Below are 142619 nucleotides of genomic sequence, written 5' to 3'. Positions count from 1 at the left end.
CAGATGACCTTTGGGGCAGAATAACTTTGGCAAAGCTGTCTGGGTAAGTGTGCAGTCATCGGCTGGGAGCAGCACTCCCAGGTCAGCCTGTGCACTGCTGGCCTTCCCCACCACTGGAGGGTAAGTGGTCTCATAGGCCCCCAGAAAAATGTCCACTTCCTTTTGGGCCAGCCTCACTCTGTGGGCCTCCCCTCTGCTTGGCCCCTCTCCACCTCTGCAGACTTTTCTCCTGGGCTCCAAGCCCAATGTCAAGCCACTCTCTCTTTATCTCTCTCCTTCTTTATCTGGCATTGTTTCTTTCTCTGTCTGCCCATCTCTCGCAGACACTGTCCTTGTCCTTCCTCGCCCCTCTTCCTCACTCCTTAGTCCTCCCAACTGAAATAAAGATCCTCCAAAAAAAATAGATAGGCTTCTTGCGTACAGAGATATTGACCCAAAGAACTAGGAAACAGATCCAAAGGAGGTGATGCTTGGAGTGTCTGGTACCTGACAGCAGAGAAACTGACACATGTTTTTCAGACTCGATTGGACCTTGGAGTAAAATCATGGTTTGTGGGGGCGCCGGGGTGGTTCAGTCAGTTAGGCATCCATCTCTTGATTTTGGCTCACGCCGTGATCTCAGGGTCCTGGGACTGAGCTCAGCATCAGCTCCATGATCAATGGGGAATCTGCTTGAGATTTTCTCCCTCCTCCCTCTGCTCCTTCCCTGCTCATTCTCTCTCTCTCTCTCAACCTCTCAAATTAATAAGTCAATCTTTAAAAAAAATCATGCATCAGGGTCCAGAAAGCCTGAATTAGAAATGCAGCCTGACCCCTTGCTAGTGTTTAAACCGGCAGCCTCAACTTGTTGGATTGTATGCCCCTATCAGTTTTAAAACATACACATTTTTATTCCTCAGTATATGCACATCTAATTATTTTGAAATTGTAAGTGAAATAAAATTATCAGTTGCGGCCAAGACTGCCAGCTGCCCCCTATTATCCCTTTTCCTTTCTTCTACAGGATTAAACACATGGCCATCCGAAGTAAAACACTTCCCATTGCTGGAGCAGCTAGGGATAGCCATTTGGGTCAAATTCTGGCCAATAGGATTTCAGGGGAAGCCATGTATGGATTCTGGAACCTGCCCCTTGCCCTCACCGCCCCCCCCCCCTTGCTGCCCTCTAGAGTGTGGGCTTGGTAGTAAGTCCTTCTTGGACTCCATGGAGTAGGATAAGATGGAGCAATGGTGATGGGACAGGACAGAAGGAGCCTGGGTCTCTGGAAAGCCTGATGGAGAAGAGACTTCACTCCAGAGGGGGGTCACTGGGCTCCAGATGCTTTTCTGCACTTGAGTCCCACCATCCTGCAGCTGAACCTATGTTCTAACTATGTTGGACCTTTATGGAAACATTGTGGACATCATAAAACATACGGAAAATATGGGCTATTTTACATTTTATTTTTAAAATAAATTTTGTATTTGAGAAAAAGCTTAGATTTATAGAAAACATGTAAAGATAGTTCAGAGAGTTCACATATACCCCCCTATCACATATACCCCTAACCCTATCTAGTTTCCCCTATTATTAAGTCTTAATTTAGTATGGTAGATTTGTCCCAATTAATGAACCAATGCTGATACATTACTACTGAAAATCCCACCTTACAATGGTATTTTTTTTAAATAAATAGGAGTTTCCCATCTTCTTCCCAAACCCATGTATCGCCCACACCTCCCTTTGTGTGTACCCCAGGAGGACACCATTGCCCAGTTGATGGGGGTGGTGTCCGTCTCCGTACTAGTCACGTAGCACAGAATGAGACATGGAGAGACTATGCCTGGTGAAGAGAGGCCTAAGAGGGTAAGTACTGAAATGGAGTGATTGGCATCACTGAGGATTGGTCCAGAAGACTACTTGGAAGTTGGGTTTTGCTGGGAGATACAGGGACAGACACAAGGGTCTGGCACTTCCCAGGTGGTGACTAGCCCTCGTGCAGACCCCAAGTGGGGGAAGGAGTAAAGGCGAGAAGGAAGTAGCAGGGAGGTAGAATCTGGTTTGTACTAGGAATGTGGCCTGGGAGGCAGTGAACAGGGAGACTGAGGCAGGGAGGCTGGGTGGTACACTGCAGCCCTGCGTCTCGGGTACTTTCCTTATTACAGAGCCTGTCTGTAGTCTTCTGACCCCAAGGCACTGCCTGTTCTGCTGGGGTCTGTGTGTCCTGGCTCCTCATTAAAGCAGTGGGATTTTCCTTGACCCTTGGGAGTCCATGTATCTGGAAGGCGGCCATCATCTTTGAGAAAAATCACAGCAAGACTCCCCTTTCCAGGCCAAGGCAGGGGATAGGAGCTGTAGGGGGAATCCAGGCCTTTTCTGGCATGTGTGTGGAATGCTTCCACTGTACATTGCACAGCCCTTACTGACAGCTTCTGTTCAAATTCTGACTCCTAGCGAGGAACAAGAGCCAGGTGCTTGGAGGCTGTTTGGGAAAGGTGCTTATTGGATTGAAGGAGTTCAGAAAGCTGGATGCCTGGGGTCACCTGCATTTTCTCTCATACAGAGAGAAGAGAGCCCAAGGTGTGGTACCCAGTGGCCTAGCAACCTGGCCATCATCTAAGTCTGATTTGTAGAAATTCATGTACAGAACAAGGGGTCACAGACAACCATGGGAGGAAGGAACATCAGGACATCTATGACAGTATATTGAAACAACCTATCTATCTGTCTAAACTGGGAGCATTCTGGCAGATGGGGACGAGGTCTTGCCCGGTGCCTAGCATGCAGTATGTGCTCAATACATGCGTGTTGAATGAATTCTCCATCTCAACATACTTACCTTCATAGTGGCAGAGCCATAGGAAGCCTGGGTATCCTGATGAGGAGCGTTTGGTCCTACTTTTCTTTTCACTACCCAGAACTGAGTTGTTTCTGGATCTCGGTCTTGGCTTAGCTGAAATTCAGGGTACCTTTTGGTTCTGCCAGCCGTCCTGCTCTTCCACTCCCAGTATATGCATGCCTGCCTCCAGCTGGGCTCTTCAGGGCATGGGGCCAATGAAGACAGTTGTGGCCACGAGGTCATTGCTCTCCCGGGCTCGGTAGCATTACCCGGGCTGAGCTCCTGATCTACACCATCTTCTGTAGATCGGAAGGTGCAAACAAGTGCAGACGATTTTGTTCAGACTCATGACACTCGTGGGTGCACAGAGCCCAGAGAATAAAATTCAACATCTATATGGTGAAACTAGGACTCCATATTTTGGTTAGAAACCCCTGCATCTCCGACAAAGTTTTCACCCTTTCACTTGGACCCTACCTCTAATCACCCATTCCCCTAAACATCTGTGTCTGGGTCCAGTGTAAGAGGGGCCATTCCTTACACACAACATTTCCTGTTCCCAAGCCTTTGCTCAGATACTTCTATGCCTGGGAGTGCCGTTCCCCAACCCTCTTCACCAAAATCCTCTTGTCCTCTGAATTCCGAATCAAATTCTCTTCGAAGCGTTCCTGATTCCTCCGGCCATCTGTTGGAAGGATGTGAAAATCCCCCATCCTCTATGTTCTAGGAGCCGCATTTACTCTCCTGTAATACTGTGAGTTTTACATTTGTGTCTGGTGAGAGACTATGAGCTATGGGAAGCATGCATGCTTGCCCCTTTGTTTTCTGTCTCTCTCATCCTCATCTCTGGCACTGAACCCAGAAAAGACTCCTGGAACATCCTACACTGATGGTGGGGGGTAGGGGAGTGGTCAGTAGCATTTTCTCTGTGTTAGAAAAGTAAAGTTTTCTTCTTTGTCTACAGTCTGCATCAGAACACCCCAAGTGGACTGTCTTTCCCGTAAGCTAGGTGAAGCCAGTACTGTGTGAGGAGGTGATATTGGAACTTGGGAGCCATGAGATTAAGCAGGGATCACATGAGTTAGCCTGTCCAATGGCAGGAGCATCTAGCCTCAGGAGGAGTCTGGGCTGGAAGAAACTGGCTGGCCCAGTCCTTGGGAAAGGTCACCCAGCTCCCCCAAATGGGCAAGAAGACTGAGTTATGGAATCCCAGGAGGCTCGGTAGACCTAAAAGAGGAGAGGGAGCAAGTCCAGACATGGCCGTGAACCCACCCAGGCCCTCTTTCTGCTCCCCCCTCCTCCCATAACCCACGGCTCTGCCTTCCCTGGCGGGAGGGAGAAAAGACAGAGGCAGGAGTGAGAGCGGGAGACACCATGGGCACGCACATGGTCCCTTCTTAGAAACTTCTTCGGCACCCTCGTAAAGATGGGCTCCAAATATACCACCCCAGATTTTATTTTTAATCCAGGACCAAACATATAAAATTAGTATTCCTTGTAAACCGTCTCCACTTGGTGCAAATGAACAACTTGTTAAATTCACATTTAAAACTATTTCCTCTATGGAAGGATCGCCCGCAGCAGGCACGAGGACTCATGTTGCCTCGACCATCCTATTAGACGGTGTTTAGGGACAAAGTCCATGGTCACCATCTCCCACCGGTCTACCTTTTCCCCGCTCAGAAGGGGCTGTGCCCAGAGCCTCGGCAGGAATGGTTCCCCTCGGCAGCCTTTTTTCCTGCAACCCCCGGGGGCCACCCCAACCCCCATTCCCTGTGCACCTTTTCCCTCCAAGTGCTTGCTGCTGGGATCCTCAGATGGAAGGCGCTTGGCAGCTCCATGGTTTTCCCAGGCAGCGGCTACTCCCCTAGACTCTGAGTACTGGTAACCTTCGCCCTGACGCAGCCGTGGTTGGGCTTGGAACCAAAATCATTACATTCATCTCCTTCTTACTCTCCAAAGCGGGTGGGGTGGGGTGAGCTGGCTTCTGGGAAGCGACCAGACTCCCCACTACCCTGTGCAAGAAAACAGCCTAGGACTGAGCTCTTCATGCCTCCTTGAGAAGGGCCCACTCACCTGCCCAGGAAACACACAGGCTTTTCCTCTCTCACTGTCGGATTACCCACCACTTCAGGATCAAAGTAGTGGATTATCCACACCGTGGGCCCAGATCATGCAAAAGCACGAAGAATCTCAAACCAGTTCCGTCTGGCTTTGGAGAACTTGATGATTTCTTTTTTTTTTTTCCCTTCCCTGCAGCTGACTTTCCTGACACTACTGAATGTTAAAATCCACGCAGTCCCTGGACAGGGATGGAGGGAAGCTGATTCCTGATGAGATCCGGCCGCAGACAAGTCTCAAAACAGACAATTACGTCTGAGAGGCTATTCTCTGAGAAGTTTTTTTTAAAAATCACAGGAATTGCAGAGGGTCTAAGTGATGCCTGTATCTGTTTAATATTTCCTCGGGTTTGAAAACAAAACCAGAGTCACGAGGTATCAATGGGGAAAGGGGGATGATGAGACCGGTAAATCCAGTCCCCATCTGCAGATGAAGAACCTGGAACCCACACGGTAGGTAGGCTCCTGCTTAACATGACAGCCCACCTCTTCCTCTTCAGCACAATTCTGAGTCCTATTCCCTTTTACCCAGAAACCACCCTGTCTTCCCAGCTCCCTTTACAAAACAGCTCCTCAACACAGAGATTTCCGCCGATTGCTATTTTATGCACCTGCCCTGCCCAGTGTGTCCTTTTTGCATGTGTCATTATGTACATTTTAATGACTTATTTCCCCTATGAACCTGTAAGCTAGAAACAAAATGAGTCCTATGGGTTTCTTGTTGTAAACTCCGTGCTAATGACTCATTATCTAACGACTTCTCACTAAGTGCCTCCTGGCAGGCATCGAGGTCTTGTCCGGCAACTACCCAGAGTTCAGGTGCCGCCTCTGCTACTTGCCACCCATGTGATCTTGGGCAAATGACTTCTCTTCCCTCTACAAGTGGGTACCAAGGGAGGGATTTAGTCCATGAAACTGTGATAGCCGCCCTCTCCCCAAACACACTATGTGTCAAGAAAAAATAATGCATAGTGAAACCCAGCTTCCAAACAAATCCCCTGGCACCCCACCCCCAGCCTAATCATAACCTCCCTCCTTCTCAATCTGCTCATCTGGAAAAGGGGGAAAATAATAACTTGGCGAGTTATAGGAGGGTTGAGTAAGACAGTCGATGTAAAGGGCTTAGTGTTTTGAAAAACTGTTGGGCTCGGCACCGGGACACGGGGTGAGGGGAACAAAGACAGATTCAACCTGGTCCCACCCTGAAGCGTCCACAGGTTCCTACAGGAGGCGGACCGGCCGTTCAGTGGCAACAGGGTGATAGGACAGACTGACAGTAGGATAAAAAGACGGGATGACAAGGATGAAAACAGGATGAAAAGATGTTAAGTAGATGAAGGAACGACTTTCGGGGGTCTGGGAAGATTTCACAAAGGATGAAATGTTTGAGCAAGAATCTGGAGCATGAGGAGGAGTTTCCTGGACAGACACGTGAGTATACACTAGCCAGAGAGAACACCCTGTAGAAAGAAACCCAGAAGCTTTCTATGTCACTCCTCCAAGGTCCAGGAATAAGAAAGTATAGGGAAGTGAAAAGAGGTGGGAATGAGGCAGCAGAGAGAGAAAGAGAGCATGGCCGGGAGGAAAGGGCACCAGCTTTGGAGTCAGCAAGAGTGGGTTCTGATCACCAACAGCATGAGCAAGTTCCTTTATCTCTCCAAGCCTCAGTTTGCGCCTCTGTAAACAAGGTGGGGTAACAGAACGACTACTACCAATAATGAACACTTGTGACTTAGTGGACTGCATGTACGTGGGAACCTGCGGGTCTCGCAGGTTCTACCAGCCGGGGCCTCGTCTGAAAGGCGGTGGGGTTTCAGGCTGCGGGAACGTCGGTCTCAGAAGAACCAAGAGAATGGAGGTGGCAGCCGTGGAGAGAGGCACCCTTCAGGCCGCTGCAGTATTCCAGAAAAGCAGGGGTTCCAGAGGTTCAGGGGTTTGGGAGGCAGTCCTGGCAGTTCAGGAAAACCGTAATGAGGGGGAAGGTACAGAAGAGGAATTGGGAGTGAAGTTTTTACCAACTAAAATTGTACATTTTGGGGGTATAGATTAAAAGGAAAAAAAAAGTGAAAGATGCATGGTATCCTGTATATGATATAATATCCTATATATTATCATTTTACTAATATTAGCCTAATTATTCCTCCTATTTTTACTGAGCGGTTCTTCTGGGGGGAAACCTGGGCCATCATCCTTCTTTCCAGGATGAAAAAGCTAAGGCCCCAGAGAGGCAAAATCACTGTGCCAAGACCAGCACTGGGGATGGGGGTGAAAAAAATACTGGGGACTCCTTGGGTCAGTGACAACAGTGACATCGCTTCACCTCCCATGTGTAAAAGTAACTGTACATTTTCGTGTTTTAAACTAGTACGTGCTATCGAAGTGGGTCTTAAAATGCCGTGCCCTGCGCAAGGGAACATGGACTCTCTTATGAGAGGCCAGCTCAGGCAGGGGTCAGGCTGTAAAAACGAATCCCGGGTGTCGTGATGGACATCACTGTACCACAGTGCACCGAGTGACAGCAGTCACACCTCGGACAGACTTCTCTGTCGATTCCATGTCCCTGGCCATGCACTGTGAGCCATCCTGCTCAACGAGGTGGCCAGGCAGGAGGGAGAGTGGAGACAGGGCGAGCAGGCACATGTCGCCCACAGGAGCAAACAAGAAAGTTGTCTCCATTTGGGTGTCCTCCTGAGGGTGGAACTCTGTGTGTGTGTGTGTGTGTGTGTGTGTGGTGGGGGATGGAATGTGTATTAGCAAAGGGGAGTTGGAGTCAGGGGGAAGGAGAGAGGGGTCTTCGTACACCAAGAGCAGCAGGTGAGCCCATGGTCCTTCACATGATTCTAGCCAAGAAAGACGCCTCCTTCAGTGGAGGAAAAGCCAGACAGGGACTGCCAGGCTGGACCCAATCCTCCTTCTGGTTTCTATGGGCAGTGTGCTCCGTATGCCCTGCCTGCTGGCCCCAGACCCCTCCAGCATCCCACACACAGGCACTCTGAGCCTCACCCTGCCCCCACTCTGAGCCCCAGTGCCTTGCCTACGCTGTGAGCAGGCAGTGGTAGGCCTAGCACGGGCTGGCAGGAGAAGGGGTCCCCACTCCCTCCAGCTGTCATGCCACTCTTGCCCACCATTTGGCAGAGTGCAGCCTCCACCCCCGTCCCAGTCTGGTCCAGCAGGCACAGCTTAAGTTTCCAAAGAAACTCTGACTTTCCTGGGGTTTGGAGCAGGCTGGGCAAGGAGGGAGGGAGGAGGGTGGTTCGGTCAGCCCCAGTTCCAACTAGTGCTGGCTTCTGGAGCTGTCTCCTCCCGCGGCTCCCAGCAGGGCACGGCCACTACAGAGGCTTGGCAAATTCTGGAAGAAGGGGTGGAGTGGCCCATCATGGGTTCCTATGTCTCTGCTCCCTGACATGCAAAATAACAACCATCACTTACATGTCACTTTGAACCTTTCGAAGAACATCCCAAGCTTTATTTCACTTGAGCTTCACGGTTTCCCAAGCAGGATAATTCAGATTAACCCCTTTTGGCCAAAGGAGAAACAGAGACCGGAGAGAGTAAAATGATCAGTTCAAGGTTTCATTGCTCGTTAGCTTGCTTGGAACCCGTGGAACCTTCCCCATGCCCCACTACCTCTCCGCCCCACCCCCACCCCGCACACCTTCTCTAGGTGGCACAGCACACTCCCTGGGGTGGTTGTGAAAATGACTTTGCTCATTGCATAACCTCCTCCTGCATAAAAGAGCCTGGAGGGCCCCATTTAAGGGGCACGTGGGGCAGTGGAGGGAAAGCAGTTCACTCCTGGGCATCCTCACCTCATCTAGGTTCTGGGAACCCACCCCCCCCCCAACTCGCATCTCCCCATGAAAATGAGGCTTCTCCCAAGCTTGCTAGGGACACGTGATTTGTGATGAACTTTGTGTCCGGGGCAAGTCTTTTTTCTTTATCAACGTGAACATTCCAGAAGGAACTATGCTTTGTCTGGGTTTTTCCATAGGGGTAATGGGAAGCTTCAAAGTGTACAGGAAATTAGAAAAGACTGGGAAGCATGAGGGCAGAAAAGGCTAGCTCTATGGCTAGAGCTGGAAGTTTCTGGGCTTTGCCCCATCAGTGCCCTCCTCCTGGCAGCTTCTTGTGTGGACTTACTGATTTGACCCTACTCTAGTTTGGGAAGAGAATGCCTCTAAAAGCAACCCATGACTACTCATTCCTGAATCCACAGGACCCAAACTGTAGAGTCCATACCCCTGCCTCTGTGCCGGTCCATCCCTAACCCCCCCCACCAAGTGATGAGTCTGAACATAGTCTTAGACACTGCCAGAGAAGGACTGCCTTGATGATCTATGCCTGGGTATAGGCTCAGGTGGCTTTGATGTTCTTCTTTGGTCTAGCCTAAATCCTTCTGGCTGCATTTTGAAAAGACCTCTTTGGATCTCTGTGGAGAAGAGCAGGCACTGGGCCAACAGGCAGGAAATGAAATCATGATGCTGGTCATTTTCCTCTTTTCTTTCCTCTCCTCTCCCCCCTCCTCCTCCCCATCACCCCACTGCCCCCACCCTTGGGACTGCTTGTCAGATGTTTTCACAGTGATGAGCAATGGCTGTATATACAGTGCCTTTATGTGCTGTCGAGTTTTGCCATGAGCCTTCAGGCTTCTCCTCACAGCCCTGACAAGGGAAATCCCATAATGAAGGATTTCACGGAGCTCCGCGGGCTGGGAGAGGCTTTTCTTTCCATCTGTCATTTTACTTCAAGCCTTGACCTTTCTGTTCCCATGTAAAGCAGTACCAGGAAGAAACTGGAGTTGGGTAGTGAATGTCTGAGCCGGGACCCTGGAATGAGCTATGGGTAAATCGAAACAAGAGTCCTCCGGTCTGAAGGGCACTAAAAATGGGGGGGGGGGGTGTCAAGGAAGACACTTCAGAGGGTGTGGATGGGAGATAGGATGGGGGTGAGGAGAAGAATTTAAAGATGGGAGAGTCCCTCAGTTTGGAATGAAGTCCTGAATACAAGAAGGGCAGCAGAACAGTCTGGGAGACCCCCGTCCAGTCAGCTCTGGCCAGATGCTCAGGGATGCCATTTTTCTCAAAGGAGGCAGAGGCTTTGGAGTCCCCTAAATCTGGGCTCAAATATGGACTCTATGACTCGCTTGCAGTGACCTTGTCCAAGCACTTATATTCCTCAAGTCTCGGAATACTCATTTGAAAGTTATGGGTGAAACATACAGACTTCCTAGGATTGCTTTGCAGATGGAAAATAATGTCCAGTGCTCAACACAGTGACTACATCTGTGCTACCAGCACGGATCTTCCTCAGCTTTCAATGGGGTTACGTCCCAGCGACTCCACTGTAAGCTGAAAACATAAGTCGAAATGCATTTAATACACTTCACCTCCCAAACGTCATAGCTTAACCTAGCCTGCCTTAAATGTCCTCAGAACGCTGACATTAGCCTACAGTTGGGCAAGATCATCTAACGCAAAGCCTTTTTAAAATAAGGTGTTGAATATCTCATGTAATTGATGGACCACTGTACTGAAAGTGAAATTCAGAATAGCTGTCTGGGTCCAGAATTGATGTTAAGAGTATTGGTTGTCGATCCTGGGATCACATGGCTGACTGGGAGCTGCTTCCCGGTGTTGTAAGAGAGCATCACTCTGCGTATCTCAAGCCTGGGAAAAGATCATAATTCAAAATCGGAAGTACAGTTTCTACCGAGTGGGGATGGTTTTCACACCAACGTAAAGCTGAAAAATCATGACTCCAAACTGTAGTAAGTCGGCATGGTCTGTGCCTTCAGATGAGGCTAGAACCACAGCAGCACCTGGAAAGTCACAGAAACCGGAAAGCCCTGCCATGCTCTCCTCGCCGACCGAACTCCTCCAAAGGGGCCTCACTCTGAGACACACAGCCGATGGGAAAGCAAGCGTGGGGCTTTGATGCCGGTGAAGGGCCATCTTCTCACCGACTTTCCCATGTCAGGTCGATGGGGAGACTAAAAAAAAAAAAAAAAAAAAAAAAAAAAAGTCCAAGGCTCCACAACCAAATACCCGGCCGGCACTGCTTTGAAAGGGCAAAGCCTTCGAGATGCACAAGGATTGTGATTGTTTGAAATGTTGGTAACATTTCATCTTCCCAGAGACCTTGTTCATTTATCAGGGTTCTTAAAACCCTTTTGTTCATAAGCTTGTGGTGAGCACAGGAAACATTCTATCTAATATCAGAGCACAGCTGTTCCCCGACAGAGAGACTTAGGGAGAAAACCCTTAAAAAAAGGAAGGGGGTGGTGATCCCACCAGGGATACAAACATGGGAAAAGCAACCGGGGGGTAGAAAGACGGCCCCGCGAACCACAGCTGCCTAACAAGAATATGCTGTCTGGGGAAGTGTGAGAAAAAAGAATTGCCACACTGACAGCATGCCTTTGGAGCTCTCAGTAAACACTGTGACCAAGGCAAGGCCCAAAGCTGGGCTCCTCCTCTCTGTAGGGTTCCTGGCAGTCCTGCACAAGGCCCCAGCCAGGGCCCCTAAAAATGTTTGAAGTAGGTGTGGAGCCTTGAGTAACATCTTCTTAAGGGCCAGTGTGGCTGGGGGGGAAAAAACGTCTAGTGGAAAACTCTGTCCACCCGAGGCCACAGAAGCCCAGGAAATATTTTCTAAAAAGGGCTTTGATTGCTCCTGAAAGCACAAGACAGAGTGAGCAGGGCCAGGCCAAGGCGGGGACTGTGTGTCGCTAGCCTTTGGCTGTGTGAGGTTGGAGCCGATAGGTCAGGAGCCTAGGATTTACTTTCAGCTCTTAATTATTTAGCTGGGAGTTGTGTAGAACTTCAGATAAAGGAAAATCACCTCCACGTTTAGGCCATGTCTGAAAAGTAGAAATTGTTTTGAATGTAATTTTCATCGTCAAAGCCAAACTGGGAGAGGGAAGAAAGATAAAGTCAATAGGCCAATTTTCAACACTGAAATGTAGAGTTGCCTTGCAGTGCAACACTGGTATATTACAGAAATTACCAGCTTGAGCTCCAGAATCAGAAAGGCCTGGGTGTAAATGCTGATGCTGGGTGACCTTGAGAAAAATGTTTCAGCCCCTCTATGCCTTGGATTCTTCAACTGTAGAGTGAGAATAAAGGCACCTATTTCCTAGGGTTGCTGTGAAGGTTAATGAGCATCTCTGGTTATAATGTTACTTTGTTGCAGTCAGAAAAGCCTAGTCAGACAACTTGGGTGGTCTTGACTTGACCATCAATTGGATCCTGGGCAAACCCTTGGCCTCAGTTTCCTCTGTCTGAGGCAAATGATACCTGTCTACCCTATCCGACACCAATGCCGTGGCTCAAAGCAGCTTATGATGTGTAAAGGCATATATAAATGTGATCCATGATGATTACAAAGTATTCTTAGTATGTTATTTATTCCTCCTAGTTTGCAAACATTCCATGGCAAGAACTTTGAATGATCAGCTGATCATTCCACTTGATACCTGAAACATGATTCCACCTTTGTTTAGATCCTGATTCTAACAAATCAATTGCAAAAGACAAAGACTCACACACACACACACACACACACACACACACACAGAAATGTGAACAGAAAACTTCAGGAATTTGATGATATCAAGGACTTATCGTTAATTTTTGTTAGTTGTAATCACTGTAGATATAGATATAGATATGAGAGGGTTCGTATACAGTTACACATGGGGTATTTATAGATTATATTACATGATGTTCGGATTAGCCTTAAATTCATCTGGGCAGGAGGGAGAGCTGAGGATAGGTACAGATAAAAGAAGATTGGTCATATGTTAATAATTGTAGAAGCTGAGTGAGGGGCACATGGGAGTTATTTATATTATATTCTCTACTTTATGTTTGAAATTTTTCAATAATAAAAGGAAAAAAATACAAAAGTGGAATCAAGGAATGAGTAAGCATTCATGACAGCAGCTGAGGACCAAATAGTCCTAACCAGGGACTGCCAGATAGTTTGGATACAAAGGAGATGCATGGTAATGGGAAAAAACTTGAAATTGGACAGCCTGCCACAGACAAAGCCTTTCGATGTGACCAAGGCACTTAATTTTTTCCAGGCTGTTCTCTCCTCATCTTTAAAGTGAGGAAAAGAGATACAAATGCCCCTTTCAGCTTTAACACGATGCAATTTTTAAGTATTTCAAAATCGGGTACACGCCATCAATTTTTTTTTTTTTTTTACCCTTGCAAAGACAGATTTTAATAGCCAGCTCCTTACATTTCTATGGTGACCAGAACCATTTTTTGTACATGTTGCATCTTACCATATAGGAAATAAGTGAATGCATTCAAGCGGGTGTCACTTTTTTCATCTTACATCAAGGAAAGTGATTTATGAAATGTCCACTCCTCAGAATGTTAGTTACTTCACCAGATTTTCTGAATGGCATATAAAAAGTTCACTCGCAAGTGAATGAACCCATTGAAAATGTACCAGAAGTGCCCGCAATTTAAGGAAGTACCAAGATGAAGTGTTTAGATAAGCAACGAATCTTTTGGTGAAGTGTATACCCTTTTCCCCAATTTATTTATGGCTTCCGATTTGCTTGTTACAGTAAAAAGTCAAATGACCAAGGCATGTAGCATTTGCAGGAGTTCTTCCAAACATCGTTTTTACGAGCTAGAAGTTAACTTAAAAAAACAAAAACAAAAACAACTCTTTGTTTCAATGCTTCATACAAAAAATCTCTCAAAACCAAGAGACGACTTTCCTATTTTGGCAAGCACGGAGAAATGAATGCAACCTTCTTGGTGATCTCAGTTAGGGAATTCTTCTGACTTGAGGTCACCATGGGGCACCTGGTCTTACTATCCAGGACTGGAGATGTAGTCAAGTGGATACTGGTCAAGTGGATACTGGTGCTTTGGCATCTCCGGGAATTTTCAACATCAATCCTGGTATGAGCCAGTTTTACTGTATAGTCTCCTACAAGTGGAAGACAGAGAGGGAAGAGCAGTTAACAGAGTGGTTTTGATTTGCTGAAATGGGGTCATCTTCCTGTACCCCTCACTCCCAACTGTTTTTTCTCTTTTCTGTTTGCTACCAGGAGCTGTGTTTACTCACACAAAATGTGCGGGCTTTTCTCCCAAACCAGCCAATTCTCCCACTAACTGGGTGCCCTAAAATTCAATTCCTGGGGTTAGCACAGATGCTACGGGTTAAGGGCTTGGGCCTGCCAGACTGCCCTACGTCTGATGCCAGACACAAGCTCGAGGTGGCCAACTGTACTCCTGAGTGACCAGCTGTAAATTCAGGGGTTCCCATAAGACCCTTCTCAGGTTTCATTGTTTGCTAGACTGTCTCACAGAACTCAACAACAGTTTACTTTTTATTACCAGTTCATTATAAAGGGTCCGAATAAAAAGCCAGATGAAGAGGTCCATAGGGTGAGGTCTGGAAGAATCCTGAGCGCAGAAGTTTCGGTCCCCATGGAGTTGGGATGTCCCCCCTCCTAGGCGTGATTGCTTAAATCACAGGCTATTGGTGATTGACTGACCCTCCAGCCCCTCTCCCTTCCCAGGAGGCTGGGGGAAGGGACTCAAAGTTCCAACCCTCGAATCATGCCTGGGTCTTTCTGGAGATGGTTCCCCATCCTCAAGTTATTTGGGACCATGGAGAGTAGTCTCATTCGAGTAAAGAACGCTCATGTCATCCTCCCACACAGGAAATTCCAAGGGATTTAGGAGCTGTGTCAAACCAGGGACGAAGACCAAATAGCTATTTTTCTTTATCATATCACAGCTACCCTAATGACTCTGAATAAAATTTTCTAGGACACTGTCTGCAAACCTCTCACTTCTTTGAGAATTACCTGAGTTTGTTTATTAAGGATTTGACACTGTTTCGTCCTCTCAGAAGTAATTCCACTCACCGATCATGGAAAAAGCACACTATAAAGGTCTTTGTACAGTCAATAAACCAATATTGAACAACTACTGTGTATAGGCACTGCTAGGACCTCTAAGAGATAGATACACAAAGGTGTAGATAGGAAGTTTCCTGACTTCGTTTTGTTGAGGACAAGCCAGAAACAAATCCCAGACTTTGACGCCCACGGTTTTGACATCATCTTTGAGTCCCGGTGTGCTCCTTAGCCACAGAGGACTTGACTTCTTGTCTCTTTCTCTGCAACACCCTGTCATAGTAACACTGACTTACAGGGTTATTGGGGACATTAAATGAGATCCGCCCCAGAAAGCTGTATCAGTCACGCTCAGCACATGGAAAGTGTTCAGTAAGCTGTGGGCATCTGAGAAACGCTGTATGTAAGGAGCTGTAATGCCAGGAGACACCGTACCAGAGAGCGGACAGGCGTCCAGCACCCAAGGACGAATGAACAGCAGAGAGGGCATATTTGCTCTAAGAATGGGGTTACAGGGGAGGAAAGCTCCCAGGACTGCCTGGACTAGATTCCAGAGGGTCTGAGGTACTGATCACCTGAATGAACAGTCTAAGCCCACAGGGGACCCCTGCCCTGAATGAATATGCACTGACGTAGACATCCAAATACCCTGGCTTTCTGGCCACTGAATGAAACGGAGTTCTACAGGTATGTGGGGGAATGGTCAATCAGGGAAGCCTTCACGGAGGAGGTGGCAGAGGAGTCAAAGCCCCAAAGATGGATAGGGTTTCAGAAGGTTAGGGGCAGAGATAATGCAGAGATCAGCTTAAGGGTGGCCCATCACATAGGCCCCTCCTCTGGGCAAAGGCTCTGTGGCCTGTCAAGGATGTATCCCTCTTTCTCCCTGAAACCTCCCTGCTGCTGCCTAAACAGAATGCTACTTCTTCTCAGCCGGCTCTTGGGAGAGCTGCTACCTACACCCCCACCCCTACAGAACAGCCCTTCTCAGATGTGAATGCTGAGGACATGCCAGCCCTTCCCTCAGGTTTTCACCTCTCCCAAAGACCACGTTCTCCTGGTCTTCTAGAAGCCATGACTCATCCCTGTGCCCTGCCTAGCATGGGGGTTCCAGCCCACGAGTGGGCCCTGCGGCCTTCCCTGGCAGGGCTGCCAGCCTGTGGCTGCCGTCTCCACCGCCCCCATCCCAGAGTTGCAGGGACACAGCAGTCACTGGCACCCCCTCCCAGCCCAGCTCAGAGACTCTATTCTCAGCACCCTGGCATCCCGGTCCAAGTTATCACAGGCCAGTTCAAGTGGAAAGCGAAACAAAAACTGAGGCATGTCTTCCTATTTTATCACAGATTGTGAGTGGTCAGATATAATCCCAGCTCTGCCTCTTATCAGCTGGGTGAGCCTGGGCAAATGACACAACAGTTCTGTGCCTCAGTTTACCCATTTATTAATAGTATTCCTTATCATAGTGTTGTGAGGACCGAATGAGTTACTATAAACGAAATACTTGAAACAGTGCCCTGTACAGTGCGAGACACTATTTTTTAAAAAAAGTTTTATTTATTTATTTATTTATTTGAGAGAGAGAGAGAGAGAGAGAGAGAGAGCAAGAGCAGGGAGAGGAACAGATGGAAGCGGACTCCCCAGTGAGCAGGGAGTCCAATGTGGGGCTTCATCCCAGGACCCTGGGATCATCACCTGAGCCAAAGGCAGATGCTTAACCCACTGAGCCATCCCGGCACCCCAGGAGGCACTATTAGCATCATTGTGTTATCATGGTTAAGAGAGCAGAATACCGGGGCACCTGGGTGGCTCAGTTGGTTGGACGACTGCCTTCGGCTCAGGTCATGATCCCGGAGTCCTGGGATCGAGTCCCGCATCAGGCTCCCAGCTCCACGGGGAGTCTGCTTCTCCCTCTGACCTTCTCCTCGCTCATGCTCTCTCTCACTGTCTCTCTCTCAAATAAATAAATAAAATCTTAAAAAAAAAAAAAAAGAGAGCAGAATACCGAATCAGGCTGACATGAGAGACATCACTTAACGTCTGTAAAAGTCAGTTTCTTCTTCTTCTAAAAACGGAAATAATAACAGTATCCAGTTCATTGTACAGCCGTGGGACCATATGAATAACTTTATGTGAATGATTTAGCACCGTCCTTGGCACACATTATGCTGGGAAAAGGTTTACACAATAAAGAAAAACAAATTTTGAAGAAAGAGACAAACACAGACAGACCTTGCCTAGAAAAGTGACAACCATGAGGCACCTGGGTGGCTCAGTTGTTAAGCCTCTGCCTTGGGCTCAGGTCATGATCCCAGGGTCCTGGGATGGAGCCCCACATGGGGCTCTCTGCTCAGCAGGGAGTCTGCTTCTCCCTCTCCCACTCGTCCTGCTTGTGTTTCCTCTCTCACTGTGTCTCTCTGTGTCAGGTAAATAAATAAATAAAATCTTTAAGAAAAAGAAAAATGATGACCAAACTCAATGCCTGCCATGTTGTCTGTAGTCTGCAGCTCCTCCCCAGAGCTTCCTCATCTGGAATCTGGGACATCCTTGCCCTCCCTCACCATGCCTGGCCTGGGGTCTCCTGGCACAGATCAGTCAAAGAAGCAATGTAGTGCAGAATGAACAGCATGCTTAAACTCATCTACTCCACCCCCAGGAAACCAGGGGAGTAAAAAGAATCACCTTTAGAAGTTTTCTTGCTTGCCCCACACTCAGAGATCTGCCATCTGGGAGGGTAGCTGCTGTGTGTGGCAAAGATCCCTTGGACCAGCCACGTGGCTTTGAATGGTGTGGTCAGAAGCCCAGGCCTTGGCTTTTGAAAGACTCATTCAAGTTCTGAGTCTGCCAGTTACTGACTGTGGGATTTGGGTAAATTTTTAACACGCCCTCACCTGGGTTTCCTCCTTCGTAAAAATGGGAAGGGTGAAAGTTATCTCAGCATGGAGCTGTGAGAATTAAATGGGCCATGTGTAGGATGCCTTAGCACAATGACTGATAGGTGTGGGTGCTTCGTACATTTTGGTGATGCTTATCAGCTCTGGATTTCTAAAACCCAGAAGACAGCAGGGCATTCTGTTCAGGAAGTCATTTTAGAGAAAATCTGTACCCTCTTCATTTTTCTGGTTGGGGGGAGAGTTCAGGGAAAAAGGGTGTGACCATGGCCTGAGCCTCTGGAACCCATCTGCCCAGTGGGGCCAACTTACCAACCTGTGCCCATCCTGCTTCAGGGCTGCCGTCCTCCCCTGGCCGCAGTCATCATGCCCGACACCATCAACAACCCTGCCTTCTGCAGACATGGGAACACTCTGGCATTGTTTCCTCTAGCCAATGGCATCTCTCTGGCCTGCGATTGGTACCTCTAAGATTCCATCGCAATCCAGGCATCCCAGCTATGTCAGCGTGACTCACGTTGTGTGTGTCTGACATCCACATGGCCCCGGAGAAGGCTGGCCCCAGCAAAAGGTTATTTGGAATGCTGCTGAATGTGTGAGGGCTGTCAAGTTATCTTTTTGGGGTTAGGCCATTAAAGCAGCATCTGATGTTTTATGGAAAAAATGAGATACAGTGCATTTTGAAATCCATGGGGCAGAGAGAGCATTTTTATGGATGTGGACACACTGGCAGTTAAAAGTAGGTAGGGCTTTTTTTTTTTTTCCCCTAAAACTTTGCAGTCCTTCCTGCACATAGCTGTTTAACTTCAATGTAAAACAGAAACAATCCCCAAACGTGAAGCATGAAGACTGCCATACTAAATAGATTCAGTGCAACCCTGAACTGCTGGGTTACCTGGAAGAGTGTGGATCCGTCTATCTGCCTCTTATCATCCCAATCAGAGGGCTGTCTGCTCTGTCCTTAACTTCTCTACCCAACCTTCATCACACCCCTGAAGAAAAATTTCTTCCAGGCAAACCTAAATCCCTCTTGAGTGCTCTTTCGTCCGAGCCTTTGATGTCTCTCCATCCCCTCATTCCCGTGAAGTGATCAGTTCTCAAGACGTTCTAGCCACACCAGCCTGCCCTTAGCCCTCTGAGCACACCCTGCATTTTCCCACTTTTGTTTCTGAGCTTTGTCTCCTTTCTCCAGAGCATCCTTCCCTTCCATCTCGGCCACTATTCATCCAACCAAATGGTTTTAACAGAGAGTGCAGACAAATAACAGGCACACTGCCAGGCAACGATAAGATCACAGCAGACCACATGTCAGAACCTTCTCATCCTCCAAGCCTAGACTCAAGTGCCACATCCTCCATCCAGCCTTGTCAACCGAACCCCTTACTCTCTCTTCCTGCACTCCCGTAACACTGAGGTGACTCCCTCTCTGTTATACTAATGTGAAAACTGTGTGTGCATGTGTCTGGTCCCCTGCAGACTGTAAGGTTGCTGAAGAGAGGAACCTCAAGATGCTCACTTTCTATCTCAGACCACTTAATTTATAGAATTAAGACTCCAAGATTTCCCTCTTCCCATGGACACCTGACTGTTCAAAGAAGCCACATACAGCGATGCTGGATGGAAATTTCTTTATAAAGGCAAAATTGGTGAGAGAGTGTGCCTGAACCCCTACTGATTGGAAGTACTTACATTATGGTACATTCTTTTCTTTTCTTTTCTTTTTTTTCTTTATTTTTTTTTTAAAGATTTTATTCATTCATTTGACAGAGAGAGAGAGAGATCACAAGTAGGCAGAGAGGCAGGCAGAGAGAGAGAGGGAAGCAGGCTCACCGCCGAGCAGAGAACCTCATGCGGAGCTCGATCCCAGGACCCCGAGATCATGGCCTGAGTTGAAAGCAGAGGCTTAACCCACTGAGCCACCCAGGTGCCCCACATTATGGTACATTCTTACAGTTGAAAACCATTCTGCGTTTACAACAAATGCAGTTAGGGCCTATGGGTGGCTCAGATGGTTAAGCAACTGCTTTTGGCTCAGGTCATGATCTCCAGGGCTTGGGACGGAGCCCCACACTGGACTCCCTACTGAGCAGGAAGTTTCCTTCTTCTTCTCCTTCTGCAGCCCCCTTACTTGTGCTCTCTCTGCTTCTGTCTCTCTCTTGCAAATGGATAATAATAAAAAAGTCTTTATAATGAATGAAGTAGATCTACATGGACCGGCATAGAAAGACCCCAAGAGATTACTGTTAACTTCAAAACATCAATTTACTGAACAGTATGTTTGGCATGAACCTATTTAGGTTTTAAACTCCTACTCAAAAGAAAAAAAAAAAAAAAACACCCGAAAAGTAAAGATCTCTATGATGTCATTGAACAGATAATGGGTTCTCTGAAAATGTTGGGAGAAATCATTAAAAAGTGAATCATATGCCCCCTAAATATTTCTTTGAATTTAATGTGCATTTATTTACCAATCTCTTGGTATCAGTCCCACTTTTTTTTTGTTTTTGTTTTTGTTTTTGTTTTTTGGAAGTAGGCTCCTCACCCAACATGGGGCTTGAACTCCCGGCCCTGTGATCAGTTGCAATCTCTACTGACTAATCCAGCCAGGTACCCCAGTCCTAAGCCTCTTTTTTTAGCATGGGTCTGATTCAGAGCTCTACATCATCTTTTATATGTAAGTCACATGCATAACACATCATCTATGATTTCTAGTTTTGTTTGCTGTAAGTTGGAATAAGAATTTAAAGACATGTATACAATTATTTGAGTGCAGGATCCTAACTTACAATATGTACAAGCTGTGTGACCTACATGACTTAAGCCTCTCAAGCATCATATCTGTAACACAGGACATAATAATAGTAGCCATAGGTGACCAAGAGGAAAAAAGATCACTCTTTGGGTACCATACCTAGATCTTAGCAAGGTATAGCTAATCTATTAAGTATTTTACTTTCTTATTATTATGGTGCAGTAAGAAGATGAAGAAGCAACAGGGAAACACTCTACCTGGGACTCTGGCACCTTCTCTTTCTGCCTTATAGATGCTCAAAGTGCATAAATATCAAGGGGAATAAATACCGAGGCATAGCCGTAGGTGAATGAAAACTTGCTATGTGACAGTACCGTGCTAAGTGGCATGACAATTCAGTGCTTAGGAAGTTAGTTTCTGTTGCAAAGGATATTACAATCTAATGAGAAAGGGTTGAATACATATGGGAAAGTAATAATAATAATAATATGGAGTACTAGTTAGGGTATTTTTAGTTGAAATGATGAAATGAAAACTAATAAAGTAGCCTAAATACTAAATTTCTTAAATGGCTTGGAGCAATGGAAAATTCCAGAGCTTGAGGCACTTCAGGAGATACTTGACCAGGGCTGTGGGTCCAGTTCTCTTTGACTTTCTTAGTTGCTGTACTATGTGTGTCATCTTTATTCTCAGGAGGGCTTCCTGCTAGTAGAAAAAAAAAATGACCCCAGCAATTCCACTCTCAAATCTGAGACCACATCATCAAACTACAGTCCTGAAAGTTCCTCCAGACTAGTCAAGTTCACATACCCATCTCTAACTCAATCACTCTGGCAAGACAGACAGGATTATGTTCATGGGCTTAAGCCAGTGATCGGGTAATGGAATCAATTTATTGAGTACTTCTTCCCTGCCTTAGGCACCTGTTCTACATATCTTCACACATTTTTCTGCCCAAGAATCCTATGAGGTAGGTGTTACCAGCATGTCCAGTTTGTGGTTGAGGAAATTGAAGTCCAGAGAAGTTAAATAATTTTCCCTGGGTTGTACAACTAATAAGTAGTAAGGCCAAGATTCATACTTCAGCCCACTGATTCCAGAACTCACCTTCATAACCACCAAAACATAGAGTCTCTCAAGGCATAAGCCCCAAGTTGACCTCTGCTGTGTGGTATAGATAACACTTTCCAAGTAAATTGAGAGGGAAGAACATTTGACCAGTTTGTGAGGTAATAATGGAAAAGAAGGGCTTGAGTTAGGTCTTAAGCAAGTGCAAAAAAAATTAGATCAAGTGAAGTTTTATTTATTTATTTGGGGGTGGGATAGGGCAAGGGGAGAGGGAGAGAGAGAATCTTAAGCAGGCTCCATGTTGGGCATGACATGGGGCTCGATCTCACAACCCTGAGACCCTGACCTGAACTGAAATCAAAAGTTGGACACCCAGGTGACTGAGCCTGAGGTGCCCCTAGGTCAAGGAATTTTTAGAGACAGGAATCATAGCAGAGATAAAAAAGGCTATGATATCATACAGCTGTCAAGTTTGCTCCTTATATAGAAGCTGAGTGTTGTCCTTTTCCAAGTTGACTTCTCTGAGCCCAGAGATAAAATAAGAAGCCATCAGATGAATCAAAGACCTTTGAGGTGAATCTAAAGAGAGAAGGGGGCAGAGACTACAATCCTAGAAACCCTGAAAGAGACCAGTGAGAATATAGCCAATTCCTGTGGAAAATAGAAAGTCCTTTGGAAAAGCAGAGAGTGAGAAGCCACAACCCAAGGAGTCACCATAGCAAAAAGTCTAGAGCAATTATTCAATGGCGACCTGCCCACAAGGTAATAGGAAAGAGTGGGGGATAAAGGTGGAGCCTCGGGAACTGGAAGACTATCCTAATAAAGATACCGCAACACAATCACTCAATTCTGGAACCAGATGAGATAGTAGACAAATGCAATACAACCTGTTTATTTTACAGACAAGATAAGAGGCACCTTTGAATACTTATATAGAGAGTCTTGTGGGTAAAGTGCCCAGCACAGTGCCTTGCAAATAGTAGGTGTTGGATAGATAATAATTCTTACTATTTTTTGAAGTCGCTTTACCAAGATCTCAGAAGTTGGTTAGTGAGCAAAAACACATAAGCATCCATGTCTCTTAATCCCCAGTGTAGCTTTTTTTCTTCTATGGCAAATTTGAGATGAAAGATGCCAGATTCCACTGAAAGAAGGGGAAAAAAGAAAAGTAGTTATCTGCTCATTCACCCAGAGCCAGCATCTGTTCTTAGTACCCTAAGTGGGGAAAACAATCATTTGAGGAAAATGTTGGAATAGGCACTGGATGAGGAGTTTGGAAATCGAGATTATGGATGTTGGTCTGCCATGAACCAGTTCAACAATCTAACCAGTTTGGGCTCCCATTTACTTATTTATAAAATTAGAGGTTTGGAAAAAATAATCTTAGTTTCCTTCCAACTCTGAACTGACTCTGAGAAAGTCATTTCCACTCTTAACACTGCAGTAACGTTCTTTATTAAAGAATATAACCAAATTGTAAAAAAACAAAAACAAAAACAAAAAAATTAAAAAAAATATATATATATGTGAAAAAGGTCACATTACAAAGGTGAGAAAAGACATGAGAGTTGGATTCAAACATCTTGGAAAACTCTCAAGTCACATGGGGACTAGATCTGCTTTGTGTGAGGCTCCAGAGAACAGAAATAAGATGAAGAAGTAAAAGCAATAGGGGTAAGTTTCTACTTAATACAAAACAGATTTTTTTCATGTATTTTGGGGTCTCTTAAGTTAGGTGCATATATATTTATAATTGTTAGGTCTTTGGATGAATTGACCCTTTTATCATTATAAACTGTTCTTTGTGTGTGTTTACTAACAGTTTTTGTCTTAAAGTCTCTATTGTCAGGTATTAGTATAGCCACTTCAACTCTCTTTTGGTTAATGTTTGCTATATATTTTTTCAGCTTTTTACTTATTTTTGTCTTTGCAGCTAAAGGTTATTTCTCATAGAGAGCATATATTTGGATCATGTTTCTTTATCTATTCTGCCAATAATTTCCTTTCGATTGGAGTGTTTAGTACATTTACATTTAATGTAATTACTGATAAGGTAGGATTTACATCTTCCATTTTGCTATTTGTTCTTTATATATATTTTGTCTTTTCTGTTCTGTTTTTCCACTGATGTATTTTTTTGTGTAAAATAGTATTATCTAAATTCTTTTGTTTCACTTTTTTTTTCATTTCCTTTAAAAAAAATTCTTAGTGTCTTAGGGATTACAATTAACATTTTAATTTAAAATAATGTGGTTTGGATTAATATCAATTTCATTTCAATAGTACACAAAAGTTTTACTCCAATATAATACTGTTCCCTTTTCTCCTTTGTTCTATTATGTCATACAAATCACATCTTTATACATTATAAGCCTATCGGCACATTTTAATAATTATTACTTTATGCAGTTGGCTTTTAAATTAGGTTAGAAGAAAGTTGTTACCAAAAAAACCCCACAACATCTATATTGTTTCTTATATTTACCTACATGTTTACATTTACCAGTGCTTTTTATTTATTTGTGTGGATTTGAGTTACTATCTAGCGTCTTTTCATTTAAGCCACAAGAACTCCCTTTAGTATTTCTTGTACAGAAGGTCTGCTAGCAACAAACTCTCCCAGTTCTTGTTTATCTAAAAATGTCTTGACTGTTCCTTTATTTTGAAAGATAATTTTGCAGGTAGAGAATTCTTGATTAACAGTCTTTCTTTTAGCACCCTGAACATGTTATCATAATAATATGATAATAATAATCATATTATTCTTGGATGTGTAGATTACCGTTTTTTAAAAATATTTTATTTATTTGTCAGAAAGAGAGAGAAAGCAGAAGCAAGGGGAGTGGCAGGCAGAGGGAGAAGCAGGCTCCCTGCTAAGCAAGAACCCCGATGCAGTACTTGATCCTAGGACCCTGGGATCATGACACTTCACCAACTGAGCCACTTAGAAGTCTCTAGATTAATGTTTTAAAATAAATTGGGAAATGCTCAGCCACCATTTCTTCAAATATTTTTTCTGTCCCCTTCTCACCTATCCTTCTGGGACTCCCATTATGTGTATGTTGGTGTATTGAGTGGAGCCCCACAGGTCTTTGAGACTGCTCATTTTTCTTCATTTCCTTTTCTTTCTATTTCTCAGACTGGATAATATCAATTGACTTACCTTCAAGGTCACTAGTCCATAATTTTGTTAGTTCAAATCTGTAGTTGAATCCACCTACTGAATTTTTCAATTTAGTTATTATACTTCTCAACTCCAGAATTTATATTTGGTTCTTTTTAATAATTTTTCTCTTTATTGATATTTTCTATTTTTATACTTTAACTCTTTAGAAATGGTCTCCTTTAGTGGTTTGAACATATTCACATTTGAAATAACTGATTTAATATCTTTGTCTAATAAGTATAATATCTGGGCTGCCTCAGGAATAGTTTCTACTGATTGTTTTTTACCCTGTGTATTGGCCATATTTTCCTGTGTGTCTCATAATTTTTTTACTGAAAGCCAGACATTTCAAGTAATATAAGCAAATCAGATCCACCACCACCACTCACACACGCACTACTAGGTTTATTGTTTTTGTTGCTGTTTGTTTACTTAGTGACTTTCCTGGACTAATTCTATAAAATCTGTATTCTTGGTCATGCCCAACCACGGAAGTCTCTGTTTAGCTTGCTTCATGGTCAAATAATGATTAGACAGAGATTTCCTTAAATGCCTTGAACCAATATGTCTCTGAGCCTTTAACAAGGGACTCTAGTGTATGTGTGGACACACCTTCAACAATCTGGCAGGCAGTTTAAAACTCTACTCTTGCACAGAGGCTTAAGATCAGCTGGCGGCAAGTAATTAGGGCTTTCTCAGGTCTTTCCTGGGCACACGCAAAGCCATACACATGAATGTGGCCTTCTAGATTCCCAAGGACATGTCAGAGCTTTTCAAAGTCCCTATGGACAGCACATGTTCCAATACTTTCTTTTAATTTTTTTAGCCAACCTCTTATTAACCCCAATGGTATTGCAACCTCAGGTGGTTGGAATGTTAAGCAACTGCCACAGATTGTTTTGGACAAACATGCTGGGAATAAGCCTGTTCACAGAGAGAGAGCTTTGAGTCAGGTCAAATAGTGACAAACCCTGAGATGGGAGCTTTTCCAGAGAACAGCTAACTAAGTCAAATAATGACATTTTTCTGCCTTAAAAAAGGCAGAGAAGTTTGAAAAGGTGACAGGGATAAAAGAAAAATCTACTTGGAGAGGCAAAAGTCACAGGTAGTTATGGTCTGGTAAAAAGTAAGGCACCCAGTGCAAAAGTTCAAAGTAGGGAAAATCTTAAAAATTAAAATGAACCATAAGTACGTAAGGCCAGTTAGAGAACAGAATAACTTTGGAAACACAATAAAATGCTGACAGAAGAAATAAGAAGATTAGGAAGAGTGTAATGATACAAATTGATACAGTTTGACAATAATAACCAACCTTACTTAACTTGATGTCAGCACTTACTGTATGCCAGAGTAAAGGGCTAAGCTCACTGCCTTCACTTTTTACAACCACTCTGCTAGGTAGATATTATCATCTCCATCTTACAGATGAGGAAACCTAGGCTCGGAGCAAATAAGGAATTCATCAATCCTTCCGTAACAGCCCTAACGAGGTCCTTTATTTAATCACTGAAGGTAACCCTTGCCATTTTGGAATGGGTTGCAGAGAAAGCTCACTATATGAGCAGAAATCTTCCTCCTTTTATTGTCTTATGAGAGATACTAGTTTTGTTCCCTGGAGCTGCAAAACACAAGATACGATCATCTGGAGTTTAATTCACCCAATTTATAGATGAGAAAATGGAGTGCAATTTTGGGTTTCATTAATAAGATCAGCCTCCAGAAGATGGGGTGCCAATTTTCTCTTTCCTGTCTAGACTAGGCTGCCTCAATAGCACCGGGGATGCCAAATATGTGGTAAGAGAAGAGTGGGTGGGAGGAGGTGAATGGCAGTCCCTGACCCTCGTGTGTTTCGTTGTAACCATTTAGACAGTCTGCAGGTTTCTAAATTTGCTCCAGGTTGCTCTTTCTCATTAGCCACACAATAAGAAAGATACCACACTTAAAGATGGATATCAGCAAAGTATTCAGATCCAGAGGAGGACAGCCTGCTAATGAGGGACTAGCATCCAATGAACAGTTGGAGAGAAAGGGTAGTCTAGCCCAGGGGAGAATGGGTGAGATGACATCCTCAAACATTTGACCAGCTGTCAGGCTAAATGACAGAGACGGTCACCTTTCTTGTGTCAGTAGCCACAGATGACATTTGTGGGCAGAATTTGCCAGGAAACAAAAAAATTCTGGGCCCCTAACTAGCTGTGAGACCTTCAATAAGTCATTTAACCTATCATCTTTTAGGATCCTTATGGTACATGGTTCCTGGGAAGATCCTATGTGGCAAAGGACTTAGCTCAAAGCCCACCAATAGCAAGTAGACACCAATGCTGCTAAGTTTAGATGCTGAGGAAGTATTTTGTTCAACCTAAGAAAGCAATGTATATCCATATAACAGACAATGAGGATACCTTATAGGACATGTGTTTCTCATCAGCAGAAATGTTTGATCAAAGACATCATCTTTATTGGGCGGGGACACTAAAGAGGCTCCTCTGTGATAAAAGACTGGGAGACTCATGGAGTTCCCTTCCAAACCTAAAATGTTGTCATCCCATGTAAATCTTGCCCCAGATGACACAGTTTGTGGCACAATGGGGACTAGAACCCACCTCTTCCATCCCTAAGTCCAGGGCTTTCTTCATGACATCATATGTCATACATCAAACAAACAAACAAAAAATGTAGAACACTGTCTAGAAACTATTCCAAGTATAACTGTTTATTCATTACAAGTTTCTCTTTCTCAGTAGCCACATTTTAAAAAGGAAACATGCCTATAAACACATAATATTATAAAGCAAATAATTTAAATCTAAGTAGATTTCATTGGAGTACAAAGGATCCCAATGAATGAAGTTTCTCACATGTTCAAAGCAATGAAAAGTGACGAAGAAAAGTGGAACACAGAAGAAAGTTTTATTTGCTTATTCCTAGTTTATTAGGACATGCCAGAAAGCAAGGAGGGATGTCCCGTGTAAAGATGGCAACTCTGGAAATTTGCTGTACTCCCTTTTCACCAAAGTAGCCACCTGTTACACATAAGCTCCATGTAGCTCAGTATGTGCTTCATTTAAAGTGCCCATAAGGCTCTGAGCTGTCACTTAGTCACCTAAAGAAGGGCATGCAAGTTAGGGTCCATTCAAAACTCTATGTTTAAATGTGCTCAGATGGGGGCTGTGTTTGGGTTGCAGGAATAAAACATTTGGTTAGTTTGCCCCATGTGCTGGGATTTCCTTATGCACCCTGGAAAAGGTATACAGTCCATATATTTTAACATTCCCCATATATTTTTACATTATGCATGCACATATGCGCGAGCGCGCACACACACACACACACACACACACACATTTAAAGTTAGCTCCACACCCAGCATGTAGCCCAATGCAGGGCTTGAACTCACCATCCTGAGATCAAGCCCTGAGCTGAGATCAAGAGTCAGCTGCTTAACCGACAGAGCCACGCTGGCACCCCTACATTCCGTATATTTGTTAAAGACTGCCATCCTATTCCAACAATTTAGGATTATGAAAACACCAGTCTCTATCAGCTGACACCATGCTTCAAAGTATCCACCCACACAAGGAACTGAATTTAAAAGGTTCGGACCTGGGAGAATTTAAAATCTTCCAAGATAATTAGGGAGTGAGACTGTGCCTCAATTCACAATTTAAGAATTGTTATGTAAAACATAATATATATATAAAAGACGCTCTAAGACAAAATTCCTATGGATGATGGTGATGATAATGACGAGAAAGCCATGTTATGGGGACATAACAAACATTTAAAGCCGAAAGGGAATTTACTGATCATTTACTGCAGCTAGCTAAGTTTGTAGATGAGGAACTTCAAAACTAGAAACATTGAAGGCATCTGCAGGTCACAGTGCTGCTTGGTGGTCAAGTAGGACCCAGCATGCAAATAATTCTAAATTCTAGCCCAGGGCCATTTCACCACCGTGATGCTGTGGGAAGGATAGTATTTCCTGCATCCATTTAGAAGACATCCAGGCTACAAATTAGAGTCTATCTTCTGCTCTGTCAACTTCTGGGGGACTTGGGACAAGTAAATGATCCACTCTGACCTCCATTTCCTAACCAAAGGAGTCAAACACTCATCGATACCCTGTCGGATTCAGGGAGGATTCATTCAGACGAGAAACAGATGCTCTGGGAAATAGAGCTACTCAAAGAAAGGAATGCTCTCAGATGGACCAAGAAAGCAGCTTCATCTCTGGCAACTTAAAAATGACTAACCAAACCCCAAACATGTAATCCAGACATCCAACCAACTAGTCCCAACAGAGTATAAACAAATTAAGAACATAATTTGAGAATAATTTAAGAACATTGTAAAAAACACTGTGCAATTCAAATAACAACGACTTGACTGGACCGAGTTTTAAAGGGAAGATAAATTTCCATTTCCCTGGCTCAGGTAGGTTGTGTGAGATGGGCAAAACATGGCATCTCTTTCTGTGCCTTTTGTTCTATAGCTTTACTATGTTTAAAGCACTCGTTTCTCATGCTTAATCACTAGAGAACGTGCTTTTCAGGGTTAGGGACTGTATTCTTCAACTCTTTTTCCCTCCTGCCCGCCTTCCAAAACATTCACTGAGTGTCTAACACTATGCCCATGACATTCCCAATGCCTGGCACACTGTGTGGCACATGGTAAGGACTCAGTTTTTACTTTTCAAAAATGAAGGAATACATCACAAAAGTTTGCATTCTCCAAAGCACAGAAATCTCCGCAAATTTGACTCCTCATTTAAATCATTAAAATTCTACCTTATAGATCTGAAGCATGCCCCCGACCTGCTTTGATGTATCTGCACAGACGGGTGATGTTATCAGTTTAACACATATGTGATCGTTCAGCATGGATGCTGTATAGAATTTCAATCGCAAACTCCTACTAAACACAGAGGCATATTCTGTGGCTGGACAAAATGTCATGAGGTCCTATAGTCCATTCCCGTTTCCAAGCAAGACTGCATATAATCTATTATATCGAACGAGGCTTTCCTAAAGCTGAAAGATTTCCACTCAGTGAAACATACAGGCAGCCTCCGTAAAGTATTAAGTATTTAAATGGAAGGTAAGACTTGGATTTCTTGAGCTAAGTATGATTTTCATCCTCAATGTAGCCAACTTCACTGCAGTGCCACTACTGATTTACTTAAATCATCTGCTAGATGACCAAAAATTGCTGGTAATTACAGAATATTTATATGAACTTCTCTTGTAAAAAGGCAAATACATTTGAGCCTTATTCAGTATTTTGTTAGGGGAATTTTAAATTAGATATACCATCTTATTGAAAAAAGAGAAGAACTAGAAGAATATATATTTAGAAGTGAGGGGTAGAAAAACTATTCACCCAGTTTATTGGAATTACACAGTGGAGTTCTGATGCACTGGTCCTTGATGCAATTAAATTTCCTGAGTTTAAATGATTTCAGGAAGACACACAAAATGGCCTGTACAGGGCTAGACTCTCTTCTCTCAAAATATATGTGTATTTTTAAGTAATGTTTCATGATCCTAAAATAATTGGTGGCCAGATGTAAGACATTTCATCTGAAACTTTATGTAAACTAACCCAAACCGTTTGCTTCAGGATATCTTCCTTGACACCAGGAAAGAGTTTTTTGGTCCTGGGTCTCTGCATTTGCCTGACGAACTGCCTGGCTGGTCTCAGAAATGGAAACATACATGGGCACGATGAAGGAAAGCATTTAGAATTTAGACGAAAGAATTTTCTAGTTCCTTTTTAATCGTGTGTGTTTTTCTCTCCCCCTACGCAATAGGTAGAATAAATTTTGGTGACTTTTTGTTTTCAAAAGTGCAAAATTGAATGCTTTTGGTGTTACTTCCCAGGACAAAAACTTAACGTAGTCTTCATAATTTTTTTCTTACAATTTGATGACAATTTTTGAAGAAAAAGAATGTGAAGCTTCACACACACTCACTGAAAGGAGACGGAAGAATCACCAGCATCATTATCATCAATAAACAGGGCGTGAAGGAACTCACCTCTGTACATCACAAAGAAAGAAGTACTTAATTTCTAGTTAATGGGACCACAGTGACAGTGTGATCTGAGATGACTAACAGCAGAAAGAAATTAGGATTTTCTGCTCTAATTTCACCTTCCACATAAACCCCTCTGCTCTGGATTTGTGCTTTTCTCAGTTGTTTACATAATGCATAGGCGCAGACTTTGTTTCAAGTTCATGTAAAAGCAGATGCCCTTACTTAAGGCTGAGCAAAGAGGAAATGCATTCCTCCTGAGTCTAAATCCAACCTAGGTTGGATTGTCTAAAACACTTCTACAAACTGCTTGCTTTTAGGTCAACCCTAAAATAGAAAGAATATATCACTCCAGAGGTACACATTTTGGAGTTTACAAAATTTTAAAAACAACCTGTTTCACATTTTAAAACTCATTCCTTTTTATGCCAACAAAAGGATCACCCAGAAAATAATTTTAGAAAAATTTTCAACCTGCCTCCTGAAATTTACTACCAGCAAAAAAATTTCCAAGAAGCCCCAACAACAAAACTATCTCTCCGGTTTTTATTAATTAGTTATAAAAGTTTGGAGAATATGAACTCAGCATGTTGTAGAATTATGTTACAAACTGTACTAACAGATGCTGGCAATCCTTGTGTTTAAAGATTGCAAAATAAAATGCAAAATAAGAAATACTTATTAGAAATACTTTATATCGCTTCAATTTGGTTGTAACTGATACAGAGTTGAATAAAACAATGAAATCAAAAGAATATTCAATCATGCCTGAAAGCAGACATTTTAAAGGGGAATGAATGAACCTGGACAAAATTGAAGTGTCTAGAAAACAAATAAAAATGACTATTGCTCAAAAAAAATTTCTGGATGGGGTAGTCTTGACAATTTACCAAGAATTTAGATCTACAAAGTGCTTAACTTGACCACCCACAACTTAGGTGTCTGAAATGAAGCAGGAGTAAAATTTAAAGGACATTTATCTTTTACGTTTTTAAAATACTTCCCTTGGCTCTTTCCTTTTTTTTTTTTTTTCCCTCAATATATATATATTTTTTAACCTTTGTATACACAAACCAAGTGTCCATCAAATCAGGCACTAAAAAGGAAGCCCTCTTAAATACAGTTCCCTCAGAGTGAGCTTCAACAGTAAGTATTGATATTATCACCAATTATAACTCTTCTTCTTCAAAAGAAACTAAACAGAATGTCTTGGGTCAGATCAGCAACCATTAAACGAAAAAGAAATAAATAATAAGATAAAAATAGAGGGAATGTACTAAAACGAATGAAGAAAGTAATACTCAAAATCAAACTCTGTCATCTTAAAAAAGAAACACTTCCACACCTCCTATCTGATTGGAACAGAAAGCTTCTCCTTTACATTTGAAACAAATAATTCCACCTCAAACCCACATTTTCAAAGAAGCCCCCAGCTTTCTGCCTCTGATTCTTCCAACAGTCTACCTCATGAAGGGAAAAGCCAATTCCCTTTTACTCCTTTTCTCCCAAACATTCTCACTACAGCTCCTTGTAAAGTTCAGCCTGTAATCAGAATTGTCACTGTGGGTTCAGAGAACGTCACATTTTAGGTATCACCCCCCTAGACCGGAAGATTAGAAAGAGTTTGCCCAAATTGAGGGGAAATTGAAGGTGCACGGGCTCTCTCTGCAGTTGCAGTCTCCAGCCCCTGAAGTCTAGAAGGTTCTCCGCGAGTCCCGACACCACATGGGTGCCCAGCGAGTGGGAGGGGAGTCGCCCTGCACTTTTCGCCCGTCTGTTTGTGGAACTCTCTGGACAAGCAGATTTCTAGATGGAATTTGTCCTCGCCCGGTAAAATCCATGCAGTATCGCTCCTAGCCACCTTCGGGAGATGGAGCTTACGCGTAATTATTCGAGCATCAACCCACTCGTGTTAAATGGTGAATGGGGCGGGGGGCGGGGAGGAATATGTCGCGCGTGAAAAAACACTCCCGGTGTCAGAGCAAACGCAGAACTCATGACCGGAACCGACAACCACGGTCCCGTCTCCTTCCCTGGAGACCGGGTAGGAAGCTGAGCGGCCGAGCGTCGCGACCGGCAGTCGCGATATTCAGTCCGATGTCGGCAGGCAGCGGGGCTGGCCCGCGACCCCCCGAAACGAGCCCTTTCGGCGGCCCCGGGCTGCTGCGGGTTTCGGCGTGAACACTGAGCTCCGAGGGGGTGGCCGCCGGCGGGGAGAGGGGCGGGGGGGGGAGGGGGCCTCGGGGGGAGGGTCGCCGCCCCAGCCCGCCGGCAGCCCCGCACCGCCGCGCCCCCGCCCCGCGCGCCCGCCGCGGCCCGCGGACCTGCCCCGCGGCTCGCGCGCCCACCGCGAGGTGCCGGACACGCCGCCGCCGCCCCGCGCCGCTCCCCCGCCCGCGGCCCCCTCCCCCGCCGCTTCCTCTCGCTCTCCCAGCCCCTTCCCCCCACGTGTGGGTGACGTCAAAATTCCGCGAAAAAGCCGCGTGGTGGCTCCCCGAGCGGAGGCGCGATTCCGCCGCCCAGCGGCCCCCTCCCGGGCGCGCCGGGGGGAGGGCGAAGCCCCGAGACGGCCGGTTCCTTTTCCTCCTGGGAGGCCAGGCCCCGCCGACGCCGCGGGCCAGGCGCCCCCCGCCCCAGATCTTATTGGAAAATTCACTTTTATAAACCTAATGCATTTCCAGAGCTATTTTCGGCCTCGTGAGGCGTGTCCTGCAGCTGAATCAGACAGGAAGAGGGGAAGTTCGGGTCTTTTTATTTATTTATTTCCAAGGGAGGGGAGTGAGAGGCTAGGTGGGTGAACAGACGGCAGGCGCAAGCCTTCCTGACCCACGCCTATCGCATCTGCTGCCTCAGGCACACAGCCCCGGTCCGGGCTGAGACACACGGAAAGGGCAGTGTTAATGCACAGGCCGGGCCCGACGCTGCCCCCCGCTGGATCCCGAGCGCCCCAGAGAGGCGACTGGGGGCGGGCGGGCGGCGACTGGGTCCCGGAAACGTATTCACACCTGGAGTCCCAGGGCTCCGGCGTTGGGAAGCCTTCCATCGGCTCGTCCCTACGCACCTTCCTTGCCCTTGTGCCCTCCGTCCCGACCTGTCCTTTTCCTTCCGCACGTTCTTCCAGTTCGCTTTCACTCCCTTCCTGTGACACCCCCCCCCCCCCCATTTCTCCGTCTGTACTTTCTCTAGTTCTTTTTGGTGTCCCGGGAGCCAGGAGCTGAGACTAGGACATTTACCACTTACTTTTAACTAACCGTCGGGTTTTGGGGTTTCATTGTCAGATCATCCCTCAGTGGAGAACCACAGACACAGTCCAACTCTTTGGAGGACTTAGGGGGAGGGCGATGGTCTCCATTCCCCAGGTTGAACTTACTCCCCTCCCCCCACCCGGCCGGAGCGCCCCTGCACGGAGACAGCGGGGCTCGAACTCGCGCGCCTCTATAGCTTTGAGCCGACAACGTGATCACCTGGCCCGCCGGCAGCTGCCAGGTGAGGTTGGGAGCATGTGTGATTAGCGTTTGCAGGTTCCTGCAGAAATGTGCGGATAGACACCCAACACCCGGCTGCACCCTACACCTACAGGGTTTTGTACACTTTCCAACCGAAACTCCAAAACGCGAGGAGTAGGGGGTGGGGAGCCGGCACAGAAAGGAATAAAAGTCCAATAAAACTTATGTTCACCAAAGTTTATCACTGATTCTATAAAGGACAGGATTTTTTTTCCCCCTGAGGGTGAAAAGGGGATAAGGAAGAACCAACATAATTTTTTCCCCCCACAGTGACCAGTTTTGACTTAAAAGTCAGAGCACATGAGATTGGGTTTTTCTCTAAACCTGAGTATATACGCAAAGAAAAAGCGCACGTTTGCCCAGAAGGCAACGTGCCTGTTCCCGCGTGCTAGGCGCAGTGCTTTTTAACAAGCAAAATTAAGATCTTAACACATGGTCGGAGTGGCGACCCAAAGGGAAAACTCAGTTTCCAGCTCAAGCCTCGCGGAGACATTCCTGCCAACCTCCGCACCCTCTCACGCCCCACCCCGTGCGCTGGAGACTGAAACCCGACTGGGGGACTGATTCGATGCGAGGTTAATGTTCGGGAACAGTCCGTAATAAGAAGGGGAAGTGAATGGGGGAACTTGAAGAGGCGAGCCTGCCACGCGGGAAGCGTCCGTACTCGTGGGTCTAGGTGAATGAAGAGGCCACGGGGAGAGGGGGCATCCGCCCGCGCCCCTCTGTACCCCTCCCCTTCGCGACTACCGCTCCCCCAGTCCCGCGCCCCGCCGGAATTTCTCAGGGAAGCCAGACAGGAGTAGGGGTGGGGGTACAGGGAGGGAAGGGGCGAGAGGGCCCTCGGCGCTCTTCTGAGATTCGAGACGTCGCCACCCAGGCTCTCTCCCCAGGGTGGGCCAGGCCGGGAGGACGACCACCCGCCTCTTCCCCTCCCCCCTTCTCCCCACTTCAGGAGCCCAGGACTGAGGATGCTTTCCCTGCTGGGAGGTGGAGAGAAGACCGTGCTGGGTTAGTTATCAAGTGATGTCAAGAGGCTAGAAGCCTTCGCCGACTTCTGTCCTTGCCTGTCAGGCTAGATTTATACTTTAAAAATACCTCTCTCACCCCTTGCCTCCCCCCCCCCCCAGCTTTCTTTGAACCGCTGATAGGTGGCTGGGGTGAAGTCTGAGTAATTCCTTCATGGGGTCGGGTCTTAAAATGTAAGTTAATATATTTATTTGGAGTGACTCAAGCTTGAGTCGGGAAGTCCAAGTTGACTAAAATCAATAGGTAATTGTTAGGGACCGACTCTATTCCGAGGAACACTGTACTCAGCCTGAGTGTCACCCACTACGTAGGACTGTTTCATTTTGAGTTGCAAGTTGGGTTTCTCAGCTTTTTGCTTCCCGAAAGCTAATGGCTTCCACAGCAATTAGACATTTTCCTCGCCCTTCCTCTTCCCTCCCCTTTCTTTACCTACGGTAGATTGGATACTAATTCCCTGGGCTATTGATAAGGTCGCAGGCGCCCCGGCCTCTCCCCAGCCCGCGCCCGCCCCAGTCCCCGCTCTCCCTCCGCCCTCCCTTGGCTTCCTTTTGATGTAGCGGGGAACGCGTCCTACTAAAAAAAAAAAAAAAAAGAAAGAAAAAAAAAAAGAAAAAAAGTAATCTGCCCGGTAACAATCAGCGCGCAGTAGCAGGAGCCCCAGAGCTATTGGCTATGCAAATAGAGGGAGGGGAGACGGCGCCCCAAACTCTTACTCACCCTTTTAAAGCGATATTCCCCCCTTCACTCCCCCACCCCTTCCGCCCCACCCTCGTTTAAAGGGGCTGGCCTCGGGGCCTGAGTTAATCGCTAGCACCTCTGGTTTATTCACTCCCCGCCTTCTCTATTCCACTCTCCCCCCCCTTTCAGGGAACCGAGTGTACAACTCACCCAGCGCCCCCCTCCCAGCTCTCCACGCCCCGGTTCGGGCCCCCTTTCTCGGTGAAGGAGGTGCTCGGTCGATCACGGTGTGTCCCGAGCCCTGACCCATGCCATGCTCCCTGCACGTGCCAGCTGGGCCAACTTGCTGGGGTCTCTGGGGTCTGTCCCCTTCCCCCCAAAGTGAAATTACACTGAAAGTTGGGGGGCGGGGTGGAGGGAGGAAGGAGGTAAGGAAACGCCACCATATCCCCTGTAAAAGCAGCCTTGACCCCGGGATGCATTTGAGCACATGTCAGAGCCGACTGCGCGGGCAGCATCTCCATCGTAATCCCGCTCCCCGGGAGAAAGCCCCGGCTGGCGGATGAGGCGTGAACCCAAGGGGTCGGCGAGGATGCCAGCGAAGGACCCAGGGTGGAAGTCTTGGGCCTCCGGGGAAAGGAAGGGGTGGTGTTGTTTGCGCAGGGGGAGAGAGGGGGAGCCAAACCTAATCCCTCCCTCGCCCCCCTCCCATCCCCTCCCCCTCCCGGGCTATTTCCTAGAAAGCTGTATCAGTGTGGCCACGCTCGGCGCAGACACCTCGGGCGGCTTGTCAGCAGATGCAGGGGCGAGGAAGCGGGTTTTTCCTGCGTGGCCGCGGGCCGCGGAGGAACCGATGGTAGCCCTGCCCCCCACCCCCCGGCCTGCGGCAACCCTGGGCGCCTCTCCGCTGCTCCCCGTGGCGCCTGTAGCGCCCCCAAGAAGGGGAGGGTTTCTGCTCTAGGGTCACATTCTATCACGTCGGAGAAGCCGCCCCCTCCCTCCTAACACCCACCCCTTCCTCTTCTTCTTCTCCACACACACGAGCGGGGGTGGGGGGGTGGGGACACTGTTCTGGCCCCTTTAATCGAGCTTTTGAAACAGCCTTGAAGTGATCAGGAACTCAAACGTCCGGACAGAGCCTTTATCTCTGGATAGCCAAGGTTGCTATTTTCTAAAATCGCTTTCCTTAGTCTTCACTTAAGGGGTCTGTTTCTAAATTGCCTGAGCCTACCCCATCTTCAAGCGATCTACCCCTCATTCTCGGATCCTACATACATGGGCAGGAGTAGAAAGATCAATTTAGAGAAGCCAAAGTTGGAGGGTCGTATTTTGGCACGATACACTCACAGAATGTGCGAAATTAGAGGGAATAAATAGAAATCGGTGTGTTTTTTTGTGGGTTCCCCTATCGGGGCCCCTGGCATGCAGGGCTGGATAGAGGGAGAGGGCCTCGGAGAGCTAAGGAGAGGGGTGGGGGGGCGGGGGACCGCGTTTGAAGTTAGGTCGGGCCAGCTGCTGTTCTCCTTAATAACAAGAGGGGAAAGGAGGGAGGGAGGGAGAGATTGAAAGGAGGAGGGGAGGGACGGGAGGGGAGGGAAGGGGAGGAGGAACCGGAGAGGGGAGCGAAGCGAGAGGGAGGAGAACTAACTGCCCAGCCAGTTTGCGTCACTGCCTCGCAGAGCAGAGCAGAGCGAGCGAGCAGGGGAGAGCGAGACAAGTTTGAAGGGGAGGGCAGGCAGAGTTAGCAGCCCCCGAGGCTCTCCTCTCCCACCGCCCATCCCTTTCCTCTCTTCTCCCCCAGCCTCTCTCTCTCTCTCTCTCTGCCCCATAACTTTTCTCTCGAAAAGTCCCTATTTAGCCAAAGGAAGGAGGTAAGGGGAACCCTGTCCCCTCCCCCCTCCCAAAACCCCCCAACTTTTCCAGTCCGGAGAAAGCAGGGGAGCGAGCGGGCGCCCGGCTGGCCATGGAGCTGCTGTGCTGCGAGGTGGACCCGGTCCGCAGGGCCGTGCCAGACGCCAACCTGCTATACGACGACCGCGTTTTGCAGAACTTGCTCACCATCGAGGAGCGCTACCTTCCCCAGTGCTCTTACTTCAAGTGCGTGCAGAAGGATATCCAGCCCTATATGCGCAGGATGGTGGCCACCTGGATGCTGGAGGTAAGTCTGCAGACAGACTCTGTCTGTCCCCATCCGAATACTCGGCCACCCCCCCCGCAGGGGACCCTAAAACTGGGAGAGGGCAGGCTCCGCGCTCGCCTCTCCGCTCCCGTGCGCGAGTTTACCCCGCGCCCTTTGGCGAGACGCGTGGCTTCGTTTCTGTTCCCTGCAGGATGCAGGACTGACTGGGGGAGGGAAGGGGGAAAAGGGAGGGGGGAGGAAAATCTGGGAGAAATGAGGCTGTCCTGGGGCGGGGGTGGGGGAGCATCCCGCGCGCGTGTGCCTGCATGTGGCTGCCTCTTCTTCCCACCCCCATCCCGACCTGTCTTTGGCGAAGCCGCGGCTGCTTACGGTGCAGTGAAGAAGGGAGCAAGAGTGTGAAATCGGGGGCCCCAACGTAAAAAAAAGGAGCCCCCCAAAGGCCAGAGCAAATTCGCCCTAGCTTCAGGTCCCCGCATGTGGTCGCGACTCCGCGTTGGCACTTAAGGGGGGGGAGGGAGGGGGAGGAGGGAGGAGGAGAGAAACGGAGAATTCAGGAGCCCCGGAAGTCGCAATGAAGAAACGTGTGTTTTAGGGGAACCCAAAAGAACCACTTATTTACCCTTGCTCCAAATCTTTGCCGAGCAAGCCGTGTGCCCACGTATGCACAGCTCTGGACCTGCCGTGGTTTCGCCATGTTGCTTTGCAAACTCCGGTTGGAAAGGCTGGAAAACGTCGCCCGCCCCCCCCTGCACCCCGTTATCCCGGCCACCCCACTTGTAATTGTGCCCTCTCCCCCACCCCCCACCTCACGAAGGTTACTTACAGTTTGGCTTTCCAGGTTCCTCGGTGCGGAGATTTGGGTGGGGTAGGAGGGGGGGGAGGAGGTGTGTGTAGGGGGGTATGTCGGGGCACCCCTAAAGGAGAGGTCAGAGTCCCCCGTGTCTCTCTCCGGCTGCTCCCCGTTCCTCGGCTTTCCCCCAGCTCGGCACCACGGTCCCCAGTTTCTGCCCTTGTGGGCCGCAGCCGGACACTCCCGCCGCGGCGCTCACCCCTCCAAGTTTCCCCTCGGGATCCAAAGCCCTAGGGGTCGAGATACAGACCTTTCCGGCACCCGAACCCTCCGTTTCGGGAAGCCTGGATCCTCTTTGGGGTTTTCACGCCAAAACGGCTTTTCTAGGATATTTCCTCGATTTTTAATTATTTTTTGAAACCGTCTCCCCGTGCTCCCGAGTCCAGCCGCCGAGGCTGCGGCGCTTCCTCCTCTCCTCCCTCCCCCTCTCTTCCCCACCTCTCCCCACCCACCCCCCCAATAGCGGCGTCTGTGTCGCAGGGACCCCCCGGGACATTTTTTCCAATTGTCGGGAATGATAGAGCAGGGTCTGGGGGTCCGAATGAGACCAAGAAGAAGACCCCCGGAGCTTTCAGAATATTTTTATTGATTTTTTGAAAAGATGACGAAATCCAAAAAAGAGAGTGTGAGTGAGTTCGAGTGAGCAAAGAAGTCCGTAGCCAAAGGGAGCGTCGCCGAGCCGGGCGGCTACTGCGCATTTGTTTGCCTCCCGGGTTCGGATCTTCCATTCACCTCCTTTTTTACGTTTCTGGGGAACACCCCAGGGCGGACGGACTCTTTAGATTTTCTCCGTTTTCCTCGTCTTTATTCTTATCACATATTCTACTCCCCTCCCCCTCCCCACTCAAAAATTAAATATTTTTGCTTGTTTCCATAGGTTATGCCTTTTCTTTTCTTTCTTTTTCTTTTTCTTTCTTTCTTTCTTTTTTTTTTTTTTTTTTTGTGTTTTCCTGGTACTATTCCCTTCACCCCCCCTCAACCCTTTCCCGGCTCCCATTGTAGGTCTGCGAGGAACAGAAGTGTGAAGAGGAGGTCTTCCCTTTGGCCATGAATTACCTGGACCGCTTCTTGGCCGGGGTCCCAACTCCTAAGACCCATCTGCAGCTCCTGGGGGCTGTGTGCATGTTCCTGGCCTCCAAGCTCAAAGAGACTATCCCTCTGACGGCAGAGAAGTTGTGCATTTATACTGACAACTCCATCAAGCCTCAGGAGCTGCTGGTAATGACCCTCTCCTTTCTCCCCCCCCTTTCTCTTCGCCCTTCCATCTTTGCTCTCTCCAGGCCTGATAAGCTTCTACCCACTGCTCCCCAAACAAATCCTTTGGATCCCAGATTACCACACTGCTGGAATTTTTACATTTTAGGAGACAATGCATTTAATACGATTTCTTTTTTGTTCCTACTGTGTTCCAGGCACTGTGCTAAGCACTAAGGTTACATCCATGAATAAGATCCCCCGAGACATTTGTGTTGGTGAAATTCATTTGCAGTTGTGTGCCCTTGTGTGCGTGCATGTGTGTGTGTGTGTGTGTGGAGGGGAGACTTGGGACACAGTGATAACATTTTAATTAAATTCCAAATTTTCAACCACAGAATTCTGAGAAATAGTTCGACTTCTCACATGGTAGGAATGTCTTCACATGATAGTGTTTTGTGATGTGTCTCCTAAGAATCCAGAGTTCAAAGACTATGAAGTCTCAAGATACCGAAAGATACCTGTACATAGTAGCTGTTCACTAAATATCATCAAATTGACTTTTGACCCAAGTCCAAATTTGGTGTTTTATTGGAGGAATCTGAGGCCTGGGTTCCTAGCTCCAGTGGGGTGGTGACCTCTGTCCCATGACAGGGGTCTTCTCTTGACTCTGGTTTTCTACCAGCAAAGCCCCCCTCTCCCACCCGTCTTTTTCCCTGTGGCTTCACACTTTAGGCATCCATGTTGCATCAGTGTGGAACGGTAGGGTGGCTCCCAGGCCCACCTTCCGTGGTCTGCACACCTTTCTCTGCACTGTTCGCAAAAGGGGGCCCCCTCTGACCGCCCCTCCCCCTCTTCACTGGCGAGGCCTGCACAAAGTCCACAGGGCTCCGACTGGCTGGTAGAACTGAGCTCTTTGTGAGAGGCCTCCCTTTCTGGGGCTGTGCTGCCATCTAGTGCCAGACATGTGCAAGGACGGGGGAGGAATTGCGGGGAATGTCGAGAGAGGGGGCATGAATGACTTCACCTTTGAACCGCTGCCAGATTTCAGCTGCTTCTGGTTTGGTCTGGGAGGCCCAGAAAGGTGCTTTCTTCTGGGAGATCTGCTTCCTTTAATAATAGTACAAGAAGAGTGTTTTAGATTCACATTCCCCTGTGAGAAGAAAGGGCTGGAATTTCAAGCCATCTTAGAAGACACGGGCTGTTTAGTAATTTTGTCTTTTTTTCCTCCCCCCCACCCCACACCCCAACCCTCTGTAAAAAGCCAAGGCGGACTTTAAAGTATGTAAAGAAATTGTTAGAATTCATTACTAGTTTGTTTTTCTCATGGGAGACCAGGAAAATGAATCTTCCATTTGGTTTGTTTATTTCAACATGATGGTGGACAATGGTGTTCTTCAGGACACCCCAGTTTTTTCCAGGACCAGCCAAGCTAATGAATATTGCTCCACAAAACCCTGCCTGTGTTTTCCATTCCCTATCTCTTTCTCCCAGAAGCTGGGATCCGGAGAAGTCCTAGTTTACACTGGAGAAAGCTGGGGTCCAGCAAGGGAAAGGGAGTCGCCCCCAACCACACAGCTTCTTCGTGCTTCAGGAGGGGGCTGGGGCTCTGGTTCCTGGCTTAGCAAATGGAAGAGAGCCTGGGGGATTTTAGAGCAAATGCGGGAGGGAGCAGGGTGGTTTCTGCCTCTCTTTTTTCTGAAGACAATTAATTGGATAGGCCCGTTTTCCCTCTGATGGCACATACTTTTAGGGTTTCTTTTTGGCTTGTTTTACTTTCAGCACAAGTCCCCAAATGTATCCCGATAAGGGATAAAAGAAGTTTTTCATGAGGTGGGCTGCTGGTGAGAAGAAGCCCGTGAGAGTCGGGGTTGCATTGTCCCCCCTTGGCATTGAACGGAGGGATTCCGTGCACTGTGCACAAGCATTTTCACTTTGCCCCAATCACCTCCTGCTGCAACATGGGGTTGCTAATGACCGTCCAGTGGATCCTTAAGTCACGATGACAAAGGCCTATGAAACATTTAGGTGAAAGGGCACTCTGTGGCTGGGTGTCTTTTCCCCAGGACTTCCGCATTATGAGTGGAGGGGAAAGTTTTGAAGCAGAGAAGAATGGCACTTATTGGCACCAGCTACAGGGCAGCTGATTGGTTGCCCAGGAGTTGGGCCCAGGAACCTTAGTTTGACCTTTATCTGTGTACATCATTTTCCTGTGAGGATTTAAAAAACTATTAGTCCAGCGATAGAGACATAGACAGCAAATTACTACCTAAGGGCCACAATGACCTTGGCAGTATCTTTTCGCACGTTCAGCTTTCTGGGTGGGCAGGCTTCAGCACTGCCTGCAAGTCAAGGTTGGCCGGGGGTGGGAAAGCCAAAAGGAAAAGAAATAGGAGAAAACAGAGTCTTAGCAACAGACACCTGGGTTCTCCCTATTGCCAGTCTCGCCTTCCATTGGAAGCCTAAGAAGAGAGGTCAACAGCTACCAAGCTTTGGGGGACACTTTCCAAAGGGCCCACCTCCCCATCCAGCAGCATCCTCATGAGCATCCTTAAAACCGATCTGGATCCCCACCCCCCCACCCCTGTCCCAGACAGGACACCAGGTCCACCTTTGGGTTTTATATTCTTTTCTTCCCCCACTCCCTTCCTCAGGAGTGGGAGCTGGTGGTGCTGGGCAAATTGAAGTGGAACCTGGCTGCCGTCACCCCTCACGACTTCATCGAGCACATCCTTCGTAAGCTGCCCCAGCCGAGCGAGAAGTTGTCTCTGATCCGCAAGCATGCGCAGACCTTCATTGCTCTGTGTGCCACTGGTAGGAGCAGGCTGGAGCTGGAGGGGGCCTTGGGAGGGACAGACACATGCTGAAGAGCCCCTTGGGGGGAGGGTGGTCAAGGGCGTAGGGAGGGAGGGAGGATGGGGGTACTCCCTGGTATGGGCCTGAGGGGCTTAGGAGATGGGCTGTGTTTTCCCGACTATCTGAGCTGGTATATTCCTCTTTTTCTCTGCTAAACTCATAAATGGTTTATGACGACAGGTGTGGTAAGGGAAAAAAAAAATACGGCCTATAAAAATAATTCTTTATGATGTCTAAAGTGCTCTTTGAAGATTATATATACTGCTCTCTGGTTGTGTTTAAATCTTTAATCTTTTGAGGAAAAGGATGGCTTGGAGATAAGCCCAAGAGGAAATTTGGGGGCTGGGGGCAAATACAGGTTAAAGGAACACTGTCAAGATAAATACGCGGCTTGCCCTGATAAGGGAGGCCAAAGGAGTTCTTTTTACTGTAGGACACATATGTATAGCTGTTCCCTCTGATGGCCGGGGGAGTAAACCGGGCTGGCTCTCAGCAGGGACTTCAGGTTCTCAGCACTAGATGCCCTCGCTTCAAGTGCTGGTGTTTTGATTTTGGTTGCAAGCTTTAACGTAGCAATCACGACTGGGTTTTTCATAGTAAAAGCTTTCTACCCACCCTGTTGATCCCACAGTTGATACATAGTTCTTACTGGCCCATTTGCTTTGCACTTCCCCTAATAAACTAAAGGCAGTGGTTTGACACTGTCTCATGAAACTGAACCTTGGCCAGTTTGTACCATTGTTTTCCTGGTAGTGACCATGAGAGAGATCATGGAACTTAATCTTCCAAAACAGAGACACTATAGGTGAAGAAGTGACCGTCTGGGCAGACCTTTGGTTTGGGGGTGGGAGGTTGGTGGGTGAGTGGGGAGGGCTGGGGTGCAGAGAGATCCGCCCCAGTTTGCCAAGAGCTGTTGAATTTTATAGTTGGAACTCGTGGGGGAGTTAGGGAGTTAACTTCTTTCAATACCTTGTTACATGGTATTCATGAGTTAGTACAGACAGATCACACAGTAGGCCAAAGTGTGCATGCTGTGTTCTCAGTCAAAAGGTCAGGCTTTGCTACTTCTCACTGGATGACCTTGGACAGGCCTCTTCACCTCTCTGAACCTCAGCTTCTGTCTGCAAAACACATCTGTGGGTACGTGATCTGTACAGGCTTTTCAGGGTATTTAGGAGAAGGAAAATCAGAAGGAGACGTGGTGCAAGGAGGTGCTTCATGAGCCCAGGAATGTGTAGACAATGTGTGGTGGCACTCCTTGTGAAAGTACCCCCATCTCCTACTAGGAACTTCATCCAAGTTCAGCAGGATCCCTTGCTCTGCCTTTGCGGGCTGGAGTGTCCCCAGGTACCCACACTGGAAGCCCGAGCACGGGTTTTTTCCACATTCTTGCCCTTCCTGATCCAGACCCATTCATGGGTTCCATGGCATGTGCGTGTGCCCTGTGCCCCTTTGTGGGAGAGTGAGCTGCCCTTCCCGCAGCCCTGACCGGCCATTCTTTGGAGCCCCCCTGGACAGTAGCCATTCTTCTGCTTCCTCTCTTCTCCTGCTGTCTGACCCGGGGCCCTAGAGGTCAGTCCCTCATTGACTTGTCATTTTGTCTCCCAGGCCCTTCCTCTCCATTGTCATGATTCACTGTGGGGGAGGAGTCAACCCATCCTTTTTTCTCTGGCCCTAGGACAGCTGACCCCTTGACCCTAAGCTCCCTCATTGCCCAGCTGTTAGCCAGAGTTCTGCTTTGACCTTGTCTCTTGACTGACAGATCTTTTGGGGTCTGTTCACCCATCCCTCCATTCTCCTCTCTGTTCAGGGTAGATATGGTAGGTAGAATTATCCAGGCATGGGTAGATCTCCAGATTCTGTAAAGGCTCATTCTCTAAAATTGGGGATCCTGCCCCCCACCTCTGACCTTCCTGCCTAGATTCTTGGGGTGGCTGCCAACTTTGTTGCCAGAGTAGGGAGCCTGGAACTCGGGTCCTGAGGACAGAGGTCTGAGGGGTGGCAGGGGAAGTTACAATGACTGCCTTTTGGGAGACTTGAACTAACCTGGACAGGAAGTGAGGCAGGATAGAAGGAATAACTCCAACTGAAGGAAAACCGCAAGCCTTAGGTACTAAGGTACTAAGTTTTAGGTGTGGACTGGTCAGACAGAGGGGTGTTCTCAGAAGTTTCCTGAGTCTGGGAAAGATGGGTCTGTCTCACAAGGCTTTTTCTTCCTTGACCTGTGCTTGTGTCTGTATGAAGGACCGGGTTACATAGCGACCTCACAGTGTGGAGTTTTATAGCAGTTGGCTCGACAGTATAAAAGCCAAGGGCTGCTTTTCTTGGAGGAAACATCTCCCACTTAGAGGAGAGACTGCATTTGGGGGCCGGGGGTGACAAATGGTTGACTGCCTAAGACCATCTGGCAAGTAGCGGGCGCAAGTAACCGAGAACCAAAGGTAGGTGTGACACCGAGACCATCCTGTCTGCTCCAGGTGCCTCACAGCTCCCGCCTGGCCCCTCAGCCCAAAGCCGAAGAGGCACCTGGAGCCGGGGTTCGCAGGCCTACAAGGCCTGTATTGGGTTCTGAGGAGATGATGGCCAGCCCTGAGGCTGTGTGGCTAGTGGATGGGAAAGCTGGTTGTGAAAGAGCTGGCAGTTCCCTAGGCTGTGTGGGGAGTGCATGTGTGTATGTGAAAGGGGAAGAGAGAGGGGCCATGAGAAGGGGAGTGAAGCTGCAGTTTTCCTCACAGGCTGGAGGGTAAGATGGCTGCCAGGCCGAGAGGGGCCCTCCTGCCCCCTCCCTCCTCAGCTCAAAATGGCTTCTGGTGGGAGAGAGTGCCTCCAACTGCCCAGTGTCCCTGTCAGGGCCAGTCGTGGTCCACAGGGGCACTGGGGTGAGAAACAGACCTTCCTAACTGCCATCCCCTGGCATCCATCCCCTTTCCTGAAGCTTTTGATCCTGGGGAGGCAGAACTGAGCTTTAGTGTACCCCTGGTTGTAGCTCTGACAGTAGAGTCCCCCAGGTCTGCAGATGAGGACAGAAGGACCAGAGAAGATGACTCAGGATTGCACTCTGGCACTGGAAGATTCTTGATGCATGATATCGTGCTCAACAGAGGATTCCAGTTAGTCTAGAAAGCCGATGACCTTGAGTTTGAACTTGGTGTGGAGGTGGGGCGGAGGTGCTTAACCCCACATGTCCCTCTTTTTGCCTCAGGCGGCACCTCCAGGTGCTGGGCTAAGCTCTTGGCTCCATGCATGTGAGTAGGCCCGCCCAAGACTCCGGACGCTAAGACCCGAGCCCTAGTGATGATGATACCCCTTGGGTTCCCAGTCTTCTTGGCTTTCCCTAAAGAAGATTCATGACCTTCCATCCTGAGGTATAATCATAGCCAGGAACTGGAGAGGGTAGGTGATGCAGCCCCTTATCCAAAAAGGGAGGGGTGCCCTAGTGGTGGCCAAGTGGGGAGACTTTAGACCACCTTCCCTTCTCGGAGCCCTTGCACCCTCTCTGCTGCTGACGGCATGGAAACGTGAGGAAGTGGCTGTTCTTCAGCAAGTGCTCCCCATGGGGACAGGCAGTGAGACAGGGTTCTCTCCCTTCCCATCTGGCCGTAAAATGAATGAGGCGCAGGCTGCTTGCTCTTCTCCAGCCGCTTCCCTCCCTTCCCCTCCTCCCACCAAGGCGCCACTTTGGCCTCAGCTTGGCGAGGCATCCCGGGGGTGGTAGGTGAGGTGTGTGCCACCCACATCATTGCTGGGCCAATGAGCACCCGGGATCTTGGCCTTTTTTAACTTCCATCTTGGTGCAAGTCAGAGGTGGGGGAGAGATGGGGGAGATGGGAGACTAGGTCTTCCCTGGTTCTCTTCAGCCTCAGAGCAGCTCTCTCTCGCCCCCTAGTGGTGATCCAAAGCACAGAGGTCACTCTTGGACTTCAAGGTCTCCATTCCCATAGCCAAAACAATCCGCGCTGAATTTACAGGCAGGGCTATCTAATCCATGGTTTCAACCCAGTTTAGCTCAGAGCTCTTTCTTCAGTGAAATCTTACCAGGGCGTGCAGATACCAAGTCTGAATACGAAGCCCTCGCTGCCAAACAGAACCCAGTGGGGCCCTGGGAGTGCCTGTGGCGGTCTTGGGAAGTTTAGGTGGGCTATGGAGGTCACACAGCTTGGTGGTGCTACGGCTCGGACCTATCTCTGACCAGGGCTCGCTTTGGGGAGCTTTGCTGGCACTGCTGATAGGAAAATTGCCCAGTTTTCCTTTGTGGGATGTGGGAGGTGGCCTTAAGGAGCTATTCACATTCTGTTAAGGTATAAAGAGCACTGGGTTCACAGTCCAAAGGTCTCACCTTAACCCCAGGCCCAGGATCAGGCATTAGACAGATCAAGAATTCATGGATTCGGGGAGCCTGGGTGGCTCGTTTGGTGAAGCATCTGACTCTTGATCGTGGCTCTGGTCATGATCTCAAGGTTGTGAGATCGCAGCCCTGTGTCAGGCTCCGTGCTGGGCATGGAGTCTGCTTAACTAAATTCTCTTTCTCCCTCTGTCTCTGCCCTCTCCGCCACCCGCCCCCGGCACTTGTACTCCTCACACACACACACTCTCTCTCTCTTCTCCCCAAAAAAGAAAAAGAATTCATTGATTTCACCTGTAAAATGAAGTGTTTTGAAACTAATGACTTTTACGTTGGTTTTTATTAATACTTCACCAATACTACTTAGATGAGTAAGCAACCAGCAGAGCTGGGATTCTCCTCAGGTGTGCTCCTTGCCTCCCCCACCTCCCCAGGAGGGAGGAGGTCGTGTCAGAGGCTTCTAGTATGTGGCTCTGGGCAAACCACACCTGAGGGAATATGGGGACACTGGGAAGGGAGTGGCCGACTTCTGGCTTCCATTTATTTTATAGGGGCTGTCGGGTTTCTCCCACTTCTGACAAACCAGCACGAGGCTTCGGGGACTCGATGAGGTCACTTCTGGGATAGAACACAAGTGATAGTGAAAGATTCTCTAGGCAACACAGAGCCCTCATTCTTCCCGGCGGTCTCGGCACGGTGGGGCTGCTGTCAGCATCCGCCTGGAGCCCAGGGATACAGGGCCCTTCCTCCTCAGGCCTGCTGATGCTGAACCGCATCTCCCGTTGGTCGTTGGTCGGGATTATCTCTCACAGTCCCCTGGAAGGTTCCCGTGGTCAGAATAGTGGTAGTAGGACACGGCTTGCTTAACAGGAGCCAGGCTCTGTATTTTTGCATGATTATTTTAGTCCCACCCTCAGAACAACCCTACGAAGTGGGTCCAATTATTCTCCTGATATGCTGGTGAGAAGATGGAGACTCAGAGAGGTCAAGTATCTTGCCCATCTTCACACAGCGGGCCGGTGGTAGGCATCGGCCTCCCCATACTCCGCCTTCCAGCTCTCGGAGCCGCTTGGCCCAAATTCTTGCCATGTCCTCAGATAGTCTCTGTAAGTATCTTCATGCTTCTGTTCCCCTAAGCACCCCCTTTCTTTTGAGAAGTTTCTTTACTAGCTACCCATGCGGTATGCACCTCGCCATCTAGAATGCCCCGTGTGCCGTGTGTTCTGTTACTGCATTTTTACGTCTGGGGTGGGGGGTGGAGATTAATCCTTGCTTCCGGGAACGGGGAGAAACACTTGTGATGACTCTGTAGGAATGGATCACTGGTCAATTAATTGCCTCTAACTCAGCTGCAGAGGAAGGAGGGTCTCAGAAGTCACCTTTTACCATTCCGGGTGGGCAGCGGAGGATAGGAGTAGACCCTCGCCCCTGGATATGCTTTTTGCACCAAGATCTGGCTTGTTGGTATTTTTGACCAAGAGAGATAAGAGATTTCTGAGAGATTATTAGTTGGTATTTTATTTTTGCCGAAGTAAAATAGTATTAGGAGGAAGTTTTACACAATTACTTCTGTTTCTTCCGTACGTTTACGTACATTTTCTGTGACTCCTACTTCGGTCACCTGCACGTGCACGTGTGTATTTTTATTCCTATATTTCTGGAAGGTTGTCATCTTGGTCATAGCGTGTGTGCATGATGTTGAACTCTCTGCCCACTCCCCCTGGCCAAGTGGGTAAGTTTGAACCCTCTTCAGCCCAGTTACGTAGCCAAAGTTTAAAGTTTCCAGGACTGGCTGAGTGGGTTGGGTGAAACTTTCCACGGGTGAGTACAGAAGTTAGGTAACTAGAGCTAGTACAAGGACAGGACCCTTCAGATATTTTATTCGGGTGTTTTCCTCTCTGCTGTTTCCCCTACAGACAGAGAGGGGGGTGTCCCTGAGTAGGGTCCTGGGGCAGCCCCTGAGGCCATGTGGAACTAGCAGCGCTCTCTGGAGAGAAATGCCTTGTGACTTCCCCAGCCAGTGGAAGCCATGCTCTGTTCTATTGATGCTTGTTGCGTTTCTTGGGAGTGGTTCTCATTCTAGATCCTTAAGGACGAGCAACATAGAGCTGGAAGGCACCTGGGGGGTTAGCCAGCTCTCAGCCTTCCAACTTATTGGCCTAAACCATGAAGAAAGAAAGGCATTTTATAACACAACTCAGGATATACATAAATGGACATCAAATTGCTACAAAAGTTTCTCAAGACAGTATTTACTCTTACTACATGATTACTTCCTGATACTTTCTATCCTGTTCTGTTCGGTTAAACAGCAACAAAAACAGCCCACAAATGGGTTTCATGACCCAACTGTGAGGTGCAGCTAGAAGTCAGAAAAACACAGATCCAGCCGCACCCTCTATTAGACAAATGGAATGCCAGGGACTGGAGGAGGCAATGACTCACCCAAGGTCCCACAGTCTGGACCCGCTTGTAGTGCTAATGTCACCTCCTTTGGACTTACTCAGAGGAGAGCCTAGCAGCTGCTCACGAAACTTGAGAAAGTCCCTGGTTTGCTCCCACGGTGTGGGGCAGAGGGGCTGCGCAGTGGCTGCCCGGCTCCTGTAGCTCTTCTCTGGCAGGGGGAGCGCTACCCAGCCTGAGCTGCCCAGAGGCAGCTAGCTTCTTGTACGCAGTGCTCCCCATTTCTGGAAGGCAGAGGACAGTAACCCCAGGAGGAGGCCCCTCCGCGTTTTCCTAAGCAAAACACGAAGTGGTGAGAGAAAGGGAGGGGAGATCCAGTCCTTCTGGCAACTTTAGCACCTGCCGCACCCCAGGACCACCCGGATATACCCCCTGGCTTCCAGAAGTTAATTAGTTTGCTAAAATTAGGAGTCAGTTTTGCGTGCAATTGGACAACAAAAGATAGGCATGTGTGAGGTGTTCTTCCTGGTCGGAGGCCTGGGACAGAGGAAAGGGAGGGCCAGGGATATCCTCCTGTCATTCCCTGCCAGATGCTCCCACCCAGGGCCTTTGTGGGCCCAAGGCCATGGGCTGGCTGCCTCATCTGCATTGTGAATGTCACAGGGGGAAGCTAACGAGGTTATTGGGCAGAGAAATACTCCTGTGAGCCCATGTGGAGGAGACCTACAGCAGAGCAGGAGGCAGGGAGGCCGCCTTTGGCACCGACCATGGGGATAGAGAAGGCACGGGAGGAGTTAGTGGACAGCAGGCGTGGGGCAGAAAAGAACGCTGTGATATGCATCCCTCAGGAGGCAGAGATGGGGAGTGGGCTAAGGAAAGAAAGCCAAGGGGAAAGACAGACGGACAGACGGCCGGGCTCGCTCTGTTTGTGGGATTCGGCCAAGATGGGAGGTGTGGGCATGGTTCAGTGGATCGGCAGATTCGCCGAGAACACCACCAACTCGACGCTGGACAATGGAGTCCTCATTAAAGCGCTTTAATAGAATATGTTGTTTAACAGGGCATGGCACAGGAAGAAGGGGAAATACTAAGGTACAGTCCTTTTATAGTTCAGCCTAGTGGTGATGCTGTAACTGGAAGTGTGACCCATGTCCTCCTTCTGTGTCTCCCTCCCGCCTGCACCCTTGCACAGCTAGAGGCAGTGAACTCTGGGGTAATGCTAGAAGCGGAGGTAGCACACTGGAGGATTTGCTCCACTCCAGGACTGACCAGAGACAGTAATAGGGTAGCGTCCTTCCCATATGAGCACAAGGCCCAGGTAAGGGCCCTTCCAGCCCTCAGAAGTCCGCCCCTTCTCTTCCCCCATGTGAGGGTAATTGTGCGCAGCTTATGCGGTGCATTCGTGGGTTACGGATGGGACTGTGCCTGTGGGTCATTAGTAGCTCTTAGAAGCAGTCACAGCAGTCAGGTGGGGTGTCGTCCTCTCCTCCTGGTAACTGGGAAGTAGGTGATCTTGGTCACCTGGCTTCTTTGCAGGAGCGCGCAGAGGAACGGGAGGTGTTTGGTCTCCCAAGCTGAGCCACGCATAGGAGTATCCCCTCTGTTTGCTTTTGGAGAAATGACAATGGATGAGGGTTTGAGCTCCTTAAATTTATCCTCATTTTGTACTTCTCTTTAGTGAACTACTCTTTTCTTCTTTTTTCCAGCCAGAAAATGGGAACTTTGGGCCCAAGAGCCGTAAAATCTAAACCAAGTCACCCATCTGATTAGGGTGCAGTGGTGCATACTGGGTACCTGCTTTCTCTCCTCGTGTTCTAAGGGCCCTTGGCATTGGGGCTAGAAGTTGGGGATTGTGTGAAACTTGGCCCTCATCCCCTCCATTACTGCCTCTCTCACTTCCTTTTCTTTTTTTTTTTTTTTTCATTTCTTTGTTTAAATAAAGTCATCTTTTGTTTTGGGCCGTATTAGTCCTTGCTGACTGTCCACAAAATAACAGGGCAAGGTTACATCAGGATTATTGGTCTTCATAAAATTGTACTCGCTTGTATACTTTTCCTGCCTTCCACCATCTAGATCCTTTGGTCTGTCTCACTTATATGGCACCTGAGCGATTCATCTCCGACCTCTCTGCTCTGCTCCTGCCATGACCCTCAGAGGGGGAATACATCTCACTCACCTTCCTGCCCCTTGTCCCAGACAGGGTTGTGGGGACCTGAGTCCCCTCTCTGAGAATTCCCTGTGTGTACTCAGATAAGCTCTCCAGCTTCTCTGCCTCCATTTCCCCATTTGATTCGGGACCTTCCAGAGTGATGGCAAATAAATAAAGGGTATCTCGGGAAGGAAGACTCAGGAGAGGACGTGTCTGTTCGTGAGGCTCACCCACCTGTGCAGCCGACCTCTCACCATCCTCTTTCTGAGGATCTTCAGGCTGGGGATCCCCAGATCCAAATTCTTCCTGGGCCTTGACCCTCTGCCTCTTGTTCTCACAGACTTTAAGTTCGCCATGTACCCGCCATCGATGATCGCAACTGGAAGTGTGGGAGCCGCCATCTGTGGGCTCCAGCAGGATGAGGACGTGAGCTCGCTCACTGGCGATGCCCTGGTCGATCTGCTGGCCAAGATCACCAACACGGATGTGGTAGGTGGACGCCATCTTCTTGGTTAAAACCAGATGTCTCTTTTCTCAGCTCAGGGAAGGAGATACTTGGCTTGATGACGGTGTGTTGGAGGTACTTTTTACATTTTTTAATTTTCAATGGTGGTTTCTGTTTTCCAAGATCCAGCCTCCCAGTACAAAATTCCATAGACGAGACTTCCTCCTAAGGTTTTGAAAGCCAGTGTGCCGTAAGATAGAGAAAAGAACCTAGCAAACAGCTATGAGGTGGGAGGAGGGCTGTTTACTAATGTTCCTCCGTGGGCTTCCCCGTGGGTCTGAAGTGTTGCTTCATTTCCATTTATGTCCATGTCCTCAGGCTGCTTCTCCCCCACATTGTCAGGCTCGGGCTCTGCTTACACCCACTCAGGCGGAGACCCAGAGGAGAGAGGGCTGGAGGCCGGCTCTGCTTCACTGGGGGTTGGGTGGTAGAGGAATCCAAGAGGTGCCCTACCTCCGGCAGGGTGTCTGGCCTTGACACACCTCTCAACCCCACCCGCCTCTCACTTCCCTTTTGTTTAATGCGGTAATGGATTAAGAAGTGCTTCTAAGAGAATAAAGGGCCATAGTAATTCAAGGAACTATTATTAGCTATAGATTTTTCCATTCTTGTGCCGGTGGACTGCCCAGAGACTCTAACTCTGCTTGCCAGAATTTGCAGCTCCTTAGAAGAAAGGTCTTGAGAGACCAAGGTCGAGCGAGGCTCTGATTCAGCTGGTAGGAAACGGCAGTCCTTCGAAGGTCCAAGCCAGGGTGACTCTGAGAGGTCAGAGAGGCCGCTCCTGTGTCCTCCGGCCGAGGCTTTCCATGGGAGGTGTGGAGAGGGCTGGGAAACTGGCTGGGGGAGGGGGAAAGGTCAGCAGTGGAGCCTGGGCTAGAACCTGGAAGCTCCCACTCCCCCCACCAACCAGGGAACGTTGCACAGTTGCACACCAACCGTAGCTCCTGGATCTTTTTGTTTGAGAAAGGCCTCTGCTTTGAAGACAACTGGAGAATCCTATCAGCTGGGAGGCCCTGGTGTGTCCCCATGGAGAGGCTCAAGATGCAGGCGAGCTTCACAGCCCCCCCTCTGGATGCTCCAGGGAGATTCGGAATGCCTTGCTGTGGGACTAGATTGAGTTAAGAGATAACGTGGCTTACAGGCCTGTGGCTGATGCCCATGGGGATGCTGATGGGAAGGCTGACAACTCCGAGGGCCTAGGGCTGCAGCTTGCTGGCTTTCTTTCCTCCCTATCTGTATTCTGCTTTGGGCTTTATTACCACCTCAAGGAGCTGGTGTAAGGAGGTGGTGAAGGGCCTCATGGAACAAACCCAGGTTCCTATTCTGAAGCAGGTCTTAGATACGCTTTTAAAATTCTAGGTCCCAAACAGAGGCTTTCCACAGAGGCCTGTGCTACCGTGTACTACATGGTTCCCAAAACACAGCTCGAGAAGACCCCTTCCAGTGTGCTTTGCGTGAAGAGTGCTTTCCCAACTCTCCAGAGGCAAATCTGGGACAGAACGTAACGTTTATAGAAATGATGTGCTTCTTTCCTTTCCTGACTATCTCCTATTAAGGTTGCCTAACAAAAAGGACTCCCAACAGCAACCAGCTTAAGACAGGCTCTCCCCTGATCCCCAGAGACAAAAATGTCAGTGACAGCAATTTGACCCCCCAAGCACTGTAACCTCTTTCCGATATTTATGGACTTTGCCCTGCTTGGCTGGTGGCCCCAGAGGGCTCTGGCTTTCTCCCACATGTTCCTTTCTCACCCCTCATTGGCTTCAAATGGACAGAGGTCACTCCGGAGGTGCCACTGAGTCTCTCCGGCCACTTTTCAAGACTTTAAACCAATTTCTCATCTTATACTGGAGAAACCGCTTGCCCCTTTCAGATACTGTGTAGCTGGGGTATCCGTGTCAGTCAGCCGTCAGACCGGGTTAAATGAGTACAGAAGCCGCTAGAGGTCCCCTACACCCCAGCTGCGGAACTGGGCCTCCGGGTCGGCATTTGAGTATTAACAACCAAGCATGAGCAAAGGAGAACATAAACTCCCTCGCACTTTTTCAGACAACAGCCTCAGACCTCTGTGAGTTCTAAGCTCACCTGTGGGCCCCAGAGGCTTGCTCACTCTCCCCTAGCAATGTTTTGAGTAAAAAGGCTTGAGTTCTCTTGGGCGAGGCCGGCCACCTGTGCCTGACTTCCAGGAGCTGTAGGTCTCCTCCCGTCCGTCAGGCTGTGCTCTCTGAAGTGCTGAGGCTCAAGAGTGAAGGAAAAGAAAAGGACTGGAATTCAGAAAGCATCCGTATCTGGGGGTGGGGGGGGAGGCAAGTGTTGCTTCCTGAGCCCATTTACCATTTCATGAGTCAAGAAGCGCTGTGTTGTGTTGCAAGCACTTCCTCTCCATTCACTTCTGGAGGGATTTATTAAAGGCTCACTTGTTGCAGACTTGCACTATGAGCAAGGCACGGAGGCAGAAATTCGGACGGTGGGTCATGTATGGCAAATGGGCAGGGAGCTCGGGGACTGTAAGGCACATTACAAGTAAAGCATGCAGAACCCTAGGAAATGAATGCAGAAGTGTTAAGAAGCATAAATGGAGGAGGAAAGCAGACCCAGAGGAAGGAGCTCACTAGGCCTAATGTGAAATGCAGGCCTCCTGGCAGGGGGTACTTGGCAATAGGAATGTCCTTGGAATGGAGAGACCAAAAACGTGGTATGTATGTGCAGTGGGATAGGAGTCCGCCTTAAAGAGGAAGGGAAATACGGACTCACGCTGCCACATGGATGAGCCTCGGAACCATGTTCAGTGAAAGAAGCCAGACCCCAAAAGACACACAGATGGGGCCACTTACTGGAGATACCTCACATAGTGGACTTCATGGAGACAGAAAGTAAAATCGGGGTTCCTAGGGTCCGGGAGTGGGAGGAAAAAGGAGTTCTTTAGTGGGTATGGAGTTTTGCTTCAGGAGGATGAGAAAGTTCTGGAAATGGATGGTGGAGATGGTTACATGACAAAGGGAATATACTGAAGGCCACCGTACACCTGAGAATGGTAATGATGGTAAATGTCACGTTTGGTTTATTTTGCCACAGTTGGAACATGCACACACATGCACACTGCTGTCAGACCCACGGTCTGAAATGCCCAGAGGCTGGTGTCGAGCTCTCCCGTGCAGAAGTCAGGTGCACAGGGCCACATTCTGCCACACTGGCTGCAGCAAACAGGACAGATGCGAACCAGGACCTGGAGTCCTGACGTTTCTGTGCCTGCCCCGTGCGCCTTGTAATTTGTGATCTCCTCGAGTGGACGGTGTTCTCTGCCCACGTGTTGTCAGGGGCGGACTGGGGAAAGCGGGTCCCCTTGATTTCCTTTGAGACGGGCAGACAAGTGTCTCTGGCTCGCTGGCCAGCGGCAGATAGCTTTGATAGGAGGGACCCATGCGGCTCTGAGAAAGTCGGTCTTTGTTGCTCCCTCTGGTTGCCAAAATAAACCGGAACGCTTCATTCCAAAGAGAAAGCTGAGTGAGAAGCCTGACAGTTTTACGGGGAATAAAAGTCTCAGAGGGTGGTATATTTTAAGTACTTTTTCCTTCCAGTCATAAGTGTTGCTAAAAACAGACGCCAGCCAGTGAGGCGGTGCTGGCTTTGGGGAAACTTCTACCGGGGCTTCCGTTGCCAAGGGTGAGTTTGAGAGGAGGGATCGAGCGTCCTGGTTCCCCGGTGAACCTTTCCCGGCTTTGCCGGGCAGAGTCGGGGTTCCTCTTCCGTCCCTCGGCACTCGGCTCGTGCTTTGTGCCAGCGTTTATCTCACTGTTCGCTTGTCTATAGAGCCTCTGGAACAGGACCCAACTTTTACTGCGCTCTTTATCCAGAGCCCCTGGCAGAGTCTCGGGAATGATGCTGAAGAGAGGGAGGGAGCAGGAAGGAAGGAACGGAGGACACAAAGGCCAGGCAGATGGGCTTAGAGTGTGTTTCTAAGTCTTTGGTCTCTCCAGACCTTTGGAAAGCCCTATATTTCTTGGCCTTCATTACATGCCAGTGTCCCGAGCAAAACCCACCATCTTCACGTGACACAGTTTTACAAACTGTCTAATCAAAACGCAGAAGTCACGCTCCTGGGCCGTGACGATGCTTTGAAGCTATTGGGAGATAATTCAACGGAAGCAGACGCTAGTCCCCTGCTCACCATATTCATCCTTTTCTGTCCCCTTCTTAAATATCACCCACGGAAGATTCCAGGATGCCCCTCCCTTGGGCTCATCCTGGCACGTTAGGATCTTGGTTGTCAGTGAGCTGTTAAAAAGCTGTTCGCTGTGCAGGGGATGAAGTCTCCATATTGACTGCGTGCTTTGGGTTGGGTCCCCCAGCCCCTGTCTTTGTCCTCCTTAGAGAGAAGCACCGACCCCCTCCTGACACACCTTCCCTTACTATGGGCCCTTGTAAGGCTGGGGCTGACGGGCCCTGTGGTCAAGAACCTTGGGAAGAGTGGCCGGAGGGAAGGCTGGGGGCGGGGGAGGGGACGGAATAGAACTGGAGGCTCAGGCTCCCCTTTCCTGCCTTATTTCTTCTGCGGGCTTCATTTGGTATGCAAGGAAATAAGCCAAACAGCCTGTGAAGAAAGGAAGAATGAGATAGTTTCCTAAGTTGTCTCTGCCTGAGCTGGCCGCGGGTCTGGGGCTCATTCAGCCCTTTGTCCCCCCGTTGAGTGCACTGCGTGTGTGGTGACAATGGCGTGGTGCAGTTACACTGAGGGCTAATGGTCGGAGTTCCGTCAGCCCATTCATGGAGGCCGAGGAGGGTGCAGGGCGCGGAGCCCGAGCCAGCGCGCAGAGGAAGTCGGAGGCCCGTGTAACGAGCTGGAGATCACAAACAGGGCTGTCAGGGCTCCGGGGCTGGGGGGCAGGGGCCAGGGAGGGAGCCTATCATCCTCGGAGTTGGAGGTCTGCCCGACCTCCAGCGCTGTGGAGTGCCACCTGTCCAGGCTGACAGACGAGCATTATGGCTTTCCTTTTAATCAGCTTAATTTGGGGCATCTTAACACAATGACGGGTGCTTTCGGAGGCTGCCGGAAAGCAGAGGTCCCAGAGCCACTGCACTTTGCATGCACGTAGCATCTTTTCACAGGAGGAGCTGTGGTCCGACAGCCCCCGCCCCCCAGCCCCTTGGGCTACGTCTCCCTTTCTTGGAGATTCTCTGGCCTGTAGGTCTTTCCTTAGAGCTGGGAAGAAGCAGAGGGTCTCGGGAAAGCGTTCTGAAGCTGGAGGCTTGCCCGTTTACAGCCAGGCTTAGCCTGTAACTCAGCGTAACCGGGGAACGAGTTCCGTAACCGGGCTTCAGTTCCGTTCTCTAGCTGCACAATGTGGGCGTGTGGCGGTGTGAGCTCCCAGAGCCCTTCGGACCCCCAAGTCCCCTGACCCTGTAATTGCCTCCGTGTGGCGTCTTGTGATTCTGCCCTTTGGAAATAACTATGATTCTGCTCTACTCCAGCTTTGCCTCCTTTTCTTTTCGGGCCTTTGAACTTGTCCCCCTCTTTTCTTTCCTTCTCTCCGCTTGACTTTCCAGCACGAGCAGCCCCGCTGGGTTTGAGGCAGGGTTCCTCCTCTCTTCAGGTCACCGCTCCCCCCACCCCAGTCCCCTGCATGGTCCTGCCCTGCTGCCTGGGAGAGTGGGAGCTCCTTGGGAGGGAATGGGGGCCTGTGTGGGGTGGGCGCGTCTGGCAGCAGGTAGTAAAACCACCAACACATTTCCCTCTCCCTTCACTTTCCATCAGCTTCTAGAAAATTCTCATGCTCTTTGCAAGCCCAAGAATGGTTCATAATGGAGGTTATTAAAATACCAGGAGTGAGTTCTGTCTCAAGGAAGGTGGGGTGCTGATTTCTCTGTCTCCACCATCACAGAGTAGACGGACATTGTTCTTACAAGACAAAACCCGTTCAAGTTTCTTTATCCAGTTAGGAATGTGCGATCTGCACTTGAAACTCAAGCTGATGATAGCCGAACTGTGAAGAAGGGTACCATGAAGGAGGGTTAGGCAGAGGCCCCAGAGAACCTTCCAGGAGTGAGGGACATGACTGCCCCAGAGAACCTTCCAGGAGTGAGGGACATGACTGGCCCCAGAGAGGCTTAGCTTCCTGCTCTGTCCCAGATGAATCTAGAAGAGAGCAGGGGCTGGGGTTCAGGGTCCTTCATTTCTGGGGTGACTGCTGTAGTCCTTTATCTTTTCAAGTGCAAGGTATCAAATCAAGAGCTGGCCATGATCAGTCACGGTTTTGATTGGAATGAAAACAGAGCTGGGGAAAGTGTTTTATAGGAAAGCTTCCTTCATTTTGTTCAGGGAAGCTGGTACCACGTGTTCTTGGCTGGAACTTACATAAATGTGACCCTTGAGGCATCTGATCGTCAGTCCCATGGCTCTGAAAGTCCTGTAGAGGTGACTGTCCAGTGTCCCAGCCTTCCCTGTAGGATTTATTCCAGAACTATTCTTAGAGGTTTCAGGCTGCTAGAAGGGAAGGCTGAATGCCAGACACAGAATCGTTGGCGACTCCAGAGCGAAGACTCTTAACACGTTCCCAGATCAGGTTCTTTCTCTTTCTTGAGCTCTGGCTCATGTGAAGGACCGTCTTTCTCAGGGATGCTGATGTGGCTGATGCAGTGATAATCATGGAGTCCTGAGTTGGTTGTATTTCTGGGGTGGAAGGGGCGCTGACCCCGATAACCTCCCCATGGCACCGAAATACAGGCTCTGAGGAAGGAAAGCTGGACAGGATCCGTGGGAGGCACCAGGGTTCTTGCGGAGGAGGGTCTTCTACGTGACCTTCACCTTCACGTTAGGGACTCTTCTCCAAATGGCTGTGCCATGGGAAACCCTCTCGTTAAAGAGGACTTGTGGCTGACACTTGACTGGCATTTCTTTCAGAATATCATTGTTCAGAGCTATTGTCTGTCCCTCCCTTATACACACACCGTCCCTCAATCTGGTGGGAGTCCTGTCACCCTCTGTAAAACACTTTATGCCACACCTGAAGCTAATAGAACACATGTATTAATTATACATGGGGGGGGTAATAAACTCTTTTTGCCATATGCTTGGGATAGGATTTGTCCTCCCTGGAGGCAAGCATGCATTTACCGTCCCTATGGTATGGAGGGGTTCTGACCCAATCCCCCGTCCCCCTAGAAAAAAAAATCTTACAAACTTAACCTTCACCAGCTCCTGAAGGACCTCTGGAGGGAACAGACCTCCTGTCACAACTGGCCGGATTCAACTCATTATTCTCTGTGAGAAAAAAGAAAGAGGAAACTAATATTCATTTAAATTCTGTAGCCCCTCATTTCTCAGTGAGGAGTTCAGGGGAATGAGGGAGGGCGGCGAGCACCTGAGACCTGAGACGGGGCGTTTGAGGACAGTGTTAGACCCCCTAGCATGGCCTCTCAGAACACGTTGGCTTCTTCAGACGGTGATCAAATGGAGAGCAAGCCACCTATTCCGGGTTTGGAAGGAAAACCGTCTGTGGGCCCTATCGTCCACCTGTGATGCAGGACTTTCCCAGGGGAAGTGGAGAGTCCTTTGCCTCCAGCTGTTGTTTGCCTTGTTGGCCCACACCAGCTTTATCTTTATTTAAGATCCATTTTCTTTAGATCGTAAGGCTTTCGGATTTTCCACTTTCCTCTACTGAAGTAGACGTGATGCCTTTTGCCTTCACAGCGAGCTCGTGGGGCGAGTGGGGAGTGACCTGGGAGCCCAGCACCCCCCTGGGTGTGTAGACTTTGGAGGAGGCCCACAGGCAAGGTTTCCAGTCAGTACTTAGGGGGTCGGACAGGGTAGAGGATGAGACCAGGACACGCCACAGAAGTACGAGAGATGTGGCCAGCCCCTGACTGCTCACTGGTTTGGAGTGGCCCAGAGATCTCTGTGGCTGGGCTCTGTTTCTCTCGTTCCACGCGCCACCCCCAGTGCCAGACCCACCGTGCCTCCTTCAGCAATCTTATCCATACCTCATTTTTAAGAAATTGAAATAATTCTTTCAGGCTCCAGGAGGGGTTTGTTGTTTGTTATCACAAGAAATGGGATTCATTTATTGAATTTAGCACCTTATCTATAGCTCAAGAGGTCACCTCGACCCGGTGAGTGTGTTTCGTCCGTATTCTACAAGTTGGGGAACAGATCCGAGAAGTGAAATGCCCCCGCTGCTGTGTGTAGGGTGGGTCGCAAATACGACTCTCCCTTTCTTCATTTGTCTCGCATTCTGGGTGATACCCTGTCTCCGCCCTTCACAATCGGGCAGCTGTTGTTCCTAATTTTTTTTTTTAAAGATTTTATTTATTTATTTGACAGAGATCACAAGTAGGCAGAGAGGCAGGCGGTGGGTTGGGGTGGGGGGAAAGCAGGCTCCCCGCTGAGCAGAGAGCCCTATGCGGCCCAATCCCAGGACCCTGGGATCATGACCTGAGCTGAAGGCAGAGGGTTTAACCCACTGAGCCACCCAGGCGCCCTGTTGTTCCTAACCTTAAATTTTGTAGAAAGCTGTAGTTTGAAATGTGGCATGGACGAGATAGGAATGGAATATTTGGAGGCATGAAAACTGTGTTCCTTTACTTTAGATCTTCGGAAAATAGTGGTAATGCTTTTGTGCTTGTCAAACCATAGACTCCAGGCTACAGTGAGAATTGCACAGTGAAACAAACAAAGGGGAAGCCTAGAATAAGCTGTGGGAAGACCCCAACAGAGTCGATTTAACTTATTTTCCCTGTAGATGCCCCATGAGTGCAGAAAGGGAGCCTGGGGAGGGGGGCACGTATCTGCTAAGAGTGATTTTTCTCTACCTCGAGCTGCTAAGTGCCAGCCTCTCCCCCTCCCCCAGTGACACCCGAGTGTGGCACATTCCATGGCACCCCACTAACAGAAGCTTCTGCCCGGGACAAATTTATTCTGAATTTTCCCTACCAAATATAGACTAATATCAAACAATGCTGCAAATTCTTACTTCTTCCCCAATTGGACAGCTCCAATTCCAGAGTTCTGTCCACATTCCGTGTTGCAGTGCTGTAAGAATTGAGGGCGGTAAGGAAGCACAGGGAAAAGGAGGCATTCTGTTTAAGAGCTTAGGCGTTTTCTGTGAGTACAGTTCAGTCCATTCCCTTCTTACCCATCCTCAGGTGCGCCACCAGCCTAGCTCTGCCGCTCTGTCTGTGGCGCTGGCCTTCGCCTTGTCTTCGTCACCTCCCAGGGTCCAAAGCAGAAAGCGCCCAGTTGGCGCTGTGATGACAGGGGGGCGGGGGGTACATGGTGTCTGTAAAAGGCTCAGAATCTTGGCCAGACTTTCACGTGCTTTGGTCTCAACTGGGCTTCTGCCAAAATCCCGATTCTGTTTCGATGGATCTGGAATGGGCCGGGATAAGGGCGTGCCGATGTTGCCGGCGGTGCACCCCACTCAGAGCAGTGTGGTCCCACGGCTCTGCCGGGACACATCTTTCTATCGGGAAACTGGCACATAGTGCACAAGGCTTCCGCTGTGTGTATTTTCTTCATAAGTGCACTGCCCACCGTTGGTCTTGCTCACAGCTCTGATCTGACCTCTTCTCCTTCTAGGACTGCCTCAAAGCCTGCCAGGAGCAGATTGAGGTGGTGCTGCTCAACAGCCTGCAGCAGTTCCGTCAGGACCAGGGGGACGGGTCCAAGTCGGAGGATGAGCTGGACCAGGCCAGCACCCCTACGGACGTGCGGGATATTGACCTGTGAGGACGCGGTCGGGTTGAATGGGAGAGAATCGTTCAAATCTGCTCTCTCCTCTCTGGTTGTGTTTTGTTCTTTATGTTTTAGGATAAAACTTTAAAAACAAAAACAAACAAAAAAATTCTGCCCCCACCTAGATCGTATTGAAAGATCTTTTTAGAAGTGAGAGAAAAAGGTCCTATAAAAACGGAATAACTAAAAGCATTTGGTGCCTATTTGAAGTACAACAGAAGGGAATCCCTTTGTATATGCGAACAGTTATTGTTTGATTATGTTAAAGGTAATAGTAAAATGCTTACAGGAAAACCTGCAGAGTAGCTAGAGAAAATGTATGCCTGCAAATATGGGAACAAATTAGACGAGGCTTTTTTTTTTTTTCATGTTATGAACTAGCATGTACACACCCCTTGTAGGATAATTTCAAGGAACTTGCGTATGCCATTTATGGCATGATTAGATTGCAAAGCAATGAACTCAAGAAAGAATTAGAAATAAGGGACACAATGGGGAGGGAGTACAAAACAATCTCTCAACCTGATTGAACCATTTTGGATGTAGAAGCCCCTTTGCTCTCGACCACCTATTTGTTATTAAGTCTGGAGCATAGTTGACTCTAGTTACGAACTCTTGCTGTCTACAGTAGCTGCTACCTAAAAGAGATGTTTTATTTTGCCGGTTGGACACAGGTGATTGGATGCTGGGTTTCATGTGTTTTTGACATCTTGCTTCTTCTTCCAAACATGGTTCATTGCAGACACCACCATATTTTTATCAAAAGGGGCAATCTAGCTTTGGGCCAGAACCAAAACTCCTATGAGTTGGAGGCAGATGGAGACCAAGGGTGGGATCTGGAATGGAATCTTTTCTCTTAATGTATTCAAGAGGGCAATGTGACCTTGGCATCCTTTATTAAAAAACTGATTTTTTTGGTGCTGATTGGCATGTCTGGTCCGCAGTTGAGCATTGTTATAAACCATTCCATTCGAAAAGCACTTTGAAACATTGTTCCCGAGCGATAGATGGGATGGTTTATGCAAGTCACGCTGAATAGACTCCTCCCTTCTTCTCCTGTGCTCCTCCCCTCCTGCCCAAGTTGGGTGACTATTCACTTCTGGTATCTGACATTCTTTGGTACACAGTTCTGGTATCCTACCGGGACTCAAGAGACACCCCTTTCCACCGACATTCCCATCACAACATTCCTCCAAAAAGCCTACAGACAAAGATCTGTTACCATTTCGATGGCAAAGAAGGATCTTAATTCCCACCTACATACTTCTCCCTTGGACATGGAAAGAAAAGTTACCGCTGGTGCAGACAGACAGCTGAATATCAGAGTGTGGCATTTTGTTCCCTTTTCCGTTTTTCGTTAATTTCATTGCAAAGTTGTATTCAGCGTACTTGAATTTTTTTTTTTCCTCTCCACTTCTTAGAGGCATTCAGTTAGCAAAGAGGTTGGAGCAACAACTTTTTTTTTTTTTTTTTGCACAATTATAATTGACAGGTAATGAAGCTATTAAAATATTTGCCTTTTTAAGTTAGAAAGAAAAATCAGAACAGGGCTGCTTTGAAGAATTATTTTATACACAGATTCTGCCTTGTTTCGTAGTATGAGGGTTGAAGATGGAGAAAAATCTAAGGGTCTCTTATTTTTCATTTTATTGTGTTCAGTTTTTTATGATTTTTTTTTTTTTTTTGCGCTGCTAAGAAGCTAAGATCATTCATCCTTATTCACATTAACAGTACCTAGCTGTAATGTTTCACAGAGTGTGCTGCTATTTTATAAACATTTTTATAATATATTATTTTACTGCTTAAATTCCAAGTCCTGAAGTAGATGGTTGAGATAGGAGTTCTTCGTACTGGAAAAGCCCTTCCATAGTTTTTTCTTCTGGTAGCGTATGATGGTTTTTTTTTTTTGTTTTTTGTTTTGTTTTTTCCCCGTTTTGTTTTGTTTTTTGTTTTTTCCTTTTGTTTTTGTTTTGGGGTTTTTTTTCTCTCTCTCTCTTATCACATTCTTCAAAGACGGAGCATTCTTTACCTCAGGTTTACTGGACAAACTCAATAGCTACAAAAGAAAATGATTCACATTTTTGTTTTCATAATACCTCACAACTGCATAGTTTCTGCTTGGGAGCCGTTAGTGTGGGGAAAGGAGAGGTCAGTGAGGAGGCCACAAGCCCCTCTCAGGGGGAGGGTGGGATGGATTTGGCCCTTGGGTCTGACACCTGGGGACCTTTTCAGTCATGAAGGTCATTAGGCTTCCATTTTGACTCCGGTATCCTCATCATGATGGAAAAAATACAATTGAACCAAGGGATTCCCCCCCCTCCCCCCCGGCCAGACGTTCAGCACAAACATTTGTGCAGTGAACTAGGAAGTCATAATTTGCACTAGGTACGAGGTATCAGGAGACAGACAGAGAAGAACTCCAGCAGGCTATTTGCAGATCCTCATCTTGTGGCCCTTTCTTAAAGCAGAGCTTTCTTCCGCTTATCTCTCTTTCCCCTTCCCCAACATGGCCATCCCCAGTTTAGGATCATCTCAGAGGCTTTTCTAGGTCTGAATCTGTGGGCATATGAATCTGCCGTGCGCGGGATCGCAAGGGTGCCTCCTCCCACCTGTCTCAGACCGCAGCCGGCCAGCCCTTCTGCCAAGTGGCACTCAGTGGTCTTCAGGTTCGGAATTGTATTGAACTGGCGTGATGGGGAAAATAGGTCAGATGAGTATGGGAGTGGGAGCTGGAGGGAGGTGGAGAGGCTGCGTCTCTACAGAGATGCCATTCTGGGTGAGTCAGTCTCTCTCGAAGTATGTTTGGAAGGGTTCAGGATTTGCTGAGTTAGCACAACCCTAAAATTCTAGGGAGTTTCGGGTAGGACAGTGGGTGGTGAATTCTGAAGTTCTGGAGAGGAAAGCTGAGCAGCCAGTGTTTTGTCAAGAGCTCACTTTGCCTAGGACGCTCTTTCAGACCCTTGAGGAGTAACACGGAATGGAAGGAGGTGTGGTCCCTTAGTCCTTGGGAGTCTTGGAGCCTAAAGAAAGCAAGGTACAAAGTCACTCAACAGTGATATCTCTTAACCAAGCTCAAACAGAACCTGATGAATAAGGAAGGGAAGAGGCTTAGAGGCTCTCCCTGCAGTCTGTAACTTCCCAGTTTTCCTGGAGCTCTGGGTGCCACTGGGGCCTTCTGATCTTTTTCTCCCTCTTGTCCTTGGGGCCTGGTGTGATGGGAGGTGTGGTGTTACTGGTGGGGAAGGTGCTAGGTTGTTTGGCTTTTCTACCTACTCCCTCTGTAAACAAAAGAAGGAAGCTTGGATTTCTTAGTTAGCTGATGCCCCCTCCTTAGATCTAGGAATTTTTGTGTGAGAGGGAGTTCAGCTCTCTCCCACGGATTTTTTTTCTCTTTCTCACCTCCACAAATGGGGTTCCAGATATATTCTGGTCTTTCTTACTTTGTTGTCTTTCTCTGTTCTTCCTCCTCTCTGTTTTTGGTTTTTGGTTTTTTGGGTCATTGTTGTTAACTGTTTTTCTCCATCAGTGGGAGCTAAATTGTTCCCCTAAGCCTGCCAAATTTTATTCCTTCCCCTGTTTTGGCCAAATCCCAGGGGGAAAGTCCTAGTATGCCAAAAATGTATGCTAAGCATTATTCAATTTTATGCAGGTTCTTACCGGCCAAGAAGCCTGCAGGTGGGAGCAGGGGACAGGTCCCTCCTTAGAATGTCTCCCCATGTTGAGAGGAGGGCACCTCAGAGGAAGGGGCTTGTCTCAGAGGAGGCTTTATTCTGGAACTGCCCCAGGACCCCACTGAAGAGCTTACCATGTCTCAACAGCCAGACCCCTTTGGTCTATGCTCTCTGTACAGGAGACTCTTGGTCTGCTGCTTTTTCCAGGCAGCCTGAGGCTGGAAGCAGCCCTCGGCCAGCAGGATGGGCTTCTCTTCAGAGGGAGGTGTGGCTTTCCCGTGTTCTGGCCTTTCCACACTGCCCCGGGGGGACCTCGAGGACAGAGGTGAAGAGCGTGAGGCGGGATTGAATGACTTGCTCACGAGATGGCAGAGCGGGGGGAAGTTTCTCTCCATGGGCCACAGGGGGCAGGGCTGGGAGAAGAAAGAGACTTGCACCTTATATCATGTAAATAATGATTTTCTAGTTCAAGAAGATAATATTGGTAGTGTGGGAATGGGAGGTAGGAACGGGGAGGAAGTCTGAGTAAGCCAGTTGGCTTCTAAGCCAAAAGGATTCCTCTTTGTTTATCTTTGAGACAGTCCAACCCTGAGAATAGCTTTAAAAGGGAAATTAGTGCTGAGACAGTAAAGTCCCCTTAAGCCGACAAATTGTAGCTACATAGAATGAGTGCAGGCTTCTATCAGTGGGGGCTCGGAGCAGTTTCGAAGAGCCACTCATGCTGTCGTCCGTTTGTACAAAATAGGGCAGGAAGATGCAGGAGGACGTTTATGACTTTCTCGTACCACGTGGCTTTTCATGACTCTGGATTCTAAAAAACCCAGAACAGTCCTTTTGGCCAGAGCTATTCTCCTACATTTGTTTGTCTCTGCTTTTAGACTTAGCTGGACTATCAGACCCGATTCTTGGCTCAGGTTTCAAGAAGCCATCAGCAAATGTACACATGCACGCTATCGCTGCAACATTTCTTCCTTTGCCTGCAGCCTACTTTGGGGGAAAAAGTGCCTTACTGACTGTAGCCATTACAGTATCCAATGTATTTTGACAGGTGCCTGTCCTTTAAAAAAAAAAAAAATTGTTTGTTTTGTTTTGTTTTGTTTTAATTGGTTTTTGTTTCTTACTGTTGGCCAACTCTTAAGTCCCCAGCAAATCACTGGGCCATTGGATTTTTTCCATTATGTTCATTACCCTTGTACCGTGTACCTCAGATCTCTTTCTCTCTCAGTTACAGTTTCTCGTCTTGGACTTCTTTTATTATTATTATAATTTTTTTTTTTTTTTTTTTTTTTTTGCTTTAAAATGAGTGTGATGCCATATCGAGTCAATGTTATTCTCTCACAATGTACTCTATAAGAGGTGTGGGTGTTTATTTGGTCGGGATGCTAGCAAGTGCTAAAGTAGCATGATCAGTATAAGCAAAAGGTTTTTAGGAAGTATTGAAAAAAATGTTTTATTGGTTATGATGGTGACATGGTATAGTCAGCTGCCTTTGAAGAGGTCCTGCCTGTTCAGTGTTAAGCGATTAAAAAAAAATAATGGCCTGTTATTCTGACCAGCTTAAAGATGGATTTGCAAATGGTTTTGGATGCAATTAGGTTATGCTATTTGGACAATAAACTCACCTTGACCTAAAAATCCTCTGGCCACTTTGACTTCTTTATAGACCGGCAGCCCTCAGACTAGAACACGTCTTTCTCCTGTCAGAACTCTACTGGCAACAAGTGGTAGTGGCATAAAACACAAATCCTAACCTGAAAGGTACCCCACGTGTGTGTATCCATGTGACTACGATACACGTAGTTAATGACTTTTTTCCTCCCTTTTGGGTCCCCCCCGGGGAGCCATCTCATAAACTAGAAGCGTCAGCCCACCTTCCTAAGGTGGGCAAATCCCTGCTGTCGCGACTGGGCTTGGTTCCTGGTGATTGCCGGCTCTTCACTCTTGCTGTGAGTGAGTATCTCCTCCCTTGGGAGGTGCCAGAGGTCTTGGGCGCCATCTCCAGACTCTGAGGGGGTCTCTGGAGAACTCCACCTCTGAAGGTGTCTTGACTCATTCTTCAGCACCTCGAGGCTTTCACCTGATTCCAACCTGGTCTATAACTCTCCTGTGAGGATCGGGTCATAACTACCTTTGGGGGAGGGGTGGTGAGGCAGAGCCTAGGAGGGGGTTGGGGGTGGAAGAGTGCACATATAAATATACGTATTTATACATATACATATTGATATGTTTATAAATACACATAAAAAACAAATAAATTGCCAGGCCCTGGTCCTAGCTGCCCCTGGACCTCAGCTCCTCAGACCAGCCTCTTTCACAAAAGCGATGGGTAATGCAAAGGGAATGACTTCATAGCCATTTTGATGTTGCTATAAACACTAGCTCATGCCCTCTATAGATCCCTGCCTCTCTCAAAGCCACTGGAGGCTGTGTCCCAGTTTAATTCTGACCCAAGTTGCAACGGTAAGATTAATACTGGTCACTGGGAAAATCCGAATTAAGACGTCGCCTGTTATTCTGAACTCCACTTAACAGAATTTCTAATCTTCCAAGGAGCCTAGAAATTTCCCTGTCTCCATCCCCCACTGACAGTCACCATGTTTAAAGACAAGCAGAGATAGCTTTTTTCCCTTGGGTTTCTGCCTAGTAAAGTCTGCGAGGCCTCTTGCGAGGCCCCCTCAAGGGCCCAGGTTGACACTCTTAACCATCCTTGGAATTTTCTTCTGCACAACCTGTTGTACAGCTGGGTCCCTCCCCCCGCCCCATTCTCCCAACTGTTTGTCCTGCATACAGCAGTATCGGTGCCTATGTGTTAATTAACACCACAACACCATTCCTTCCTCCAAATGCCATCCAGAAACATCATGGGCTAATTCCATTCAGAACTGCGAATGGTTAAGGGTGGGAAGGGAGGAGACAACACAGGTGCTTCATTCCACACAGCTGCTAGTGATAAATTTCAGGGCCCCTTCACATGCTCAGTCAGAGCCATCTCTTCCTACACTTGGAAAATCTCAAACCTGAGACAAAAGTGCCTTTTCTGAAAGTGGAAGTTAGTGGTGGAGGGAAGAACTAGAGATCTCAGGTCTTCTGTGCTCTAGTGACTACTCTCATACCTCTTAAGGCTTTCCCAAGATCTGGAACTGTTATGCAGTACACAGAGGTAACACCAAAATAAAATGTTCCAATTGGCTTTACAATATTCTCAACATACTGCCATGAAACGAGTATTCAAAACTGAATATTGCACCCAATTTTTTTCTCCCCTGCTCTCCTAGTAATGACAGCAGAAGGGCTGGTGTCTGTGGCCAGGAAGGTTCAGCCTATCAGGAAAAGCTGGGTATCGACAGCCAACACCCGTGTGTGCAGGGTCTATGCTGAGCCTTCAAGGAAAAGCTGAGAAGGCAACACCTGCGCCCCGTGGTTAAGGAGCTTTCAGTGTGGAAACAGAACACATAGCCTACAAGAATGCATGTAGCTCTAACAGCGAATGCCAATGCCTGTGGAGTAAATTGATACCCCAGGGTGGGAAGGGACACGTTCTGAGGAGACAGAGCACAGGGTTCCTCAAGCAAATTCATCTTAGGAAAACACTTGGTAAAATGCAGCACAGTTTGGAAACTACCAGAGAAACAGTTTGACCCTTTCCATAAATAAAGCAATGGGAAGGGAGGGGGTAATGCAAATTAAAAACGAAGGGAAAATATTCAGATAGCTTGAAGAACAAACATGATATAATGAAACTGCAATGTTGTAAACACAGACATTATCCTCACAAAACAGGATGAATTCAACCACAAACACTAATTTGGGATGCCCACCCACCTAATTTCTCCTAGACTCAAAGAACCAAGGCTGGCACTTTCGAGATGATGACTGGTGGCTTTCACGCTCTGGGCGCTGGGGGCCTTCCCTGCACGAAAGAGGGTCAGAGTCCCTCAGCCCTGACCACAATCTTGGTCAAGCAGCAGTGGGTGGCCTGGGAAGATAGCAAGACAGAGCTCTGCTGTCCCCTCTGATGCCACCTCGGTATCCCGTTGGAGCCTTGAGTTTCTCCTTTATCCAAAACGTGGCTTGGGTTTCATTTGTGGTGATTTGCTTTGGCTCTGGCTTTTACTTGTCACCCCCAGCCCTGACCACCCTCTGGCCTTAGCAGAAGTCTATTGAACAGTCTAAACGTGTGGTGCTTCCTGGAAAGCCCACTAGGTGGCGCCAACACCACAGACGGGAACAGCTTTCAAAAAAGACCCTTTTGCCCTGAGTTGTAGAAAGACTGCCCAGACCGCACCCCTCTCTGGCCACGAGAGGGACCAGCTGTTCCCTCACCTGCTTCTCTCTGGGCTAGTACTACATTCGGACTCCGTCTGGGAGTGGCTGGTGCATTCATGACTTCTGATTCTTCTCAGTGATTGGCAGCCTGCAGACATATTTAATATTTAGTTGGCCTCCCACCAGGATTTAAACTGCTTTGGTCTTATTGTCAATGTCAGAGGAGAGCTTTCACTTAAGAGTTGGGATTTGAACTACTCTTGGTAAATCCACGACCCACCAGAGGGGCAGTCAGGGTGGCAGCTGAGGATGGTCTGACCCTTCTCTGCCCCCTCAGCACACACTGAACCCGAGTCACTCCTTGATGCCACCTGCGTGTCACTTACTGTGTTGGCAGCTCTGCGGCAAGAATGTGTCTGCCTTACCTGTCTGCTCTGAAGTAGGACCTCTGTATGCCTTAGGGGGAGAGAACACGCTTGGGATTCTCTCTCCACTTTTCCACCCCAAATAAAGACCTCTGTTCCTCGTGAGGCTTCATAATCCCCTTTCTCTCTCTCTCTCTCTCTCTTTTTTTTTTTTTTAAAGATTTTATTTATTTACTTGACAGAGAGATCACAAGTAGGCAGAGAGGTAGGCAGAGAGAGAGGAGGAAGCAGGCTCCCTGCTGAGCAGAGAGCCCGATGCGGGACTCAATCCCAGGACCCCGAGATCATGACCTGAACCGAAGGCAGTGGCTTAACCCACTGAGCCACCCAGGTGCCCCTCAACAAATGTTTCTTAAGCACCTGCTTTTCTAGGAACAACAACGTCCCTGCCTGCTTGATCTCAGTGACTCAGTGGCAGAAACAGAGAAGTCACAGGACGCCAGCTCCTGAGTGCAGTGGCCGGGAGCACAGTGTTCTCACAGGCCGGAATCCCTGATGGTCCACCCACTAGCTCTGTGGCCTTGGGCATGTCACTCCCTCCCTTCAGCGAGCTGGTTTCTTTATCTGTGAAATGGGATGAAATAATAGTGGTACCTCCCGGGTTCATTCATTTGAGCACTTCCGCGTGCCTGGCACACAGCCAGAGCTTAGGAACCTCAGGCGAAAGTGGCCCGTGAGACAGGGGCCTCATACAGTCTTTTTAAAAATTAATGTCACCAACCGGTACCCATTGTTTAGCTACTCAGCCCAGCCAACTTCGGCATTGAGAGAAGGGAGACGTTTTAGATCATTAGCAGCTGAGGGCATTTTGCGGTTTCAGAAAAGCTCTTCCCAAGTATCCTATGTAATCTACATACCCCGCTGTGCATCCGGTACTTGTCTCATACCTAAGTGACTAGAGTGTGGTACAGCTCATGGGAAGTTAGCAGAGTAGGACTGGAACCAGGTGTGGCAACTCAATGTTATGAACACACTGGGCAGCTGGATGTGTTTGTCTTTTGCTTAATGAGGACTGAGTTGAGAGAGTGAAACTTTCAGCCGGGATGGGGTCGGTGGGATGACACGACTGGTGGAAATCACCAGCTGGAACGTCCCCTTCAATGATGACAAGGTCCAAGGAGAAAGAAAGAGGCCTTGAAGTCCAAGGAGAAGTTTTGGGTGGCTCTGGACTCTGGAAGGGGCATTTTCTTTCCCAGCATTTTTGCCGTGCCTCTTGAGTGAGGAGCAGTGGTTCGGTTCAGGTAGGTTCCTCTTGGTACATGTGGTTTCTAAACGTGGAGCCACTATGTCTGCCCGGCACACACACACATGCAGGAACGTAATTATTTTCCCCTGAAACTAGTTCTGATTGGAAGAATCTGCCTCTCAGGCCATTCTTAGTGTGTTCCCCTCTTCCCAGGTTTATATTCTCAGTTGGGTTTGCCTTGCCCCAGCACTCAGGGCAGGATGGAGGGGCAGGGTGGAAATGGGATCCTTGGGTCTCCAGTTCAAGCCTGCAAACACCCTTTTGGGATCAATGACTTTGCATACTGACCTAAATGAATTCTTAGAGCCTCTTGGTTGATATCTGTAGCCATTAAAAAATTTAAGTGTGTGAGCCTTGGCCACTCCCTCGCAACCTTGCTATCAACTTATAGGGAGAGCAAAGCTTGGACTAAGTTTTGCCTCTCGTCCATACAGACATTTAGCAGACACGGCAAGCCCTAAGTGCTTCACACCTGTCCCTGTAGTGCTGGAAGAGCTCAGAGCTCTGTCTCTACCACCAGCTTGCATGAAGCTTTCATTCCTCCAGGTAAATATTCCAAAGGTAGGAGGAGTCTCTTACTTTTAGAGTCAGTAACAAGCAATCAGAAGGCCTCCTCATCCTGTGGCTGGACACAGGGCTGTTTAAAATATGAGGAGCAGGCCAGCCTGCCTGTTTATTCAGAGGCGAGGAGTGTCTCTGAGATGGCTTCAGCAGGCCAATATACCGATATCTATTTCAATGAGGCCCCAAACTAACTCGCATTGTTATAGTTCACAGGCTGTTATTTTCACCAGTACATCCTCATTTCTGAAATTCAGGATGTTCATTAAAGTACCCATAAGCAATCGGGATACAGGTAACTGAAGTTCTATGGATTGTGGTTCTCCTGATTAGGGTACCTCTGGACCACCCTTGGATTGCACATCCTTGACTGGGATGTTTGCGTGCCACCCCCACCCCATTCATATGTTGAAAATTATTAATGAAACTTGATGGACTTTGGGAGGTGACCGGGTCGTGAAAGGGATTAGGGGCTTTATAAAATGAAGCCCGAGGGCTAGCTAGCTCTCTCTCCGCCTCGTGAGGATACAAAGAGAAGCGGTGGTCGGTCACCCAGCAGAGGGCTCTCACCAGCACCTGATCCTGCTGGCACCCAATCCCGGACTTGCAGCCTCCAGACTTGCGCCAAACAAACGTCAGCTGGTGAAGCCCCCCGCGCCCCCAGCGGTGGTGTTCTGTTATAGCAGCTGGAGCCAACAAGGAATGCTGGTAGCCTCTGGGTTACGGCTTACGTGAATCACCCACAGAAGCCACATGTTCTGAAGTATTTCAAGAAAATTGCGAATATTGCTACTGGGCCTGTCTCGGTGACGTTTTCACTACTCTGGAGTGGAAAATAAATATTCTGCTGTTCCCACACCAGGCTGGGGGCTGGGGACCGAAAGACAAAAGGCTGCCCAGGGTGCTACACAACTGCTCCTTCTCTGGGGTCTCTCCGCCTCCAGGGGAGCTCCTCCTTCCCCTTCCCGAGTCCCCAAATTTATGTCCCGAGGCCCTGCAAGGGTTCTGTCATTCTGAGGTTAGGGTCGCCCAGCAGTTGAGGCATTGAGGTGGTCCGAGACTTCAGGGTCTGCAGTTCTTGGAAATTCTTGATGCCTTAGATATTCTAAAAGCAATCATTCAGGGACGTCTGGGTGGCTCAGTTGGTTAAGCATCTGCCTTCAGCTCAGGTCATGATCCCAGGGTCCTGGGAACATTGAGTCCTGCATCAGGCTCCCTGTTCAGTGGGGAGCCTGCTTCTCCCTCTGCCTGCCGCTCCCCCTGCTTGTGCTCCTTTCTCTCTGGCAAATAAATAAAATCTTAAAACAACAACAACAACAAAAAATAAAAACAATCATTTAGGAGTGCCTGGCTGGTTCAGTTGGAAGAGCATGTGACTCTTGATCTGAGGATCATGAGTTTGAGCCCCACATTGGGTGTAGAGGTTACGAGATTTTTTTTTTTTCGGAAAAAGAAAAAAAAGCAAGAGCAATCATTTACTTATATTTTCCATATGTCTCTGCAAAATCAAAATGAAAGCACTATGGAAGATTTGCTTTGATATGGCATTTCCTACTGCTTCATACTTTAAATCTTTCCAGATACTAGGGCCAAGAGACCAAGATTTTAGGGTCCTAAAGGTCTTCTTTTTTCCTTAGCATTCTGTCAGGGCTGTGGGAGAAGCAAAAGCCCGGGCCTTCCCACTCGCTATCCCCCAGTGCTTGGAGTGGAGTATTACTGACTGTGCCACGCCCTTGTATGTTTCATACAAAGTGTCACACGCATCGTGACAGGGACAGTCAGGGTGCCATAGCGGAAAGTCTCACTTAAGCAAAAAGATTTGCGTTTGAATCCCAGGGCTTCCACTGATGAACAGCAAGAGCTCTGAGTTTGCTCATTCTTTAAAAAATGGGAAACCTCGGGGAACCTGGGTGGCTCAGTTGGTTGAGCCTCTGCCTTCGGCTCAGGTCATGATCCTCAGGTCCTGGGATGGAGCCCCGCGTCGGACTCCCTGCTCAGTGGGGAGCCTGCTTCTCCCTCTCCCACTCCCTGTGCTTGTGTTCCCTCTCTCGCTGTCTTTCCTCGCTGGATTAAGAGAATTAAGTGAGGTAGTCTATGTCAAGTGTATTACATAGGAAGAACAAGAATCAGCCAGTCTGAATACATGCAAACGTGGCAGAATTGTTTTTTAAAGGCGTTATGTATGCACATGTTAATTTCCCAAAAGCCCAGGGTGCAAGGAGATGTTGTTTTTTCTGTGGATCCTGTTGGAGGGGAGCACTCTTGATACCATGGCAGTAAAACTGTAAGCATTTATAACTTTCATAGTAACCTCTCTGTGCTGCTGCCATTCTTCCAAACAGCTATGAACTTGGGCTTGGGGAGAGTTCTCTTCCCCACTAAGTGACAGGCTCAAAGCGAGGCATGAAAAGGGATTAGTGGATACATGTATTCACATAAAGGGGAGTTCCCCAGAAGCGCGTCAGGCTGAGAAGGCATCTTTCGACTGTCCATCAGTAGAAAAGCTTTTTGATGGACAGATATGATTTTTTTTTTCTTGGAACGAGCAATAATGGAGAACCATGGATGACAGATGTCCGATGTTGGCAAGAGGGCCACCTTCAGACAGCAAGCTGATGGAGGACTGGGCACAGTTGGACCGGCAGCCCCTTCTCGCGCGGATCATCGGTCACATTATTATTTCTCAGTCAGCGGACAAAGCAGATGGTTTACCATGTATTTGTGATTTTCTCTTGGCCTAGAAATTCTGTTTTTCCATCAGGGTACAGCATGTAATCAATTATGACAGTGGGTGGGGCAAGGAAATCCCTGCCAGTGAAAGTCCAAGACTTTCTCTTTTATTAAATTTGCATAAGCCACTATAATTTCCAACTTAAAAGCGATAGAGGGAAAAAGCAAAGTACTGTTGTTGGAATAACTTGGGTAATTGCAAAGCCACGATTCTTTGTTGGCCCTCAGTTTGTACTGGTATCTGCTGTCAGTTTTGTCTGTCCATTTCTCGTCTTAAAATTTTCTTGTCTCAACCATAAGGGTCTCTTAATCTCACAAAACAAACTGAGGGTTGCAGGGGGGAGGGGGGAGGGTGGCTGGGTTATGGACATTGGGGAGGGTATGTGCTATGGTGAGTGCTGTGAAGTGTGTAAACCTGGTGATTCACAGACCTGTACCCCTGGGGCTAATAATACATTCTATGCTTATAAAAAATTTTTAAAAATTATAAAAAATTTTTCTTGTCTCTATTTTGGTCTTACAGATGCTCTTAAAATCATAAAGTGACATCATCAGAGCCCAACTCTAAAAGGAAGCAGAAAACCGAAAACAAAAAAGCTCACGAAGTCAGATTTCTTTTTTGAATATTCAACTGTATTAAATGGTAATAATACTAAGTTGGCTTGCCTTCGTGTGTGTGAATGGCTACATAGAGAGAACACGTACATACATTCTCACCCACCCCTGAATAGTTTTCTTTGTGAAAGACGTCTTGCATATATTTATGGAAAAAGTCCTTTAGTAATAAAAACAGCATAAACATTTTTAACATTATAAATATCGCCTAAAGAAATCTTTGACACAAATAGCACATTTCTTCTTGTGTTTTTCCCCCAAATGTCTGTATTTTTTCTTACATCAGCCTCACAGTGAATAGTTTTCTATCCTACCATTTTTCCCCCATTTAATCACGTATCAGGGGAATGTTACCATATCATTAGATATTCCTTAGGAACTTGATTTCCAATAGTGGTAAATATTGACCGGGTTCCTACAATGTGTCTGGCACCATTCTAGGCACTGAAGGCATGAAAGAGAACAAGGAAGTCCCTGGCCTCAAGGAATTTACATTCTAGCAGAGACAGAAGGTGATAAACCTGTAAAAACAGTAAATAAGTGGTATAGTTTCAGATAAAATAGGATGATAGATGGTCTCCAGGCAGGCTGCTTTGCTTGCAGGAAGGCCTTTTGACAAGGTGACTTGAGTTAGGATCTGAAAGCTGAGAAGGAAATAACCACTCAAACATCTCGGAGAAGAGCTTGGAAGCAGAAGGAACAACAACAACAACAACAAAAATGCAAAGACCCTGAGATAGGAATGAGCATGTCATGGTCTAGGAAGAGAAATAAGCATTATAACTAGGGCTTGGCGAAGAAGGAGAGTGCACAGAGAAATGGGACTGGAGACCTAGAGGGGGCCCAAGTCACCCAGGTCTTGTAGGATTTGGGTAAGGAGTTGGGACTCTATTCTAGTGGCAGTGAGACTCCATTATAGAATTTTCCACCAAGGGGCTGGCATGATGTGATCATAAAGACATCCCTTTGGCCGCTGAGTAGGAGAGGCTGTGTAGCGTACAAGAGCACAGACTCCTACCGTCATCCAGACAAGAGATGATAGAGCTTAGGATAGGATGTAGTAAGGTCATAAGGAAGAACGACGGACTCAGCACATAGACTCAGTGATAAAGCACACAAGAACTTTTTTGTAAGCTTTTAGATTTATTGGTTGATTGATGAAGATTTGAACAACATAAGTCAGCTCAATTCAGACATACATAGAGGTCTGCACCAATCACGAGTGAACCCACATTCTTCCTGAGCACACATGAAGCATATGTCCAAAATGACCATGGATGAGTTGACAAAATGAATCTTCACCAATTTCAAAGATGTCTATCCTTAAAGATCTTTGAAATCCTATAGATTGAAGTCTATGACTATTTCAGTCTTACTCTCAGAATAAGAAAAAAACTCCTTTAGTCAAAAAAATTATAAACAAGAAAAATAGAAATTTCACCAACTCCTATTAACCAGAAAGCCAGTATTTGGTACCAATATAATTAACTTCACCCTTAATGCTATTGTTGAAAGTATCTGGAAACCAATGCCAACCCATGCTCTCCTCCCTGGTCCCACATCCTGAGTAGATCAAGCATTTTCACCCTTGGCTCATTTTCAGTGAAGACTATAATTAAGTCTTTATTTGAAAACATGACTAAAAGTCCAGACTAAAACTCACAGCATTATTGAGCCTACAGAAATTTGTGATGAATTTGATGAAGAATGTTAGGTTAAGGTTAAGAATCTAGGCCTGCATGGGCAACTGGGTAGAAGGTATTGCCATGAGATGAGAAAGACTTGAGGAGGAGTGAGCAGTCTTAGGAGGTGAAAAATTGAAAGATTCCCTGTGGACAAAGTTAGCCTGAGATGCCCACTGGGGATCTAAGTGAAGATGCTGGGTAGGTACTTGGACAAAGAAGAAGGAGACTGGAAACTTGCGGACTAGAGATTTAGTATCTATACACAGGGTAGGATCACCTAGGAGACTGCATGGTTAGGTGAGGAAGAGAGCTCAGGGCAGAATCCTGGGATACTCCAACTCGTCCAGTGTTGGTGGCATTGTCCACTCACTAAACATGCGTGCATTCCCCGCTACTTTTGCAGTTAAATAGGGCTATGTCAGTAGCTCTGGACAATGCACAGTGGAAGCATCTAAGAACTGGTTCAAGACCTTCAGTTGTTCTTCTCTCCTGTCTCAGGACTCATGAATCTATGTGTTTAAATTGATATGTCTGTCAACCCTAATTCCTGAGTAACTATGTGGAGCAAAGGCCCTTTCTGATCCATGTCAGACAAGTTACACGAGAGAGAAACTTTCATGCGGTAAGGCACAGAAAACTTCAGGGTTAATTTGTTACCTCAGCATAACTTGGTCCGTTTTTTTGTTTTTTAAGATTTTATTTACTTATTTGACAGAGAGAGACATAGTGAGAGAGGGCACACAAGCAGGGGGAGTGGGAGAGGGAGAAGCAGGTTTCCCACTGAGCAGGGAGCCTGATGTGGGGCTCGATCCCAGGATCTCAGATCACGACCTGAGCCGGAGGCAGATGCTTAATGACTGAGCCACCCAGGTGCCTCATAATTTGGCCCATCCTAACTAATTCAGAATTCCATCACATGCTATACTACAACAAAGCACCTTTTTCATTTTTTACAAAAGGGCATATGTGATGTGATAGGCTGTCAACAAAAGTCTATCAGTGGTTATTTCTAGCTTCTATCTAAACATAGTTTAAACCAACTCCTTGTTCATTTTGTTTTATTTTATTTTTAAGATTTTATTTATTTATTTGACAGAGATCACAAGTAGGCAAGAGGCAGGCAGAGAAAGAGAAGGAAGCAGGCTCCCTGCTGAGCAGAGAGCCCGATGTGGGGCTCGATCCCAGGACCCTGGGATCATGGGAGCCGAAGGCAGAGGCTTTAACACACTGAGCTACCCAGGCGCCCCTTCCTGTTCATTTTAGAAGCTGAAGAGAAATCCCGGAGCTGTTGAGTGGATAATGCAAGCTTATGTCCATTCTTTCAAAGATCCTCATTTCTCAACTTTATTTTTTTATTCTTAAAGTTAATGAAAACACTCTTTCTATACATATTTCTTGCATAATTCTTTTAAGTTAATACTGGTGCTTTATAATTTTCTAAATTTCTCCTAAATTAATACTCTCCCATTTTATCAGATAATTTTTTTTAGATATTGGTTCATTTGAGAAATTGATCATAACAAATATTCCTCATTCATGCATTTAACAAATTTTAATTGAGTCCCTACTGTGTTTTAAGCATTTTGATAGGAGCCAGGGACATAATGAAACAAAGCCAGCACTCACTTTCATAGTTATAGTTTTGATGCCACCTGGAACATACTTACCTGGGGTCAAACTCAGTTTTGAGATCTTGAAAGATGGGAAATTACTTAGCTTCTCTGTGCCTTATTTTCTTCAACTGTAAAATAAAAATAGGGATGCCGGAGTGGCTCAGTTGATTAAGTGTTTGCCTTTGGCTCAGGTCATGATCTCAGGGTCTTGGGATGGAGCCCTGTCTGGGCTCCCTGCTCAGTGGGGAGCCTACTTCTCCCTTTCCTTCTCCCCACTGCTCATGCTCTGTCTCTTCCTGTCTCAAATAAATAAAACCTTAAAAAATAGATTAAATTAATAATTCATACCTTGCAGATTACTGTGTTAAATGAGACAAAGTGGAAGTCTGGTTTTAGTTAAGCTTTAGAAATGTACTCAGACTCCCTTAAACAGAAAGAGGCTTTATTATAAAAACAGAAACCACAAAGTATGTTATTATGGCAGCTGGAGGGACAAGGGACCAGGTAGTCTCTGCATTACACAATTGTGTCTGCTTCTGTCTGTGTGTTTAATGATTTCTTCCATTACCTTGCTTGTTCTTACTCCCTACTCTGTAAATCTGTTCTCAAGCTTAAATTATTTGTGGTTTCTGTCTCTTCATAGCTTCAGGCTATATGCTCCTTATTGCTCTGAACTTAGCTTCTCTTGATGCTTTTTCTCTTTAGCTTTCACATATAACTAACTAATTATTTTCCCTTTTCTAGTTCAAACTTCCAGGAGAATCTGTTGGGCTGATTCTTTCATTCAGGCATGCAGAAGACTTATATGAGCTATCTACTATGTGTAGACAGTGTACTCCCATGATAATTTGGGCCTCCTTTTAGAACCTTCTGAATTATCCTTCCACCATCATTCAGAAAATGTCTGTTTCCTTGGAAGCTTGCTAGAGATGCTGAATTGGGCCTCTACTCCTGGTCTACTAAATCAGAATCATTTTAACTAAATCCCCAAGCGATTTGTACGAGTGTTCAAGTTGGAGGAGCACTGTCTTAAGCTTCTAGTTCTCAAAGCTGACAGTACATTGGAAAGAGATTGGAAAGAGCTGGGGACTAAAAAAAAAAAAAAGAAAAGAAAAAAGAAAAAAAGAGAAAAAATTACGATGTCTGGATCTCTCCTGCAGAGGTTCAGATTTAATTTTTCTGGGGTGTGGCCTGGCATTCAAAAAGTCCTAGATGGTTCCAGTATATGGGTAGGTTTGAGAATCCCTGAACCAGTCCTGTGTCTCCATGGACCCGCTGTGAACCTAGAGTAATTGGTTCATTTCTCTCTAAGCCAGATTCTTCCTATCTTAAGTGAGGATACCCTGTCCACCTCGGACTTATTCTGAGGGCCAAATGTGATCACACGTGTTTTGAAATGTGTGCCTATAAATCCCATGCATCACTTCTCTAAACCCATCTTCGCATATATAATTGGGGGGAGATGCATTATAAAATAGGGGAATTTAAGTAAAAATGAATGGAAACCAGTGTAAAGGTTAACATTATGAAGCTCTATCATTGTAAAGCTAGCACGAGTAAGCTTTGTTACCATTTCACTTACCAGTAATCAAGAGGTTAAGTAACTCTCAAGGCCCCGAGCGCTGTTAAAAAACATTATTCGCAATTGTGATGCCACCAACTTTGGCTTTCTTTTTCAATATCCCTTTGGCTATTTGTGGTCTTTTCTGGTTCCATATAAATTTTAGAATTATTTGTTCCCTTTCTTTGAAAAGGATGGATGGTACTTTGATAGGAATTGCATTAAATGTGTAGATTGCTTTAGGTAGCATAGACATTTTCACAATATTTATTCTTCCAATCCATGAGCATGGAACATTTTTCCATTTCTTTGTGTCTTCCTCAATTTCTTTCATGAGTACTTTATAGTTTTCTGAGTATAGATTCTGTGCCTCTTTGGTTAGGTTTATTCCTAGGTATCTTATGGTTTGGGGTGCAATTGTAAATGGGATTGACTCCTTAATTTCTCTTTCTTCTGTCTTGTTGTTGGTGTAGAGAAATGCAACTGATTTCTATGCATTGATTTTATATCCTGACACTTTACTGAATTCCTGTACAAGTTCTAGCAGTTTTGGAGTGGAGTCTTTTGGGTTTTCCACATATAGTATCATATCATCTGCGAAGAGTGATAATTTGACTTCTTCTTTGCCGATTTGGATGCCTTTAATTTCCTTTTGTTGTCTGATTGCTGAGGCTAGGACTTCTAGTACTATGTTGAATAGCAGTGGTGATAATGGACATCCCTGCCGTGTTCCTGACCTTAGTGGAAAAGCTTTCAGTTTTTCTCCATTGAGAATGATATTTGCGGTGGGTTTTTCATAGATGGCTTTGATGATATTGAGGTATGTGCCCTCTATCCCTACACTTTGAAGAGTTTTGATCAGGAAGGGATGCTGTACTTTGTCAAATGCTTTTTCAGCATCTATTGAGAGTATCATATGGTTCTTGTTCTTTCTTTTATTGATGTGTTGTATCACATTGACTGATTTGCGGATGTTGAACCAACCTTGCAGCTCTATTACAAAGCTGTCATCATCAAGACAGCATGGTACTGGCACAAAAACAGACACATAGATCAATGGAACAGAATAGAGAGCCCAGAAATAGACCCTCAACTCTATGGTCAACCAATCTTCGACAAAGCAGGAAAGAATGTCCAATGGAAAAAAGACAGCCTCTTCAATAAATGGTGTTGGGAAAATTGGACAGCCACATGCAGAAAAATGAAATTGGACCATTTCCTTACACCACACACAAAAATAGATTCAAAATGGATGAAGGACCTCAATGTGAGAAAGGAATCCATCAAAATCCTTGAGAACACAGGCAGCAACCTCTTCGACCTCAGCCGCAGCAACATCTTCCTAGGAACATCGCCGAAGGCAAGGGAAGCAAGGGCAAAAATGAACTATTGGGATTTCATCAAGATCAAAAGCTTTTGCACAGCAAAGGAAACAGTTAACAAAATCAAAAGACAACTGACAGAATGGGAGAAGATATTTGCAAACGACATATCAGATAAAGGACTAGTGTCCAAAATCTATAAAGAACTTAGCAAACTCAACACCCAAAGAACAAATAATCCAATCAAGAAATGGGCAGAGGACATGGACAGACATTTCTGCAAAGAAGACATCCAGATGGCCAACAGACACATGAAAAAGTGCTCCATATCACTCGGCATCAGGGAAATACAAATCAAAACCACAATGAGATATCACCTCACACCAGTCAGAATGGCTAAAATCAACAAGTCAGGAAATGACAGATGCTGACGAGGATGCGGAGAAAGGGGAACCCTCCTACACTGTTGGTGGGAATGCAAGCTGGTGCAACCACTCTGGAAAACACCATGGAGGTTCCTCAAAATGTTGAAAATAGAACTGCCCTATGACCCAGCAATTGCACTACTGGGTATTTACCCTAAAGATACAAACGTAGTGATCCAAAGGGGCACGTGCACCCGAATGTTTATAGCAGCAATGTCCACAATAGCCAAACTATGGAAAGAACCTAGATGTCCATCAACAGATGAATGGATCAAGAAGATGTGGTATATATGCACAATGGAATACTATGCAGCCATCAAAAGAAATGAAATCTTGCCATTTGCGACAACATGGAAGGAACTAGAGCGTATCATGCTTAGCGAAATAAGTCAAGCAGAGAAAGACAACTATCATATGATCTCCCTGATATGAGGAAGTGGTGATGTAACATGGGGGCTTAAGTGGGTAGGAGAAGAATCAATGAAACAAGATGGAATTGGGAGGGAGACAAACCATAAGTGACTCTTAATCTCACAAAACAAACTGAGGGTTGCTGGGGGGGAGGGGGTTTGGGAGAAGGGGGTGGGGTTATGGACATTGAGGAGGGTATGTGCTTTGGTGAGTGCTGTTAAGTGTGTAAACCTGGCGATTCACAGACCTGTACCCCTGGGGATAAAAATATATGTTTATAAAAAATAAAAAATTTAAAACAAAAACAAAAACAAAAAACATTATTCGCCAGATGCTCTTTAAAAAAGGACGGGTGGTGGAAAAGACTTCACTTAAGTCCCCTGCAACTGGGGTTTAGGCTATTGCAAGGGGAGAAGAGACTGAATTCAACTCCAAATACAGCGGAGACCAGTGGAGGTCTACAGCCAGGGGGCGGGGTGAGGGAGGGCGCGGAGACTCCGAGGAAGTCGGTTAGACCAGGAAAGGGGGAAGAGGAATTTGAAACCAAGGACGGAGGAAGGGGAGCCCCTTTAAGTACCGCGGGTGGAGGAAGAGGAACTTGATCCCGTAGGATGGGCGAGGGGATTCTCGGTTAATTAGTTCCGCAGGGGTCTTCGGTGAAACCGGGTTCAGCAGGCCGAAGACGAGGCCTAGTCTAGAAACGCGCTCAAAACAAATCTGAGCAAAGTTTGCAGCACGAGTGTGTCCGCCGAGGCGCGCGGGGACCCAAACGGGGCGGGTCCAAGTCCCCAGGCCTTGCTGGCCCCACACGCCCCGTGTTAGGGGCTAACAGTAATACCTCCCAGGACCCAATGTGTCTGGAGCAGTGCAGCCCTGAGGTAGGACTACGAGCTGCGTTACAGCTTCAAACGAAATCAACCCCCAAACCGTGCGCTGATTCCCTTATACCCCCCCACCCTCCACGCCAGCCTCCCCGACCCAAACTTGCCCGGGCAAGAATCGCCTCCACTGCGGACTCGGGGGCGGGTCCCGCACGCACCTGCCGCGCGCCAATCACAGGCCTGCGCGCAGGGGCGCAAGCGCTACGGCCCTGGGCGGGGCCTCATCGCTCACCAATCTCCGCCTGCCTGTGGGCCTCAAGTCCCCCTGATTGGCCCCACGGGGATGACGTTAGTGGCCGCCTCGGCCTATGGCGGCGGAGCCGGCCGGCCGGCGGGGCTTGGCGGAAGTGGTGTGGGCGAGCTGTCCCGCAGTGCGGAGAAGCGGCGCGCGGGAGGGTTCTGGGCCCGCGAGCCGAGCTGCGGCCACTACTTTCCGTCCCTCCGGGCGCCAGGAAGATGACGCGCTTCGCTCTGACCGTGGTCCGGCAGTGAGTATTGCAGGGTGCCGCCTCGCTTCTGGTCAGTGAGTTCGGGACTGGGCGACCAGACCGTTGCCCCTCCCCCTTGCTGTCCCCTCGTGGGGCGGGCTTGGACCCGGCTGTCTCGGAGGTGTCTTCGCCAGGGCCGTCTCCCGCGGACCCCCCGTCCCCGGAGCACCGCCGAGCGAGGGAGGCGGGTCCTAAGTAGCCCGAGTCCCGCACTGCCGGTGAGCGCACTGAGGTCCGGAGGCTCGCAGCCCCTCGGCGGAGTGTAAACTGAAGGAGGACAGCCCTGTCCCCGGACTTCTCTGGGCGCCGCTTTTTGCTGCGCGGCGGAGTCTGCGGAGTCTGCGGGACGGCTCGCCCAAGGCTGATGTGTTTGTGCCGGCCGCCTCCCGCTGTCCTCTCTCTGCCCGTCAGCTGCCCGCCTCGCTCGCCCGGGCAGCTGCAGGCACAGATCCGAGATTTACTTCCTCCCCCCGGAGATGACATTGCTGGCAGAGGAAGGGGGCCTCCGCCCCGTCTCAGCCGACCGCACCGCCCCGAACACATATTTTTATCGTAGCATTATAGGGTGGAGGGAAAGGCAGATATGTCTTTAAGTCTGTTATCTTTTTCCCTTCTGAACGCGGATTGGCCGAGTGTTGATGGGAGTGCAGCCCAGGGTGGTTGAGAGCACAGATTTTGCAAGCGAGATAGACGTGGGTTAGAATCCGGGCTCTGGCTAGGAGGAGCCTTGTAACCAGGGCTTCCGTGAGCAGCCTCAATCTCCTGATGCATTCAGTGAAGTAATGACAATAATACCGACCTCACTGGGCTAGTGTAAGAACTCGAGGCAAAGGCAAAGTGTATAGCTCAAGGAGAGGAAGAAATCAATATATCTCAAGAATTAGATAACTTCTAATTCCCTAACACATCTTTAATAAAAATGTAGTGAATCCTCCATATTTATGTGTAGTTTTATTATCAGACCAGAATTTTGTACACTGCATGCCAGTGTACTGGGCTATACAGATAAACAAGATACCACTTTTTACGTTCTGGAGCTCAGAAGAATACTAATAGGACTTAACCTGGTCAAGCTGACTTTAACTGCTATCTTTTTTTTTTTTTTTTTTGGCCCTGTTCTTCCTTTATAGGAGAATAATCTTGGAAGTGAGCAGAATTTTCCCTTTAGGACTCACAGGATTTTGATGACTAAACCAAAAACCGGGTTTCTCTGTCTCTTCTTTCTCCACCCTTCCATTTTATAGCACGCTTTATGACCATTTTATGACCTACTTAACTCCATATAACTTACTGGTAGCAGAGCAGGAAATAGAGCCCTCCTTTTCCAGTGTTACTGCACTTTTTGGATGCCTTAACTCAGGCAGCACCGTGCCTGACTTGTAAGTGAAGCTCCAAAGTTGTAGGAAATCTAAATTACACCGTCCCTTGAAAAGTAAGGTGCTGTCTAATTAGATTCTTGTTGGGCAGTACTTACATGAATCTGGATTTTGTCTCTTCCTGTTCTTAAAAGGGCCTTCGTTTTAAAAATTGATTCCTTAAAGATATCCTATGAAGAATCAATTCAGAAGTGAGTCTTTATAAATTACTATGTGCCACTGTAATTAAGTTCCGACAACAATCCAGTGAGGTTAGAACTGCTCAGTTAGCAGGTGAGGGAACAGATGCTGAGGGCCTGTAACTTGTTACCTGGCTAGATGGGGGGCTGCGATTTGAACCAAAGGAGCATGACTCTGCAGCCCAGTCTCTCAACCACTGTACTCTTCTGCCTCCTGTTTTATTGAGTTAAAACCCAGTATTTGTAGATTGCTGGAGGGGCACCTGGGTGGATCATTGGGTTAAAGCCTCTGCCTTCGGCTCGGGTCATGATCCCAGGGTCCTGGGATTGAGCCTCGCACCGGGCTCTGTTCAGTGGGGAGCCTGCTTCCCCATCTCTCTCTGCCTGCCTCTCTGCCTACTTGTGATTTCTGTCAAAAAAAAAAAATATATATATATATATATATATATATTTTTTTTTTGCTGGAATATCACCAGCCATTTTCGTGACTACTTTTTATTTCTGCTAATATAATTGGGAAAAGTGATATGAATAGTTTGTTCTGTTTTATTTGTGGGAAAGTGGGAAAGTGGAATTAAAAGTTTTGAAATAATTGGTAAGGTTATGGTTAACTCTGTTTGGATCATTCCTCTTTTCCCTTCTGAGTCCTCCAAACTAAGAATTGAAGATTCTTTCAGGGAAAGAAACGATTTCAAACTTGGCTAATAATAGTCACCATAGTTAAATATGATGACTCTTATTGGAATCCAGAAGATTGGGTCATTTAGCATAATATTGGGAATAGCACTAACCTTTTCCATGACCTGATTCTGTATAACTAAGATAGTCAAGTGCTTTGAAACTGATGGCATGATCAGTATTTTTTAAGAGATGGTTAATTTTATTGAAAAATACCTTCAGATAATGCAAGAAGACTTTTGAAATGCAGTCTTTTTAAGTTCAACCAAATCCTTCATGAATGTTGTACTGTTACTACATAATGTGTTTTTCTTCATTATACTTACGGGTATGTATCATTTTTGGAATAGAATATCCAAGATTCCAAACTTGGAGTCTTTTAATATTATTTAACTGTAACCTCTTATGATCTTGTAGCACAGCATTGTTGAAAACCCCAAAATATGTAGGTTGGCATTTCTATCACCTATACAACCCATTAAAACATTAAAATTAAAAACCCATTAAAAGTTCCCTTGAAATATTATTTGTGTGTGTTTGCAATTAGTTGCCTACAAAGCCATCCCATTTCACTTCCATTTTTATTTTTTTATTTGCTTTTTTTTTTTTTTAAGATTTTATTTATTTGTCAGAGAGAGAGCGAGAGAGGGAGAGGAAGCGTGCACAAGCAGGGGGAGAGGCAAGCAGAGGCAGAGGGAGAAGTAGGCTCTCTGCCGAGCAAGGAGCCTGATGCGGGGCTCCAACCCAGGATGCTGGGATCATGACCTGAGCCAAAGGCAGCCACTCAACTGACTGAGCCACCCAGGAGTCCCTTCACTTCCATTTTTAGCTAGCTCTTAAAACTTAAAAAATTTTTTTACAAACTAAATTAAATTTACTTTTTTAAAAAATACTTTATTTATTTATTTGACAGACAGAGATCACAAGCAGGCAGAGAAGCAGGCAGAGACAGAGGGGAAAGCAGGCTCCCCACTGAGCAGAAAGCCTGATGCAGGACTCGATCCCAGGACCCTGGGATCATGACCTGAGCCTAAGGCAAAGGCTTTAACCCACTGAGCCACTCAGGCACCCCAATTAAATTTACTTTTATTGACTTAAAGGTGATTAGTAAAGTTATTGATAGCAAAACTGTTTCTTTCTTTTCTTCTTCTTTTTTTTTTTAATAAACATATAATGTATTTTTATCCCCAGGGGTACAGGTCTGTGAATCGCCAGGTTTACACACTTCACAGCACTCACCATAGCACATACCCTCCCCAATGTCCATAACCCCACCCCCCTCCCTTTTTTTTTTTTTTTTTCTATAACGCTATCTCTATTGGCAGTTACTTTTTGTTGAATGCCAATAATTGTTCTGGTCGTTAATAAAGCAAGTATAGTAAATGCTAGGTCACCTGTAAACTTTTATAAACATCTTTGTGATTGTTTTGTTACTGTGGTATTTGTTTTCTGAGAATACAGTTGATCAATTGGGATAATTCCTCTCTATCAAATAATTCATTCGAAAATATGGAAGATTTCAAGAGCTAATAACACAGAGACTCTCACTAGATAGGTTGTGGGGAAAAAATGTAACATACCCAACTCATGATGTGTTTTTGTTTATAAAGAAGGTAGTCCTAGCTGTATTTATTTGACAGACAGAGATCACAAGCAGGCAGAGACAGAGGGGAAATTAGGATAAAGAGACAGAGAGGAATTAGGATAAAGCTTTATTCATGATTAAATATCAGGTGAGGCTTTGCGTTTCCATGTATGCTAAAGCATACTATTTTGAAACCATGCCCCCAACTCTATTAATTTCTTATGATTTATCTCCGTCTTGTGGCAAACAGTAGTTTTTGATTGAATTTGAATTCTTTACAGGGATATGATTGGGAAATTAAGTTTTAGAAATGACTCCTATAGAAATCCCATAGCCTATAAACCAGAGCTAACAAAATACAATACCTTTCGAAGTGAAGAACAGTGTAATAACCTACAAAAGGAATGATGCATATTTGGAGGGCCTATAAATGGCTGGTCATAAGACTCAACTTCTTGGCATAAGCATTTGGATTCTTGCAGAGTCGGGTGTTCTGCTTTGGAAATGGATCACACCGCAGATTTTGAAAATGAGTAGTGTTATTCCTGACTCCTTCAAAATATATCCCTCTGACCTTTCGGCTTCCTCTACTTTCTCTACCACTATCACAAGCCAAACTTTGGTTAAGGGAAGTAGATTAATAGTAAAACTATTTTAGCCACCTACTTTTCTTTCCTACTCCCAAAACAAACTTTTAAACATTTGCCTTAAGGATTTATATAAACCTCTTGATAAAGCTGATAAAAGCTGTAAAACTAAATATTTATGAAAGTTTGGGGGGAAAAATCTATTTCTAGGTTTCCCACTCTGTAATATTTATAAAGGGATTTCAAGGCAAAAAATGTCCAGCAGAATGCCAGCAATTGTTAATAATATAATAATGTTGGCAGCAGTATCTATTGACTTATAGCTAAATAAAATCCTTCATTATATCATTGCTATTTTTTTCTCCCTTTGTCAAAAATAGTTAGATGGTGTGGCAGTACCATTAGAAAACTGTCGGAGTACTGGTATTCCATTTTTTTATAGTATAACATTTTGATAATAGAATCTTTTATATTGGGGCTCCTGGGTGGCTCAGTGGGTTAAAGCCTCTGCCTTCAGTTCAGGTCATGATCCCAGGGTCCTGGGATCAAGTCCTGAGTCGGGCTCTCTGCTCTGCTGGGAGCCTGCTTTCTCCTCTCTCTCTCTCTGCCTGTCTCTCTGCCTACTTGTCTGTCAAATAAATAAAAAAAACTTAAAAAAAAAGAGAGAGAGAGAGAATCTTTTATGTTATTCTGCATCTTACCAAATCAGCTATTGAGTTTAAACTAAAATTGTGAGCTATCTTTTTAGCAAGCATACAAGAAGTTCTGATCTGTTGAATTTGTATTTGTAACAGCCTGCACTGGCAAAATTATTACATTTCTGGTGCCTGGGTGGCTCAGTTGTTAAGCGTCTACCTTTGGCCCAGGTCATGATCCCAGGGTCCTGGGATCGAGCCCTGCATCAGGCTCGTTGGAGGGAAGCCTGCTTCTCCCTCTCCCACACCCTCTGCTTGTGATTCCTCTCTCTCTCTCTGTCTCTCTCTCTCTGTCAAATAAATAAAATCTTTAAAAAATTATTAAATTTCTCCTCATCCTTGATTATAAATTTATAAAATGAGCAGGAGAGCATAAAGTAGGCAATAAAGTAGGCAGAAGCTTTTGAGGTTCCTGTATAGAAGTAAACATGATATAGGGAAGGTTCTTTGAATTTTGCTGGAGATTGAATTGGCTACAAAGCTAATGTCTAAAGACGACATTACTTGTATTTAACAGCAGTTCTTTTATTATTGATCTCAGCAAGATTATGAGGCTGACACACAAAGTGCACCCAATGTTTGGGAACTATTTTCTGTATTAGAAATGACAATTTCTAATCCTCACCCTGGATGCTTTATCTGTCTAAATGGTAGAGATTAATGTCCTTTTTCACATCTAATTTGTATGATTCTGAATAAATTTTAGAGTATAAGACATTAATATTAACTACAATAATGATAATAGTGGCAAATCAGTGCTAAGTAGTTCTGAGAAAATGAATTTATTTGTTATACATCTTTTTAAAAGGATGTTATTTATGTGAGAGAGAGAGATAGCAAGAGAGAGCATGAACAGGGGAAGGAGAAGCAAGCTCCCCGCTGAGCAGGGAGCCCAACATGGGGCTCTATCCCAGGGCCTGGTGATCATGACCTGAATCCAAGGCAGACGCTTAACCAACTGAGGCACCCAGGCACCCCTGTCGTATATTTTTTTTAAAGCTACATCCACATATTTTGAAATCAAAACAGTTTTCCCTGGTCTTAACCTCTTCTCCTCTCATCCCTTCAATGATCATATTTATTAGTTTCTTATGTATCCTTCCAGTGTTTTCTTTTGTGCAAGTCCAAATGTTTATTCTTATTTCCCACCCTTCTAAAAAGGTAACATTTTAAAATATTATCCTGCACCTTGATTTTTCCCTTTATTATATTTTGGAGATTTTTCCATGTCTTTACATAAATCACTCTCTTTTTAGGGGACACAGTTACATAGTATTCCATTGTGTAGCTACACCACTATCTATTTGTTAATGCGATCAGTTCCCTATTAATGGACATTTAGGTTATTTAGCATCTTTTGCTATTAGAAAGGATATTGTGACTGGTAATTGTTTTAAATATGGATGAATGCAGATATTCCCAGTTATGGGGTTGCTGGATCAAAGGGCAAACAGATTTGTTACTTGGGTAGGTACTTCCATGGCCTCCCATCGGCACAGTGCATACACTGGGGTTCTATTATTTCCCAGGGTTTTCTCCAGGTAATGGGCACGTTAGGGTGAGGCAACCTCTGGCTGTGCCTTTAAGGAGCTGGAGCCAGATAGACACACAACTGAAAAAGTGAATTAGCATACAGGTGGTAACTTATAATAGTGGTGCTGGGTAAAATGGAAGTGAAGTGTAACATTGTGGGTGTTAAATGGGATAGGTAGGTGGGCAAATGCACTGGGAAGGAAAGACTCCCACAGAGGGCTGGCTCTCTGTGTTGGGTCTTGAAGAACCAGAACGTATTGGCCAGGTCCAGCAGTCTATGTTTTAATAAGCCCTCCAGGGGATTTTGATAAGACCCTCCAGTTTGAGAACCACTGCTGTAAGCAGAGGTTGGCCAACAACTATTTCTGTAAACAAGGGACAGAGTTCCAGGTTGAGGCCTGGGTTTGTGATTCTGACTCTCAGGTCTGATGGTGTTCCTCTCTAGATCTAGGTAAATCAATCCCGTGTGAGGGCTTTTGTTTTGTTCTTTTAACTAGTGCTTTTTTTTTTTTTTTTTTTTTTTAAACAGAGCAAGGGGGATGAGCCTTCACAGTAATCAGGGAAATACAAATTCGGATCAAACTGAGATAAACTGTTCTAGTGCCAGATTCGCATAAATGGGAAACTCTGACCTTGCTAAATGTTGGAGAGGATGTGGAACACTGCTGGGGCATGTAAATTGCTATGACCACTGCAGTAACATCTAATAAAGCCGAATGTTTGCATACTCTGTGGCTCAGCAAGTCTAATGCTAGGCCTCTATCACTAGGTGTGGGTTAGCAAACTTTTATTTAAAGGGTAGGAAGTAGTTTAGGCTTTATAAGCCGTGCACTCTCAATTCCCCCAGTATAGTGTGAAAGAAGTCATAAACAACATACGAACACATGTGTGACCGAATTCCCATAAAACTGCTTATAAAAAGAGTCATTTGTCATTCCTCGAGTGTTTCTCGAACATGAATGTGCATCAGAATCACCAGGTGGCTTTATTAAAGCACAGATTAACTGGACCCCAACCCCTGAGTTTCTGATTCAGGGGTCTGGGGTGGGGCTGAGAATTTGCATTTCCAAAGCCTTCCCGCAGTATCAGTGATGCTGATCCAGAGGCCCTAGAGAATTTGAGGCACTCTCTACAAGGATATTCATAGCAGCTTAGCTCTAAACTGGAAACAATGTAGATATCAAGAATAGAACATATAAATACATTGTGGTAAACTCTTAAGCACGTTATACAATCTTGAGAAGGTAAGTAGCCACCCTCAGCAACACTGATGCATCTCGCAAACAATGTTAAAGAACAGAAGCAACACAGAAGCAATTCATTATAAGGTTCAGGGAGGGGGAACTAATCTGTGCTATACATGGGTGGGAAAGCCATGGAGAAAGGCGAAGCCAGTGGGCATCTAAATGTCCATGTTGTGGATCCACTGGGGGTGGGAGCACATTGTGATCAGAAAGAGACAAGGTCTAGGAGGCTGGCGGTGATCTGTTACCTTGGCTGGGGTCACCTGAATGTTGGCTTTATGGTATGTTATTTGTTTCTATGGTTTATTTCACAATTTTTACAGGATTTAAAATGCACTAAGTTGACTCTTTGATTTCTGGGTAGCTCTGTCCAACCAAGAGCGACCTATAAACAGAACTATTGAGTGCTTACTAAAAGCTGAGCGGTGTTGAAACCCTTTATCCGCAATACAGTTTGCCTGGCCTGTATTCATTCAGTTACCCAAAGAGTCCTATTTAAAGATTTATGTATTTTTAGAGAGAGACAGAGCATGCACACAGGTGAGGAGGGCAGTGAGGGGCAGAGGGAGAGAGAGGATCTCAAACAGACATCCCACCCCGCGCCTGAGTGCACCCCTAGCGTGGGCTCAATCCCACAGCCCTGAGACACTTCACTGACAGGGCCACCCAGGTGCCCCAAGAGTCCTGTTTCAATAGGGCTATTGTTGTCCCCATTTTACAGACTAAGAATAGAGGCACCCAAGCCTAACCGAGCCACTAAGGATAGAGCCAAAGCAGTTTTGTTCCTTAGCCGGCTAGGTGGCAGTGAAGTTTACTTTAAAGGGTTTTCACCTCTCATTGACACAGAATCATATAAATAGTGGGCATTTGATACCAAATGAGGAAACAACTTGATCTGAAGAAACCCATTCACTATTTCTACCTTCCATTTCCAATTCTTTGTCCAGTGTCCATGCAGAACAAACCAGCTCCTTTCTCCCAGTCTGCCACCCGTCCTTCGTGTCTCCATTTCCAGTGCCTGGTGCTCTACTTAGCACATAGAAAGGCCTCAAAGAATTTTCCACTCAGTTCTTGATAGCTTTTCATGTATTTGATTGCTTTTGTTGTAGGAATACCCTGCTGTCTCTGGTCTGGTCCAGGTAGCACAGCCCCCTCCACTTTCTTACCCCTCCAGCTTCAAATCATGGTTATTTTGTGATAAAGTTCCCACTCTGTTCTCTCTTCTGGTAACCTCAGGATTGAATTGGTTTGGCTTTTAAATTTCTCAAACCACAGTCCCCAAACCTCAGTTTTTCAGCATGGTCTGCAAGATAGTTGTCAGCATTATGAGAAAGAACAGCTTGAGATCTAGGAACTAGGAGAAGCCAGGACATCTGAAGGCCTGTGGACTTCTTTCCTACTAAATTCAGGTTCCCTGGCTCTTGCTTATTCAGTCCGGCAACAGACGGACTCACAGTTTCCTTGTGCTTGTAAAAAGAATTTTAGTCAATGTATTTATTTTCACAAGATTATTTAATAAAAATTACATATGTATTTTAATAGAATTTTCTTCTTACAGTTTACTTATGATTAGATTCATGATCTAAACATTTTAATTTGTGACAGTATGAAATTCTTGGCTCATCAACTAAATCATTAGACAATTGCAAATAGCAGTTTAGAACACGTGTTTACAGGTTAGATTATAAAGTATGCTACAGGGGCACCTGGGTGGCTCAGTGGGTTAAGCCTCTGCCTTTGGCTCCGGTCATGATCTCAGGGTCCTGGGATAGAGCCCTGAATCAGGCTCTTTTCTCAACAGGGAGCCTGCTTCCCCCTCTCTCTCTGCCTTCCTCTCTGCCTATTTGTGATCTCTCTCTCTCTCACTTTGTCAAATAAATAAAATCTAAAAAAAAAAAAAGTATGCTACAGAGTTCAAAAGCTACCTTTGTGAATATCATTACATTGATGGTTTGTATCATTTCATTGATTTTTTTTTCTCATTTCAAAAATAACATAATTTGGTAACAAAAGTTCCCCCCCCTCTCTATTTTAGTGGTGAAACAAGATTAAACAAGGAGAAAATAATTCAAGGTTAGTATACTCTTAGCTTTTTCCTTTAGTGTTAATGTGATGTGTGAGTTAATCAGATTGGGTCGGGGAGGGTAGACCGGGGGCAGCTCTGTATTGTGAACAGCTTTAGAGAAAGTGTCATAAGCATGGAAATATGATCAGAGCAGATGGTCACCAAGAGGAATAAGTCTCTTAAGTGAACTGAATGTAAAGAACAGGATTCCATGTTGTTTATAGGTAGCTTCAAGTGCCCAGTCAGCTGATTCAGGAGTTATGTTGAGTCTAGTGGTCTTAAAATATAACTGTTGTAACTTAAAATGATTTCATATTTGGAAACATGATAGTTGCTGGCTGGTGTTAATGGTATTTTTCAGCTAAGATAGTTATATTATTTTTAGTAATAACAAAGAAGAGGTTTTAAAAAGAGAATTCCTATTCTCACGTGGGATTCTTACTTTATTCTGAACAGATTCTTCCTCCCTTGTTCTGCTAATTTGGGTTCAGAACTTTTAATCTCCCTATGATCCAGCAAGGCTAGCTTTTAAAGAATATCTTGGGTAAACTGTCAGCCAGACAGGCTATTTCTGTGCTGTGATTATAAAAGCGTTTATTTTTAATTTTTTTGCTTAGGGACATCTGGAGTTTCAGAACCTGATTTTCATGCCCCACTCCCTCTTCTGAAAACTAGTCTGATAATTAAATGAACCTTTGTTTTCCAGTGACATGTACCCCACCCAAATTAGCCTCTGTACTTCCTGTGCCTCATCACCCTGTCTTTTAGTACTGCTCACCTGTCTCATTTCATTAGACACCGACAGTGGAGCAGCAATACAAATTTTTGTGGTCTCACCTGGTTTTGCTATTTGTTTTGTGTACATTCCCTACCTCTGTCAGTTAGATGTTTATTAGTTCTTTAAGTTAAAACATTCAAACCTTATATATTTCCAAGTGCCATTTTTATTGCACAACTACAGTGTTGATATGTAGTCATTTCATAGGTATTCAGCACCAGGTGTCTTAAATTCCCACTATGATTTCTTCAGTGACCCATGAATTGTTTAGAACTGTTTTTTACATTTCTGGATGACTGGACTTTTTGTTTCTGCTCTTCATCTTATATGATTGGCTTCCAGTTACATTTTGTATTCTGACAAGATGGCTTATTTGATGATCCGCTTTGAAATCTGTTAACATGCTCAGTGTTTATGCATCTACCATTGTGTGCTTGAGAACAAGCTATGTTTTCTGATTATTGGGTTTGGAGTTATAGGTCAAATAATCAACCTCTGTTTTGTTGTTCAGATCTTCTACGTTTTGCTAATTTTGTAAATTTACTGATTTGCCTGCATGACCGAAATACCAGTTTATGGATGAGATGTGGGATTTGCCATGGGGATGGCCAGCTTATAGTTTAGTACCTGACATTCTGTCAATTTGTGTTTTATGTGTTCTGCTCTGATACAGTTGAGTATATTTTATTAGGCACATACACAAACTTAAACATTGTTCTGTCTTCCCAGTGAATTGGGTCATTGATTATTTATAATATCCTCCGATCCTAAGACTTTCATCATAAAGTCTTGCATTTCTGAGTATAATATAGCTTCTCCGGCTGTTTTGGGCTTGGAATTTGCCTGGTATATGTTTTTCTCTTGCTTTCCTTTCAACCTTTCTGGGTGCCGATGTCTTAAGTGTCACCTCATAAATACTATGGAGCTGATTTTGGTTCTGTTCCCCCACCCTTTTCCTACCGGCTTCGGAATGATAAACTATTTCCATTCTTTCAATGGTTACCTTTAAATTTTTACCATTCATATCTAATGAAGTATAGTATCAATTATCTCCTTTCCCCCCAAAATACAAGGAACTTATATGAATGTTGCTTAGTATCTTAGTCCTATCCTTTTAAAACCATAGGACATAAGCATTATTATTTGCTTTGTTATTTAGACAATGTTTGTTTACATTTACAAATATATTCACCGGTTTCTCTCCTCCTCATTTCTTTTCCATCTCAGACCTTCATTCCTGAAGTGTCTTCTTTGAAAGGTCCCCTAGGCAGTTAGTTGCTGGTAAAGATAGTTTTAATTGTTTTTATTCCAAACAATTCTATTTCTATTCTATTCAACCTTCTTTAGCCTAGACAATTTAGACTGACAGTTCTCTTAGCATTTGGAAGATACTGTTGTGCTGTTTCTTTGGCTTCCATTGCTCCTGTTAAGAAGTCTTCTCTCAGCCAAATCTTACTCCATGGTAGGCAATCAGTCTTTCTCTGCATCTACTTTTAAAATCTTTTGTTTGATTTTAGTATTCTGTAGTTTCCCTTAATATATCTAGGATGGATTTTTTTTTTCTTTTAATTTATCTGCTTGGTGTTTTCTTTATCTGTAGATTCATGTTTTCCATCATTTCTGGAAAATTCTCAGCCATTATCTCTTCATATTTTCTCTCTTCCATTTTCTTTCTTCTTTCTGGAGTTCCAGTCAGATATATGCTAGGGAATATCATTCTGTCGTTCATGTCTCTAATAGAAGTGAGATGTGTTTTATCTCCTTTGTGCTTCATGTGGGGTAATACCTCAGCCCTGTCTTTGAGTTCATTGAGCCTTTCTGTGATTGAATCTGCCTTTATTCCCTGAGGGATTATTTCCCTCCTCAGCAATTCATAATATTTTTCATTATTAAAAGATCCATCTGGTTCTTTTAGAAAGCTCCCTGGTTATTTTTGATGGTTTCTTGTTAATTACTAATATTTGGGATTCCATCCTTATATTTTATTTACAGTTTGGAGTCTGTATCTGCTGATTTCAATGTCTGAAGTATTGATTCTGAATCTTCTTTTTGTTGTTTCTGCTGACTTTCATTCATGATGGATTATTTTCTTATATGTTAAGTTAATGACTGAACTATTATCTGCTCTTAGTAGAAAACTTGTTAGCCATTATTCAGTCAGATTTGCTCTGAAGCGAATTGGCATTGGATTTTAATATATACTATTGACCTGAAACTATAGTAGTTTCCATGGAGGATCTCTGGCTTCCAGGAATGCTGAGTTCAGTCCTCCCCACCTTGCTGTGCCACGCAGTAGTCTCCCTCCCCCAGCTGCTCCCTTGCTTGTGCTGATATCCTGGCAACTCCATATTTTTAATGTTAATATTCAGATTTCAACTTAGGGTATTTTGGTTGCTTTGCATTTCCTCTTAGAGATTTTCCTTAGACCCTGTGAGCAGAAAACACACACATACACAAACACAACCATTTAGTTCTTTTGCAGTAGAAGGGCCCTTTAGCCCTTCTCCTAAAAAGGAAGGTTCCAAAGTTGTTGTTGTTGTTGTTGTTGTTGTTGTTGTTGTTGTTGTTAAGGAAAAGGAAGGAAGGAGGAAGGGAGCAAGAGTGAGGGGCAATAATACAATATTGAGCATTTGGGCAGTGGAGGTAAAGAAGGGAAACTATTTAGGTGAGGATCCTGCCTTTCAAATGCAGCACCTGGGTTAAGAACATAAGATCAGAGCCAGCATTAATAAAATACAGCTAATGAGGGGATGGACAGACACGAGAGAGGGGAGCTGGAGACAAATGAATATTCTCATCATCATCTGATTACCATTAGGCAGACATTCTTTTGGGAAACATTTGAATACCTGAGCCTTTATAGGATTATAGCTTAATTTTACTTCCTTTTTTGGTTCTCTGAAAAATTATATAGAAGGGTACCCAAGGAAATCTTTTAATAAAATGTAGATAAATTCTATTTATATTTTCTTACATGTGATTTATTTGCATCGGTTATATTTACATTTGAGTGTTCTTATTCCTTCTCTGACTACCACAGGACAAGGAGTAGATGAGCCTCTTTCAGAAACTGGATTTAAACAAGCAGCTGCTGCTGGTATATTTCTTAATAATGTGAAGTTTACTCATGTTTTCTCCAGTGACCTCATGAGGACGAAGCAGGTAAGTTTAAAGTCAAGGTTAAGATTGATGAGTCAAGAGTCTCAACAGTTATAACCTTAAAAACTGCTTCCAGAATCTGTAGGAAATTCAGTCACAAGCAGATACCATCCCCAGTCCTCTCCTTCCCCACCAACAGAACTTCTTTCTCTTCACTTTACTTTTGTACTTTATTTTATTTTGGTAATCTTTAAATTAAAGTAGCTTGGGGAAGATGTCTAACAAAGTATCTTTACAAAAACAAAGAAGGCTTATGAGAGAGACCCAGCAGAAATACCAGACAGGAGAATTTAACCCACAAAGACATCAAATATTGGAATCTAGACACAGTTAAAAAAGAAAACAACTATGTTACTGTAAAGAAATAAAAGACATGTTTGAAATATCTTTAGGGAACAGATTAGTAGAGTTTACTATATAAATGACCCCAGAGAATTAAAAAGGAACCAAATATATTTCTAAAGACTCCATGGAGGGAATAATTCCCCATGAGGGAATAAAAGGCTTGGAGTATAGTCTGCCTGCATATAAGCCACTAGTGAAACAGAACAAAATTTGTGGAACAGCTGTTTACAGACATTGGACTTCAGACAATGTGGGCCTGTGATCCCCAAATGAAGTGAAACAAATGAGGTGAGCCTTGGATTGTCCTGGTCTTCCACCTGATGCAACTTTCCGATGCTGGTAGGAGAAGCCAGATAGAGCCAGTGGCCTCAGTGAGTTGAGAAGACAGCACTTGGGATTTGGGGAGATTAAATAACTAAAGATTGTGGGTCAGAGTGTTGGAAGAGGGAGCTACACAGAGAAAGAACTCTAGAAATATGGATAGAGAAACCCTAAAATCCTTAGTGGACTAGAGTCTGCATGTGCATAGGTGAAATTGCATGAGGCCAGGTGTAAAACAACTATGGGAGAGAACAGTTGCTGGGGAGCCAAAAGCCAGACAATGTCAAGAACTCCCACAGGTTAGGAATCATTTGAGTTGCTACCATCCAGAGTGGAGAGATTTTGTTAAATATATCAAACATGCAATGGAAACTTCAGAAAAATCACACCTTAATAGTGAGGCTGATCTGTGCTCAGAGGAACACAATGAGGAAAGAAATAGAAGATACAGAAAGAACCAAATCACACCTTAACAGTGAGGCTGATCTGTGCTCAGAGGAACATAATGAGGAAAGAAATAAAGATACAAAAGAACCAAATTCATCTTCTTGAGATCAAAATACAATATTCTGAAATGAAAATTTGACAGGAGGGAATTACTAGCAGGTTAGATACTGTTAAAGAAGAGGTCAGTGAACATGAAGTCATAGAAATTTGAAATAGAGAAACAACATCCCCAAATTAAGAAACAAGACTAAAAATGGAAAAATGGCGATACCTGGGTGGCTCAGTTGTTAAGTGTCTAACTCGTGATTTGGGTTCAGGTCATGATCCATGGGTTGTGGGATTGAGCCCCATGATTGAGAAGGGAGTCTGCTTGAGATTCTCTCTGTCTGCCCTTTCCCCCACTTGTGTGCACTCATGCACGCTCGCGCTCCCCCCCCCCCCCGCTTCAATTAAATAAATCGTTAAAGAATACAATGAAGATCCTCAATTGAGGGACCTGAAGTAGACCCACACCTATATGGTCAGGGTGTTTTTGTTGTTGTGGGTTTTTTCTTTCTTTCTTTTTTTTAATTGGTTTGGGGTTTTTTGGTCAGTGGATCTTTTTTAGTCCTCTCCTTATTATTATTTTTGAAGGAGTCTGACTAAAGGTTTATCAGTTTTATTGATCTTTTCAAAGAATCAGCTCTTGGTTTCATTGATCTGTTTTATTCTTCTTTTAGTTTCTACTTCATTTATTTCTGCTGTTTATTATAATTTCCTTCCTTCTGCTGGTTTTAGGTTTTGTTCTTTTTCGAGCCCCTTTAGGTGTAATTTAGGTTGTTTATTTGAGATTTTTCTTGCTTCTTGAGGTAGGCCTGTGTTTCTATAAACTTCCGTCTTAGGATAGATTTTGCTGCAGCCCAAAGGAAAATCTTGGGAAAAATTGTGGACCCTTGTGTTTTCATTTTAATTTGTCTCCATGTCTGTTTTGGTTTCCTCTTTAATTTCTTGGTTGACTCACTCATTATTTAGTAGTGTGCCTTTTAAACATGTGAAAGAGCATGTATTTGTGCTCTTTCCAGATTTTTTCTTGTGGTTGATTTCTAGTTTCATACTGTTGTGGTTAGAAAAGATACATGGTGGGACTTTGGTCTTTCTGAATTTGTTGAGACTTGTTTTGTGCCCTAATAATGTGCTCTGTTCTGGAGAGTGTTCCATGTACACTTGAAAAGGATGTGTAGTCTGCTGTTTTAGGATAAAATGCTGTGAATATATCTGTCTGTTAAATCCAGTTGGTCCAGTGTGTCATTTAAAGCCACTGCTTCCTTGTTGATTTTGTTTAGATGATCTGTTGATGTAAGTGGGATATTAAAGTTCCCAACCATTATTGTATTCCTATCAATTACTGCCTTTGTGTTTGTTATTAATTCATTTATGTATTTGTATGCTCCCTTGTTGGATGTATAAATATTTACAATAGTTTTATCTTCTTGTTGGGTTTTTCTGTTTATTATTATATAGTATTTTTCTTTGTCTCTTACTACAGTCTTTGTTTCAGTCTATTTTGTCCAATATCAGTCTTGCCCTCTAGCTTTCTTTTGATACCCATTTGTATGATAAATGTTTCTCCATCCCCTCACTTTCAATCTGCATGTGTCTTTACATCTGAAATGAGTCTCTTGTGGGCAGCTTATAGATAGGTTTTTTTTTTTTTTTAATCCATTCTGTCACCCTATTTCTTTTGATTGGAACGTTTAGTCTATTCACATTCAAAGTAATTATTGACAGGTAAATATTGAATCTATCTTGATGAAGTCCCAGTAATCCATTTTGTGTGTTCTTCATTTCTGATTGGTTCTTTCTTTGTGTTAAATGCCTCACTGATGTCTTCCACTTTTTTCTCAACTCCAGTGAGTATCCAGTGAGCGTTACTTCAAATTCTCCATCGGCTGTGTCACTTATCTCCATTTCACTTGGGTCTCTTGCTGTGATTTTGTCCTTTTCTTTCATTTGGGGCATATCTCCTCATTTTGTGTAACCCGCTGTGTCTATTTCTGTGTATTAGGAAAGTCAGCTACGTCTGCTGCTGTTGAAAGTCATGGCCTTATGACAAAGAGGTCCTCTAGCGTCCTGCAGTGCAACGTCCCCTCTTCATCAGCACCTGGCGCTTCAGGGGTGTCTCCTATATGCTGTTGGCTCCCTGCTGTCATGGCCAAGCCGCTTTTGCCTTCAGACCAGTCATGCGCAGTGACTCTCTTTGCCTGTTGTGGGCAGGGTTGGTCCCTGTGTTGTTAGTGGGCCAGTTTGGTGGGGCCACCTTGGGCTTGAGTTGAGTCAGACCAGGCATTTGCCAGAGCTGTGGTAGCACCAGACTGCAGGGCGATCCCCCCCTCCCTCACCTTGTTGTCCTCCAAGAAGCTTTCATTGGTGGGCCGGGCCTGCTGGCAGACCCGTTATCTGCCTTCAGCCCGCTGCTGGGGCCACAGTCTGATATGTGTCCAGGGCAGGAGTCACTTTGGCGTGGCGCTGGCCACTGCCTGGGCTCCTTATATACCACCAGACCCGTGGCACCACCCTGGTTGGGCTGGGCCAACATCATATTGGAGGCAGTGGATCCCCAAGGTGCTGGGGGGTAGGGTGGCAAGTTAGCAAGTTGGTAGTGAACGCCTGCCTCACTGGGTCCCACGGAGGCCATGTGTGAATGCCTTGGGGCCCTGGGCAGGAGATGGTGCATGTCAGCCCCAATTTGTTCCTGGGGAGTCTCCTTGTGACTGCTGCTGCTCTGGACTTGCTCTGAGATTAGTAAAAAACTCTCTCTCTGGTATGCTGCAGGCATTTTTCAGACTGCTGCTTCTGTGCTCTGTCTTGCTGGGCAGTTTGTTGTGCTGTCTCTTTAAGGGCTTGGATTCAGCTTGCTCTTGCTCTCAGGGCTCTCCCAGAGCCAATCCTCTTGGTTTTTTAAATTTCAGGTTTTAAGCCAGGCGGTTTGTAAGAACTCACAAAATTTGGACCCTCTGGTTTTCAAAGCCAATGTTATGAGGGATTTACCTTCCCCACACGTGCTTTCCGTGCCTCCTGATGTGAGGGTCTATTTCTCTTCCTTCTCCAGGCCTTTGGCTCCCTCCCTCCTGTGGGTGGCCTGTGGGTCTGTTTCGTTCCCATCACGTGTCTGTCCTTCCTGCAGTCCTCAATGTGGCCTCTTCTCTACCTTCAGTTGTGGAATATTCTGCCAGTCTTTGGGTCATTTTCTGGGTTACTTACACTGATGTGAATGTTACCTAGTTGTATCCATGGGAGAAGGTGAACTTAGGTTCCTCCTACTCCACCATTTTCCCTGGAAGTCAGAATCTTTTTTATCAGTTGGGTTTTGACAAGAGTGCTAAGGTAATTCAGCACGTGAAAGATATTCTTTTCAATAAAATGTCCTGAAACAATGGGCTATCCATATGGAAAAACATGAACTTTGGCCTTTACCTCCTATAACACAAAAATTAACATAGTGGATCTCAGCACAAATCTGAAAGCTGAATCTGTATATCTTCTATAAGAAAACAGAAAAAAATCTTTATAAGGGTTTCTTAGTACAAAGCATAAATAAGATGCAGTTGGGAGAAAATTATAAATGTGTATATTATATATATAACGTGTGTATATAGCTGACAAATTATCTAGGTTTATTTTTTATTTTTATTTATTTATTTATTTAGTTTATTATTTTTTAAATTAACATATAATGTATTAATAGCCCCAGGGGTACTGGTCTATGAATCGCCAGGTTTACACACTTCACAGCACTCACCACAGCACACACTTTCCCCAATGTCCATAACCCCACTACCTTCTCCCTAGGTTAACTTTTTAATCGAAATTTTATCTAATTTTTTTTTCAACTCAGTAATTAGACAAATACTCACTTTCAAATGGAGCTGAATTTGACCAGGCACTTTTTAAAAGAAGAGACAATATGGACGGTCAGTGAGCAGATGAAAAGATGCTAGGTAGAATTGATCTTAATGGGAATACAAATTAAAACCACAGTAAGATACTATTACACGAACATTTGAAACTGCCTAAAATAAAAAAGATAAAAGAATGTGGAACAACTAGAATTCCTACATTGCTAGTGAGAATGTAAAATGAACAACTACTTTAGAAACCAGTGCAAGTTTAACATATATTAATCATATGATCCAGCAATTTCGGTCCTAAGAATTTATCCAGGAGAAATAGCATATGTTTACAGAAAGACTTGTATGTAACTTTTGAACACCCTTGTTTGTAATAAGCAAAGAATCGGATCGCCTGTGCTCAACAGTAGGTGAATGGATAAATGAACTGTGATACCTTCACACCTTCACATGGTGAACTACAGATCAGCAGGAGCGTGGAAGAGTCTCAAAGACACACTGAACCAAAAAAGCCAGGCACAGAGAAGTACATATTGGAGGATTCCATTTATGGGAGACTCTAGAAAAGACAAATCTAATCTTCAGTTATGTAAAGCAGACCCGTGACTGCCAGGAGCCAGGAGTGGGAGGGATTGACTGGGACAAACACGAAGGAGTCTTTTAGGGTGACAGAATTCTTCCATATCTTGATTTTGGTGGTATTTAGATAGGTGAATACATTTTTTAAAACTCAGTGAATTTGTACATTCAAAAAGGTGTATTTTTTTTGTTGTAAATTGTACCTCAATAAAATTGATTTAAAAATACAGAACAAGTAAATAAACCAAAAATGAAAACATCAGTGGATGTACTGAATTATAGATTAAACATGGCTGAAATAGTCGCTAGCTCATTAGTAAATGCAAGATAGTAACTGAAATGTAGCACAATGTAATAAACAGACCAAAATATAAGAGCTTAAAGGAAATCAAGAAATGATGAAGTCTGGTGTCTTTTAGAAGGAGATATTAAAATAGGAAAGGGGTCAAAGAAGTCACAGTTGATAATTTTTCAGAACTGTTGGTTCTAGTGAGTGTGAAAAATCCCACTCAAGATAAATAAAAAGAAACCCATATCTACGCTTACAATAACAAAATTGCAAAGCTCCAGAGGATAAGAAGGACAAACGTCATCCACTAATGGCCAGTATTAGACTCTCAACAAATTCGTTAGTATTAGTAATTAGTTTTTATTTTTAACGTACTGAGTGATAATAAAGACTAACTTAGAGTTTTATGCCCAGCAAAACATTTTCTCAAGTATAGGTGATATGAAGACATTTTGGACAAACAGGCTATAAAGAAACTTTGAAAGGATAATTGAAGAAGGAAAATAGTGCCAGAATGGAGGTCTGAGTTTCAGAAAAGATTGGTGAGCAAAGACATTGGTAAAGGTAAAGGTAAAGATGAGCAAATATTGATAATAGAGAACCATAATGATGACAATGTTTAGTTTGTGGGGAGGAGATTAAAAAGGCAGATAGTGGACTTAAATTATTTCTACAGTTTTGCAAATACCGTGTCTTGCTGATCAAAACTAACCAGGCGCACCAGGAGAGAAAGGAATGTGAACAAAAATGAGACAAAAGACAACCGAAGAGCTGTAAGAGTTCTTTGATAACTGGTTACCAGACCTGGACTTTAAAATAACCGTTGAATGCATAGATTAAAAAATGGCATTGAGAATTTCAGCAGACAACTGGAAATGATGTAGAACAAAGTATGAATTCTAGAACGGAAAATATAACTGAAATTAAGACTTGGTAGATGGGTTTAACAGTAATTTAGGCACACCTGAATGGAGAATTAATGAACTGGAACCTTTTCTGTAAAAGGCCATATAGTACATGTTTTAAATTTTATGGGCTGTATGCTCTCTGTCACAGTCGTTCACCTCCGCTGTTGTACTGTGAGAGCATCCGCGAACGATATGTAAGCAGTTGTGTTTTAATAGCTCTTCATTCACAACAACAAGCCACTGTCTGGATTTGGGCTATGGTTTCCTGACCTCTGAACTAGAAGATAGTACAGAAGGAAATATCCAAATTTGTGTGAAGAGACAAAGGGTGAGCAGTACAGAAGAGAGGCAACTTTCACAAAGGAAAATTATTTCTGTTTTTTTTTTTTAAGATTTTATTTATTTGAGAGACAGAGTGAGGGAGAGAGCACAAGCAGGGGAAGTGGCAGAGGGAGAAGCAGACTTCCCACTGAGTGGGGAGCCCAACTCAGAACTCAATCCCAGGACTCTGGGATCATGACCTAAGCCAAAGGCAGATGCTTAATGAACTGAGCCACCCAGGCACCCCTCTAGGTTTTGTTTTGCTTTGTTGTTTTTAAAGATTTTATTTATTTATTGACAGAGAGAGATCACAAGTAGGCAGAGAAGCAGGGAGAGAGAGAGGGGGAAGCAGGCTCCCTGCTGAGCAGAGAGCCCGACTCAGGGCTCGATCCCAGGACCCTGGGACCATGACCTGAGCGGAAGGCAGAGACTTTAACCCACTGAGCCACCCCGGTGCCCCCAGGTTGTTGTTGTTGTTTTTTTACTATGATGTATTTTGACATTTTGGCCAGAATGACTATTTTTATGAGAAAAGAAACTGTTGTTTTTCCGCTTTCAGACTGTGCATGGGATTTTGGAGAAGAGCAACGTTTGCAAAGATTTGACAGTAAAGTATGATTCAAGACTTCGAGAAAGAGTAAGTAACTTAATTACATATTTTTCTTCACCATGAGTTATCAGCAAATCACCTCAGTTTATCTGATGCATTCTTTTATTTTTTTTTTTTTTAAAGATTTTATTTATTGACTTGACAGAAAGAGAGACAATGAGAGAGGGAACACAAGCAGGGGGAGTGGGAGAGGGAGGAACAGGCTTCCCGCTGAACAGGGAGCCTGATGCAGGACTCGATTCCAAGACCCTGAGATCATGACCTGAGCCAAAGGCAGATGTTTAATGACTGAGCCACCCAGGAGCCCCTATGTGATACATTCATTTTTGTTTTTGTTTTTGTTCTTTTAAAAGATTTTATTTATTAGAGAGAGAGAATGAGAGAGAGAGAGCATGAGAGGAGGGAGGGTCAGAGGGAGAAACAGACTCCCTGCCAAACAGGGAGCCTGATGCGGGACTTGATCCTGGGACTCCAAGATCATGACCTGAGCTGAAGGCAGTTGCTTAACCAACTGAGCTACCCAGGCGCCCTATCTGATGCCTTCTTGTGAGGGATGTGGAACCAGCTAACACATGTTAAGAACCTGCTGTGTGACCGTGGCTGTTACATATGCTCATACATAGTATCTTATGTAATTATTGAATTTGTGTAAGGCAGGTGTCCTACATTGTAAAAGCAACATCTGTTCATGAGAACTAGTGCAGGAGAATTGAATGTAAAAGTGCAAAGTTCTCATCTCAGCCTCCCTATCGTACTTCCTGAGTTTAAGCTTCAATAGACTCTATTATTCCCATTTTATATATATTAGAAATGAATCTTGATGGAATGGTGATCTAGCTAAAGCCACACCTCAGTTGCAGATCTGCGATTTGACCCCACGTCTCCTCCTAGAGTGGCAGTTTTTGCTCCAGTGCAGGCCTGTAAGCAGGCTGATGTCCCTGGCAGCCCTGTGATTTCTCCAGTACCTGGGGAGGAACATCGAACGGCTGGGACATCTCTAAAGACTTGCTTTTCATAACTTGCATGCGTTCTCTGTGCTTGTCCAAAATATACACCACAACTTGCTCAGAGCTGCTGTTCAGAAAGGCTCCCTCTGTGCGTGAGAAGCCATGGCCCAGTGCTAAACCAGCATTGTAAGTTCAGTGGAATGCTGGGCGGGGCCTGTCACCCCCAGTGGGGAGAGTGGGAGCATTGGCCGGGCTGTCTTCTCACTCCGTGCTCTCTTCCTGAGTAGCTCCATCCTCCCCTGTGATCTCAGTGGATGTCCATGTATATATTTACGTTCAGCTGAGATCTCTTGCCTAAGCTCACGTATCAAACTACCTACTTTTTATTTCTGCCTGTGTGCCCTGCGGCTCAGTGGGAAACACCCCCTTGTCTCTCCCCAGTCCCTGCTTTTACCCATTTGTTCAGACCACACGTTCTTGATGTGCACTTGCCCCCCACCTGCACATCCTACCATCGTCTGGTCCGTTCTGCTGTTGTGTCGTAGTTCCTGAGCGCCCCATCCTTCTGCGCACCCATTGCCCCTGTCCTGTACATTCAGGGTCCTCCGTCTCCTAGCTCCCCCGGAACAGCGATTCTCCCGTCTTCTGACTCGTGCTCGCTCTTCTCATCTGATCTCCGTGCTGCAGCCAGAGTAGTCTGGAAAACGTGGTTGCTGCGCACCTGTGTAGAACAGTTCACGATTTCCGTTTTACCTTCAGGAGCCATCCAAGCCCCAGCCTGGCTTATCAGCATGCTGTAGGATACAATCTGTTGCCTCCATCTGCCTCCTTCCTCTTCCCTGTGCTCCGTGCCCAGCCTTAATAATACCAGCGAGCATTCGCACGGTGCTCCCCACACACTGGCCCCGCTCCAGTCCCTGCAGCTTTGTTAATCTTCACAACACCCCCCTGTCGTGAAGACTTAGAAACCTCATTTTTCCAGCTGCAGAAAGCAAGGCACACAGAGGTCAAGTCTGCGCCCAGCATCCTAGAGTTAGTGTGTGGCACAGCTCAGATTCAGACTGAGGCCACCCGGCCCTGGATTCCATGTTCTGCGCTGCTGGTGACAGGCCTCTTGCGGATCTGCTCAGAGTCATCCAAACACCCTGTGCTCTTTCCTCCCTGAACTTCTGAATCTGTACTCCACTCCGCCTGGGATACGTGCTCTCCAAACCTGGCCAACTTCCGTTCACCCCAAGGCTTCGACCTGCTGTCGCCCCACAAATGCACATTAGCTGTCTCTGCTGTGTGTGTCCATGTCTGGTAGTTCCTTCCATTATGGCACTGTTCCCTTACTGCTCTAAGTTAGTACCCCACACACTGCGGTCTCAGCAAGGGTGGGGAGCTGCGTGTCCCTCCGGGTCTCTTCACTGCTCTTGCCTCATTGCCTGATGTGTTCCAGCACACAGGATCTAATGAATGCATGTTTCTATTCTTAAAAAAACAAACCAAGTAACGATGTTTAGTGTTCTCCTTTATAATACAGGTTGTTCCGGTTATAGGTGAGGATGTGAGAATTTGAGCTTGGGAATTGGAAGAGCACCTGACAACTGTGCATATGGTCTTATAAAAAAAGAACATTTAGTTGTAGGACTTCTGTCTGATGGCGATGTTAGAATTTTGGGGCACCATCAGTGTAAACCTTAACAAGTGATTTGTCTCAATATTTTATTAAATATTTTATTATGCAAGTAATCTGTTATCATTGTAGGGAATTAAAAGTAAGAACAGTTTGGGGGAAAATACAGCTAAAAATTTCTACCCTGCACAAATAACTGAACATTTTGGTGTGTGTGCTCTTGACTTTTTTTTCATGTTTGTCTGTCAGCCTATCTGATCATATACGCATTTTTCTAAGTGTACCCCTACTAGATGTGTTTTTTTTTTGTTATTTGTTAGTTGTTTATTTATCAAGACAAACTATTCCATAACCCAATATTCGTGCTTCATAGTTCAGGAACACAGGTCAGTGACAAACTTCAATCGACTCAACCCAAAGAAATTCTTTACATTCCAAAATCACTTTGCACTCTGAAAGATACCAGCCCTCCTCATCTTCTCAAAATCTTTCACAGAATCGTAATTTCTGTAGAAATCTGCGTATGCCTTCTTTCTTGGTTCGGCCACAGCAAACTTATAGAAAGTTGCAATCCCCAGGGATACAACAACGTGAAATCGCAGACGCTTGGCCAGAAGGCCTCGCATCTGAGGTTCCGTCAAAGCCCTGGAAGCCATTGTAGTTATTCTCCTCTACGCCAACCTCAAACCTAACACCCTTCCTACCTGATCACTATATGTGTTTTTAAAAAAGATTTATTTATTTAACTTAGAGAGAGGGGGGAGCAAGCACAACTTGGGGGAGAGGAAGAGAATCTCAAGCAGTCTGCTCTCCAGTGAGTGGGGAGCCTGACATGGGGCTCAGATCATGACCCCGAGATCACGACCTGAGCTGAAATCAAGGGTCAGATGCCCAACTGACTAAGCCATCTAGGTGCTCCTCTATGTGTTGTTTTTTAACTAGTTTTTCTCCCTGCGTATTTCAGTGCTAATAAATGCACATGGATATGATCACCTAATTAGTGACTACATTATTCCAATATATGGATCTTGCATAGCTACTACTGGTGGACTCCTGGGTTGTGATTAGGTTTTGCACTGATATAAATAATGTTAAAATAAACCTTCTTTGCAGTTCTTTATACACACACCTAATACATTTCCTAGAAGTGGAATTGTTGAGTTTGTACTTTTTTTTAAAGCCTTTTATACATATTGCTAAATTTCCCTCTAGAAAAGCTGTGCCAGTTTATACTTCCATGAATGATGTAGGAGAAAGTTTTTCTCACATAGACACTAGCAATTGGTAGTCTCTTCGGTCTTCTAATTTAATAGTTTCTGAAAGATGCCATTTTAATTTCTACATTATAGATTCCTGGTGAGGTAGATATCCTATTTCTTGGTCACTTGTATTTCTTCAGTGACTTCTGCGTCCCTGGCTGTGGCTCAGTCTTTATGAATCTAAAGAGCTAACGAGCTTTGAAAACACACAGATCTGGGTTTGATTTTCAGCTCCACTGTATTGGCTGTGGGAATGCTGGCAAGTTGTTTAACCTCTCTGAAACTCCGCTTTCCCAATTATGAATATGGAGCTGAAGATACCCATCTCATAGTGCCATTGTTAGGATCAAATGAGAGAGTACGGATACTGCGTGTGGATAGGAGGTGGCTGACTGAACCATGGTGCACTTCGCGTGTTCATCTCTAGCCCTGGAGTCTGTGCAAGTCTCTGTATTTGCCCCACAAAGCCCCACTGTCTCCTTGAGTGTGCTGTTCCGTACAACCCATCTGGCTACGGTGGACAATTTAAGGTGTCACCTGTCTTCTTCAGGGCTTGCAGCCTCTACGGAGCATGTTCTCATGATCAGTTTGAAAGATAATGAAGTGGAAGGAAACCAAGCTTCTTGCCACAATGATTGTTCCAAGTTTGTCGCAAGCGTGTACGTAATCATTGTATCGCAAATTCACTTGAGGCACTTTTGTCTGTTGGACCATTGCAGAAATATGGGGTTGCAGAAGGCAGGGCCCTAAGTGAGCTAAGGGCCATGGCCAAAGCAGCCGGGGAAGAATGCCCTATGTTCACACCACCTGGAGGAGAGACCTTAGACCAGGTACGTAGCCCTGGGGCAACTTGCCACATGGATGAACTTGCCAACATCAAAGTAGCTAAAATTGGATTTCTTTTGTAAATGAAATATCTCTAAATCTTAGCTAAGCTGTTTGAACGTTGTTTGGTTCCTAAAACAACTCTGTGTCATGTTTTTGTTTTTCCTTTTTAAGCTGTCTTTCTTACTTACTGTTAAGTTGACAGTCATTGCCAACACCAGACTTAAAGGACATGTGTTATTAGATGGTACTTGAAGGAAAGGCTTTGAATCTGCAGCAATACCTTCAGCAGTGGTAGTAGTAGGCAGAAGAGCAGTGGGTGCTGTTCAAGGAGAGTGGTAGGCAAAACACTTGAGGCAAAATAATTCAAGACTCACAATCTTCAAGCCTCTCCCTCCTGCATCTTTAGCTCTGTAAGTGACCCCATCACCGTGCTTGCCTTTCTTTGGAGTGTTCTGCTTTTGACTTGCATTATTGGGAATTGCTTCCTCTAATTTTTATTTTCACAATTTTCTTGGAAGGACTTTCTGTTAGTTTAGTAAAGGCAAGACATTGTGTCCTTGTTGGTGGTTGCTCTAACCGAACTGATGTGCTCTAGATGCAGTTACCTAGTTAACGCTTCGATGGGCTTCTTTTTTAGTTGTAAGTCGCCCTAACTAGATTGTAAATGCTTCAAAGTGAGGAATTAGAAATCGTGTCTTGTTGTCCCCCAGTGTGCCTCCATCATTCTAGAAGTCTGGTAGGCATTTACTGGTGATCGGATGACTAGAAACAGAATCTTACCTGCTTCTGTAATCCTTCTGTTTGACCTATTAGAAAAATCCAGTCAGTCGTGTTTTATGTTTGTGTTTTAAGACAGTCATTAATGCCACTTTATTTTAATTTCTTGTAGGTGAAAATGCGTGGAAAAGACTTTTTCGATATTCTTTGTCAACTGATCCTGCAAGAAGCAGGTCAGAATGAACAGTTTTCCCAAGGAGCTCCAAGCAACTGTCTGGAAACTTCTCTGGCAGAGATATTTCCTTTAGGAAAAACCTGTGCCTCTGAATCTAATTCAGACAGTGACGCACCAGGATTAGTCGCCAGTGTCTTAGTTGTGAGTCATGGCGCTTACATGAAAAGCCTGTTTAATTATTTTCTGACTGACCTTAAGTGTTCCTTACCCTCTACTCTGAACAAATCCGAACTTATGTCAGTCAGTCCCAACACAGGGATTAGTCTCTTTATTGTAAACTTTGAGAAAGGAAGAGAAGTGAATCCAACAATCCAGTGTGTTTGTATGTACCTACAGGATCATCTGAATGGAGGGACTGAAACTCACTAAAATTTAAATCTACATCAAAATCTAGCAATTTTGAACTTTTGAGGGAGTGCCTTTGGCTTTTTTTGTTTCCATCCTCTGCTAGTGCTGATTTGGAAACAGTTAAAAAGCTATTACAGCAGGTTATAAAGCTTGAATGGAATCATGGCCACAGAGAACACTAATGGAAACCATTTAGGACTGACTTATTTTGTCTTGAGTACACTTGGCATTTTCCAAAGTAATTTTACCACCCTGGTCAGTTACATATCTGGATTGTAAATGAAGCAAGGAATTCAGTATTGCAAATTGAGGGATACATGATCTTGTAACTATTTTTTTGCTTTTACTTTATGTTGTTATTTTTCTTTTATATCTGAAAAATCTAGCCTGTTCTATTGGCTCTTGGTAAGATACTGTATGCTTTTTACTATATCACCCAGTGCTTAAAAGAAGGAACTATTTATAATTCCCATTGCATATTTATAATAAGAACATACTGTATTTTAAATGTCCTTTAAATGAAAAATTCTTAACCATCCTCCGTTTTGTATAAAACAAAACGACACTGAAATTTTTAATATAGAAATCAACTGTTAGAATTTTTTACTATGGAGGGTTTGAAATATAGATGAATGGAGATCATGGTTGCGGGCTGGTCTGGTGAGAAAGAAGAGAAAACATCATTTGACTAAGAAACATTGAAGAAGAAATCTCTGAGCAAAAGAAGATAAAAGAGCAGCTCTTTCTCAACCAATTTATAGGCTGAAGAATTTAGTCTGGGGAAGGCTGATGAGAGTCAGTGGTTACTAGCGAACTACACAGTAACCTCAGAAGGAAGGGGGATGCTTCCTTGGAAAGAATGTTGCTCCGGTAACCCCAGCTGTGGGTTTTTGTAGGGGGTGAAATGCTTCCTTTGTCCACCAGATGGCACCAGAGCAAAGGGATTTTGGTTAACTGAATTTTGTACTCAAGATTGGCCCCTCAAAAAATCCTCACCGAAATGAAAGTGTTTTCCATGTAGTTTGCTTTTAAGTTATCATGCTGATGAATGCTGTGAGTCTCACTTTACAAGGGTATTAATACTAAAGTTTGTTGGTGAAGGCCAAAATCACACGTAGTCCAAATTTACCGTGGACAGCCTGTAAGTCCTATGTGAAGTTCAGTATTAACACTGTTCTCAGTGGCTCCATCCCTGCCCCTCTCCTGCCAGCACTGGAAGAGAGCACGTGGCGGGGCACTGGAGGGAGGAGTCCGCAAGTGAGAAACTTGAAAAGGGAATCGAAAAGGATGAATAATAATAAATGTCTGCATTCTCACCATCCAGAAATAATAACTTCCCCCTTCTTCCTTTTTTTTTTTTTAAGAAATTAACACACTGAGGTCTAAGTGAGATTCCTTTAACTAGTCCCCGCAGTGCCATGCCCTCTTGTACTCCGCAGAGACCACCAGGGTGTGGTGCGTCTGTGTGTCCATTCATCCGTTCCCGACCATTTACCTGGATCCTAAGGAAACGGTATTGCTTCAGTGTTTTTTCAAATGTACATAAATATCATCAAATCTGTATTCTGTATGTTCACATACTATATCATGGGGCTCTATCTATGTTGATATGTATGGATGTACTTAGTATCACTGCATTCTATTAAATACACGTGGCACATTTTGTTCATTTGGTCTCCTGTAGTGGACATTTGTGTATATTCAGTATTTTCTTTCAGGGAACAGCCTTCTGCCTCTCTCTTGGTACAGTGGCATAAGAAATGTGCATCTCCAGTTTGATAAGAGTCAAACGGGTCTTAAGAGTCACCGGCCTGGTTTTCCGTCTCACTGGCAATATTCGAAAGTTCCTATTTTTTACATTTCTGTCACACTTGATGCTGTCTGATGAAATTCTACGAATCTGATGAGTGAAAAGTATAATGTCATTGCTTTAATGAGCTTGTACATGATTCCTAACGAGTCTGGGCATTTTTTCCATGTGTATTGACAGGATCCCCTCACTGGTGATCACTGGTGTATGTTTGCCTGGTTTTACTGTTGGACTCTTTGGCTTTTTCTTAGTCAGCTGCAGAGTAACGTGGCAAATATCTTCCAGTTTACTTACCTTTTACATGATGTTTATTAAGCATTTTTTTTAATGTTAAGTGTCTTTTGTTATTAAGTCAGATCATTGTATTGTGTCCATTATTGTATTCTACTAGGAGGTCATAGAGTGGCTTCCAACTTTCTTATATTTTTAAAGGATTTTAAAGGATTTTTTGAATGCCAGATCTTCAGATTATCTAGAGATTATTTTTCTATGATATATGGTAAGAATTCAAAATTTATATATTTTTTCCTTGTAGTAAAAAAGTTACCCAACATCATTATTAGGAGCTGGCCAAGTGATTTGTGATTCTACTCTATTCATACCTCCATGGGCCCATATTAGCTGGAGTCAGTGGGCTTGGTTCTGTTTTAGTGAGCTAGGTAGTCCCATAACAATATCATAATTAGTTCCTGTAGCTTTGTAACTTAATATCCTGTAGGGTACATAACTCCTCTTGTTACATTTTCTTTTTTTTTTTAATTCAAGTTTAATTAGTTTCAGGTGTACACATATAATGATCCAACAATTCTGTGCATTCCTCAGTGTTCATCATGGTAAGTGTACTCATGATTTCCTGCAACTATTTCCCCTATGCCCCCACCCACCTCCCCTCTGGTAACCTGTTCTGTACATTTAAAAGTCTGGTTTTTTGTTTGTCTTTTCTTTTCTTTCTTTCTTTCTTTTTTCTTTTGTTTTGTTTCTTCTATTTTGTTTCTTAAATTTCACATAGGAGTGAAATCATGTGGTATTTGTCTTTGTCTGACTTAGTTCACTTAGCATTATATCCTCTAGGTCCATCCATGTTGTTGCAAATAGCAAGATCTCTTTATTATGGCTGAGTAATATTCCCTTATGTATATATAGAACGTCTTCTTTATGCATTCATCTGTTGATGGACACTTGGGTTGCTTCCATGTCTTGGCTATTGTAAATAATGCTGCAGTAAACATACGGGTACATATATCTTTTTGAATTAGTGTTTTCATATTCCTTGGGTAAATACCCAGTGGTGGGATTACTGGATCATATGGTAATTCTATTTTTCATTTTTTGAGTAAGCCCCACACTGTTTTCCACAGTGGCTGCATCAGTTTGCATTCCCACCAACAGGTCACAGAGGTTCCTTTTTCTCTGTATCCTTGATAACATTTGTAATTTTTTTTTTTTAGCCATTCTGATAGATGTGATATCTCATTGTGATTTTGATTTGTATTTTCCTAATGATTAGTGATACTGAGCATCTTTTCATCTGTCTGTTGGCCGTTTGTATATCTTCTTTGGAAAAATGTCTATTAGGTTTTCTGCCCAATTTTTAATTGGGCTATTTATTTTTTTGGTGTTGGATTATATTAAGGTCTTTCTATATCTTGAACTTTCATGCCTTCTCAGATATATCATTTGCAGATATCTTCTCCCAGTCAATAGATTGCTTTGTCGTTCTGTGGATGGTTTTTTTGCTGTGCAAAAACTTTTTATTTTGCTATCGTCCCATAGTTTCGTTTTGCCTTTGTTTCTCTTGTCTGGGGAGACATATCTAGAAAAATGTTTCCATGGCTGATGTCAGAGAAATTACTGCCTATATTTTCTCCTAGGAGTTTTATGGTTTCACGTCTCACTTAAAGACTTCCGTCCATTTTGGGTTTGTCTCTGTGTATGGGGTAGGAAAGCAGTCCAGTTTCATTCCTTTGCATGTAGCTATCCAGTTCTCCCGGCACCATTTGTTGAAGACGCTATCTTTTTCCTCTGGCATGTTCTTGCCTCCTTTATAGATTAATTGACCATATACGGTGCGGGTTGATTTCTGGACCGTATTCTGTTGTACTGATCTCTGTGGCTACTTTTGTGTCATTTTTCTTGTTTCATTTTTGTAGCTATCCAAGCTATTTTTGTGCTCCTTTATTCTTCCATATACATTTTAGAATCAGTTTCCAGAAAAATTCAGTTGCAGATTTATTTGGAATCCAGTGCATTTGTTAATTTATCTGGTCACTCAATACGTATTTCCCAAGCATGGCACCCACATGTCAGGCTATTATAAGAACTATTAGAACTGTTATCAGAGTTGCAAATATATAGCAGTGAACAAAAAAATAGTCCAAGTCTCCATCTTCTTGGAACCTGTAGTCTATCAAGGAAGACAGATAAGTAACATCAGCGTGTGATCAGTGAGAGAAATGGAGCAAGGTAAGGCAAATAGAGACGTGAGGGAAGATGCTGCTTTATTTAGGGTTAAGTACAACAGAGCTTTCTAAAGTGTTCTCAGAGTTCTGAAGGGCTAGAGTGAGCTCTGCTGACCTCCGGGAGAAGAGCAACCCAGGTCGGGAGTAGAGAAATGCAGAGACCCTGAGCAGGGATCTTACTTTGCACATTTGACCTGCAGTGGGAGTTGGGAGAGTGGTAGGAGAGGAAGGCCAAAGGGAAGGGGAGGTGGGGTGGTCCCGTGGCCTACACTAAGGATTATGGAGAGCGTTTGTTGATTGATCATTGTCTCATGGGAGCAGTCGGTGGCCCAGGAAAGGTTTGTGGTCAGAGGACCTGAATGCAAGTTCTAGGCCTGGCTCATAGTTTTGTGGCTCATATGGTCTCTTAATACACCTGAGCTTCTGTTTGCTCACACTAAATAGAGAATAGTTCTAGTAACATATGTATGTGTGTGTGTGTGTGTGTGTGTGTGTGTGTGTTTTCCTCCTGAAACCTGAGAGTAAGGTGGAGATGTCATGCTCTTTGTGTGTTTCTTAAGAGCAAAGACGTTCTCATATAAAGCCAGAGAATAAATACCAAAACTAGGGAATTTGATATTGGTACAATCTATTATCTAATCCACAGACCATATCTAATGTTTCTAATTATTGCACGGATGTGCCTTATGGCTGATTTTTCCCCATTCTAGCATCCAGCCTAGGACTGCTGCGTTTAATTGTCAGGTCTCTTCCTTCTCCTCTGATGTGGAATCATTTCTTCGCCTCTCTGTCTTCCTTGACCTTGTTAAAAAAAGAAATTATGTATGCATGTGTTTGTTTATTTATTTATTGTTTTTCTCCTGATACTTCTCATTATTATTAGATTCATGTTATACTTTTTGTCCGAATTACCCTAGAAAGGTTGTGTCCTTCATGAGTCTCATCGGGAAGTCCATGGTGTATGTCCAAGTCTGTCTGCCACAAAGTTGCTGTTTATGTGGTTCCTTGTTGAGTTTCTGCCCTCTTTTTTAGTCTCCATTGATTCTTCTTTTTCTAAAGATTTTATTTATTTATTTGACAAAGAGAAAGCACAAGGAGGGGAAGCAGCAGAGGGAGAAGGAGCAGCAGACACTGTGGAGCAGGGAGCCTGATATGGAGCTCGATCCCAGGGATCATGACCTGAGATGAAGTCAGATGCTTAACCAACTAAGCCACCCAGGTGCCCCACTGATTATTTTCTAATTCTGGTTTTACTTCTGTATTTATTAATGGGTATTCTACAGTAGGAAAGAACTTTCCCTCCTTCCCTACCTGTTTATTTATACCACTGTGAACTCAGGGGTATTTATTCAGTGACTGAGAATCCAGTAGTATTGTTATTTTGTGCTCAGATTGTCCCAAATTTGTCCCGCGAGGGCCCTTTCAAGGTGCTTCTTGTGTGCTGTTGGTATATTTCCGTCATACTCTAAGCGCTACTTTCCAGCATAATAAGGTGCTCCCAACTTGGATTATTCTTTTGCAGCCCCAGTCCTGGGAATTGGCTTTTTCTCCAAAAACCCTGCTTCCTTTTAGTGGAAATGACATTTAGACACCAAGATCTGGATGCCAGGTGTGCCCGTTGCTAATTTCAGTCTTCCTTGTTTGTTTGTTGGTGGTGGTGTTCTTTTAAGTTTTTTATTTATTTGTCAGAGAAAGAGGGAGAGAGCACTCACAAGCAAGGAGGAGGGGCGGGGTGGCAGGAAGAGGGAGAAGCATGTTCCCTTCTGAGCAAGGAGTCTGATATGGGGCTCAATCCCAGGACCCTGAGACCGTGACCTGAGCCAAATGCAGACGGTCAACTGACTGAGCCACCCAGGCTCCCTCAGTCTTCCTTGTTATTACTGCATTAAATTCCAGTGTGTGAATGTACCATAGTCTATTCTATTGTTGAGCACATAGACCATTTCCAACTTGGAAGCTAAATGCTGCTGAAAATACTTTTGTTTTTTTCCAAGTCTTTTGCAGACATATGTTTTCACTCCTCTTGGGTAGCCACCTGGGAGTGCAATTGCTGGGTAACAGAGTAGTTGTGGATGTGTGCTTAGTCTATGAAAACTTTGTCCGACTTTTCTCCAGGGTGATCATATCATTTTATGCCCACCAATAAAGTATGGCGATTCATATTCTCACCAACATTGGATATCCTAAGTCTTATTTTAGCCATGATGGTGGATATGTGGTGGTATCTTGTGGAGGTCATAATTTTTTACTAATTTTTTTCTAATTTTTACTAATTTTCACTAATGATATAGAGCACTTTTTCACATGCATATAGTCTATTTATGCAGCATTCTTTGCAAAATGTCTTTTTTATTTTTATTTTTTATTTTTATTTTTTTTAAAGACTTTATTTATTTATTTGATAGACAGAGATTACAAGTAGGCAGAGAGGCAGGCAGAGAGAGAGGAGGAAGCAGGCTCCCTGCTGAGCAGAGAGCCCGATGCCGGGCTCGATCCCAGGACCCTGAGACCACGACCTGAGGCGAAGGCAGAGGCTTTAACCCTCTGAGTCACCCAGGCGCCCCACAAAATGTCTTTTTTTTTTTTTTTTAAGATTTTATTTATTTATTTATTTATTTATTTATTTATTTGAGAGAGAGAGACAGCAAGAGAGAGCATGAGCAAGGAGAAGGTCAGAGGGAGAAGCAGACTCCCCATGGAGCTGGGAGCCTGATGCGGGACTCGATCCCGGGACTCCGGGATCATGACCTGAGCCAAAGGCAGTCGTCCAACCAACTGAGCCATCTAGGTGTCCCCAAAATGTCTTTTTAAAATTGTGTTTGTCCTCTTATTTTTGAGCTTGAACTCTTCATACGTTATGGAGATATAAGTTCTTTGTCAGCTATCTGTGTGCATGTGTAAGCGTATATACACTTTTATGGATTCATAATATTCCAGTTTTTGTTTTTTCATTTTTAGTATTTTTCAAATATTTTATTTATTTATTTGAGAGAGTGAAAGTGAGAGAGATCACAGAGGGAGAAAGAGAAGCAGGCTCACCACCGAGCAGGGAGTCTGCTATGGGGCTTGATCCTAGGACCCTGAGCACATGACCTGAGCCAAAGGCAGACACTTAACTGACTTTTCTAAGTGATGTTTTTAATGAGTAGTTGTTAATTTTCATAAGACTGATTTATGGTTATTGCTTCCTGTGGTCTAAGAAATCTCTGCCTAACTGGATTATGAAGACCTTTTGTTTTGTTTTAGAAGTTTTATAGTTTTCCCTTCTACATTTTGGTCTTTGTTCTATCTGGAATTAATTTTTGTGCAAGGGGTTGAGGCTCATGGTTTTTCACATGAATATCTAGTTATTCCATCAGCATTGGAGAAGACTTTCTCCCTGGATCGCTTTGGTTCCTTTGTCAAAAATCAATTGACCATGTAAATGTGGTTCTATTTCTGGCTTTCTTATTTTCCTTTTCTTTGGCTGTTGCAAGTCCTTTGTATCTCCATGTACATTTTCCAACAGACTTTATTACAGAAAAGGTGAGAAGGTAGTACCAAGAGTTTCCTGTGCTCAGTTTCCTCTACTGTTGATATCATTTATTATCATAGTGCATTTGTTACAATTAATGAATCACTACTGATGCCTTATTTTTAACTAAAGCACATTGTTTATTCAGATCCCCTTAGTTTTTACCTAATGTTTCTTCTGTTCCAGAACTCCCAGTCCCATTTTTACCATATTACACTTAGTTGTTATGTCTCCTCAGGTCCCTCTTGGCTCGTCAGTTTATTGTTAGACTTTGGTTTTTGATCACCTTGGTCGTTTTGAGGGACATTGGTTGGATGTTTTGTCAGATCCCTCTCTGTGGGACTTTAAGGTTTTTCTCCTGATTAGAGTTGGGTTATAATTTTTTGAGAGAAGAATACAGGTAAAGTACCATTTTTATCCCATATCAAGAGTATGTACTATGAACACGACATATTCCTTTAGTTATTGATGTTAACTTTAATGTTGATCTTGATCACCTGGCTGAACTAGTGTCTATGAGGTCTCTCCGTGGTCAGGTTACCCTTTGGGAGAAAGTCAGTTTGCACGGCGGAGCTTTACGTTCCCCTCCTTGAAGACAGAGTATACACGTGATTTTTTTGGAATTCTGCCTGAGAGAGTAGACTCTTCTCCCTCATTTATTTATTTATTTATTCAATCACTGATTTTTTTTCTGTAAGATTTTGAATTTTTGAGTCGAGACTATTTATTGGCTCCATATAGGATCCATCTTGATGGACATTTAATATGTACCTGGACCTGAAAAGCGTATTTTTCTATAGTTTTTGGGTTTAGTGTCCTAAAAATGTAAGTGTTGTGAAGTTCATTAATAGTGTTTCTCAGGGGCACCTGGGTGGCTCAGTGGGTTGGGCCTCTGCCTTCGGCTCAGGTCATGATCTCAGGGTCCTGGGATCGAGTCCCGCATCAGACTCTCTGCTCAATGGGGAGCCTGCTTCCCTTCCTCTCTCTCTGCCTGCCTCTCTGCCTACCTGTGATCTCTGTTTGTCAAATAAATAAATAAAGTGTTTCTCAGATATTTCTATCCTTACTGATTTCCTTTTTAAAATATTTTATTTATTTAAGAGAGAGAGTACAAGCAGGGGAAGCATCAGAGGAAGAGGGAGAAGCCAGCTTCCTGACAAGCAGGGAGCCTGACATGGGGCTTGATCCCAGGGGAGACACTTAAGAGACTGAGCCACCCAGCCATCCCACTATTTATTCTTTCCTTTCCAATCTACTTTAAAGGTTGTTTAATAATTTTTTTCTTTCCAGTTATTGTTCTTTTTCAAGTATGGATTTTTAAAACATTTCCTGAGATTCCTGATCTGTTTATTCTTTGCTGTCATACTTTCCTTTAAAACCTCACATTTATTTATAATAGCTGCTTTAAAGTTCTTGCCTGCTAATTACAACATCTGGGTTGGTTTCTAGGGATTGCATTTTCTCTTGACTTGGGGCCATTTTCCCCTTTTTCTCACAGGATGTGGGTGATACTATGTATGGAGTCTGGTTTATGTCATCTTCCTTTAAATGGCATTGAGTTTGTTCTGAAAGACCGTTAAAGCAGCGGCAGAGCATTGTGGCCTTGTCAGGCATGGTGTGATTCCCTGTTACAGCAGGTCTGTTTCAGTTTCAAATTTAGTTTTTGGGGTGTGTCCTCTTAGGGGCCCATTCTAAAGATGTGGCCTTTCAATGTCTCAGTTAAATGTCGATGTGCTCAGTGAGCCCCTTCACCCTGGCCTCGTTGGACCTCTGATAGTTCTCAGCATTTTTATGGCCTCTGGTGTCACTCCCTGCTCATCTCCCAGTTCTGTAGCAGAAGGTCTTTGTAGGGTCTTGGTGAATTTTGCCCTGTGCAGGTGCAACCCAGCCCTTGGCCAGAGGCCTGCAGTGAACGCGCAGACTGTGACGGCTCCCCTCTGCGCAGCTCTCCTTCCAGCACCCCTGCCCCCACGAAGCCAGCTGCTTTCTCAGAGCAGGGCAGTTGCCACCCCTTTCTGGGCTCCGTCTCCTCCGTGTTGTGAGGACAAGAGAGGTGATCATGGTGACTTGCTGTTTTTCTCCCAAAGATGATAGTCTGGAAACAATTGCCTCATCTATTTTGTTTTCTAGCTGTTTGGGCAGATGGCACATCTGGTACCGGTTCTGTCTTATGGCCGGAAGTTAGGCAGTAAGTAAGTTAGGATGTGTGCAAGTCATGCACAAACAGTAAGTATTTATACAAATACGTGTAAGGGCTGTAATGCTATCTTTATCCCACCAGGATTTATAATTGTACAGACAAGATAAAGGTTAGGCTTTAAATACTGGGTGTCCTGCCTATGGTTAGATCTCTGAAGCTTCTAGCAGCCAGATTGCACAATGTATCATAAAAGTGGGATGTACACATTTTTCTTCACTTACCTTCTCCCACTCTCACCCCACTAACTGTGTTGTGTTAAAAACTTATAAATTTTCCTCTCTTCAGGGAGAACTTTCATGGACAGAGAAAAGAACTCTTCCAGGTCTGTGGAGGGGCAATGTTTATAGGACACCTTTCTCTACAGTGTTTAATTCTCCTTCTGTAATGGAAGGAAGACCTATTTATTCCAAAATGGTTACTTTGGCACAATGGTTTATTTGGGCCAGAAATAAAACAGAATCACTTATCCCTTCTGCCTTTTATTTCAGAAATACTGTGGAGGGATGAACTTTATAAGCAGAGGCGATGTTAAAAAACAAAAACAGGAGAAATTTTAACACAATAATCTGCCTTTGGAAAGTCTTAACGTTTTATGTGATTAAAGAAATAAGGCATTTGATCTTTAGTCCTGTATTTGTCCTGATTCCTGTCCCTCCCCCTTCTCTGTGGTGCAGAGGACTTGGTATTCAGACTCTTGGATGCAGTCAGAAGACAGTGTGGGGTTGTCAGAAGATCATTCCAAGGCAGGTTAAAATAGCATTTCCATTTGTTACGGGAAAAGGCTAGCCGGTAAAAACTAACTGTAGTCTTGAGCTGATGTAAATTTGAATACAAATGTGTATTTGTATATAATTGTGATGTAAAGGCCTCCTGGGCATCTTTGCTTCCTGTGTTTGGGGAGTTGTCAGGTAGAGATTAAAGAACGAATTCTAGGGGCACCAGCTTCAGAAAGAGAAGTGGGTTCATTATCTTGGTGTCCTGCTACAAGGTCTCATAGGGCAGTAACACTGTCTGTGTCCAGTACATCGCAAATGATTCACTGGGACATTGACGTGGTTAACTCTGTGGGTATTTGCCAAATACAAAATTATCTCCTTAAAACACTTCTGAACTCGAGTGATCAGAAATTCAGTGTTGATAAAAAATTTTCCTTGCTTTCAGTAATGCTGTCAATCAAAATTGCTGAGTCCATTTATGAATGGCAAAGACTGACTTTTAAAATTCTGACACTCTATTTGAATTCAGTATTGTGGTCTCTGGATTTTCACAATGCTGCCCTCCCATAATCCCTTTCGTTATCATATTCTGACATGATTTCACCTAGTAATACAGAAAGGAAAAAGCTAACAGAAGCTGAGATAAATTTTATTTTTCTTTCAAACAGAAGAAAGATAAAAGGTGGGGTTACACTTTTATAAATATCTATAAATATTGAGCGATAAGCAAATTTTCCAAATAAATAAATAAATATTGCCACATGCTAAGGAACATAGGAAATTGTGGGGACTACCCCGGCTCTGCCAAAGGAAGAACCCCTAATAAATGGTATTGCGTGTATAAGATTATGACCAGTTTTCTGCCAAAGTCCTTTCCGGGATTTTATGTCTAGTTATCAGTATGGGGGAGCTTCCAAAAGCTTATAAACAGTATAATATCTCTAACAGGAAATGAAAACTATGGAGAAAATATTTGCCATGCACTGCTATATGGGAGCATACACAGTTTTAGTGTTTCAGAATAGGAACCAGTCCTTAAAGTTCAGTTTAAAACCATCAAATGAAAACAGTTGTCCAATATTTCAGAAGTAAAAAGAACAGATTTGTTTCTAAGGCTGGGTGCATGATGGCAGTGGGAAAAAGCAAGGTGATGCGAAGAAGCTGTTGCTAGATAGCATTCTGCTCTGTGGGTGGCCATCTAACAGAGGTAGGAACATGGGACCCCCTCTTCCCCTCCATAGGAAGACTCTGAGTCAGGTGGTAAGGCTAGGTAGAGGGAGGATGAGCATCAGGCCCACCTGGCTGGTGCCTCAGCTGTTGGGTAAGTGAGGTTTGGTTTTCACGGGACCAAAAACTGTCTTCATGTAATGCCCCCAGAATTTGCAAGTGGCCAAGACTGGAACATGGCAGCCCAGGAGGGTTTACCTCTGGAGCCAGCGCTGGAGAGCGATAAGCAGAGCATAGAGAAGAACTGACAGTGTTGTCTTTGGGTAACTCCTACATTTTGATCCCCTGATTATTGGACTTCTTTTCCCCTGAGTCCTTGATGCCACTTCACTTCCACAGAAAACGGAACCCAAGAGCAATCCCATTGTCATTGCGAGACTCCCTCCCTGTGTCAGTTTGGTAGTTAATCCTGAATGCAATACTACTCAGCTGGGAAGTAGGCTTCATAAATGCCTCAGAGGGGAATTTGAATTTATTTCCATTTAAAAATTTATTTTAAAAAAAATTCCATTTCCTAGCAGGGGAGATTTTCATGAGCCAATGCCAAAGCTCTTCCCCTGGCCAAATTCACTAAAGCCCAAGACGGGGCCCATAGACAGGGTTATATCACGGTCTGCTTGGGAGCAGGCAGGGTCCTTCTCGTCCCTTCGGCTCTGGCTACATAGAAGGGGAGAGAGCCTGGCAAGGGGGGCCCACTCCACAGGGAGGTTGAATTTTCTAGCTTGATTTCTTGCCTCGGTCATCCCAGCGTTCTAGTTCCCTTTTGACGAGCCTACTACCCATTTTTCTGACAGCTCTTCTCCAGAGATGCCCAAGGAAGAGAAAAGCCTTGAGGTTAGGATTTTACCAGTTTGCCCAGGTCAGCTGTTAATGGCCTAGTCAGGGTTGCAGACTCAATGCCAACAGGGTCGAGGCTGGTGCCACAAACGTCAGGAGCAGTTGGAGATGCTGCTGGCGTTGGCTCTTCCCTTCACCTTCGAGGTGGTGAGCTCACTAAGCCTGTGTTTGGGTTTTAATGCTGGACTGATGGAAAGGAGAGGCATAGGGAAGAGGAACTGCCCGGGGTGTTGGGGGCATGGGTGGTGGTGGGGTGGGAATCCCTCTCTCCTTCAGGAAGACGAAACTTCTAGTTTTATATTTCTGGGCTTCAGAGCTCGGACAGTGGCATAGGCGGGGTGGGGAAGGCGGTGAAACTGCCATGACTCAGGCCTTAAAGGTACATTCTCGGGGGACCTCCGGGCGCTAACTGCCCGCCCCACCCCCACCTTCCCTTTCCCTGCGCCGCGGAGGGCGCGGGTCCCTCTGAAGACAGTTTGGTTTTCTGAAAGGCGGCTGGGAAAGGATTCCTTTCTGGTTTCCCTAGATGAACTTGGGGAGGGGGCGGCACCTGTCCACGCCCATCCCCCCCGCGTGCACGTTCACCCGGTTGCCTCTGAGCACCCCTAACGGGTCGCTGGCCACCACACTGTTGTCCTCGGCGCTCGGGAGCTCCTGGGAGCAGGAGGCCGGGGCCGGGGTCATGCGGGGCCGGGGCTTCAGCACGTTCAGCGGGTCGTGCTCCATGTCCTCGGCGCTGCGCGTGTGCCGCCGCGGCCTGGGGGTGTTGAAGTGGATGAGGGGGATCTCGTTCCTCCGGGACAGGAACTGGGAGTAGGGCGGCGGGTTGGTGCCCGGCAGGAAGGCCCTCTTGGCTTGGCCCAGGCTGACGAGGAAGCGGTGCTGCGGGGAGTGGTACACGTCGTAGCCGTTTTCCAGTGTCCGCTGTCGGAACCTGCAGCTCTCGGGGCTGAAGAGGTGCTGAAAGGGAAGGCGGTGGGGTGAGCGCCCCGCGGACCCCGGGCCTCGTGCTCCGCCCCCGGACCGCACCAGCCCCTCCGGGGTGGGGGTGCTGGGCCTGGCTTAGCCCCCCCTCCGGGGCTCCGTCAGGGGCCGTCCTTAACCCCTCGCTCCCTTCTGCGGGGGAGATCTGGCCTGCGCTTTCCAGCTTTCCAGTTGCCCAAGCAGGCAGCATGGCTGGGAACTGCAGGGAGCTGCGGCAGCGTCCCCCACAGCTCCCGAGCCCGGGGCCCTCCCGCCCTGCACTCGCTGGCTTGGTTCCGGGCTGGCCACCGCAGGCAGCCCTTTATCCAGCTTGTGGAGGGACGGCCAGCTTCAGTACAACCCGGGCCCTCCCGCCTCTGCCTTTGGCTGGAAGTTGGCTTGGGTCTGTCTCCTTGCCTGGAGAAAGGAGGGGGTATAGGATTTGTAGGGTCAGACATAACAGAGGGTACTCACACTCAGATGATGTCCTTTGGGATTTGGGGCTGGGAACTCTGGCAACAGATGACTAGGTTTGAACCCTCACTCTGCCACTAACTAGTACTGGGTTTTACCGAAAGCCTTCTAGGACCCTGCGCATGTTGTTTCCGTTAATCCTCAAACTCCACGGAGTGTTTTTACAGAGGAGGACTATCTATATGCCTAAGTGTGGTCCAGAGAGATTTTAACTGAATGCCTATATTGTTCCACAAAGAGTTGTCTACTTGTGGCCAGATACTGTAGTGGGTGCTGGGACACGGCAGCAAGCCAAGTAGGAAGTCATTGCTGTCATGGTATTTCTAGTGGGTCTGTCTGGTGGGAAGAGGTTCCTGAGATGAGCAGTCCTCAAAATCCTTTGGAATATGCCTGCAACCTGTGATTTGGGAAATCCTATGCTTACCAATCTGAATGACCAGCGACCACAGTTAAGGCAGAGATCATTCATGAGAGGTCTTCATTTTTTTCCTATTTTTTAAACGATTTTATTTGTTTATTTGACAGAGAGAGAGGGAATGAGCACAGCAGGAGTGTGGTGGCAGGCAGAGGGAGAGGGAGAAGCAGACTCCCTGCTGAACAAGGAACCAGATGAGGGACTCGATCCCAGGACTCTGGGATCATGATCTGAGCCAAAGGCACGTCCCCGACTGACTGAGCCACCCAGGTGTCCCCATGACAGATCTTTAACTGGAGGGAGATCCCAATTTACTTCTTCCAGGTGAGGAAACTGGTGTGGAGAAAAGTGAGGGAACAAGCCTGAGGTCAAGAAGGTGTAGTAAAAGAATCAGGAAGACACGCATGGCTTCTCACTAGAGGACCCACGTATAAGGTGCTGTGTAGATGCATAGATGGGTGCCCGTAGGCGATCAGACTCGAGGCTAAGAGAACCAGAACTCCAGAACCAGACTAGCTGGGGTTCAAGCCCCAGCTGCATAAACCTGAACATCTACTACTTAGATCGACTAAATCACTCCGTAAAAACATCACCAAGCACTGCCAGTGGAATCTTTCTAAGATTTTATGTTCTGGGGAAGAAACGAATTATCTTTAAATGGTGGCCAGCCCAAAAAAGAAACTCACGGATCCAAAGATGTTGCCTCGGAAGTCCATACACAGGTACCGCCTGCTCATCACACCTGTGATCACCACAAAGCCGGCATCCTCTGATCTGATCATCAGGGCGCCTACGGAGGAAATCATCGAGGTCAAAACGTGGCTGCGTGTCCCATTCCTAACTTTGAGCCCTTCCTGAAAACGCACCTGCCTGAAACCTTCCTGGGTGGATTCTCAGAGTGCTGATTTCATTTCACCCTCCCTTGTCCTTACTTGTTCAGCTTCATTTCTTCTGATTCCCCCCTTGCAAACTCCCACACCCCCCACCCCCTATGTGCCCCTACTTCCACCTCATGTCTGTACGGAGCACTCTGAACTCCCAGCATTCTCTCCTCCATGCAGGACACATGTTTCCCTCTCCCCTGTTCTGTCTCTACTTCCCCCATTGCCCGGCTAATGCCTCTTCATGTCTGTGGCCGTCATCACGCTCTCACAAGACTTCTGGGCTTTTGGGATTTTTAAATCGACACCGAGATGTCCTTCAAGGATCCGGCTTGTAAATAAAGCCTGACGTTCACTGAGGGATCTGCACGGTAGTCCGTGATCCCTCACCCGCCACCCGTTATGAACCCAGAACTGCGAGAGAATCGATCTCCCCCTCCCTTCTCTGCTTATTGAAGTCTCTCATCCAGGCCAGGCTCAGATGTCACTTGCTATGAAGAGTTTCCTAATCTCCCTATTCAGAATGAATGCCCTCACCTGCATTGTACAGAGTGTATGTCACTCACCTGACCTTGACCAAGTTCAGGTTATCTAGGGCCTCCCCTAGAGTGAGCTCCGTGGGAGGAGAGGGCTTATTTCTCTGTGTCTATTAGATACTACAGATGCACAGAATTTCTTCTTGGATCTTTACTGCTACTCTCTGTCCTCTTCTTGCTTGGCGGTGTCCACTCCAGGGCAGTCCCTCATGATCTTTCAGTGTCCCCACTCAACAAACAGTCTCCAACAAGGGCCTAAACCCCACACATACCGCCCACACTTTAAATAATCAGTAACTGCCTGCGCTCACGTAATTGTAACAATTGCAATGCGTTGTACCAAGGACCAGTTAAAGTCTAAAGCTGTTTTGTGGCAAGACTATCATTCAGCAAGAGTTCCACCCCAAAGGCTGCTTAATTACCTGACATTTTCTGCTAAAAATCATTTAAGTCTTTAAAGTCACTTGCATTTACTTACCACAGAATTTCCATATGCATCTCCTTTGGCCTCACAACCCCCCGCAACTGTTCGAACTTCTATTTTAGAAATGTAGTATGGAGAGGTTGAAAATGCCCGGGATCTGTGCTCAGGAAGTAGGATGACTTACACCTGGGTCTCCCCCCTTTCCCTGAGTAGGCTCAACTCTGAGGAGAGTAGCAGACAATACTTAGACACCAGCTGAGGATAGAGCTTCGTTTGGACTAAAATTGGAATGATTTGGGACAGAGGGAATGAGGGCAGGAGCAAGCCCAGAAAGACAAGAAAGCAAGAAGGCCAAGGAGAAACATTAATTTGTTCCCATGTTTGGCTAAGGGTCAGCCTTGAGGGAGGCTTCTGGAAGTGGGGTGGAGTATAGGAGGTGCAGAGGTTATTTAAATTGCCCCATGATGAGGTCTGCCTACGGGTCTCAAATATATGGCTAATCCTAGGACAATCTCTGAGAGAAACAAAGAAATGTGTAAAAATAAGTTTCTGTCCTGATGAATTTTCAGCCTAACTGGGAAAAAATTACACATAGTCACTGGTTTTGAGTGGTTACACTCAGGTACTTTACAGATTTTAAATTCTCCAAACAACTGTGATCTGGTTAGTCTTACTAGTATTAACATGGGTGGCAGCAGCATCCCCATTTCTGTGCAGAGGGAACAAGTACAGGATTTAAAGTCAGGACAGCCACTCTAACATCCTCTTCCTACAACCCAGCGATCACCTCCCACAGAAACCATCCCCAGCCCGAGGAGACAAAACCTAGTGCCAAGATCCGTGGCGCAACCCGTGAGAATCCCAAGTCACACTGCCCCTGAGAGGGTCAGGGAAGGGGCACTGAGCCAGGAACCAGGGCACGTGGATTCTGGTCCCAGTTATGCCACTTTCTAACTCAGTAGCCTTGGACAAGTCATTGTTCCAGCCTCAGGCTCCTCAGCTGCGTAAAGAGGGTGATAGTAACTGGCCTGCCGACTTTACAGGGTTCTGATCAGAAATGAACGCAATGGTGGTTGGAAAAGTGACTTTTTTCAGGGAGCACGGAGCAAATGGAAGGCATTAGGTAGCACGCGCTGGCCTGCCACTTACGGCAAGCCCAGACTTCAGCTTTCACGTGGGCCTGGTGCTCAGAGTCAGCGTGGGCCCTATGCGAGCCAAGTGAGCTCCTGGGCTCTGGGGGCGGTCCCAGTAGCAAACAGCCTGGAGGGGAAACTTGAGCAGCTGCTACAGATGATGCACAGTCTTGAGTCAAACCAATAGGAACCAATGAGAAAGTGCAGAAAAGGGAAGAAACAGGTGGCCTTCCCTTCGCCTGTGCGGAAGGCGTGTTTCCACAGGCCTCGGAGGTTCTAGGGCAGAATCTGGCAGAAGGAAGGCACGACAACCTGTTGCAGCCAGGTGGGCCTAATGGACTGGCCTGTGATACCAAAAGAAGCATGGGGTTGGGGTCAAGGTGTCCTCTAGGTGACCTTAGCCAGTGTAGTTCCTTAACCTTTGTTTTTCAGAGGTAGTGGGATTATTGACCTCGTTTGGTCATCTTGAGGGTGTAACGAGATAATATTTTTCTCCACAATAAAAACACTTTCTAAAATGTTAGTAATTTTATTATTGCCACTTGCCTCCACTCTGCTCTAGAAGTGGGAAATTATTGGAGCACCTGGGTGGCTCAGTTGGTTGACCGTCCAGCTCTTGATTTGGGTTCAGGTCATGATCTCAGGATCCTGGGATTTGTGCCCAGCAGGGACTCTGCTTGAGGATTCTCTCCCTTTCCCTCTTCTTCTGCTCCTCCCCTTATGCTCTCTCTCTATCAAATAAATAATAAATCTTAAAAAAAAAATAGTAGGGGTGCCTGGGTGGCTCAGTGGGTTAAAGCCTCTGCCTTCGACGCAGGTCATGATCCCAGGGTCCTGGGATCGAGCCCCACATCGGGCTCTCTGCTCAGCAGGGAGCCTGCTTCCCCCTCTCTCTCTGCCTACCTCTCTGCATACTTGTGATCTCTGTCTGTCCAATAAATAAATAAAATCTTAAAAAAAAAAAAGAATTTACCAAAAAAAAAAAAAATAGACAATGATTGGCTCTGTTCTATTCTCACGCTGGTAAATGATGATGGTGGATGTAAAGTGCTTCGAGCTCCTGGAAAGAAAGATACTATTTTGCAAGATTAAAGAGCCCCAGGATAATTCAGCTTCAAGTAGAGAGAGCACCAGTGGGGAAAATGGAAGAAGGAAAAATATCAGGATCTTGGACATGGTATTAACCACAGGTAATAGGCATCTCTTCTGCTGTTTTCAACGAAACGGGGATGGTGGGGAGTGGGCGGGTGGCCTTCTTCATAGCAGGATCAGAGACACAGATATCAGAGAGGCTCTCTGACTTCAGTGCTGTGAGCCCCAAAGGAGGTTATAGAATCTTACAGGCAGGTAATTTCACAACGACTGACAACCCAAAAATGGGTTGGGCACTCAGCTATTAATCAAGAATTGCCTAAAGCACAATGATCAAATGAACCAGCAAGGTATAATTAATTAGGAGGAATAAAACACCACACACCCTCCATCAGTGTAAGCATATCCTCCACCAGTCTGTGAATGACTTGTGCTACTTATCTGCACGCCTCAGTGTTTCCTTTTTCCGTTTTAGCTAACTTTTGACCTTTGTATATACATTTATTTGGGTAATGACACAATGACTGATTTGAATAGTATTAAGGTTTATGTAAAGTAGGACGAGTAAGTCTCCTTCCCCCCAGCAAGACCCCCCAACCCGAGTTGCCCTCTGCTGGTTTGTGTTGATTTCTAGAGACATAATGCTTGGCTATTGTCTACATCTGACAAAATAAAATCATTCCTAACAAAAAAATAAATAAATAAATAAGTCAAATAATTTCCCTTCATTTTGCTTCTTCTCAATCACTTTAATTCACTCCCCACTGGAATGAGTGCCTCCGCTGAGCCAGATGCCAGTAGATATTTGAGGAAAGAGTTCTCCAGCTCAGGCTGCGGCTGAAGGCAGAGCACTCACACTGTTCCACACACAGCTCACCAGAGCCGTCTCGCACTCTCTCCATCATGCTCAAGGACGGGTCTTTGAGGGTTTCTTTCAGTAAAAGCTTTTGTTAAATATCTCTTGAATAAAATGAGCAACACTTTATATGCACCAAGTGTATCCAGATTTAGTGCAGATTTTTACCATTCAACTCCAACCTGCTTTCCCAAATGTTGTCTCCCGAACCCTACCGCATCCCCTGGAGTTCTGGAAACTGCCTGGTACTTGCAGAGAACTTTGGTCCCTCCTCTCATCTCCCGTCATCATCCATTGAGCACTTGAAGAGGTAGGCATGGCTGGCTTTCCCTGCGGATGTATCTTGCTACAGTTTTAGGGACCTTTGATTCCACACAGCAAGGTCACAGAAAATTATCAATTAATTCAGTACAACAATAAGGGCAAATCATTATTCCCATAAGAAGTTTCCTTTAATGAAACAGAGACTGTGATTACTCTGTCATTCCTTCCATTTGCTCTAGGTTGAATCAGCTTGCATTCTTCTGTACCCTCGGCGTAACTTTGACCCATTGTTCTGAAGTAAAAGACCTTGTCTTTTTCCATACTTATCCCCCTCTTACCACAGAATCCCCTATGTAGGTGCTCACGAAGGCGCCCTCATTTGAATCGCAGCTAACTGATCAGCTGTGGACTGTGATCCAGCTTCTTGTCACAAACCTAAACCTTAAAATCATTCGGTGGCCTCATGTTGCCAAGCAGTTCCCAACTAGCTCAACCTGCCACTGAGTGGAAATTTCAGCTCCACAGAGAGGAATCACCAACCGATAGCAAACTGGGTACCTCTGAAGCCCCCAGGAAACATGCTGGGAGCATGGATGCATGGACGGTTCATGGGCTTGGTCAGACCCATCAAGACAACACACCTGGACAGTCTGTCTTTAGTACATCTTTCCTGGGAAGTTTTATCAGACCAGAATATTGGAAACTCAGAGCTGGAAAGAGCCCCTGAATTCATCTATCCCAATCCTAGGTCTGATACAGGAATCTTCCCTGTAACCTCCATTGTTAGCCCTGTCCAAAGTTTATGAGCCAAACTCAGTGTCAATGACCTATCTGGTTTTTCCCCCTCTCAGCTTCCTTGCCTTTCTTTCTGTACATTTTTGGACTCTTTGGATAGGACAAAGTGAGAGTGGCTGCTATTGTGGGAAGAGGGATTATAGTTAAGACAAATTAATCGTGTTGGAAGAAACAAGTAAATGCTAATTAAGAATCTTCTCCCCGGGGCTAAGCACATGTGTGCGCATGCACGTGTGCGTACACACACACACACACACACACACACACACAATTGGATTCCAGGCAAGAAGCTAGGAGGCTGGAGTAGCACTCTGGTCTAGCCCAAGGCCTCCCCAGATCCCTTGGAGGTGGGTGGAGGGAGGAGCTCTCCATCCTTCCCGGCTGGAAAAAAGCCCCTACTGCCCCTACTCACTGTAGATGGTCTGGTGGGGTGTGCCATCCACACGGCCATCCTTGTGGATCTGCAGGTGGTAGCTGTTCCTGGCAGTGGCCGTGTACAGGTGGGTCAGGCCACCCCAGCTGGAGCCGAGCAGCGGGGAGGCGTTGGGATAGGCTCTGACTACCCAGCACAGGACAGAGACCAGGAGCCCAAGGCGGGTCACTGACATTGCTCTGAATGGCTGGCTGGAGTTTGAAACCTGACACTGCCTGTGCCTGCCAGGCCTTTTCCTCCTCTTCTTTGTGGGTATCTGGCCTGCGAATCCTAGCTGGATTCCCTCCTTTTTTCCCTCGGACTTTTAAAGGGTAGCCGTGTGACATCAAACAGGAAAAACTGTACTGTCCACATCCTCTGTGTTGTAACCAGCCCGTTGGAAGAGAACGCAGAGCTCTCCAAGGTTCACGGAAGGCACGTCGTTATACGCACGCACACACACACACACACACACACACACACACCCCTCAATTTCATGCCAGCGCTCCAAAAAGTGAATGATGTGTGGGCAAAAGTTATCTACGATTCTGGGTTGTCTGTTGACCTGTCCCACTTCCACCAGGAAATGTGAAGGGAGCCAGCAGTTCTGGAAAAAAAAAACAAAAAACCCAGCTTTAGTCCTGCAGTCGACAGACTCCTGTGCAATTAATCTCTCATTGCGTCTACTCATTTTGGTTTTCTCCATCCTTTTAATTCTGATCAGCAACTGTGTATCCGGTGCTTTCTCTGTGCACAGCACCAGGTGGGTGTCTTGAAGGTACAGAAATAATACAGGACACCATCAGGCAGAGAGCACCCTCTGAGATCCTTCTTCATGAAGATACAGGAACTGCAAACAGAGTCCAAAAGCCCAAGTTGTCACCTTGGGAAGATTTCAAAATAGGAAGAAAGGAAACCAAACCTTGAGGTCACTGCTGCTCTATGAAATTCTGAGGTTTGAGTTCTCAGTTTTCCTAGTTCGGACTGTGTAAGGGCAACTAAACTGGTATTATGTTCTCTTTAACTGTATGTAGAGTAATTCAGAGACTTCATGGAAATGGGAAGGCTGGTGGCTGAGAACAGGGGATCAGAACCTGGGAAGGTCCCAGGGGCAGAGCAGCAGGCCAGGGTGTCTCACAGTTAGTGTCTCCTGGGTGGCTGGCTCCTGGGGCTGGACACTTCCTTGCAGACCCTGCTTACAGGTGTGCACTCTGGGAAGCTACACTTGATGGTGGGGGGGAGTGCCGTGCCTATAGTCCAATGGGGAGCAACTATTGCAACGCATGCCAGGAAAATACATACACGAGGACACTGCTCCTCTTCCAATTTTCCGCTCACTGAGTGCATGCAGGCATCAGGCTAGACGTCACGGTTGCCAGAAGAGAGAGCTAGGTGATCTCTGCTTCAATGAGGTCATGAGCTAACAGAGGAGGCAGAAACCATAAGTAACCATTGCACAAAGCACAATGGAATGTACAATCATACGGGTGCAGACAAGAGGTGCCGTTTGTTATTCTATATTTGTGCAGGTTTTTAATGGCTTAGAAAACATTTTAAAATGCTAATTTTTACATCTACCAGCTCATCTGAATCTCACTGCAACCCTGTGAGACAGTCCCACTAGACATTATCAATATTTTGATTTTATATACGAAGAAATGGCAATCATGGATTCATATGTCCAAAGTCACAAAGCAGTTAAGTGGGAGAGCTAGGACAGAATCTCCTGGTTCCCTAGGTTGCTTCTCCAGTAATAATCACAATGACAACTTAACACTTACTGAGAGCTTACTAAGTGCTTTCCTTGTAGTAACTCATGTCATCATCATAATAACCCTTTGAGGAAATGCTGCTACCTCCTTTACACAGATGAGGAGACAGATGCCCATGGTTTAAGTACTGTGCCCCAAGATGTACATCCAATATGTGGACTGACATTGGATTTGAATTTGGACAGTCCAGCCCCAGACCGCCTAATGACTTGGCTAGATGTGTAAACCCATACAAGATGTTAGGGCAAAAGGGCTTGGACCCAGGAACTCAGTAAGAGAGTGCAAGTAGCACCAAGGCATCGTAGTATCCAGTGTTTCTCTAGCAAACACAGGCCTTTGCCCAGGTAGTGCCTCTAAGATATGGGGTGCTGCCTTCCCAGGTTAGGTAGATTATCTAGGACTTACAAGACAGCCTTCTTTAATAATGATCATAGAATGACCCATAAATATAGTACCACATCTTAGCATTCAGAATTGAAATACAAATCATTCAGGAACATTTGCCAGTGGTGAACTCCACATTTCCTTTTCTGGTTGCAAATGTAGGGATGGGAAGTACTGTGAAACAATCAGTGGGTATCAAGAAACTTCTCTGTGCAAAAGAGAAAGAGGAAGGAGTTCCAGGAATGTTTGCAGAACAAACATCCTTGAAGGCCTTTACTATAACTGAGCAGAAGAAAACCTTGTTTAGTACAAAGCATTGTGTGAAAAGAACTAAATTCCTAGATATGTAAGACATGCTAACAGTAGGGTGCCTGGGTGGCTCAGTCTGTTGAACGTCTGCCTTTGGCTCAGGTCATGATCTCAGGGTTCTGGGATCGAGTCCTTTATCGGGGCCGTCCCTTCTTAGCAGGAAGTCTGCTTCTCCCTCTCCCTCTGCCTCTCCCCGCTGCTTCTCTCTCTCTCTCAAATGTATAAATAAAATCTTTTAAAAATGAAAATATTAATGACATTCAGAAGAGGATGAGAGCACAAAGGGTGGACACTGTGGTCAAAAAGGGCTTTGAGGGAAGCGGGACTTGAGGGGACCTTGTAGGATGGACAGAGAATGGCACTTCCTATCACCTGCCCGAGCGCAGTGGGAAGGCAATGCAGGTGTCTCAGGAAGTACGTGGTTACTGTTCCTGTGGTATGTGGTACGTTGTTCCTGTGGTGATTGGAGGGGGACCTCCCTGGTGGCTTCAGCTTATGTTTTTAGGAAAGAGAATTGATGTGCCAGCTTAATCCACTTCCAGACTTCCTTCCGAGAAGGAGCCCCAAATACCTACTGGATCTGAAGGCAGAGGACAGTCTAGGACAGTAGGCTTACTTCTGACGGGAATGGGTACAGGGCAGGGAGAAGAAGCACTACCCACTTGGTGACAGCAAAGGAGAGCACAGAATCTCAGAATAATTCTTTCCACTGAGATATGGAAAAATTGAGAGTGGAGGAGAGGATATGCCCATTAGCACACACGGAGCAGAACGTACAGCTCCAGGCTGAATTCCCTACCAGTGGGTTCCAAACCTGGAGACCCATTAGAATCACCATAACTACCCCAACACTAACCTTAAGGCCTACTGAATGTGCAGCCTAACTATTTGCACTTTCCCCCAAATCTACCTGGGCCATACCACCCACCTTGATGTTGATGATACTGAATGACTTTGCAAGGAACAAGAGATGTAAAGAAGATTCCTGTATCAGACCTAGGGTTGGGATAGATGAACTCAGGGGCTCTTTCCAACTCTGAGTTTCTAATATTCTGGTCTGATAAAGCTTCTCAGGAAAAATGTACTTAAGATAGACTGTCCAGGTGTGTTGTCTTGATGGGTCTGACCAAGCACATGAACCATCCATGCTCCCAGCATGTTTTCTGGGGGCTTCAGAGGTACCCAGTTTGCTATCAGTTGGTGATTCCTCTCTGTGGAGCTGAAATTTCCACTCAGTGGCAGGTTGAGCTAGTTGGGAACTGCTTGGCAACATGAGGCCACTGGAATGATTTTAAGGTTTAGGTTTGCGACAAGCTGGATCACAATCCACAGTTGATCAGTTAGCTGTGATTCAAATGAGGGTCCCTTCATGTGCACCTACATAGGGGATTCTGTGGTAAGAGGGGGGTAGTATGGAAAAGATAAGGTCTTCTACTTCACAAGAATGTGTCAAAAGTACACCGAGGATACAGAAGAATGCAAGCTGATTCAACCTCAAGCAAATGGAAGGAATGACGGAATAATCACTGTCTCTGTTTCATTAAAGGAAAATTCTTATGGGAATAATGATTTGCCTTATTGTTGTACTGAATTAATTGATAATTTTCTGTGACCTTGCTGTGTGGAATCAAAGGTCCTTAAAACTGTAGCAAGATACATCCGCAGGGAAAGCCAGCTGTGCCTACCTCTTCAAGTGCTCAATGGATGATGACGGGAGATAAAAGGAGGGACCAAAGTTCTCTGCAAGTACCAGGCACTTTCCAGAACTCCAGGGGATGTGGTTCAGGAGACAGGAGGTTCTGGAGACAACATTTGGGAGACCAGATTGGAGTCTAATGGCAAAAATCTGCACTGAATCTGGATACATTTAATGCATCCAAAGCATCACTTTGAGTCCCAACAATGCACTGAAATTAGTACAAAAAGACCAAGCCCTGCCTTCAGTGACCTACTCAATTTTCCACTTCCTTTCAGGATTTCCAGCCTAAATATACAGGGTAAGATGTAAAGGAGTCTCTCTAGGGGATTTTAGTTATGAACACTAAATCAGTACACCATGCCCCCGAGCAGCCTTTTCCTAGATCCTGGTATGTGTGACATCTCTTTAGAAGCTTCAGAGGGTGAGAGGAGAGTCCAGGATAAGTTGGTTCTTTGCACCTAGAAGGGATAAAGGTGAAGGAAAGAACAGGAGCTGGGTCCCAAGGTGGCTCACTGTTTTCTTTTCTGTTTGACACTCTGTCTAAAAGCTCCATCTACAGATGGTAGGATTACAGACCCCTGCTCACTCACTATTCCTGCCTCTTCATAGCTTTGTTTCCATCATTCACTGTCTTCACTCCCTGGGCTCAGGGAGGTGGATTTCTAAGCCATCCTGGACAAATAGTGGTTTCTTCTCTTCTCAAAGTTGTCTGGGGAAGGTGCTCCAACCTTCCTGAAAATGCCACTCCTGTATCTTGTTTTCCTGACAGTTAAAACATGCTTCCTGGGTGCCTGGATGGCTCAGTGGGTTAAGCCTCTGCCTTTGGCTCAGATCATGGTCTTGGGGTCCTGGGATCGAGTCTCTCATTGGGCTCTCTGGTTGGCAGGGAGCCTGCTACCGCCTCCTCTCTCTCTCTGCATGCCTCTCTACCACTTGTGATCTCTGTCTGTCAAATAAATAAATAAAATCTTTAAAAAAAGTTTTCTATCTAAAAAAACGAACAAACAAAAAAACACCCAAAACAAACATGCTTCCTTAGAAGTTTGAGAGGGCAAGAGGAAGGCTATGGGTAAGTCAGTTCCTGTTCTTTGCACCTAGAGGGTGCAGATTCTCTCTTGTCCTAATGTATTCATTCAATCAACACATAACTATTTACAGAAAGCCAATTTTATGGCTAGTGTTTTGTAGAAAATCTTTATGGAAGCCTAAGAATGGGGAAAAAAAAGTATATAGTCTTGCTCTTCCAGGAGCCTACAACACATTGAGCAGAATATAGTTTGCATTTGTCCAGCAACTCACAACCTATAACCTGCACATTCCTATCTAGTACCCCACTGGATGCTCGAAACAGTCCTGTGAGGTGGGCCAGCAGGTCACCGCAGGAACTTAACTACCTCGTAGTCCAGAACTGGTATGTCCCATGAGGTCAATCTTTTCCCCTTCTCTTCTTTCCCTCCGAACGACTTGTTTAAGTTTCCCCTCTCCCAAACAAAATTTCCAGCCTTTTTTTTTTTTTTAAGATTTTATTTATTTATTTGACAGAGAGAAATCACAAGTAGATGGAGAGGCAGGCAGAGAGAGAGGGAAGCAGGCTCCCCGCTGAGCAGAGAGCCCGATGCAGGACTCGATCCCAGGACCCTGAGATCATGACCTGAGCTGAAGGCAGCGGCTTAACCCACTGAGCCACCAAGGCGCCCTTTTTTTTTTTTTTTTTAAAGATTTTATATATTTATTTGACAGAGAGAAATCACAAGTAGATGGAGAGGCAGGCAGAGAGAGAGTTTGTTTGTTTGTTTGTTTGTTTGTTTGTTTGTTTTAAATCATGGTAGCTTTTCCCAAATAAAGGCACCTGGGAAGATGTGTCTTCAGGACAGGACTTTTTCCAAGGAAGCCTAGGACTGAAGCCTAGCACTCAGAAGTGAAACACCAAAACTTGGAAAAGAGTTCAAATCCATATGAAATGTTAAGGTGCTTCTCTAGAAGGTTTAGCTGGCAATGGCTTTCACTTTTGCCACTTGGGCCAGTGAAACCCACAAGCGGGTCTTGTAAGTTCATAAATATTGACCCTGATGGTCCAGTAATGACTGTTGATGAGAAGGGTAGGCACCTGAGTGCTAGATACTCAACCCTTTTGAAAAGGGTTAAGAAAGTCAATTATCATATGGGTTCACTTACTTGTGAAACATAAGGAATAGCATGGAGGACATTAGGAGAAGAAAAGGAAAAGTGAAAGGGGAGTGGAAATCGGAGGGGGAGATGAACCATGAAAGACTGTGGACTCTGAGAAACAGACTGAGGGTTTTAGAGGGGAGGGGGGTGGGGGGATGGGTGAGCCTGGTGGTGGGTATTAAGGAGGGCACGGATTGCATGGAGCATCGGCTGTGGTACATAAACAATGAATCTTGGAACACTACAACAAAAACTAATGATGTATGGTGACTAACATAACATGATAAAAATTTTTAAAAAAGAAAAGGGTTCAATTTTCAAACGCATAACATTAAATTTTACCACCTCTTCTGAACTTATTTCACAATGTAAAAGTGTTTTGTTTTGTACAAATAGCCAATGTTTGAGAGTATTTAATTAAAACACAAACATATATTTAACTTAAAATATGCCTTCAAATGGAACTGAAGGGGATTATGCCAAGTGAAATAAGTCAAGCAGAGCAACACAATTATCATATGGTTTCACTCATATGTGGAACATAAGGGATAGTCCAGGAAGCACAGGGAAAGAAGGGAAAACTGAATGGGAAGAATTTGGGAGGGAGACAAACCATGAGAGACTGTGGACCCTGGGAAAGAAACTGAGGGTTACAGAAGGGAGGAGTGGGGGATGGGTATTAGGGAGAACACATGTTATCATGAGCACTGGTTGTTATATGCAACTAATGAATCATTGAATATTACATCAAAAACTTAAAAAAAGAAAAAAAGAAATTCTTAGTCCTACAATTTGGCACAAATACCTCCAAATAATTTGACACTTGATTTAGTAACAAAATAAGTTTAACTTGCTTTTACTATAATATTTGTTATTAAACTTCTATTTGTTTACCAGAAAATATCAATTAATCAATCAATCAATCAATCAAATATGCTTCCATTAAGCGTATCTGAGTGCTCGTTTACTTAGAGGTTTGAAGTTTTCCGAGAGTATAAGACACCATACTGAGTATGAGAATTCTGAAGATAGAAGAATGGGAAGAGAGACCTCAGAGACAGTGATGGAAGGTATACGGGGGATGAGAAGGATCAGGATTGGTACTGCCAGGGACATCCCTAAGAGCAAAGGTTTTCCATGGTGAGTGGGACCCTTCAGGCTACGAGGGCTCAGAACTGAGTGCCTGCAGTTGGTGCCGGCTGTGCTGTCCTTGTGGGTGGGAGTCCCATGGCACCCCCGGTGAGGCACTGCACAGTGAAGGGAGCTGGGCCCCAGGAGGGCACACAAAGCCAAGATCTGGACCTCTGGGGATCTTTAGGGCACTGAAACTACTCTGTGTGTTACTGTAATGGTGGGTACATGACATGACGCCTTTGCCAAAATGCCTTTGCCCATAGAATGCACAACATAAAGCTTGTGAGCCCTGATGTAAATACACTTTGGACTTTGGTTTGTAATCACGTATCAGTTTGGTTCAGCAATCATAACAAATGTACCACCCTAATGCCAGATGCTGATGATAGGGAAAATTGTGTGCAGGAAGGGAGAGGGGAGAGGAAAGTATATGAGAACTCCCTGTACTTTCTGCTTCATTTTTCTGTTAACTTGTAACTGCTCTAAAAAAAAAGTATATTTTATTTTATTTTTTAAGATTCATCTATTTGAGAGCGAGAGAGAGAGAAGGGAGGGGGAGAGAATATCAAACTGACTCCCCGTGGAGTGTGCAGCCTGACGTGGGGCTCAATCCCACAATCCTGAACTCATGACCTGAGCCAAAATCAAGAGTTGGTCGCTCAACCAGCTGAGCCAACCGGGAATCCCCATGAAAAGTATGTTTTAAAAAATGGCCCGCGGTGGTATTTGCCTCAACAGGTGTTAAAATTTAATCACTGCCTGGAAAGATTCATTTCAGGATCAGATCAATGAAATGCACTAAAACAGGAAGTACTGCCTGCACATGGCTCATGAGTTACCTTCCGTTCCTTTAAATAAGACATAAGCAAATCTCTCAGCCACCCCTGTTCCACCAAGCGGCTCCCCATCAGAATCTGAACTCATTTCTTTTTAAATCTGTACATGCAACCGCACGGACATCACTTCCTTTCTCTGCACCCAAGTTTCTCCAGCTGGAAACTGGGGAGGTGGGGTGTGCAATGCTGGGTGTTTCTCTGGAGAAGGTCACTGCTTGTCTTCCAGTCCCTACCCCTTTTCAAACTATGTGCTTTGTCACCTGCTACACGCGATCGTCTACCTGTGCATGGGGTTGGGAGGGGCTTACATTCTCTGGAGCCAGACTCATTTCTCTCCCCCTGCCTTGCTTATCATGTCCACACTGGATTAAGGATAAACTTAATGGAGGAAAGTGCCTTTCATCTAATATTGACTATCACATAGATGATAATATATATTTTATAATTTGATAGTATAGGTCACTCTAACAGCAGCCTCAGCCTGACCGATATACTCAAGTGTAAATCTAAATATATAAATAGAATCCTCATTATACATTTCAAAATGAAATACACCTTCCTCTGTAAGATTACCAAATCCACGCCATGCTGCCTTGCCCTTGGTACCATAACAAGAAGCTTACACAGCACGACCGAGGGGGTGACAGTGCCTTCGCTGGGGAGTCCCCATGCCCTGGAGGTCAGAGTGCAGCTGGAGACCTGAGGACCCAGGACAAGTGCAACCGTTGCAGCTTCCAGCCCCTTTTCCTTCCCTCCTCTCCTCACCCCTACTCCCTTCCGCTACTGCCTCTCTTCTTACTGGAAACCCTCCCCCGGCCTCCACCTCTACTGTGGGAGATAAGACAACCCGTGGCCCCGGGCGGGGTGTGGCCCAGCCTGTGTGAACAATTTCAAAAAAAGTTCACTTTGGGTGATAAGAACAGGGTTCTGTTTGTTCCACTGAGAGCAAAGCCAAAGACTTAGGTCAGACGGGGCAGCCCGCGTAGCCGGGGAGCGTGGGAGACACAGCTTTTGAATGGAAGTCTCAGCAAAAAGTCTGTCCATTTGTAACGCCCTCCCAAATCCTGCACATTTCACACGTCAAGGGGCCTCCTTGACTCTCTTTCTCTTTCTCATTCCTTGCCCTCCAAGAAAAATCTTTTTTTTTTTTTTTTACTTTGTGTTTATTTTAAATAGATCTTTAAAACTTTTCAAAAACACTTTCATAATGGGTATCTCACTTGTCCCCCAAGAAACGGTCTACTTTGTCTATTGCTGCAAGTCTATAGGAGAGCAAGTCTCCCTTCAGCTGGCCAGCTGTCATGGGGTGAAGTTCTTGCCTGAGGGACGGAGTTCCCCAGCTTTTTCATCCCAGCACAGCCCCACGGGGTTCCTCTTTGTGCCTTTCTCAGTCAGAAGTCCACCCGGAGTTTTTCGAGCTTGAGAGTTTTATGAATTCTGAACCCATTTTTTTTTCCCACATGATTTTCTTCCCCTTCCTCCCTTACTACTTCCCCCTACTTTCCTCTTTATGTGGGTCACAGAAACACAGAACCTCATCATGGGTGTTGGGAACCTTGGAGATCCCCACTACGGCCTGTTTCTACAATGAGGAAAACTGAGGCCTGGGAGGTGACTTGTCCAAGGTCACACGGCCATCTTAGTGGCAGAGCTCAGTGTTGGATCAGGCTCCTGACCCTCAGCAAGACTCCGTTCCACTACCGCACACCTACATTTATTCATTGGATTGAACTCGTTGGAAGGGGATCAGGATTCTAAGGC

At 45.5% G+C, this 142619-nt stretch overlaps 4 protein-coding genes and 1 long non-coding RNA gene across 6 annotated transcripts; 2 read left to right on the top strand and 3 right to left on the bottom strand.

The window, feature by feature from the left end:
• Positions 1-37588: 37588 nt before the first annotated feature.
• On the top strand, positions 37589-75664 carry CCND2 (cyclin D2). Of its 2 annotated transcripts, none has more exons than XM_032349076.1 (5): positions 37589-38101; positions 39936-40151; positions 42782-42941; positions 52218-52366; positions 75532-75664. In XM_032349076.1, the coding sequence occupies exons 1-5, from the start codon at positions 37907-37909 to the stop codon at positions 75547-75549; spliced, it is 738 nt and encodes a 245-aa protein (XP_032204967.1). In that variant the 5' UTR covers positions 37589-37906; the 3' UTR covers positions 75550-75664. The 2 variants fall into 2 exon arrangements, with proteins under 2 accessions (XP_032204967.1, XP_032204966.1); XM_032349075.1 differs by lacking the exon at positions 75532-75664 and adding an exon at positions 61954-67415 and having other exon boundaries at positions 37590-38101.
• On the bottom strand, positions 67474-80632 carry LOC116594128. The gene is made up of 4 exons (XR_004287061.1): positions 80504-80632; positions 78976-79049; positions 70104-70194; positions 67474-67936 (listed from the first exon to the last, which is right to left on the bottom strand). It is a non-coding gene; the product is annotated as an uncharacterized LOC116594128 (long non-coding RNA).
• Positions 80633-83840: 3208 nt separating this feature from the next.
• Positions 83841-113216, top strand: TIGAR (TP53 induced glycolysis regulatory phosphatase). Its single transcript, XM_032349072.1, has 6 exons — positions 83841-84009; positions 93922-93959; positions 97770-97891; positions 105545-105622; positions 110139-110249; positions 111137-113216. The coding sequence occupies exons 1-6, from the start codon at positions 83978-83980 to the stop codon at positions 111566-111568; spliced, it is 813 nt and encodes a 270-aa protein (XP_032204963.1). The 5' UTR covers positions 83841-83977; the 3' UTR covers positions 111569-113216.
• Positions 108508-108863, bottom strand: LOC116594126 (cytochrome c oxidase subunit 6C). The gene has a single exon (XM_032349073.1). It carries the CDS (start codon positions 108814-108816, stop codon positions 108601-108603), a length of 216 nt encoding a protein of 71 aa, XP_032204964.1. The 5' UTR covers positions 108817-108863; the 3' UTR covers positions 108508-108600.
• Positions 113217-122950: 9734 nt separating the features above from the next.
• On the bottom strand, positions 122951-132907 carry FGF23 (fibroblast growth factor 23). Its single transcript, XM_032349071.1, has 3 exons — positions 132556-132907; positions 126849-126952; positions 122951-125270 (listed from the first exon to the last, which is right to left on the bottom strand). The coding sequence occupies exons 1-3, from the start codon at positions 132749-132751 to the stop codon at positions 124833-124835; spliced, it is 738 nt and encodes a 245-aa protein (XP_032204962.1). The 5' UTR covers positions 132752-132907; the 3' UTR covers positions 122951-124832.
• Between the last annotated feature and the right edge of the window lie 9712 nt (positions 132908-142619).

This window comes from Mustela erminea, chromosome 6 (genome assembly GCF_009829155.1).
Source record: "Mustela erminea isolate mMusErm1 chromosome 6, mMusErm1.Pri, whole genome shotgun sequence".
Taxonomy (NCBI): domain Eukaryota; kingdom Metazoa; phylum Chordata; class Mammalia; order Carnivora; family Mustelidae; genus Mustela; species Mustela erminea.
Note: the sequence above shows the minus strand (reverse complement) of the source record. Positions and strands in the feature narration are given on the sequence as shown.

Coding starts and splice junctions, on each gene's coding strand:
- LOC116594126 (XM_032349073.1), bottom strand. CDS start 108,816: ATGGCTTCCAGGGCTTTGACGGAACCTCAGATGCGAGGCCTTCTGGCC.
- CCND2 (XM_032349075.1), top strand. CDS start 37,907: ATGGAGCTGCTGTGCTGCGAGGTGGACCCGGTCCGCAGGGCCGTGCCA. Junction 38,102..39,935: donor TGGCCACCTGGATGCTGGAG/GTAAGTCTGCAG, acceptor CTCCCATTGTAG/GTCTGCGAGGAACAGAAGTG. Junction 42,942..52,217: donor CATTGCTCTGTGTGCCACTG/GTAGGAGCAGGC, acceptor TTGTTCTCACAG/ACTTTAAGTTCGCCATGTAC.
- TIGAR (XM_032349072.1), top strand. CDS start 83,978: ATGACGCGCTTCGCTCTGACCGTGGTCCGGCA. Junction 84,010..93,921: donor GCTCTGACCGTGGTCCGGCA/GTGAGTATTGCA, acceptor TCTCTATTTTAG/TGGTGAAACAAGATTAAACA. Junction 105,623..110,138: donor ATTCAAGACTTCGAGAAAGA/GTAAGTAACTTA, acceptor GGACCATTGCAG/AAATATGGGGTTGCAGAAGG.
- FGF23 (XM_032349071.1), bottom strand. CDS start 132,751: ATGTCAGTGACCCGCCTTGGGCTCCTGGTCTCTGTCCTGTGCTGGGTA. Junction 126,953..132,555: donor ACCCCACCAGACCATCTACA/GTGAGTAGGGGC, acceptor TTTCCTCCGTAG/GCGCCCTGATGATCAGATCA. Junction 125,271..126,848: donor GAGGCAACATCTTTGGATCC/GTGAGTTTCTTT, acceptor CTTCCCTTTCAG/CACCTCTTCAGCCCCGAGAG.